The sequence below is a fragment of the Trachurus trachurus genome (assembly GCF_905171665.1).
Source record: "Trachurus trachurus genome assembly, chromosome: 24".
Classification (NCBI taxonomy): Eukaryota; Metazoa; Chordata; class Actinopteri; order Carangiformes; family Carangidae; genus Trachurus; species Trachurus trachurus.
In genome coordinates this window covers 18,755,961-18,900,139 of record NC_139910.1, presented here as the reverse complement: position 1 = coordinate 18,900,139, position 144,179 = coordinate 18,755,961, and the positions used below count along the sequence as shown (strand labels likewise).

The window sequence follows — 144,179 nt, the reverse complement described above, 5'->3', positions numbered from 1 at the left end:
ACAACTAATTTGGCAGGACACCAAAATAACTTTAAAGTCATTTTTCGCAGTTTTACACTCTGGTGAGTTAAGGTCTTTTGCCTTTGTAGGGCAGTAAAGCAAGACGGCCTCCATCCTAACAAGGAATCATGCCTTTTATCTACTAACATGGATTTGACTGTGCACTCCTGTAAGGAATCCTTGGCCCGACAACAAGTATTTCCATCTAGTTGGGCTAATACAGTGCCCGTTTTGTATCCCCCTTCAGCGCCCCCTACCTGTTTGGTAGTCCTCCCACTCTCATACCCATGAATATTTCCATAAGAATCACAAAAGATCAAACAGACCATCTTCAACTTGGAACAAAAGTATTAATAATTTACATCCAGTTACAGTTGCAGAGGAATTTGGAGCATGCTCCACTCACTGTTGATCGGAACTTGAACCTCAGAACAAACCCAACATGTATTTTTCAGCATGCAAAGTTTCTTGCTATGCTGGCTGTGGGAAATGTTCATATGAAAGTCTTTGTACAAGAAACTAACATTGACATCTTTATGTTGTCTGAGACATGGTTGTCAGATAAAGTTAAAAATACTGATATTTATCTGGATAATTACAGAGTTTTTTAGATGTGATCAGTTCACTAAGGGAGGCAGCGTAGTAAATTTTTTGCAGGATCTGGGAGATGAGACACAGAAAAAAATGAAAATGAACGCAAACTACGAATTGGTACAATTTTCATTACAACTGAAGCTTGGTGAAAACCTTAATTCAGGTTTATACTGTATGTTTGTTTGAATTGTACTCTCGAAGGGATTAGTTGGATACTCATATTGATTTTAAAAACGCAATATTGTGACTTTTATTCCCGTCATACTCGCAAAATGGTAGGAGGTGTGCTTTGCAGCTGATTGTCCAGCACTCTGCCTCTACTGTGGTTGTGGATGAATGACCTTAAGAACGAAAAGATGGAGCTCCTGAAGAAGTATTTCATCCACAGTGTGTACAGTCCGCTGGATATTGGGAAGCGGATAACCGCTCCCCTCTCCGTGCCTTTCTTTGCACAAGAACATCAACAACATTTGCTAATAACTTTGCTGCCAATAGGCCTGAATGCTAAAGCAAGACGGCCTCCATCCTAACAAGGAATCATGCCTTTTATCTACTAACATGGATTTGACTGTGCACTCCTGTAAGGAATCCTTGGCCCGACAACAAGTATTTCCATCTAGTTGGGCTAATACAGTGCCCGTTTTGTATCCCCCTTCAGCGCCCCCTACCTGTTTGGTAGTCCTCCCACTCTCATACCCATGAATATTTCCATAAGAATCACAAAAGATCAAACAGACCATCTTCAACTTGGAACAAAAGTATTAATAATTTACATCCAGTTACAGTTGCAGAGGAATTTGGAGCATGCTCCACTCACTGTTGATCGGAACTTGAACCTCAGAACAAACCCAACATGTATTTTTCAGCATGCAAAGTTTCTTGCTATGCTGGCTGTGGGAAATGTTCATATGAAAGTCTTTGTACAAGAAACTAACATTGACATCTTTATGTTGTCTGAGACATGGTTGTCAGATAAAGTTAAAAATACTGATATTTATCTGGATAATTACAGAGTTTTTTAGATGTGATCAGTTCACTAAGGGAGGCAGCGTAGTAAATTTTTTGGGGGGGAAATTTCTGCCCCTTTAAATTTTGGCTGTAATGGTTTCTCTGGGGCAAAGTAAAACTGGAAAAGTATTAGTTATTGGGTTCCACTGAAAGGAAATATATACTCAATGGACATTTTATTTCATCTGTTTTGCCTCTACAGTATAGCCTTTGGCATTGTATCAGGCAAATAAATTCAGCCCTCAGACCTTTCACCTTTCACATTTTACCTTTTCCAACAAAAGATGACACTGATACTGAACTTATATTTTCAATCTGACGGCAGAAACTGCTGACCTTTGAAAGACTGCCTATGTCCTCAGTTAATTGAGCTAAACAATATCATCCAATTTCTAACAAGTTGTCTGTTAAAAAATATATGTCTGAGCTGACTAAATCACTGAAATCAAAACCGACATACTCAGTCTATTGTTGTATTTTATATGAGAAAGTCAGGCAGCAATCAAGAAGATAATGGCCCTACATTCTATTTATTTAAGAAACAATTCTTGGCAAATTCCATGAGGTTATCAAAACTTGGTTGATTTGGTTGTTAAAAATAAATTTGTTTTGTTTTTGGACTGAAATTGGGAAACTTGCTTTGGTCTTGGTCTAATCGGCCTTCCCTGTTTAAAGAAAGCATAAATCCAAATAATGGAAAATAGAGAGCAAACTGGTGATATCCATGGAAAACAGAGATGGGAAAATGTCCATAAAATGATGATAAGTATGGATGATAAGTGGACTCATGAAAGTAAAAGCTCTTAAATCTGTTCTTATCTTAACTACAAATTCTGTTGATATGATGGACAGTACAGATAACAGATAGATGGGGGAGAGCAACACTACATAAACCAAAAATATTAAGTGCTTCGGATAAAAGTGTAATATACACAAAGCCCATCCTATTATGGACTATAAGTCCATAAATCAACTCTGTGTAAAAACAATTCCCCATTAAAACCAGCCATCAGGCTTTGGTGCTGAAAATTTAAGAAATACTGAGTAAAAAACATGCAGTTCCTCAAATGATCACTGGAGTCAGGCTTCAATAGTGAGTCAGTCCCTATGTTAAAATGTCTAAAAGTAGAAATAAACATGTGCACAGCCTAGTAGAAACATCAGTTCTGGTCTTAACTGCTAATTGTCTCCTTCATGACAGAACTCATCTGAATCATTTTTATCAAGGCATAAAGTTATGTATAATCTGGGACATGGCCTCTTCAAGTCACAGGTGGGTGAGCGTATACTATTTCTGGATTTGCAGGGAGACCAATGGAGTCCAAAGTGATCGTGAAGCAGCTCACTCTAAACTCCAGAAATCTGTCGGTCTGTGATTAGCATACTTTTAATGTAGTTGTAAGTTTGAGGTGTTTCTGCAATATATAATGACATGCATGGGGCATTCACAGTGTAAAATACCAATATAGCAATTAGTCCATGGGCCAGACCAGATTTTGGTACCACTCAGAGTGGCAAAGTCTAGTAACATTTTTTGAAAAGGTACATGTCCATAGATGATATTTTGGTATGATAACCCATCCTAAGTGGTAGCTTTTTGACAGTTATCAGCTCATAAAGTTATCAACCCCCTGCAAAAAATAGGCCTCTAAACGCAGGGGGCATATCTTGTTTTGTGCTCATTTTCAGACCTTTACTCATATGTTATGAGGGCATGTTTGGTAGCATTTTAAAGTGTACAATCCCAGCTTTCATTTAGACCTAGTTTTGGGCCTATCTACAAAATATAAAGGTCACATGGTCAAAGGTCAATCTGTCTCAACAACTATTTTTCCACTATTTTCGCCTAAACTGTAGTCTTTCTTTTAACACTGTGAAATGTAGGAACAGCACTGACACAAATAACAAAAACTGAAATACTCACAGGACTGTAACAATTCAGGAAATGCATAATCTTCCCATAATTTCCTACTATGAGAGATGATTATGGGTCTTAAAGTGGAACATGGGCCCAGGCGAGAATTGTCAATAACTGCTAATTCCTCTGTATTTCTCAAAGAGTTTTTATGTTTTCTATACATCTTTGTCCTAGTTATAATCATCATCATCATTATAGTCCAGAGTGAAGGCAACTTCTTCATCCTCCTCCACCCTCTGATTTGTTCATTTGTTCATTTCTGTACACTCGAGATTGTTGGTGAGGACAGGGGCATGTCCAGAGTATTTTCTGGTGGGGGGCACATGGGGTAGCAACAGTGAATCCGGGGGCGTGGGGGGGTGGGCACCCAAGTAACACCCAAGTAACACCCAAGTAACAAAAATGAAGGCTACCACTGATCGCTCTCTTCAATATTTATATTGTACAGTTACACACTATTTATAGTATGTCTTGCAGCATTAATGCCTATGCCTACGATGCCTATGACCTTTTCATTTTCCGTTGGCAGTGTCAACATTAAGATTATAATCAATCAATTACTAATCAACTCTATGTTATTAAAGGTGTACAGAAATGGGCGTTTGTCCTGTTTGTCGCGCCGAGTTGTCACAAGCTGCAACACGAGTTTACCCGAGTAAGGAAAACGAATTTGATTGGTCGTTATGGAGCGGACGGGATATTCAAAGCTTGGGGCGAGACCGAGCTCCGTGTGTGTGTGTGTATGTGTCAGACGTTTGACTGATGATGGATCCAATATCAATGTCTGATGAATCGTGTACACGCTGACGTATAATCCGCGCGCCTGAATTATCCAATGCGGAAAAAAAATATCACACTTTCATCCCGGATTTACTCAAATTTTGCACAAAGTTTGGCCTACATCGTCTGATAGATGAGTTCTTACACTAATTTTATGACCCAGAGTGGGCTCAAATTCAATTTTCTTTTCTGTACACCTTTAACAAAAAGCTGAATAAGCAACATAAATTCTCAGTGAACAATATCTTATACTCTTACCCAGTAGTTCTGGAGAATAAACATATCAGTGTTTTGTGTAACAGTCAACATACAGAATAACCAGAACAAGTATTTCTCAAATATTGAAATTGACAACAATAACAATCTTACACCATTTTCTTTATTTAGTAGACAGAACACTGGGAAGTTTGCTGTATAGCCTACAACGTTTATTAGCGGCCTTAGGGCCGAATCTACTAAGATCCCAGATAAGGGGCGCTAAATTGCATGCTCGTAGTACAATTTTGCGTGTTTGGTTAGCGCAAGCAAAATAGGCGATCTACTAAGAGTAACCCGCTAAATGACGACACGCACAAACCGCAGTATTTAAATGGGGGTTTCCATGGAAAGTGTGGACAGAGATCTGGATGGCCACAAACGCAGAATGAAAATTTGATCTGATGGATTAATAGAGGGACAAATAAACATATTGTCGAGCTGCAGCAGAAGAAACAAGGGAGATTATATGTGATTGGTAAAACAAGAAGAGAACAGATGAAGTACAGAGAAGATGAAGAGAAAGGCCTATAAGGCAAAGAACAAAAGAAAAATGTGGTTCATCATAAAACCTCTGCAAACGAGGAAGAACTGCTGTGATCAGTGTTGGGCAGCAGGTGTCAACTCGGGTCTAAACGCCCTGACCAGAGGGATGCGTGTGCTAGATAAATCTATTTGCATCTACTCCTCCCAATATTTTGCACATTCTGGCAGAAACGCCCATATTTGCATATTCATTGAGGCAAACACGCTAAATGGATTGCACGTGCAATTTTGACCATTTGAGAGATGCAATCCTCGGTGCGCCCGCTTAGTAGATCAGCTCCAGAATGTGTTTGCGTGTGCAATCAAGTTTGCGGTTTTATACACACAAACCTTTAGTAGATCTGGCCCTATGGTCAGAAATGAGTGGGTCTGTACACTGAACATAGGAGTGGTTAAGAGCGTTTCACAGTGATTGACCACGAGTCATTGACCATTTATGGGCACCTGACCCCCACAAGGGGGGCAGGTGCCCCTCCATGCCACCATGGCAGACCCGCCCCTGGGTGAGGCAGGAGAAGTCTGGAAGCCTACAGGTCTTTGTATGTGGTTGAAGGGTCTGACGGTGCTGAGTCCAGGCCAAATTTACCCCCAGGGGACAGTAAAGTATATATCTACAGTATCTAACTATCTATCTATCAACCGGGAGTTGTTGTGGGTGTGGTTGTGTTGGTCACTGTAGCATGTACAGCAACTCCAAAGCTGATCCCACAAGAGTTCAATTGGGTTGAGGTCTGGACTAGCCTGGTTGGCACGACTTTCCAATGTTGATACTCAGCATTGGGTCTGGCCAAGACGTTAAGAGAATCCATTTCTCAAAGCGCATCCTTCAAACCTGGTTTACCCGCCCCCCTCAAATGCCTCAGTCTGCTATTGGTCGAAGCCAGAATAGGCGGTGTCGAAGCATGCTGCTGTTTACAATGAGGTTCCGGTCGCTGCTCTACTGCGTCACTTACTTGAACACGCCTCTACCCAGAGCCGTTGGAGAGGCTCAACGTTGATTGGCTCTCGAAAAAGAGGGTGGAGTTCCCGAAAATTCGGGAGACAGAAATCCAGTTAATAGCACGGTTGGCCAGACTAGCAGTCAGCAGCGCTTTTGCGAGGCGTGACGTCACTAGTGTGGGCGCGACCAGGCTAGGTCTGGACGCCAATCAGGTACCAGTCATACACCTGTGACTGACACACACATGGCAGCACTTGGAGCTCAGTACAAGACTGAATAGGCTACCCACGGGAGGATATTGCAGGGGATTTTGGCGTTTTGGGGAGGCACTACCCACTCATCCTGGCATCCCAACTCTTCTTAAAGAATTAACTTCAACCTGCGTGCTTGATCCCATTCCATCTAGCTTCATCAATAACTGTCTCTCCATCATCACTCCTCTCATCACTTCAATTATCAACACCTCCCTCACCTCGGGTTTTGTCCCTTCTTTAATGAAGCTGTTGTCACCCTCATCCTGAAGAAACCTGGTCTCAGTCCCAACATCATGAACAATTTCTGGTCAATTTCAAACCTTCCATTTTTCTCTAAAATATGTGAAGGTGTCATTTATGCCCAACTGAAAGCCCATCTCAGCTAAGAACCTATTTGGACCATTTCAATTTGGATTCCATAGACAATACAGACAGCTCTTTAAAAGCACCAATGACATCCTCCTCGCCTCAGACTCCGACCACCTCACCATCCTCATCCTTCTCGACCTCACCGCAGCCTTCGACAGTCACTCCATCCTCCTCTCCTGTCTTTCCTCCACCCTAAACATCACTGGAACTGCACTCTCTTGAATTCAGTCATATCTGCTCCTCCACTGTCCCCCTGTCCCAAGGTGTCGCCCAAAGTTCGGGGCTTGGTCCCCTCCTCTTCATCCTGTACTAACATCATCCATCGTCAAGGTCTCCAGTTTCACTGTTGCGCCAATGACATCCAGCTTTACATTTCTACAAAATCCATCACTACTACCAGCCACACCACTCTCATCTCCTGCCTCAATAATATTAAATCATGAATGCAACACAACTTTCTGAAACTTAACTATGACAAATCAGATATTCTTCATTGATCCCAAATCTCTCACTACACCCTTTCCATTGACAACATCTCCCTAACTCCCTCCCCCCACATCCATAACGTTGGAATTTCCTTTGACAGCACCCTCTCCTATGATCGTTACATCGCTCAGATAGCCCGGACTGCCTTCTTTCACTTATTGCCTGATTTCGTCCCTCCCTTCGTCCTAACCCTCTCTGCTGCTGAAACCTTTATACGCCTTCGTCACCACCAGACTTGATTACTGCAACAGCATCTTTTATGGTCTCTCATCCAGAACCCTCAATAAACTCCAGTATATCCAGAATTCTGCTGCCTACCTGCTCACTTATACTTGTCCCCATGACCACATCACCCCCGTCCTCCAAAACCTTCACTGGCATCCTGTTTCTTATCGTATACAGTTTCGATGCCAACCTCCTGTACTACCCCCCATGACCAAGCATTGGACCTAGGGCGACAGAGCCTTCAGCATTGCTGCCCCCTCCCTCTGGAACTCTCTCCCCAAATCCATCTGCAACTGCACCGACCTGTCCACCTTTAAGACCCTTATCAAAGTCTTCAAAATAAAATGTATTATTATTATTAGCTATTTAGCTGTGATACTCAATCCCAGCCCAACCTTGTCATAAAGGTGACTAATCAGGCTTTCCAACAATAATTGCTTGAATTTATATATCGCTTTTTGGCACTCAAAGCACTTTTACACAGTAATGGTGGTGGTAAGCTACAATTGTAGCCACAGCTGTCCTGGGGCAGACTGACAGATGTGTGGCTGCCAATGTGCACCAACAGCCCCCCTGACCACCACCAAACATGCATACACATCACACGAGGCAAGGTGGATAAGATATCTACGTTACGACAGCGACTGGGATGGGGCGGGATTCGAATCTCTGGTTATTGGAAGATCCACTCCACCTCCTTAGCCACTGTCATCCCAATATAAAATACAACACTAACTGTATGTGAAATGATTGACTGAAATAACTTTTTCAAATTTTTTTGGGAGTTGTTTATATTTAGACATGCTTGTGTCAGAAACTTTGGTCTTGTTTTTGTACTGTGCGTACTGCGTAGCTATATGTTATTAATTGAAAACCCTGATAAAAAGACTATGAAGGGGAATGTGAGAGCCAAGAAAGAGTTATAGAGAGTTTATGTTCTATTCTGTTACATTGTAATAAGGCTTTTCTCAAGTTATAATGTCTCTAAATTATTTTGTGGTGCTGAAAAGATGAAGCAGCAGCTGTAGGGTGGACACAGAGCATTCCATGCCAGTAAACACTGGCGGCCATTTTTTTAAATGGCTGCCACAGTCATCAGAATTAAAATTTGCAGTGGCCCAATATCCAGATTCATTCAGCAATCAGTGTACCAAATTTGATGCTTTTATCACAAAATGAACAATTGTCTAGCTATGCCGTCCCACTATAAGGTTAATTGAGCCACCTAGAAAGTATGAACAAAGTTAGCTAAGCAAATAAATTACATCATACTGTATCTGATGGAGACAATCCCAATATGTATTAAAAACCGATATGTCTAGAAAAGGCTATTTATAACTAATCTATCAATTATTATTTAAAGAGCTAGGACGCTCAAACCTACAAAGCTACATACTTTGGACTGGTGATGATGATGATTAGGGTAAAGATGTAGAGAGTAAAAAGTGCACGAAAATGTGCAAACTGCAAACATGCACAAATCAGAGGGTGGAGGAGGATGAAGAAGTTGCCTTCACTCTGGACTATAATGATGATGATGATTATAACTAGGACAAAGATGTATAGAAAACATAAAAACTCTTTGAGAAATACAGAGGAATTAGCAGTTATTGACAATTCTCGCCTGGGCCCATGTTCCACTTTAAGACCCATAATCATCCCTCATAGTAGGAAATTATGGGAAGATTATGCATTTCCTGAATTGTTACAGTCCTGTGAGTATTTCAGTTTTTGTTATTTGTGTCTGTGCTGTTCCTACATTTCACAGTGTTAAAAGAAAGACTACAGTTTAGGCGAAAATAGTGGAAAAATAGTTGTTGAGACAGATTGACCTTTGACCATGTGACCTTTATATTTTGTAGATAGGCCCAAAACTAGGTCTAAATGAAAGCTGGGATTGTACACTTTAAAATGCTACCAAACATGCCCTCATAACATATGAGTAAAGGTCTGAAAATGAGCACAAAACAAGATATGCCCCCTGCGTTTAGAGGCCTATTTTTTGCAGGGGGTTGATAACTTTATGAGCTGATAACTGTCAAAAAGCTACCACTTAGGATGGGTTATCATACCAAAATATCATCTATGGACATGTACCTTTTCAAAAAATGTTACTAGACTTTGCCACTCTGAGTGGTACCAAAAAGTCAAATTTTGGCCTCTGGCCCATGGACTAAATGTTCTTTTGAGGCCCTCTATTGCTAGATATATTGATTTTACACGGATAGATATTTTCAATCTCCTCCCTGGGTATCATTGTCAGTGGATTACTAATGGAAACATGCTAGTCTTGTCACACTGTGAATGAATTCACCACACCACTCCAGACTGCAGGTTTTCATCCCGCTCATTCTGATGTTCTTGGTCCAGAGTAATGAGTGACCATTGTTGTGTAGACATGTCAGTCTGTGTCTGTATCAGTGTCTGGCCAGTAAAACACCAGTGCCCTGACCAGTAGACCATGGCAGAGAATGCAGCATGGGTCACAGACAGACCTTTTTGGCTGCTCTGGGCCACGCACTGCAGACTCACCCCTCCCCTCCAGTCAGGGGGCACTCAGCTGTGTCCATAACCTGGACCTATGTATTGATTAGGATACAGAGTATCTGCAGCAGTGCACACACAGAGGGCCAGATGAAATGAGCCAGATCACCCAGTGAGTGTCACATATTGTTGTTTTTTTAATGAGTTTTCCATTGTTTGCTGCCTGGCAGAAATCCAGCCAGCATGAAATCACACGAGTGTCTTTTATCCACAGTCATGAATGATGAGTTGGAGGTTTCGGTTACAACGTTAGGGAGTATTTGTTCAGCTGGTCTCTGTCGTCATGGATCCCTCCTGATGGAATTCAAGGAGAGTAGGTGCTGTTATCAGTCCCACCCCATTGTTGTCACACCAGATTTACTTTGGATTATAATTATACATGAAGCCATATGTGTAAATCCTAAGAAAAGCAGTTGCCTAGAAAGCTGACACAAGTGGCCTGCTCAGGTGTAAGTAGTACTGTAAGACTGCAAATAAATCTCATCTCACACAAATTATTGTTTTGTGAAACCAGAGCCCATTCGCCGGACAAATATATTTATTTGTCCTACAGCACAAAATAATGCAACATAGGGCCAAGATCCACAACGGATCATGTTTGGAGTTGATTAATCATCCTGCAATTCCTATTGGCTAATTTGAAAATTTACAGTATAACCTTCAATAAATACTTTGGAAATGCTGTATCGCAGGTTAATCCCCCCCTGTTCCACAAGGCCTGAGTTCAAGTCCGTGTACTGTACTGGGAGGCTGTGAGGCCATCCACTGGAGCAATGGTGTAAATAGCCCACTTGAGGTTTGATTATGACAACAGCAGTGTATAACTTGCATCCACATACAGTGTACTGTATCATCAACAATACGATATGTCAACACTGTCAATCGAGTTTCATTCATATTATGTAAACATGATACTATACACAGTATGTAGGTGATGTTGCCATACTGTATGCCACCTAAAAGGGGATATATTTTTATTTCATACTGTATATCCTCTGGATATCTGATGGATAAATACTCATACTCCATGTATGAGTATTTATCAAATATAATGTAAAAATGTTTGTATAAATATGATGAATTTCACTTGATATAATATGTTATAACAATGCATGTTTAATGGTAGGCTATTATGCATTTATGTATGCAAAATTACAAATATGAAAATATACTGTAATAGATATAAGTACTTACAAAATATGAAATTGTTCCAATTTTCATCTAAATTTTTTAGGTTTTGACATACATTTCAGGCATGGAAATTGACTATATATAATATTATACCTATTTTCACCTTTTGTTCCTTTCCTGAATAATAAGTGGTGCATGTGCATGAGTGACACATAAAACATCAGTCTTTGTTCCATGGACAGTTACACCTGGTTCTCTCCCTGGGATCCACAGACAGCATGACCTCAAAAGGTTGCAGGGTGGTATCTCATCAGGCTATAAATTTTATTATCATGTCAAAACATCTTTGTATTTTACTAAAATCTTCAGCTTCTTTGGTTGGTTGCTTGTCTGGTAAATGTTAATTCTGACACTTTTATAGTGCAGGGTTAAGAAGCAGAACATGAGACAAAATGAGAGGCAGAAGAACATAAATAAAAGAGCATTAAGATGTGTGGAAAGTGTGTGACTATTCATGGAAAAGTGGTAGTTTGAAGAATTTGGTAACACTTTATTTGACGCCAATCTCTCTAACGCGTTATAACCATAATGAGTTATAATGCAGTTATAGCACTGTATAACTATAGTTATAGTAACTCGCTGACAATGCCCACATCGATAACGCATAATTGTCTTATAAACTGTGTATAACTATAATTATAAACAGTCATAAATTATCATAAGGCTTTATAGCAATAAGCGTAACGCATTATAAAGCACTATAACTCTATTATAATACTTGACCTTATAAGCCATTATAAAATACTCTATGCTGTGTTATGCTTAGTGTTATAAGGTCTTATGATAATTTATGAATATTTATAATATAAAATATAACAAAAATCAATGAGCTTATGTATAGGTCATTCTTATATGCTCTGATTTAAACCACAGAACAGCCCTTACACAAAGTTATGTGGTCCACTGTTAATATGAAAGTATTTATCAGAACATGTATGTGACATGACAGCTGTGACATCTTCATGTAAGAAAATCTTCATTTGGGTGTTTTAGAGTAGTTTGGGGAATTTCACACTGTAACCAACTAGACCACAGCAGTTAAACTAGCAGCATGTCGACCCCCCCTCCCAACACACACACACACACACTTTCTGAGGCACTCCTCATTAAAGTTGCATTAGTGAGGATTCAGCTCTGTCATACCTCCTGAGTGAAAGGATTTCTCTTCAGACTTTCTCCAGCCCGTGTTCAGCAAATGCACAAACAATAGATGCTGAAAGACCACTATGCTTGGCTGAGATCAATTTGACATTTGAATGGCCAGAGAAGATAAAGCAGAATGGAAAGTAAGGACCCTGTGAGGGGCCACTTCCTCTTTGGCTTTTTTTATTTAAAAATCTGTAACTTGCTATATTTTTCTTCTATTATAGAGACAGAAACAAGGATTTTAACCCAAATCCATAAAATGTAGCACAACGTATAGTTTGATTCCAGCTTGGGAACTTGGCATACCATCTCCATATTTCCTCCTTTTCTCACTGTGAACTATCAAATAAAGGGAAAAATAACCACAAAATAAGACAGTTTTTACCTTTTTTGTTTAGGAATATAGGCCTACAATGAAAATTCATGTACTGTATGTCACAGTTGGGAGCACAATGTTTTTAAACGCTCTGAGCATCAATTGCAGCCTCAAGGACCTAATATTTAAGTAATTCCTTGAGGAAAGCCTCCACTTCAATGATTACGTTTTGGTGGACATGGTCAAAGTAAAGGTCAAAGGTCAACGGTCCTCATAAAACATTTGGCTGTAACTCAATAATGCATACATCAATTATGACACAATTTAACACTATTATCTATAATGATAAAATAATGAAGTGATTATTTTTTTATATTTAAAAGGTTAAAGACCACCTGCCCTAATGTGGCAGGGTTTTCATAACTGTAACTCAAGAGGGAGAGACTGTAATCATATTCCCAGAGGCAAAGAATTCTAGGTTTTTATTATCAAAATAACTAATTCAGGCTCATTTTAATGTTAGATGTTCACTGAAAGTTAAATAAAACATTGAAAGTTAAATAAAAGAGATGTTCTTAAACTTTTGACCTGCAGTGCATATACAAATGCAGCTTATAAAACGTGATTGTTTTCATGATTTATAATTAATATCATGAATCCTGTCAGGGAATATACAGTATTATCTCTGATGAGCCAATACCATCTAATAAAGAGAGGATTATTTGTGTTTGGTCTTGAGATTGCAACATCTCAGATTCCTGGAGGGGCTGATTTCTGTTATGAAATAACTATACGTAATTGTACTGTGTTTTCTTTACAGTTCTGCCTGTGCTGTAAATAGTGATAAGCAAACATTATCTCTGGGCTAAAAGTGTAAGCGGCCATTCTGAGAATTTCAAAGATTCTTGGGTGAAAGCAAAACAAACCAGACGACATAATCACAGTGTAGAAATGTTTGAAACAACAAAACAATATTCTGAGGTCATAACTCCAACCTGGTCAGTGCAGTGGGCCGGTCTGTTTACACTTGGAAGGGGAAGAAATGGGAAGTGTAACCACAGTCAAAGAATGTGTGTGTGTTGATTGCTATCTCACATGTCCCATATACATTCTGAGAGGAGGAATGTCTGTGGTTTTTCCAGTTAAATGGTAACAGCTGTTTCTGAGTGATGTGTTTGATGGAGGTCGAGAGAGTGGTCTGCTTTTATTTACTTTGGCCACAGCCTTGGAAGGGGAATACTTCAAACGGATGCAGTCTGCCATCAGACGCCAGGCCCAGCAGTCAAACATTCTTTGGTTTCCTGTAGCAAAACATGGCATGTTACCCTGGGCATTGAGTTTCAATGGGAAAGACCCAGTTTGTGTTGGGTACCGCAGGGCCCACAGCTGGGATTTTACAGGTCAGCACATTTCAGCTGGAGCCTTTCTGTTTGATTATGGGAGAGTAAAGGAAACTAAATAGATTTACCTCTGCCTGGGAATGTGTTTACAGGCTGCTGGTTATTCTCACCTCACAGAAAGCTTAGCTGTTTTTAGTTCTCACTCTATATACATGCATGTGTATTTAAATAACCAAGTTGCTGTTGTGTTTTTGCAGAGTTTTTTTCAGTGTCATGAACACGAAAAGCTCAGTTTGGGTTAGATCTATGATCTGATTAGGCATGAGAGAAACCACTTTTCCACGGGTAAGATATTTAATTGAGAAAGTCTAACTGCTGACTACTTTTACATTGTTAATTAATTTATTCATTGTTTTGTTTATAAATTATATAAAATAATGAAAAAAACAGTCAACACAATTTCCCTCATGAATGTATTCATATACTGTAGCTTTTGTTGGAGAGATGCAGAATTCAAAACGTGTATTTATGTTTTGTTTACCTGGTGAGTTTTGAATGGTATAATGTGTGATCGTGTTCTACTGATTCAACTTGCCAAAAACGAATACATGTTATTATGTTGGCTGGCTGTAAATTTCTGTTATTTTGTCAGACTACATATGATTTGTGCACTATCCACAACCACAGTCCATTTTAGCATGAGGTGGAAATGGCCCAGATTTCCAGTTGTGGTTATTGTTTTGACCATGTTCTCCACATGATATTCTCCATTAACTCTTTTGAGCATCTGATTTCCTTCAAACAACAACAGTAGGTACTGTGATACATTTCTATTAGGTATTACAAAATTACAACTCAAACCGTCTCTCATCCTTTGGGTTCAGGTCCAGTTTCTAGCCTCAGCCTCAGCTGTTTGTCCAGAGGTCCAAGTATTATCGAAAATAGATATTGGTGGCAAAACTGGAAAGTTCACTTTAATGGTGTTCTTAATTTTTCTGATTTAATTTGTGTCAAAACACCTTCCCTTTCATTCTTCACCATTTATATTTCTCCAAGATCCTTAACTTACTGTACTGACTTGGTAAAGGGGAACTACCGGTATGCAAGTCTGGTAACCTTTTCTCTGTTTTGGTTGCTTTTTTTCTCTACGGAGAGAGCATCGGGGAGGAGTCGCAACAAACTGTCAATCATGGCTACTGTAGCGCTATGTGTGATGCTAGCGGTCTTTTGCTCAGGCATGGAAAAGAAAAGGATGGAAAAACAACTGTGGAGCCATTCCTGGGTCTGCTGAAGAGGACAGTAGGCCTATGGACTGTCTGTCCTTCAGAGAGAACATGAGGCATGTTAGCGAATGTGTACACCTCAGAACCATAAACTTACATTGTGTACATGAAGTGAGCTAACGTACCTTCAACTGTGTGTAAACAAAGCGTTATGTCATCTGTCATCCTATTGGTCAAGGTTCATGTTGTAGGAGATGTCAGACTAGGTGAAAAATAAAAAAAAATATGCTAGACTTTCCGTCAGGGCGTTGTAGAGCGTCTTCGATGCTAAATCGCTGTTCGTCGGTACTGTAACACTACACGTCTGTTTGTCAGCCAAACAAAATCGGCCTAAATGTGTTGTAAACTGTGTGTGTTTGTATGTGTCTGGTGAAACGAAATGTAAATGGTCATGTGAAAAAGAATTTCCCTAGAGGGACAATACATGTCTAAAGTCTAAATTTGTGTATTCTGATCCATTCTGATTCATGTATAAGTACAAGTCTCAATAGAATGATACCATGTTAAGGTCTTCACAGTCCATATAACATCACAAATATTCTAATTTGTCTTTAGGTTTATGCAAACTCATGAGTCTGAACCATATATTAGCATATGAATCTGTCTATTTTATTTTTGTGTGTTCTTTTTCTGTCTGCTTAAACAATGTAAAAGCATCAAAATTAAATTGTGAAATTACAAGTTCATCCATGTCACCCAGTCCTCAGGAGTAGTAATTATGTTGCATGTGTTTCCCACATTTTAACCATTAATTTTTTCCCCGTATCCACCCCCCCCCCCCCCCCCCCCCCCCCCCCTTATCGAAAGACAAGTTTCCACTTTGTCTCAAAAAGAACAGTGGTTTGTAGAAGTGGTGCTCCCCAGTTTGCAGAGCTGCATATTAATTTTAGCAAAATTAATCAAATGTATAACAGATTGCTGTGACGTCTTTCTACATGGGAAGGTGAATTTGAACTCAGTCAACTCTGTCAGTACTGTCCTCACCCCCCCGCCAACCACCACCACCAACCCTTCCGTCCCTCTGAGACACCCAGAAGACGAGTGGGAGCTGAGGAATGCACTTTAGCACCAGCACAATGGAAGCCTTTTGTGGAAGATGAAAAGAATACTAGTCACTACTAATGAGATTTGATGTTGGACTGCCATTGTCAGTTCAGGCCAGATGGGTAGGGTACACGGCGGAGCAGCCAGTCTCCATACATCAAAGACGAGGGGATCCCTGTATTGTGTACTCTTCTGGCATTTAGTACAGTGACAGAAATGAAGAGATTAATTAAAAGCATGGTTTTTGTCAGCTGCGATGCTAATGAGGAGGCTGCTCTGATGTGCACCCTCAAGCAGACACATTCAATCTATGACTCGGTCTCTACTTTGAACTGAACAACAAAACATTCTCTTGGGCTGTATTCTTTTCATCTGCAACAACCCGTATTTCACCGCCCTCTGCTTTTCCTCTTACCTTGCTTCACTTTCCCTCCTCTGCTTTGTTTGCTCGCTCAGCTGCTGTATGACGACACAGTCCTGAAAGTTTTGTAAATCATCTGCATCATCCCACGTCGAAATCATCTAATGGTTTTCACTAAACTGAAAGAGAATTTAGGATTACCCCCACGAACATTCAACTGATTAGTGGAGACTTCCACTGAAAGGTTTGCCACTGTCTTTAACAAATATGATAATTAAAGAGGAACTATGCAAGCTGGTCACTCCGCTGTGTTGCTAACCCTCCACCTGGCCATGTGCATTTGTTTACAACAAAGCCGGTGAAAAATCAATACGTGGAGCAGTGGATCACTTATATAACACATACAATGTTACGACGTGTCAATCTGTGTATTCTTAACTGTCATAAACAAAAGATTACGGGTTACAAATCACGTTTGTGTCGCGGTGCGCAGAGACGAGAGCTGGGACACCAGGGTGGCGGCCAGGTACAACATTAATGTTGCAAGGTTGGTTTTCAGCCATGAGACGCCATAAGAGCCTCCATTCTCACTCATAACAAGTCACAAGTCATGTAGTTAACTATCAAAATTACTCTGGAGCTTTTTAACTAAAAATGTAGCATAGCCACAGGAAAAATCCTGCTTAGTTCCTCTTTAAAGCCCACTCCTTGGCTCCTTGGTCCAAATTGACAGGTGAGCGAGCAGAAGGTACGATGATTGGAGGAGGAAACATTAGAAGATGCAGCCTCATGTTGAGCCTTAGTTACACCCAGATCTGTGTCTGTCAACAGACCAGAACCAGAGACCAGTAGACAGATTAGATCAGTTGAGGCAGTTAGCATCTTTCATTTGTTTTTATAAACTACAGTCTTGACCTTGACATCATGCATATTATGATTTGCCTCTTTACAAACAAGATTGAACTTAATTGAAAAGTTGTTTGTTAGCTTGTGCCTGGCAGAAGCTGGTTTATTTACCCCCGACCCCCACTCCTAAAATCCCTGAGCCCTGAATTTTATGAGACTGTCAAGGTTAAAAACTCGATTTTAATCCTAACAATTGCTCTGCCAAATGCAGGAAGGACAACTGGCAAAAGTAGCTGGCTGTGTGAACGTGCAAGTTAATAGATGTATAATAACACTGCCCCATTAAGACACAAGCAGGTCTAATAGTAATTGCATTTTAGTATTCAAATAAATCAGGAGCCAATAGATGTATGCAAATTCATCAGATCCAGACTATTGTATTGTCCATTAAACTTGCATAAAATGGAAAACTGTCTTTGGCACTGGCATGGAGAACAAAAGATACACACGGCATACAAAACAATAGACAGTAACGGTACTTTACATAAAAATTCAGTGCACTTTGCAAAGGTCAGCATAATTTAAAAGTGATATAAAATGAGCACAAAGTGCAAATTGAGAGTAAGTGTTTCAGCTGCAACCCTGCTGATGTCAAACTATATAAAACCCGTATTCAGAACAGTCAGAGCTGTAGCTGTGGTGCTTCATTGATTTTTCCAGTGCAGGTTGTGTTCTGCGCTTCATGCTCTTGGTGATACAGGTGTGTGCTCAACCATCAGACGTATTGTTACATTCACTTTTAGTTTTCCTCCACATGACAGGGTTTATATAATCTGGATAAACAGCTGCCATGTTTGCAGTGACTGTGTGAACATTTATTGTCCTATTGGTTGTTGAGAACAGTGTTGTCAAAACCAATAGAAATGATGGCCAAAATTACACAAATAAATTATAAAGAATAAAAAAATATAAGAAATATTGAAACAAACGTTGAACACCAAAACATATACTCATAGTTCCACTCCATCTGTGATTTAAACTTCATACCAGGCTCTGTATAAATCCTGAATATGTGTTCAGTATCAAAAGAATGGAATTTCTGGGCTTTATTAATGTACTGATGGATCCATCAAGCAAAACATACTTCATATAAATTTCTCTCTGTAAAGATTTAATGACTGGAAACAGGCAGTGTTTATTAAATGCTGTCAGTGAGTGCATTACACTTGTTCTGTTCTTTGAGCTGAGAATAGATTTATTTCAGTCTGGGAGGTTTACCAGCAATTAATATACGCTTTGGAAATATTTATGTATATTTCCTGTAATACAGCACTTGATTTAGCTGGAGTAATTCCCTCCTCATTGGACATGATCCAGGGTATCTTTGCAGTTTGTTGTAGGAGCAATGCCAGAAAATGTTGTAGGGTGTTTAGCCAAAGAGATGCAGATGGCAGCAGTAACGGATACGTCTGGTCCATGTACTCATAAGGAGCCACTACTGTCCCCATCAATGTTATTTTGATGCTGTTGTTTTGTTTTCATTTTTTTAGATAGCCTATTCATATTAAGATTTTGATAAGCAGCATTTTGTCGGGGGATGGCATCAGTGCTTCCGCCAAGCACCTAAACCGCTCCGTTCTGCACCTGGGGAGAGTGAGTCTCTGGCTGAAGGTGCTCCCCCTCAGCCACAGCTCCTCATGGAGGGGGTGGGAGGGGTTTTTCAGGATGTTATTAATCTTGTCCTTTATCCTCCTCTCCGCCACTTCCTCCAAACTGTCCAGATTGCATCCCACCACACTGCTGGCCTTCCTCACCAGCCTGTTGACCCTGTTCCGCTCTCCCTCCTTGATGCCTCCACCCCAGCACACCACAGCGAAGAACAAGACACTGGCCACCATGGATTGGTAAAATGTGGCCAACAGTTTGCTGCACACATTAAAGGGCCTGAGCAATGGAGGAGTCATCAGAGAACTTCTGAAGATGACACTTGCTGGAGTTGTGTCTGAAGTCCGAGGTGGTGAAGAGGAACAATGACAGCACTGTTCCCTACGGTGCACCATGCTTCGTCAACTACAGTTTGACATATTGTGGCCTGCCAGATAAGTAATTTGTAATCCAGGGCACCATGTCATGGTTCACCTGCATGGCATGGAGCTTCTCTGCTAGCAGGGAAGGCTGGATGGTGTCGAATGCACTGGAGAAGTCCAAGAACATCACTCTCACTGAGCTCCCAGGCGTGTCCAGGTGTGAGACAGCCCTATGCAGCAGGAAAATGATGCTGTCGTCCACACCAACTTTGGCCTGGTATAAGCAAATTGCAGAGGATCCATGGAACTGCTCACCAAGGGCCTCAGCTGCTGCAGAACCAGTCTCTCAAAGACCTTCATGACAAGTGGCAGGTCAGTGCCACTGGCCTATACAGTAGTCATTGAGAGTCTTGGGATGTTTTACCTTTGGCATTGTAATAATGCACACAACTAAACTAAACAACTAAAAACAAAGTCTGCACATTACATGTGTGTTGTTTCCTCTCTCTGAATTAGAAGAGAGGCCAAGAGACTGGCCTAGACTAGCAGACAAATGAGTTACCTTGATGAATGATTTCTGACTTAAACTCAACAGCAGCTGAAGCACAAGCAGCTTGAGCTACATGTTGCTGTGCTTATTCCCCATGGTTTTTGTACAAACCCACCATACGTCTCTTAACAGACCAACATAAAAGATTTCTTTGTAACCACTGTATACAGATGACTGAGTATTTCACTCAGACTGGACTTCTTATATCAAATTTCACCTTCCCAGCATCTGCTCAGTCACATTCTCTTATTCAAGTCTCTGCAAGTTGATTTTAAAACCGGTATCTGCTTGGAGCATTGTGAGTCAAATTACAAACCACCATGAGCATAGAAAAATGTTTGCTAATAATGAAAAGTATGTTTTTAAAGCTCGTGCTGAAACTTTCTGCAGAAATACCAGCTGTTTTTTTTTTGCAGATGAACAGGTCTCTTCCCATTGAGCCTCTCATTTCTCAGTGGATCACTGCTCACAGACACATCAGAGAAGAGAGTGACCAACCCTACAGAGACATAACCACAGGTCCTGTTGTTGATGACAACATACGACCACTTCCTGTCTGGACAACTTGGCCCAATCCCACATTGCCCACACCACCAGACTCATCGACTTTCAGGCACATTCCTGCTATGTTCATGAGAGTTTAAGAGTGTCTCACTATCAACTCATCAAGTGTACAAGAGCTCTAGGCATGTTTATCTTAAGTGTACACACAGAGGAAATTGTTTCAGTTTTGTTCTCAAGTCTTTTTGATTGGATCAAGTAGTTGCAAAATCTTTGTCAGATACTGAGGAAGCGAAAAGTCAAGTGCATCGAAAGTCAAGCACCGCTGTTGAACTTCTGTGATTATTCATCCATCCAGAAGGTAACCATTCTCTGTTTACCTTCTCAGTGTGATGAACATACATGATAGTCTACTGCTGATGTTGGGTTCTGAAGCTAAATGAAAGCTCGCTCAGGAACCCCCACCCACCTCTCCTCTACCCCCTCTGTCAATGCCTAGGGCACTTTTGCCATGTGTTCATATCATGTGCTCCTACACTAAAATCTCAAATTGGTTTCTTTTTTTGTTTTGTTTTGTTTTTATTATTATTATTATTAGTTTATTCTATTTTACCAGACAGTCCCATCACAGAAAAAAAGAAATGTTTATTACAAGAGAGAGAAACTGCAGTAGATAAATGCGGGTTAGAGAGGGAAGTCCAAGTAATTTGACATATTTGAGAATTTTATAAAATAGTAATGAAATATTTACTTTTCCTGGTAATTAATTACTTTCATCACGTTGTAACTCAGATACGTTTTGGGGAAAGTAAAGTAGTAGGCTGAGGCAATTTGTAGCAACATATTGGAAAAAAAGAAAAAAAAACTAACTGTGAACTTTGTTCAAAATTTTGAATTATGAACTATGAACTGAACTAGTTCATTTTAAAAATTGTGATCTGAACTTTGAACTAGTTCATCTAGAAAGTGAACTTTCCCAACACTGTTCAGCACTATTATCAATAAAAAGAAGAATTATGGAGTCCACCTTGAACTTTTAATGTAGCCTTCCCCTCAGCGCAATCCTGTCTCGGAGCTCCGCAGGCAGTTTCCTCACAAATATCCAGCCCTAAAATTTGGCACAATGGTGGTCATGATTGAAAGAAACCAGCGCTGACTTGTGGTTGGAACTGGGAAACAACCAGTGGTCTTCTGAGGTCAGATGTTATGTGGACTCGCCCATCCTCCCCAACCTCCCCAACCTCCCCCTTACATCTGCTGAGATTGAAATCACAAATAATCTGTCTGAATGAAATTAAACTGATTCAGTTTAGATAAAGATTTCTATAGTCATTGTTCACATGTGTGGAGTTTATTAGCTTGTTCCAGTGCACATCGGTACGTACAGTGTTTTCTGAGTGAATACACAGTAGGAGAACCATACATGCCGCAATAAGCTAGATGACCGGTGGCTGTGTTTGGTGGCTGGAGTCCAGCTGAGGGGATCAGCGTCAGCTTCTGTTTCTCTCTCTCTCTGAGCTGTTGGGAATGTTTGACACAGCACTTCCTCTGTCCATCAAAATGTGTCCCTCTCCTCAGCTTCCAGGAACACAAGCTGCTCAATCAGTTTCCATACAGTGTAACCAAACAGCTGTGACTGGGTGTCATCGTGGCAACAGGAAGTGTTTATGCTCCAGTACAGCTGATGCCAATCAGATGAATTCTGTGGTCACTGGTCGAACAGCATATTTATAATTTAACTGTCCATGACTGGCAATGAGAGCATGTGTGGAATTCACACGGGTGATGAAAGTCCAACAAGCACTCTGACACTGTGTTGAACTTGAAGCAAAGCCTCATGGGACATTCCGATAATCATACTGTCAATTTAGAAATGTTTCCTCTTGATTTCCCTCCAACTATAATCAACTGCACTACTCAAGACACTTCCTGGAAGACTCGCATTCACTGAACCAAATCTTCAGTGACCTGACCTGAACCCACCTATTTATCGAATCAGTCACTCTTTTGGCACAAACAAAAACAATTTTCACCAGTTAGACACGAGTTCAGATCTCATTTCATTTTCTTGACAAGTTTCATTCATTAAAACATGTTGTCCTCTCTAATGAACTCCTTTTTAAAAATGAAAAAACTCAATCAGGACAGTGGCAACCTATACATTATCATTTGGTCAGAATGGTATATTTCACAGTGGCCATTCCTCAGTCATAATGCCTCACATGTGTGATCAAACGTGTCATCAGCTGGCTGTCTGGCGAGTGTTCTTTTATGAAGCAAGAAACATAAAAACAGATTTATTGCAGTGAAAGGTATGGGGACACTATACCCTGTCTGCTTGCTGGAGTCCCAATCTGGAATCCCAGATTCCTGGAGTTCCAGATCTTGATTCAATTTGCAATCAGGGCTCTTACTCAACTGGGAGAGGAAAAATAACTGTAACTCACTTTAGGAAATAACAAATAAAAGCCTTGAATCCAGTCAGGTCCAGCAGCACCTCCTGCTGAAGAATCCACAGCTGGGCCCAGGAGCTCTGGTGGACCAGACCAAACACCTGGGCAACTGACCTTCAAGTACAGTCCTGTTGTTTCGATCCAAACAACAGTTGCTCAACACTGCTCAGCCAAAACTCGTCCTTTCTGAAGATCTGGGGAGAGGAGCGGCAACTTCCGGACAGTCCAGAGAGGTTTACAGGCCTCTCTGATGGGCTCTGAGGGTTTTAACTTAGAAACTCACAGGTTGAGGTTGAGGCGAGTCATTCCAGAGGGAGTGATATGAACATCCTGGATTCTGGAGAATAAGGTTCTCTGGGGGTGAAAACTCACTTGTGGTCACCACAAGCTTTACACACTGTCCTCCAGGTTAACCTTCATGCACGCTTCCAATGAGGAGCCGTGCCTGTTCATTTTTAATGGAGATCACCGTGAAGGTCTAACCAAGGGTCTCAGTGAACCAGAACATTTAGAAATAAAATAATCAATATACTGATAATGTTTATTATTTATTTATTTATTTTACATAGCTTCTATTCTTCTTTTCTATTTTTAAACATGCTGATCACATTCAATTTGCAAACTTTGGTAAGTAGTGTAAAAGTGCACCGATGTTGGAAGTTGAAATTGATCTTTTCTTGTTAGTGTAGTGTGTTAGCAGCATATTTACAGACTGCCTTTACAGTACTGTGTGACCTGGGAATGTGTAATATTTTCACTGACTGAAAATTCTTATGTCAGCAGCTGTTTTTACGAGGTTTAATTCTTGTTGGGGAATCTGTGGCATACTTGTGTAACCATAACTAGACTCAAGACTCCTTTGAAAGCATAAAGGCTGTGGTTTGCTCAGGCAGCTTGACAGAGATGACTGTCATTAGATGATCATACGATACCATTTAAGGAAGAGGAGCAGCAGCCCACGCGCATAAAACCAGATATAGGTATTTTAAACATGTTTGTAATGTTGATGGTTCTGTTTCTCCCTAACTCATCCATGTCAGGAAGTCGTAACACAGCATCCGTCACACAACCTGCATATTTACTCAACAGCTAATGAGAAATTTAACTGACCTGTTGTTGCTTCACATGCACTAGCATATACCTGCACAGCCACTTTATGACTGTACTACACCCTGAATCACCATGTTAGTATGTCATTATTATCAGCTACCACTGGGTTTGTATCAGCTTTTCTGGAGTCCTCAGTTCCCACCACCACCACAAGTAACTCCACATAGTCTGTCCTTATCCAGCTTCTTTGGAGATTTGTTGATCTTTATTAATGGACTCCTGTGACACTGACTGATGCTGAGTCTCAGCCATCCATCCCAGTTGAGCTCACATCCACTTTCTGGAACGAAACTCCTGGAGAGGGGCCGTTAAGGCTGTTGCCCGGGATTAGAGGTGCAGGGCAGATGTGGGGCTGTCTCTACAGATCCTGCATTTTTTGGTTTTGCTATTTTATTTTCTCTTATATAGATGAGATTTTTATTCAGAATATGAATTTCTACATATTTTTTAAATTGAGTTGAAACCTTCAAAGAAAAAAGGTTGTTTATCGTCTAAATCACAGTATACCAAATGTACTTAAATTATCTGGCCATATTTCTGGTGTAACAACGAAAGACAGTGGTCAGTGGCCAACTGACCTTATCTGACTCTAACAGTGCAAAGAAGAGATAATCCTTCTCAGCCCTGTCAATGGCCTTTTCTCTATCTAAGGAGCATGGGGAGGTATCATCAAATAATATGTCTGGACAGCCATGGCCAAATCTGGAGTATTTATCTACAGTATGATGTCATCTGAAAAAAAATCACCTGACACATGAACACATACATTAAAAACAAAGGCTTAGCTGTGATTTCAGCTGTATTGATTGTAAAATGATCACTCAGAGGGAAAGTTGGAATATATTCTTTCTTCTTTAGTCTCTCACAGCTCACAGCCTCCATCTGGGATGCACAATTGTCAACAGTTTTGATGTACTTCAACTCTCACTGCAACTTTAGTTCAAAGCTTTGTGTTAAAGTTACTGCATTTTTTTCACAGGGCTTTTATTTCTAAACTATATTGTCTCATTTCAGGCTGCTGGCGTTTCTATTGTTCACATGCTAATTAGCGGAGAAAAAAGTGATTACAGTGGCTATTGTGAGTCATGTCAAGGCTTTAGATTATGTAAATAACCTTTGACCAGATTTAACCCAGATTTAATCTAGACATCATCCCACTTGCAACTCAACAAAGTTAGTGCTCACCAGGCAGATCTGGTCAGGAAATCAGATTTTTTTTTTCTGCTTTCATTGCATTCTATTTCTAATTTTGTCACTATAATATGACACAGCTATAAGAAGAAAAAAAGAAAAACCAGCATTTTCAGCACACACTAATGTAGTGCACTTAATTTTCAAATGCATCTTGTAACTCATCCTGTGCAACTTCAGTGCTGATCTAAGTGGCAGGTTTCCAGAGAAGACAAAGCCTTAGGCATCAGAGGCTACATAGAAAGGAGTGTTTTTGTTTGGACCCCTGAAAAGGGGCCCAGAGGCCGTCTGTCCCTCCCCATCTCCCTTCTGTCTGAGACGGGGGGGAGCAGTATGGTGACTTTTGACACCGGGCATCTGTTACTTAACCAAAAGCCTCTCTCTGGAGCCCACGTGCAAACTAATACTGTACCAACAGCCCCCTCCCCCAGTGGCTTCTGACCCGTGACACACGGCCCACACTTCTCAGGTTAATGTCAGACAAAACATGAGTGGATCCAGTTCACATTTACAGGCCAGAGTTGAAACTGAGTTTAAGAAAAGTAAGAAAGATTGAAAGGGTTTGGAGGGTGTTTATGTGTCTACATTTAATGTTAATTTATCAACAGTGGCAGCAGATACTTTTGTCTCATCCACAATCCATAAACAATGTTGTGTTTCCTCAAAAATAAAGCGATAAAGCTACAATCCAGCTGTATTGGGGTAAGGGGATTCCCTCAGTGCTGCCAGTTATTGTCAATGTGCTTTTCCTCTTAATTAAATAAGGTGTCTCTGTTTTGTTTTTTTTGTTTTTTTCCTTCTTCATTTTCTTGCTCCACTGAGTAATTCCCATTCATTAGCGGCTCTGCTGTGATTTATGGCTCTGTTTCAAACAGGCAGCGTGCTGCATCTGTTGTCCTCTCGGTCAGGGGGACGCACAGTCCTTTTGAACTTGTCGGAGCAGAGATCTGGCCATGTGGACGGCAGCGAGGACAGTGGAATAATAGCCAAGAAGAAAAAAAAAGAGCGAGGAATTTATTCAGGGGTCAAAGTGAACGTCTGCTCTGGTTCAGTGCCAATAATACATTAATACAAGCTAAGCCTGTTTTAGTTTGTTTTTTTATTTTTTTACTGACATTTTTATTTTCACAATGCAGTCGCCACCCTGACCAAAGTGTTACCTTCAGAGTGGAGGTGAACATGTTTTCATGAATTTTATTCTAGAAAAAAACTAATGTCCATTATAAAAAGATGGCTCCTTTTCTGTTTCAACAACAGCAGAATCAGCAACCGAATGATAAACCATACACACAAATGGCTATCAGTTTATTGCCTCTGTAAAAGATCTGTAAACCTCTCATAAAGAAAGCCGCAGCATCCACTTATCAAGCCAAAACATCTTTTACAGTTTTACTGTAGATGCTCATGTGATCACATGACCTGCTGTGTATTTGGATTCATGAAAATTGTCACTTCAATTCAATTTTCTTCATTTCTTTAAGTTTTATTACCCATTACTAACTTTAATCAAACCACATTCTTTTCCTGAATCTAACCAAGTTGTTTAACACATTGTCTAACACATCCATAACTTTCCATAACTTTACCCTCATCATGTGTTTATTATTATAACCATGATAACAATGGTGTGGTATACTTGCTGCTGGTATGCTACTCTGGGTCATGTCTGACAGTCGTGATAAACAACTGATATGATGGTTGTGGTTGGAGGACTTGTTGTACATTTTTGTAAACAGCAATAGTAAATCATAATTTCCCAGTAAGTTAAACTGGATGTTTGGACTAAGAAGCACGCATGTCCTATTGGATTATGTGACAGTTCACAATTAATATAGTTAGTCTTAAGGATGCTCAATAATCTGCTGATGTTAAGTAACATTTAGACGATAGTCTTTAAGATACACAACAGGGATGTAACTCTGTAGTCAGACCTCTGTTCAGACAAATCAATTCACCTGACTTTAAACTGTGCAGTTTCTCACCTAAGACATTGTCCGCTACAGGATTCAGTCACAGATGTGATAAACCACAGTGGTGGAGTCTAAAACCAGAGCTATAGCAGCAGAGGGGAATATTGAACTCCAGTGTATTTGTGAGGTGACCACACACAACTCTAAATTAGCATTAGTTAACTGCAGATAGTGACAGGGATGATTTGCTCTGGCAATTTAGACTTTAATAACTGTAAAAACGAATAATATGTGGTTATAATTTAATCTACTGCCAAATAAACCAAACAAAATACTGACAGTCCACACCAATAACCCTACCCCTTCACAGACGCACCCCTAAACTACTAAAGCAACATATAAACTACACCACTATAGGGGGGGGGGGGAACGCAACTTCCACATTTTTTACAACTTTTTCACTAAACTTGACACTCGAGCCTCTCTTTATAACTTTCAGTGATCAACAGGTTCATTCAGCCTGACAAGGTAACACAGTGAAGCACTGTGAAGTCAACTGAAGGAGTTTCTCCAGGAGCCAGCCTGCTCACTGAGCCAGAGAGAAACTGTCAAGTGCACCATTAAACCCGGCACAACAACCAATAAATCTGCTGGCAGAGATGTGTTACAGATGTCTAATTCCACACCCCAGAAAGATAGGCAGGATGAGAGCAGACCGAATATAAATCTCTGGCCACGCCCACTTCTCCCAGTGTTTATGTCGCATTTCCTTCACGCAACCACGACATGATTGGATCTGTCGCTGGAATCAAGCCAGAGTCCAGTGTGTAACCAAGCACTACTTAGCCGGTAATTTACAGAGATAAATCACTGAATGTTTAATGTTCATTTTCTTCTTGTCCCAGAGCACAGACCCCAGCATTAAGTGCTTATGAACAGGAAATTAAACGCCTACTACCACAGCCCTGGCACTGTTCCTTCATATAATACATGCCAGCAAATCTGTACAGAGTGACTCTGAGCTAGATCGGCACATTTCCATCCTGCCCCACCCTCTAACTTTCATGGTACAACACCTGCATTTCCTGTGTCTGGATAATTGGATAAAGTTCTATTAAATATATTAAATTACTGGTTCTGAAAATTAAATAATCAAATTTACTCCACATTTAAATCACCACAAAATGCAACTCTGCTGCTTGTCCCTGCATAAAACTAGGGGAGTGGACTATTTAATCTTTGGAAAGAGGTGTGGTGGCTCTAACAAAGGTCAGTTCCTCCTTTGGGGATGAAAATAAAGAGGAATCAGTCAAAAGGAAATGGAATTTGAGAAGCCTGAGCTTTCCTTGTGACCGGACAGCTTGTAATTAAAACCTGAATGAGGGTGAACTTTATCAGTAAGAGACGAAGAAACTAAAGGTTATGGGTGTGATATCCCAGGATACATGCTCTGACAACACGAAACAGAGATTTAAATGGTCAGTTAATTCGTTTTTTTTGTCCGTCTCATGGGTGGACCGACACCTATTATCCTGAAGTCATCACGAAGCTGTGTTTGTCTCCATTTTTTTTTTTTATCAGATAATCAGGTTATGATCCTCTCGCCCCATCCAGACTATGATGTCATACCCGCCAGACCTAAGGCAGGAAGAAGAGCTCACTCAATCTCCTGCTCATTATATTACAGATAAATGGCATAGCAGCCAATGAAAACACGGAGGCCCAGCAAATCCAATCAAGCTCCGTCACTGAATGTGGTTTCATGCAGCCATGGAGTTAATGTGTTTGCAGTCAGACCTGGCTGCCCATCCCTGCTCCTGAGCTATCCACCATCTGCTGCTCTTTTGGACGTTGGAGGGCCACATTTGTCTGACTGCGTGCTTGGACTTGAGCATTTTGGAAGACAAACACTAACCCACCACAGCAGTGAGTAAGGGCAGATAATGTTTGAAAGAAGACACTGTTTCTCACAGTGTGTTAAGTAGAATAAACCAATAGCAATTTAAAGCATTAGGAGAAGCATAAGCAGTTTTGTTGTTAAGCTTCCAGTACTTAGATGGCACCACACCAAAGAGCCATGGCCTCTCATAGCAGATCCTACTTTTATTTGATTTATATCCATGTAATTATACTTTGCACTATAATACCACAAAATAATTCATAATGTCACATTTTATCCATGATGATAGCTTGCACATTAATATCCAGTTCTGGTGTGATTGCCAAGGTTTGATTTTATTGGCTGGAGCTCAACCCCGAACAATGGGAAGCCGAGCAGGAAAAAGGGACATTTTAAAAATGCAGTGCTTGATACAGTGAGAGTTCAGTGCTGTACTTACACAGGCAGAACACGGAGGACAGTAAAACAGTATGAAACAGCTATGTTGTAAATAATCTGAATAATCCTGCACAGTTTGTACTACATAGGATGGAAAAATCTTCATCAGATTGACAACACATGAGCTGCAAACACACACAACACAACCAAATACTGTACACACAACGCTACAGCAGTGTTTCCAGGGGACACAAAAAAAAGTGATGAACCCAGCTGGGACACATTTGTGATTCAGCTGTCACAAAGCACTGGATAAGTGCTTCCCACCCATGTTCATCACTTTTTTATGTCTCCTGAAAGCACTTGTTGTTGTTGTTGTTGTGTTGTGTTGCTTGCTCTCATTTTGATCTCATTTGAATGTCTTGTATAAAATTTTGTTGACCTCTCGGGGCCACCATAGGTTAATGGATTTCCATTAAAAAACACCTAATTATGTGTTCAATATATTATTACTCCAACTTCATTCTCTGAATGATGTTCAGAAATTACAAATTTACAATAGGAAGTAATATTTCTACTTGAACACTGACAATTTCATTAGATTACCATGAGGGTACGGTGGCCCAGACAAGTCAACATAATATGAAAGGCATAACACAAATTAAGTACCTCTGCATTTGTTCAGTGGCTTTTACATTGTGTTGACCCATCTGGGCCATGCACATACCCCTACAGAATCAAGATCACAAGATTCCCATTCAAAGATGAAGGGGAATAAAGACATTAAACTAAGGTTCAGTGTCTTCGAGAAGGTGATTGATCCTTTAATCTTACATTACAGGGTCATATCACAAGCCACTCTGTCATGCTTTTTTTCCACACAATGACTCCCTTTCTCAGGGGTTTAAAAAAACATTAATCTTTCTTAAGTTCATGTGCCGCATATCCTGAGAGGATGTAAAGGTCTCCAACAAAAGGTATCCAGAGAACCTCAACTGTGAGGAGATAAGCACAATAATCCAGCAGATAATGTGAGTGTAATAGCTACCTTTTACATGGCTGTCTGTGTGTGAACCAGCAGCAATCCTCTGGAGCTTAAAATACACCTCGGGCTTTTTGGTCTTTTTTTTTTTTTTTTTTTGCCTTGTCAAGTCATGTCTTATGCACACTGTGTCGCACTACAAAGATGTCAATGTGAAGTTATGATACATAACTGTCAATTTCACAGACAAAGGAAGAGTACATAAATCAAGAATTTAAAGACCATCAATTACTACCATTACAGGACAGTAATAACTCCTTGAAGGCCCTTCACAGCTCAGTGTTTGATTTTGTGTGTTTGACTAACAACAAAATACGTTTTGGTGAGACACAAAGTGTCTGACGCCAGTTCAGAGCCAGTTCTCCTCTGTTTGGCTGACTGAGTGATCCAATAAAGATATTGCAGATTTCAGGTAAAAACTGTTAGGGTTGCATGGAGGGTTTATGGTGGATCGGGTTTAGGCTAAGTGTTAAGAGACTGCTTTGTTGTGACATCACAAAGTTACAGAAGTCCAAAATTGTCTGTTTTAAGGCTCTGTTTCTGAATACAGGCTGCAGGCATTTCTCTGTGGACTGAGGCTTTGACACTTTCACAGCATTAAGGTAGAACCTAGAACTGCTTTATAATCACACTACACATGGACATTTACCTTTCTATTGTATGAGATCTTCACTCTAAAAATGAAAACTTAAAGGTGTACAGAAATGGCCGTTTGTCCTGTTTGTCGCGCCGAGTTGTCACGAGCTGCAACACGAGTTTACCCGAGTGAGGAAAACGAATTTGATTGGTCGTTATCGAGCGGGCGGGATATTCAAAGCTTGGGGCGAGACCGAGCTCTGTGTGTGTGTGCGTGTGTCAGACGTTGAATGACGGATTACGGATCCAATATCAGTGGCTGGTGAATCGTGTACAGGCTGACGTATAATCCGTGCGCCTGCATTATCCAATGCGAAAAAAAAAAAACACACTTTCATCCCAGATTTACTCAAAAATAGAATTTTGCACAAAGTTTGGCCTACAACGTCTGAAAGATGAGTTATCACATTAATTTTATCACCCAAAGTGGGCTCAAATTCAATTTTCTTTTCTGTACACCTTTAAAGTTGTTGGCCTTACCATATTTTTTCAGCTAACTAAACAAAAAACATTGAGTTGTGTTGTAAACTAATGAACATTATTTATTTCAACTATCTTTTTCAAGTTTTTTGGCTAAAGTTGGTCTAACTTAATAACTTGAGTTAGCAAACCTCAAAACTGTGCATTTGAGGTCAGGACAAGTTCTAGAAGTTGAGACAACAAGAACTGGGGTTTCCAATGCATATCCGCAGGGGTTCCATCACAACGACACTGCTGCCATGTGCTGCCGACATCTCTTACACTTCTTACTCTCAAGGTGAGTATTTTGCTCAATATGGTACTAAAAGTCAGGGTTCACGTGTGCAGATTATACATTATTATATATTTATTGTCCCCCTCACGGCTAAAGAGAGTTGTAGATATTAATTGTTTACCAGTTAGCTTAGTTAGCTCTGTTAGCTCTGTTAGCTCCGTTAGTGTGGCTACAGTCGAACTGGAGCTCATTTATTAAACACAATGAGCAGTGCTACAAATAACTGGTATACTGCTTATGTGTGCCTCTGATGTTAAAGTTTAATGCTACTTTAGAGACTCATTTTTACAATTGGGAGTTAAACATGAATATATGAAATTAATTGTTGTTAATTGTCTTGGTGGACTGACAGGAGGAGATTGAGGTGCAGCCCATGGTCACAGAAATCCAGGGCAGATGGCCTGCCCTGTGTCTTAATGAACAGGTAAGAAAATGTGTGTGAAAAAGTTGCTAACTATTTGATATCACAGAACTATTGCTTGCCTTATACAATGAGTAATTCAGCACCTTGAAAATAAAGGCATTCAGAAACTGACTACTTAAGAGAAAATCTATGTGAATTGGTTCGGTTGGATTAATGTGCGCTGTTTTTTGTTTCTTTCAGATTTGCAGCAAGTTCTAATAGCCAAGGAACTGTTGGGGACATTTAGCCGTGCCAGGAAAAGGGACAAGACAGGGAGAGACTCTTGGCTGTTCTTGATGAACAGGTGAATTCATGTAATAAATATCATGTATTTCTGATTATGGTTCAGGGTTACCTGAGCAAGCCCTTAAAGGGATAGTTCACCCAAAATTGAAATTTCTCTCCTCGTGTCGACTAAGGGCTGGGAGAAGTTTCAGAGTCCTCATAATTCTCTATGCCATATTGCTTTAGAGTATAGAAAAGATGAAATATCCACACCTTGAATTGTAGCTCCCAAAAAACTGTATTAATCACCAATGTCCCATATATTTTTGCCTTCCACCTACAGTAGCGTAACCCAGCTTAATGGCTGAGAGCCTCCCTTCTCCCTGGAACAAGTTATAAGTAATTTATTTAACCAGCACTATTACTCCAAAGCCATTTAATTTAAGGTTGAATATGGAGTTTTACCAGAATACCACAATCTATTGATCATGGTAGGCAACAATAACAGAAGAATAATTCCTGCAGTCCGTTGCCAGACCGTTGCTAAGTGTAACACACTGTTGCTTGGGACGCCGCTCTGACCAGAGTAGCACAGAGAAGAACTATTTAGGATATTTACCTGATGTTTCATTTTTACCGCCACTGAACAGCTTCAGACTATTGTGATGTTACACAATTGACTTGTAGCTTGTTACAGGGATGAATAGCAATTAGAATCACAGGCAAAAAATACTGTATAGTACAGTAACTGTACACTACAGGTTTACTCAGGCTGAGACACAAATTTAAAATTATTACACGCTGACATATGTGTGTAGTTATCTTAACAGTGTTTATATTGAATTTGGCTGAATTTCTGCTTTCAACAGGACACCGATCCAGAAGACAGACAAACAAAAGGGTCCAAATGGGAGTGCTCACCGTGTTCGTCGATGATGGTGCACCGGCCTCGCTTCAAACTGTTAACAGCATTGCTGTGGTGTTGCTGTAGTGCTTTTTGACTGTGTTGTGGTTTGGACTCTTTTAACAAGTTTGGCCACTGCATCTTTTTGTTTGTGTGCAGTGTACAGTACTTGCACTATTGGTAGATAGAGATTTAATCATATTTGCTGGAATATTGCATTAAATGTTTAAATAAAGATGTTTTACTTCTAGTATTATTTGTATTTGTATTATTTGTTGTTTTAGTTGCCACAACTTCAGAGTATTTATAAGTACAACTAGAATTTTTGAGTTTTGATGCATTTGAAAGGTAACTTATCTGAAACAAAAATAATAAGTTGAGACTACTAAATTTTAAGCGTTTAAAAAACTCAAAATTTGAAGTTATCTTTAAGTTAATTTACAAGTTATCTCAACAAAAGATAATTTGTTGGCTGAACTTTATGTGGTTTTATTCAAAACTTGAGAGTTTTAGTTGGACTCAAAACGCAAAAATCTATTGCAGCCAGTTACCTAGAATTTTTGAGTTTTCATAGCCCTTCTATAAAACCCAGGTAGTTGTGGTTTAGAAATCCAGTTGTACAAGTCCACTCTCATATTATGTTACATAACATAACAAAATGTGTCAGATTGACAAAAGCACGAGGATGACCTCATTCAAACACTTCCCTGGACGCACATGAGAGATGCTCTGAACAAACACTGGAGCAGAGGGAATAAGGAAGCAGCGTAGGTTTCCCATCACTGTGAGTGTGTGGGAAAGAAGAGTGAGAGAGGAAGGTCGCCTGCTTACTAGAGGGCAAAATGAAGTGAAATATTCAGTCGTTACTAAAAATAAACCCAGATCCCAGAAACTCTTTAAAATTACATTCTTATGTCTTGTATCTTATGTGATAAATAATTCATCATCAGCTCCCCTGCATTTGCTCTCTGCTGCTCAGCTACTTTGAACTGTCTCTTACTTGTGTGTTTCCTGGACGTTGGGTGCTTTTGCTGTGGAAGTGGTACTGACGGTTTGGGTGGGGACAGAAGAGGTTAGAGTTGTATTGTGGATTATTATTTTTTATCAGAAGCCCCTACTGATCAGTGACAGATATAAGAAAACCAATCCTGACTATATTTGTTGTTTTATTTACATTTCAGAGGTGATGAGACATATTTGATCTGATACCTGATATAAATGGTGGTATACATTTCACAAAATTAATATAAACATGGAAGCATGACAAAATGTTGTGCCGAGTTGTGTGTGATATTAATATTTTCATTATAAACGGGATGCTCCAAACTCTGCAGTACACATATTTCTCAGTCTAAGTAAATGGAAACATTTTACCAACTCTGGAATTTATAATGTAATGTCTCAGTATTCATGAAATGAAAGCACAGCAAATACTTGCTTCATCTTAACACTCATTCAGTACAATACAATAAAACATAATACAAAGAAGTTCCCACATATGTGTGTCACTTGCTGGTTGTTTTTGTCACATTCATCTTAAAGCAGGTTCATGGGGTTCTGGTGTGGGGACGATGCTGGTCTTCATCATATGAAGCCTCCGCCTAGTTCTGTTACTTGTCTGTTTCTCACCATGCACACACCACTGTACAGGACCTCATTGTGTCTTCCACAGCTGCAGGAAGGCACCCATGAAAAAAAACTGATATTTATTATGTTTTCTGTTTTTCAAGACTTTAAGTATTTCTTAGTTTTTTTGTTTGTCATCTAGATTTACAGCGGATTAGCAGTTAAGTTATATCTAATGCTTGGCCACTTTGTTGACAGTTGTTACTGTTGTTCATCCTGCACTGACTTCCTGTTTACATATTTAGTTTTATTTTAGCAGATTAGTAGACGTAATTTAACACAATGATAGTCACTGATTTGCACTTCTGGTGGGCGTCTTTGGCTGCTGCTGCTATCACTTCATCACAGCCAATCTCCAAAACCAAAGTGACAAAAAAAAACATGACCTCTAAGAAACAAAGATAGGGAGTCTGGGAGCACTGCAGTACATGCAAATTCACAACTTTATCAGATGAGTTTTAATTATTAAACCTGAACCACGTTGATAGAATTAATAACTAGGTACCATTAGAAACAAATGGCTCATAACAAAAAATCCTATAAAAACTCAACTCTGAGTGGAGGAGTCAGTCCTTCATCACTGTAACATGATCACTGTGGGAAGTTTAATGCACTCCAGGAGTAATTACAAGCCATTTCATGCTGATTCATAATAACTGTGTCAGTGACTTCCTGTATCTCCCTGACCGAGTTAGAGAACAGGCACTGGCTCATTGCACTCAGCTGTGAGTTACAGACACAGTGGAGAGAGCAAAAGACAAAGTGATAGGCAGTAAATGAAAGAACCAGCCTCAGTGACCCACTATGACGTATTCTGACTCAAAATACAGGCTGAGAGGCTATGAGGCTGTGGAGAGCATGACTTTCTCAGAAAAAGTGAGAGTCATGCCCCTGTACTCTAACATCACTTGTCTCTTTTCAATTAAGTCTACTGTCAGAACAGAAATTGGTATCTCTTTTGGTACAATTGATTCCCCCATGATTGTTGAACCTCTGTGCAAATTGAAAAAAGTGCAAAAATAGGACTTCCGTCAGTTACTTGTTACAGGCATGGAAGCTTTCACTTTAACATATAGTTTGGAGTCATCTGACATCTGATATTATGCATTCATCCCATGCATGCAATGAACAAAAGTCCCTGTGCAGGTTGTACATTCCGCAAACCTTTAAACTGATGCAAATTCAGATGCAAATCATTTTGTCTGTTGTTGATTCTGCCTGCCTGTCCAGCCCAACTATGTGCATATTGTCATGAAACTGTGTACAGACATTCATAACCCACAGAGGATGAACCCGACTATCCACAAAAAATTCACAACACTGACACCAGGATCCACAATTATTCACATTCTCAAAACTTCAAACATGGCCAAGTGTAGGCCTAATATCCAAATCCCAGTAGTTATCCTTGCTGTATTGATATAATAGATGAGTGAAGGCAGGTCAGAACCTCAGCTCTGACACTCACTGGTCCTTTTCACTAGTTCTGGTCAAAATGTAAAAGGAAGGAAACACTTGGTGTGCTGTATCAGCTCATGAAATATAGATGTAGGAATGTATTCTGTATGCAACAACACCCTCTAGATCTCTACAGTCTTATGGGCATGAGCTTTGAAGCTCTGTGAGTTGGTGTCCGCTGCCAGCCATCTGTATAGGGAAAGCAGTGAGATATATTTAGATCTTGCATTCTTGTGTATAGACACTCACCAGGGGAATCACAGCTACTATCAGTACACTTTCTATCTCTGTCACTTACAGGCTCAGTTACAGGCTGCTTTGTCTGATCCGGTGCAGTGGAGACTTATTTCTCCATCATATCTAAATCTTGTCTGCCAATTCATGTCTCATTTCCCACTGTGTATTAGGCTACTGTGTACCACGGACAGTCAAAGCAGATGTTTATTATTCATAGGGATCATTATATTGAATGTATTGTATCAATTTAAGGATAATTGTCTGAGAATGATCCAAATAATGAGTTAACATTAACCTCAATGGTTCCCTCGGAAAAAAATCCATTTCCAGCCTTCACAACATTGTGGTCTTCAAAATGAGCCACAGATTCTATGAAATGTGCAAGAGGGAGCTATCATGTTAGCCATGTGTCACCTTTGTGTTTTTGGAGTATAATTGGTTCAAGAAAAGTGGTTTTGCAGGTACTTAAGTAAATTGTCATGGTAACCCCTGACAGAGATGGGTGGGAATATAAACTTCAAGCTGTCAAGACTGCTCAGGTCATTATATCACGAATAAAACATTGTTAACGTTAATTATCACTGTAGTCAAATGTTGTGTAGCAGCCTATTGTTGTAACATTTGGTTTTGGTTTTATCACTTCCTCAATCACCTCTGAGCCCATTGTTGCCTTGGCTAAATGGCCGGACTCTTATGTGTCCCTTCCTCATTCCACTCAGTATCCCTCCCCACACACGCAGACACACACAGTGTCAGGATGTGTAAGGGACTGGACCCAAATGCAGACCAGGCATAGACAGGGATGGCAGGCTGGACAAAAGCATTTATTACTTACAGAAGACACACGAAAGCTGCAACACTCAGGAAGACAGGGCAACAGTGCAGGGCAGGACAACAGATCATACGCAGACAAACCGACAAAGGACAATGGAAAAACACTGAGGTTAAATACACAAGGGTTAGGTTAGGGTTATACCAGGATCAGACTACACGAATTTTCACACAATTTTGTCATGGCTGAGAAATTTCCAGCGTCAGGCCCGATTATGAACATTGGGAATGACAAACAGACGTGTAGTGTAGTTTAGTTTATGATTTTGAGGAGTACACATTTGTTAATGTACCTCATGTTCTCTGTGAGGGACAGACAGTCCATATTGTCCTCTTCACCAGAACAGGTCCATGATCACTTTTTCTTCCTTTTCTTTTCCTTGTCTGAGCAAAAGTCCACTAGCATCACACACAGCGCTACAGTAGCCATGAGTGAAAGTTTGTTGTGACGCCGACCCGATGACCTACAGTATGAACTCACGCAGGGTCATGGACGATGATTGGTTGGGGTCATACTGATACAGATACAGCAAGAACTTTGCACTGTGAATGTTTAATTAAAAAAAAAAATTGCTTAGTCTTCTCCCGGCACAAAGGTTAGAACACAGGGAGACAAGACATGGAACTTCAAAATAAGAAAGGAAGACCAGAGATGAACCATGACACACAGACACACACACACACCCAACACTGATGTGAACTTCGGCTGTCAGTGTCTTCCTCTGCAGTCTGATGAGCGCTTGCAAGGACTTGTGGGTACCGCCGCTGTAAATCACAGATCCCAGCTGCACTCTTGGATCAACCACAGGACAAGCAGGCTTTTGTGAAGTGCCTCTAACTGATTCTCCAGGGCCACACTGCACACACTGCTTCACATCGCCTGTGTTGCATGGTGGACATTTTCTTCACTCTACAATCTAAGGCCAGATACTAGTGCAGTGTGTTTGAATAAAAAGAAACAGTGCGCTGCACCTTGTATCACAAATGAGAAAGTAATAACCAACCAAACATGAATTGTCTTACAGTATCATATACAGCTTTCATACTGCTGCTCAGCCACACTGATTTTCCATTCTAGTTGAATACGATCCAGCAGCTCTCTTCTAAAGCCAAACCAGGAAACCACATGTCAAAAATGATGATCGCACTGTGCAGCTTTCCTGATGCCACATTTATTTTTATATTTTTTAAGTGGATCAATAATTACTGTTTGATTTTGTTATGAATGATTGGTTTTGTGCAAACTCTACTTGTCAGAATGTTAGTGTGTTCCTCAATATGTTTCAAAACACACTCACCCCACGCCCCCTCTGTCTCTCCGTCAACATGCAGCAGAAGGATATTCAGCAGAAGATACAAAGCTGTACCAAGATGTCTTCTATGTAAAAAAAAAAAAAAAAAATTAGGGCTGCCAAAATGAACATGATCACCAAATATTGCTGCCCTAACATTTTTGCTTTTGCCCCTATCATCAGCATTACCAAAACAACAAAATTTAACTTCTGAGTATGCACCCCAAGCCCAAGCTTGGACTGCAACTTGATGCATTACACAACAAACCGCTGTTGTGGTCAATCAAATACATGCAAGCACACATCCCTGCTGTATTTCTGCTGTTAATCTTGTTACAGTTGTGATGAAAGACAAAACTGCTGCCACTGTGATAACTTTCCAGAGCTGTAAAATCCTGTGTCACAGTATAATCAACGGCTCTGCAGCATTTTTGGCATCAGATAAACCTTTAGATTCATGGATATGTTATTTCAATGGATTTAATTTCCCAGATCATATTTCATGTCAATACCAAACGCCAGCTCAGCTCCAGAATCCACCACATGTTTAGTTACTCAGTGTGTGCCAGAAGTGTCAGAACTTGATCATCCACGATTACTTAATCATCAGCCCTTGCCATTGGAATCAATGAAATGTTAATTAAACAAACTTTAAAGATAAGTGATATTTAATCCAAGAGGAGAAGAAACCTTGGTTTCATTTTCTGACGTAATGGTGGAAGAAAATGGTCAGAAAATAGTTCTCCTATTGATTTGAAGGCCTGAGGTTAATTCTCTGCCTCTTCAGTGGGAGTTGTGTTGGGAGTCGTTCCAAAAAGAGAATAAATTAATCAGAACTTCTATTAGATTCCTGAGAAACAGCCGGTCTCATAATCAAAGCAGCACTCCGGGGTGCACCGGGTTTCTACAGGATCATCAGGAGGAAATCAGCGTCTTCAATTACCGTTACAGTCACGGAGGAGAAAAATAGACTTATAACTCCTAACTAAGTGATAACGCAGGAGTTCTGCTGACACATTGGGATGTCATCAGTTCAGTGTGTTAACCCTGAACACTTATTAACACACATTAACAGGTAGATAGTCACAGTGACTTTCCTGAAAAATTCATTGTCCATACATCCATTTTGCAGCAGCAGCTCAGCACGATTACATTTTTATGGTTACATTTGGGCGACCCAAAGCCCAGGTTAAAGTTAGATAGAGATTGTGGTCTTATTGTGGCTAAATACTGAGAAAGTCAACAGTGACTTGTGATGCACATGGCACATTAACATTTCCAGTGTTCAACCAAAACCACAGTGGCTCCCTGACCTGAGTGGAAGAGTTATTTCTTTCACTCAGTGAGGAAAGAGGATTGATATTAAACTCATGTGTGCATTTTCAAGCCTGAATATAGTTAGCCTCAGTTTACAGTAAAACTTGGAGCAGTGGAATTAACGTTAGAGCCCTGCACAGGCCTGAAACCTGCCCAGCTTCAGACCCAACCCCAGTGAACCTGCGCAGCTGAATACATAGAACCAAACCCAACCCAAGACCGATCGTTTACTTTTAGAATTCATTCATCAAAGACAAAGCTGTATGCTTGCTTCAAGCATTTCTAGTGGCGATACACATATTACAGTCACTTATGAGCTTGTTACATTATCTCAAAATCAGTCTTTAATATATTGGATCGGACCAGAGTTTCATCAGCTTTAAACCACAATTGAATAATCAGATAACATAATGTATATTTTGATATTAAGATGTGGTGTTAAATATAATATGATATCTATTTATCACATTGACAGGTTCAGCACTGACCTTGGTTGGAGTCTGCTGTCTGTGATTAATATGATTTGTGCTTTTATTCCAGCTCCCATGCCCCCATTAGCAGAGAGAGAGAGAGAGATAATGAAACAGGAATCACTCAGAGTGAAAGACTCTTTTCAGTCCAGGAGCAAGAGAGCTAATTTATGGCACAGACATGTGTCTGCTGTGATGAAGAACGTCCTTGTAATGTTAACTCTTAATTACACCACAACATAAAGTAGATGTATGACTGCATGTGAACAACAAGCAGAGCAGCACACTCCAATATGTGTGGCACAGAAACAAAGTCAGGCTCTTCACAGGACAGCGCTGGCATGGTGGTTTAAACCTACTTCAGTTTACAGACACACTGATGGTTTACCAGTATGACATGTGTTGCCAGTTATTCATCTAGGAAATACGGTTTAGTATGTTAATATTCTGGGCTAGAAAATAGACCATGTACAATCCAAAAGAATGCCCTGGTTTCTAAAAAACAAAACAAACAAAAACAATCAGCATAGGTTTGAAAACAGAATAAAAGTCACAGGGTTTGAAATCAGAAGCACCGTGGCACCTTTTTCCTCATCCCTCAGGGTTTGCAACACAAGTGCCGTTCTTGCTGCACCTGAAACCACTGACTACTCCCTTAGAAGTCCATTTTACAGAGAGTCTGCCATGTAGTGTTGTACCTATTCATAGTGAGAAATGTTACACCTTAGTGGACTGGACTCACTGCCTCTCAATGCGTAATGTGAAGTAGTAGTAGCCTACAACCAATGGCAACAAGACGAGCAAATATGTACCCATTCTGCATTGCAGTCACACTGAAAGACAGAAAAATTATGAAAAGGGTTTCTCCATTTTACAGATGTCTATTTGTTCTTATTTAGTAGCATCTTCATCATTCACTCATTTTGGTTCTTTTCCAAAGTTTTCATGTAAACTGTCCTGTACAGTAGCCTACCTACCTTTAACCTTTTAACTGAAAAACCAGACGAAGTGGGTTTTACATGTGATATGTTCATTAAACAACATTATATACAATTCTATAATATTAGAATCATTCAGATTAATCGCCAAAAACATTAAAACAATAAAAAAGGAGCAAATATACAGAATATCCATAATGAGCATGTACATTTGGATGGTAAAAATTAGAACAGAATGTATTTCAGTACTGAGCTGGCCACTTACGGATAGTTTTCCTATAATTGCAGCTCCCTGTGGAGCTGAGCAGAGTGTCACGCACCATCCAGCCCTCAGGTCTCATTTGTATGAGAGGAGCCATTAGTTCAGTTAGTGACACAACACAGCTGAGACTCTCCTGAGAGCCACTCAGTACCATATGGTGGATGACACTGGACCCGTATTGTTTATCTGGACTTGTGTAGGGGCATGGACAGTGCTGGCCTTGTTGTTAAAACTGAGGCCTTGATAAGAACACTTTAATATCCTCCTCCCATAATGGAGATCACACAGTGCTGAAGGGAAGACAGAGAGAGAGAGAGAGAGAGAGGGGCTGGGGAGTAGCTGTGGTTGGGAAGTGGGAAGGCGAGGGTTGCCAAGGAAACTGGTTACTCAGCGACAAGCTCACCATAGAAATACACTCATGTTACATCAGACTTATTACTCCAGCACTCCCCTCCCCCATCATATCAGATGGAGAGCTGTTTCAATGAGGGAAAAATCAAATGGGTCATTAAATAAACTCTTTAGTGAACCTCAGGTCTTTCAAACAACCTTCACATCTTCACATTGAAGTCCAACGTGCCTCATCAAACCCTTCCCATTCAAAACACGTCATGACTTATTCGCCAGCTGTGAATTGACAGGAATTATTCGGTTTCTCAGATCGACACATTCCAAGCCGCGGCCTCACTTAACATTTGTTTTAAAGGAGCTGCGCTTGTGGCATTCTTTGCTTTTTTTTTTTTGCTTTTTTTTTTAAAGCACAGCCACCTGCAAGGACTGCTTTTGCTCACAGGGGCTTGAATAGTATTTGGGTTGCCATGGAAACGTCGGGAGCAAAACTGAAATAAAGGGAGCGAGCGCAGCGGCCCTTTTCTGGGTGACAAGGGAGTGCTACTCTCTTTGTAGAGGAGAGGAATGTGAAAGGCAGCCTCATCTGTATTCTGGCACATGAATCAACCCAGAGATATCCTACGCATAATTGCTATCGCCCCCAAGGCTGCTTTTAGAGGTGGAGGGATTCTCCGCTTTCCCTCTGCTCCGTTTAAAACTTCAACACTCCATCTCAAGTTATTCTTCCAGAGGAGCTCTTCCCGCACAATTAGCAGATAGAGTAACAGCCCCCTGCACTCAGACCTGAAGTTTGTCACGGAGTGAAAAACTGCTTCTCCAGACGTCCAGGCCGCAGGCCAGCCAGTGGGATAATGTAGCGTCTCAGTCTGAGTCCTCCCCACTATAGCTGACAATCACATCAGTGCCTGTGCGGTTAAGTGGAACATTATCGTGGACTCAGACCAGACCAGTGCCGTCGTTGGCTGCATTTGAGTCACCTACCTTCTTCTCAGCCTTCAAGCTGTGATCTGATTGGACGGGGACCTGCATCACTTGGATCCCACTGTTGGCACGCTTGTAGAGCAGTGAAATGTCAAAACATCTTGCCTCGCCAAGAGGCTCTGCTCATTGATGTTCATTTAAACTAGTGTGACAATAATAAAACATTGCTAACTGTGTAGATGGCAAATGGCAAACAGTGTCCTTAAGTTGTACTTGAATTTTAATCTCTGATCTATTGTTTTTATTTCCAGCATCTGTAATTTATTTTCTTTTTTGGTAGTGTTTCAGATAGTTGAGGAGTTTCTTTCACTTTTTAGACCAAGTCTGCGTGACACATGGCAGATATGGTATGAATCTGCTTGACCAAAAAATGTCAAAACTCTGTTGTGACTGGACTGTTTAACATTCACAGGAACAATAATGAAGAAGTAGTTGCTGAGGAACCAGTTCAGGCAACTCCAAAAAGAGATGTTGATTTTCACCTCTATTCACCTCCATTTCAGAAGCTGAAAGCAGAAATCACAGCACATCTCCACAGGGCTAAACTGTGATAAGTCTGTAATTTGGGTGAATGGAGCCTTTAAGCATAAGTAGTTTAAGCAATTCAACAAATCTGCTTTCAATGTAAAAACCCCCTGTCAGCTTTTGCCTCTAACCGCTGCTCACAAGTGGAAAAACAGCACATCTGTATTAATCCTGCACCGTGCACTAACACGGGAGGGGCAGTGTAGTATTACCTCATCTGTTATCGCACTATTCAAATCACACACACCCCTCCCCTTCTACTTCTGTCACCTCGAGCGTCATAGACCATGATGGGTTTTATTTACCGTAGTCTTTTTACTTGTGCTGCTGTGGAATGAATATTCATCATCGTGTTCCTCTTATAGGCTGGAGTTGGAGGTCAAACCTGAGCCACAGAACATGGTAACATGAAATTTCACCGTGCACAAAGATTTCAGTGCACATACAACATACTTATTTTATTCCTCGGCCTACACAACAGAAATATGTTGCAGGAAAACAACTGCAGTTACCAGAAGCTGTTTCCTTTGGCTGAGTCCAGCTGTGATAAACACAGAGCCAGAGCCCAACCAGGGACATCCATCTCCTGTGAAAACAATATTCCATATATTTTCAGTGTGTCATGTTGAATGGCTCCATTGACATCAGAGGCCGCAAACTCATCTCCCCCTGTACTGACAACTTGAAGCGCACTGTGCTGATTTTGCACCTCAAGACCTCCTCCTCCTCCTCCTCCTCCTCCTCGTTCTCCTCCCCCCTCGCCGCTGCTCTCCTTCCTCTACTATTTCACTTTCCACTCTGTCCCAGCTCATGGTTTGACCCACAGGGGGGTAAATGGGTGACCCCTCTACTTTCTCTGGACACAATAGCCTTTGATACCCGATGGTGGGAAAGAGAGCAAAAGGGGGCTCGGTGCACATTCAGCTGCACTGGGGCAGTCATGGCCGGAGCGCCAGCAGCCCTTAAATGGATGCTGCCATTGATGGTTAAATCAATTTGGGATGGTGACAGCGTAGCAAGGCTCCAGACTGTAGCAATTGCAGATTACAACAGTACTACGCCCCTCCCCCCAACATGGCCCACACTCCTACTCCTACTCCTCCTCCTGTAGGACCCCCACCACCACCACCACCACCACCACCATCCACCCCCAATCCCTCCTCCTCCTCCTCCTCCTCCTCCTCCTCCTCCTCCTCCTCCTCCTCCTCCTTGCACTGCCTTTTTAGAAGTGTGGGACATCAGAAGGGTTTAGAGGGGTGGGGTTGGAAGGCGATGGGGGGACTTTAGACAGGCGGGGAGGGCTTTAGGGTGACAAAAGAGAGAGATCTCCAATGAAAAAGAGAAGAGAATAGACACATTTGGTGCTGCTGAACACACAATGCTGTTTCACTCTTTTCTGAAATAACAGTGCACAACATTACTCAATGATAAGAGAGAGCTGCGCCACTCAGCTGCTCTCTGTCGTCGTCCTCCTCCTCCTCCTCCTCCTCCTTCTTCTTCATCTTTACTTCCCTTCCCTTTATGCGCACATGGATTCATGCACACATGCCAGCACATACACACGCACACAGAATACTTTTTTTCCCCTGCTGTAGATGTGATGCTTGGGGGGCAGGGGGGTCAGTAAGGTTTAAATCCCAGCCAGGGACTTTTAGTGCTGGATGGGTGGTCCTGCATTCATAGTGTGGGTTGTGACACAGCAGGTTTGCGTGAATTTTTTTTTTCCTGTAAGTGTCAACAGGGCCACACAAGGAAAGGCTCAAGGCTGCCCTCTTTAGATAAAAATGGAGAAAAACAAATGGGAGTTGTGCATTGCCATCTCAGCGTTCTTCTTGCCTCCACTCTTGCTGCGTGTGGTGTTGGCAAGGAGACGAAACAGCGGAGTAAAAATCCATGAATTTAACATTTTTTACTCAGTGTGCTATGAATTATATTTGACATTTCAATTTGAAGTTAAAACACACCTTCATGCCACAGAGAGGCAAGATGGCAGCGTGGTTGTGTGGGGCGGGACATGGCGAGGGGGTTGCTGACTGACAGATGCACTAGAAGCCAGAGGTGGTCCAAGGTTACCATGGTGACCATGTGGGCTGGAGGAGCTGTGAGCACATTGACTATGCAGAAACTAGCCCCCCTGAGATCTATGAGTGGGCTTAAGATGGCTGTCAGAGAGAGAGATCTGACCAGGCGATCATTTGCGGCGATGACAGCACGAGGAGAGAGACTACAGAGGGATTTTAACCTCATTTTATCTGGATTTTGGAACACGCTGCAGACCGTGGCAGGAGATGAAGCCCGGTTTCCTCTTCAGTAAACGCTCTGTTGATGAATCAACTTAGGATGCGGCTTCCTTTCATCTGCACTTGGCTTTTATTTCACCGCCTCGCAGCAGAAACGTAACTGAACTCCTGTTGAACGCTGCCTTCGCTCAGACCCCTGTTGCCATGGTGGCAGTTACTATGTGACAAGGCAAAGGAAGTGGTGAATGTGTCTTCCAGATGTCATCTTTTTTTTTCTTGCAGGCAAAAATTGAAAGGCAAATATTTCAAACATGCAGGTTTTCAGAATAAAGGGGAATAAAGAAGAAAGACTTTGCTGTGATTCTGTAATATGTACATTACAGTAATAGCATTTTTTTTATGAACAGTTACTTTTTGGTTTTAACATGAACAGGAGTTTTCAGTAATATTAGGAAATGTACATATGTACATACAGCATATTGAATTGTTACATTTGGCATGTATATAACAGCACATATAAAATAATGTAAATACAGTAAATAGGCCAATATCCATGTCTGTACATCTCACACAGTGGTTTCCAAAAGTCTGGGACAACTTTCCCATGAGACAGACATGTTTAAAATGAATGAGAAAAACATACATGCTGATTTTTTATGTGTATATTGTTTTAAGAAACTTGCATATATTTGAGAAAGAACATCTTGTCATCATTTTTTACACTTTCCATGTGTTTATTTTGAAGTTTAGATATTGTTAAGAAGACATAATAGTGGTTGTGGTAAAACCATCTCAGCTTTGTTTAACGTCTCCTCAAAAAAAAGCTCTGAGTAACAACAAGTTGTGGTGGGAGTTAAAGAGGAGCTAAGCAGGATTTTAACCGTGGTTATATGCTACATTTTTACCATACTGTAAAAACTTCTGGAGTAAATGTGATAGTTAACTACATGACTTGCGACTTGTTACCAGTGGAAACGGAGGCTCTCTGCCTTCCTCCTGGCATCTCATGGCTGAAAACCAACCTTGTAACCTTATAATCAGTGTAGTACCTGGCCACCGCCCTGCTGCCCCAGCTCTCATCTCTGCAGCACCGCGACACATGCGTTATGTTGTATAACGTTATCCACAGCTCCATGGATTGATGTTTCACCGGCTTCATTAAAAACAAACGTGGAGGGTTAGCAAAACAGAGGAAAGTGACCAGACTTGTATCCTGGAAATCAATGCAGGTCTGATTTTCCCAAAATACAGTAATATGTGTGTGTACTGTACATAGATTGCATGTGTGTGTATATAGAACCACCTCTTCAGACATAATATTTGACTGGGAAATAAACATCATCATAATCATCATAACTCCATGCATAAGTCGCACAATGATAGAATGATTATTTTGGTCATGTTTACCTAAGACAGATGATGAACAGCCAGTGAGAGTCAAATGAACTAAAATGTAATTAGAAATGTATTCATTGTGTGTGTGTTTGTGTGCGTGTCTGTGTGTGTTCTTCAAGAGTGGCGCTGTGAACAGATGTGGATGAGACTGAAATCTGAGCCAAGTATGTACAGTAGTTTGAGCTTTTATTCTTTGCTGGAGTTAGAAAATGCAGGAAGAGTAATTTTTTTTTGGCCCTTTGAAAATGTGGTTGGGATGTTCTATGGTTGAAATCAGGCCCCGCTAGGCTTCCCAATGTCATAAATGAGGTCCCTTGTGGCAACAGCAAGATAAGTCTGGGACCACTCCACTTTGAACTTGAGAGAGGCAGAGTCTGGCAGAGCTGCAGTGTGACAACAGAATGCTGCCTTCTCTGGCATGCTATAATTTTTTATTTTGCTTCAAACGCTTGAAACCACATGTAAGAAAACAGTCATCATCGAGAAGTGCATTTGCAATGATGCAAGGCCTTCTCAGAGCTGAGGCCAAACTTCTCATGCTTTTAACTTATTGCGCATATAGACGTCTGTCTTGGCATTTGGGAAGTTTCCACTCTTCAGATAAATTAACACAACAACATAACAACTCCCCGCCGCCCTCCCACAACACCAACCAGGGCCACCTGGATCTACCTCCCCTGAGTTCCGCTATGCTGCAAGTGGCCATTTTTTTTACTGCACACAGGGATCTTGAAAGGAGCCTTTCATGTCATGAAGATGAAAAAGCTGTATTCACACTTCTGCACATTGCAAAAACAGCTGTTAAGTTATGCTTTTGTGAGGAAACTCTTTTTATCTCAAAGCTTTTGTACACAAAAACACACTTTCCTTTTATGGAGGAAAACTATTGAGCTGAGTATCCCAGAATTCTTTTCTTCCCCTTGTTTGTCTGCCCATCTACCTGTTAAGTACAAGCTTTTAAAATGCAGATTAAAAGCTTTCTGCAAACCCTTTACTTCTTATTATCACTCCAGTAGAGAATAAGGAGAATGAATGAATTCCTTAGATCTCACATTCATCTCTTTTCAGTCTGTTTTGTTCCTCCAGGATCCTCCCCCTGTCCCTCTCCTCCTCCTGAACCACTGTATCTGTAGTTCCTCCTTGGATTCCTTACAGCGGGTACGACCTGCAGGGCATATGGCTAACATCGCCTAAGCTCTCTGAGGTGTCTGCATTTACTAAGCTATTGTTCATGGATCATGTATCATTGAAAGTGCCATGGGGCTAAAGTGCTTGGCTTCTCTGCTGGGGTGTTGTGTTACACACCTCCTCTGTAGTCAGAAAAAGTCTGGCTGTTTTAAATAGGCGAAAAATGGCTTTTCACTGAGACCTCTTTAACCCTGCATGGAGCCAGGCAAGACTGGCAAAGTGTTGGTTTCAGAAAGTATGTGGCATGCAGTACATGAAGTGTACATCTGATTCAATGTAAAAAGCAAAAAAGAAGAAAACTCAGGGCAGAGAAAATGTCTACAGTTATTGCATTTAGCTCATCATAAAAACTGGAGGTAACTCTGATGAGCATATCTGTTGCCACTGTACAGCCAGCATGTGAAAACCTCTGATGGTTGTGTGTCTGGAGGTGAATGTGCACAGCAGTTTGAACATTCTCTTCTTTTTGTTTTCTCATCACATTTATGTTTGTCATTTTCATCCTTTTAATAAAAAAAAACAAACAAAAAAACAGATCCAGCCAGTTGTACACATCACAAACCTATGAAGTAATTCTGTCAACTGTCAACTTGGGTGAGGCTAAATAAACCTGAAAATTTGCTAGCAGGTGCTACGTTGGAAAAGGAAGTCAGTAGATGAGCTCCCACCCACAGTTTTCCTAATTTTCCCCCACTTTTTTATATGTGGGTAAAAATATATTAAACACAATATTAATGGCAAACACAGCTGGAAAGATTTCTGGCTAAGATGGGGAACTTTTTCCCTAGAGTAAACACGACGCATCCTACTGAGGTGTGCTTTAAAAAAAAAAAAAGAAGAAGAATATATTAATAACAAAATACTTATGACTCAGGTTCATTGATTGCCTCATCTTACTTCCCACTAACTGTTACTAGAGGGCTTACGTCTGAAGTATTAAGGCCACAAAATAGGCCATGATTTAATTAAGCAGAGGAACAACTCCCCTCTGCATTTGGCAGCACTTGATAGCCCATGGATACAGCTCATTAGCAAGAGAAATCTCCATGACATTGGGGAAAAATGTGCTTTCATAGGCCCAAGGGCAATGTTCCTTTTGACTGCTCTCACACAGTCACTTCCTCTGTCCACCCTTTCAGTTCCTTTCTGGTCTCAGCAGACGGACCCAAGTGGTCATAACAAATGTCACATCTGCATACCCACAGTTCCTGCTTTGGCTTCTTTCAGCGTCAACATTATAGACATGCGCTGAACCATAACATTTGTAGATTGCACTGAAAGCCTGGTTAACTCTTGTGATGAGCTTTATGGAAAGCCATGAAACCAACATAAAAAGTCAGTAAAGACAGATAAAATGTGAAGCAAGTGAAATTATGACCTTTGACTTTAAAGTGGATAATATCCACTTTAAAGTCAAAAGTGAAAGTGTGTTCACAAACAATTCACGCCTATTTACACACAGAGCTACATTAACATTCACTGGAGTCATATTTCTACCCAACTGATCAGAGTAAGGTGAATATTCACTCTCCATTTAGCTCAGTTTTGGTTTGGTTCTCTGATGGAAATACAAACATAATACAAAAACATTATAGACTTTGATTTCTTTTGTTGCATTTAGAATCCATTTGATGGTTGAATGTAATAGCTAAGGCCTGGGCACTAGGCTAGATGGATATGAGTGAATCATCAGCATAGAAGTAAACTAAACATTGTAAATATGGAACACTGTTGTAAAAGCAGGGTCATCTATATTTAAAATATATTTTATTAATTTACTGAAGAGAGATGATCATTGTAATAACAAAAAACAGTGCCACAAGCCTTGTTAATGGCATAACTGGTCATATTTATTAAGAGGAAGCTGCACAAGTACAGTAATACTCTGTTTGACCCTAAACCCAGACTGATTATGTTTAGTTTGGCTTCAGACAGGGCTTCTCAGATAGAAAAGAAATGAGTGTTTAGACGGTGTTCGAGTACTTTTCCAAACATGTGGGGGGAGATAGACCATAGATAGTGTGAGAGAGAGAGAGAGAGAGAGAGAGAGAGAGAGAGAGAGAGAGAGAGAGAGAGAGAGAGAGAGAGAGAGAGAGAGAGAGAGAGAGAGAGAGAGAGAGAGAGAGAGAGAGAGAGAGAGAGAGAGAGAGAGAGAGAGAGAGAGAGAGAGATTTTGATTTTTAAAACCAAACTTTAATTATCAGTCCATACTATGTCACACAACTCTATCAAATTCAATCACACAGTTGCGACAGAGAAAACCAGGACATGATCAACAGAGCAAAATGCCGACAACAGAAAAAACTCAGAAACTCAGGACTAGTGAGTCCTCCTGGACCGAACACAAAACACCATTCACAGCCCAGGTCTTCACAAAACCCTCTATCTGGTCCGTCAGCCTGTAGAAGCTGAACTCCACCCTCAGCCGAGCTGCCAGCATCCCCGTAACCATAGCCACCACCTCCTGTGACCCCTGACCCCTCACCCTGTTCTTCCTTGTCTTCCAGGTGACTAGCTTTGATAACCCTGAGATGTAGTTGATGAGTGTGTGTGTTGCCTTCTTCCTTGCAGAGTAGCGTGGCCCATAGATGTATAAACAGGAAGTGAAGTGCTCCCCTAACCCCTGCACCCAGCCCTGCAGCAGCCTGAACAGAGGCTCCAGTCTGGGACACTGGACAAACAGATGTTGTAACGTCTCAGTGTCGGAGCAGAAGGAGCAGCTGACCCCCGTGCTAGGATCAAGGTGTGCCAGATACCTGTTTGTAGCTATGGCCCCATGTACAATCCTCCACTGGAGGTCGCCCGTCCGTTTTTCAACGGGGGGTTTGTACAGGGACCGCCAACAACCTCCTGGAGAAGAGCCCCTGCCAAAAAACTCAGTCCACCTCGACACCTTCAACTCGGCCAGAGAGCGCAGGCCTGCCACCTTCACAACGATGTTATACGCCTCCTTTCTCCCCAGAGACTCCAGGTCTCCCAGCTGTGGGGTCCTCAGAGACAGCAGGAGGTCCTCCTCCTCACGCCACTGGCCAACCGCAGGAGAAACCATCAGGGCAGGAAACACATATTCATGCTGCTCATCCCACTGGTCCAGAACAGTCCGGTCCTTCACAAACCCCCTAAGGACCTCCGGCAGGGACCCACAGACCTCTGCCACCAGCCTGTGCAGCACTCTGCTGGACCTGATGCTGAGTCGCTCTGCCAGGTGGGGGATGGAGGTCCTTAGGAGGTGACCCAGCTTCACGCAGCCGGCCTCCCTCAGTCTAATCCTGAGGCTGTCGGAGGACAGGACCCCCGAGGTGATGAAACTGTTCCACAGCAGAGGTTCTTCAAAGAGCCACATCCCCGGTGTTAAAACAGCCTTCCGCTGGAAAAGGAAGACCTGTGCCGCCTCGAGCACCGACTGGTAAAACGGTGTCAAACCAGATAAGTCCACTGAGCTGAGCTCAAGCAGAAACAGATGTTTATCGTATCCAAGACGACCGGCCTTCCTCAGCAGCAAGCAGGCTGTGTCCATCCACGGCAGACCAAAACTGTACAGAAGCCTCTGGGCCGTCTGCAGCCTGAAAGCCGCGACCCGTGCCGCGATGTTGACCAGGCCTTGTCCACCCTCATGTACCGGCAGGTGAAGCACCGCTGCTCTCAGCCAGTGGTGTCCCGACCAGAAGAAATCCACCGTCTTCCTCTGGATGGCTTCGACCAGGCCCCTCGGTGGCTGCAAGACTCTCAGCTTGTGCCAAAGGGTCGAGGCAACCAAGTTATTGACAATCAGGACTCTGCCCCTGTAGGAGAGCTGAGGGAGCAACCATTTCCACTTAGACAGTCTGGCACACACTTTCTCCATCACACCCTCCCAGTTCTTCTTCTGAAACTCCTCACTCCCCAGAAACACCCCCAGCACCTTCATGCCCTGCCTTCCCCAGCTCAGGTTCCCTGGTAACACCGGTGCCCCTGTTTCCCTCCACAACCCCAACTGCAAAGCCTCACTTTTCCCCAAATTTACCCTTGCTGAAGCAGCTTTGCTAAAAAGACCCAAGGCATGTGTGAGAAAAGACACATCTCCCTGATTCCTAACAAACACATTAACGTCATCAGCATAGGCCGAAACCACCAGTGGGGGGCGGTGAAGCAACCCCGGCAAACTGATCCCAGACAGCCCAGATCTCAACCTAGCCAGAAGTGGCTCAATGGCCAACGAGTACAACTGACCAGAGAGTGGACACCCCTGCCTAATGCCCCTCTGCACCTGCACTGGACAGCTCAGCCCCCCCCCCCCCACCTTGACCAAACAACAAGCTTCATTATACAACAAACTCAACAGTGAAACAAAACCATCTCCAAAACCAAAAGCTCTTAAAGTGGAAAAAAGAAACCCGTGATCAATTCGATCAAAAGCTTTCTCCTGATCTAAAGAGATGATACCAGCATCCATGTTCTGCAATCTACAAAAGTCCAGTAAGTCTCTCACGAGAAAAAGATTGTCAGTAATGGTTCTGTCCGGTACACAGTATGACTGGTCCCTGTGGATTATTATTCCCATCACACCCTTGAGTCTGTTTGCCAGCACTTTGGATAAAAGTTTATAGTCAGTACATAACAAAGCAACCGGTCTCCAGTTCTCCAGCAAAGCCAGATCGCCTTTCTTAGGCAGCAGTGAGAGGACTGCAAGCCTGCATGATGTTGGTAAGATGCCGGTCTGAGAGGACTCTCCCAGCACCTCACACAGGTCAGTTCCCAGACACCTCCAAAAATGTTTGTAAAAATCCGCCGGTAGTCCGTCCAGTCCAGGAGCGCGACCAGAAGCCATCTGAGCCACAGCAGCGGTGAGCTCCTCCAGAGAGACCTCAGCATCCAGCACGGCTCTGTCCCCAGACGTCAGCTGAGGGAGGTCCTGCAGCAGCTCCTCCACACACTCTCTGGAACAGTCCTCCCTCCTGTAGAGGGCGCTGTAAAAATCCACAGCATGCTGCCTCATCTTCACTGGGTCCGTGGATAAAGAGCCATCAGGGAGGCGGAGACAGACCATCTGCTTGGTCTGCGACACAGACCTCTCCAAATTAAAGAAAAAAGAAGTGGGAGCGTCCATGTCTCTAATATTTATAAAGCGAGACCTGACCAGGGCCCCTTTAACCCTCTCCTGCATGAAAGAACCTAGTTCCTGCTTTTTAAGATGGAGTCTGCCGCTGTCTGTGCTGCTGCCAGTAAGAACACTGCTCTCCAAATCCCCAATTTCCTTCTCTAGGTCCTTAATGGCTCTCCTGACTGTTGCTGTGGAGTGACTTGTGTACTGCTGACAGAAAACCCTAATGTGAGCCTTTCCCACCTCCCACCATTGACTCAGAGACACAAATTCCCTCTTCCTGTCCCTCCATGTTCCCCAAAAAGTCTGAAAAGTCTGACAGAAAACTTGGTCCTGTAACAGCCTCACATTAAAGTGCCAGTAGGAGCTGCCTCTGGTGGTTGGTGAGCTGTGAAAATCTACAGTGACTAGATGATGGTCAGTGAAACCTACTGGGAGAATATGGCTGCTCAGTAGCCTGTTGCTGTAGCCATGGCTGATGTACAGCCTGTCCAGCCTGGCTGCCCTCACCCTCCCATCAACCACCCTTACCCAGGTATACTGCCTCGCCTGAGGATGTTTAAGCCTCCACACATCCACTAGTCCTGACTCTGAAAACACCCGTGACAATAAAGCTGACGACTGCAGGTGAGGCTCCTCCCCTGTCCTGTCTACTGTGAAATCTGTAGTACAATTCCAGTCGCCCCCCATCACCACACATTCACTCTGATCACACTGCTGCAAGAAATCTTTTACTTTCTGGAAAAAGTCCAGCCTGTGTGAGCCCTGGTTCGGAGCATAAATATTTACAAAGCAGAAGGAGATGTCCTGTATTTCTGCTCTGACTGCTACAGCCCTGCCTGCCTCTATCTCTGTGGTGGACAGGATGTGGACGTTCAGCCCTGGAGAAAAGAGGACGGCCACACCGGCAGATAAGTTTGTCCCATGAGACAGGACATACTGCCCCTGCCACCACAAACCCCAGTCTGTCTCATTCCCTACATCACTGTGTGTTTCCTGAAGAAAAATAATATTCAATTTTTTCTGTGTGATCATTTCTGAAATAACCGCCCTCCTCTGTTGACTCCTCCCCCCGTTAATGTTTAAAGAGCCTAACCTCACCTGGTGCATCTTAAACTGAGAGAGAGAGATGGAGACAGAAAAAAGAGACAGTAAGAGAAGAACCACCAGGTGCAACACAAACATCATCATTTTACTTACGAATTTTTCGCCTTTTTGACCCTTTCCCTCTGTTTGCCCTAATCACTTTCCTGAGCCCTGTCAAGTGTTTCTTTAACCGAAAACGTTTCTTCTCATCCAACAAGTCCAAGCCAACAACCCTCTGTAGAGTCGACACACTCCTAATGAACTTCTGAACATCAGGAAAATGATCAGCCACTTTCACAGACTTACCAAAGGTCTCATCGAGGAACAGGTTAATGTCCTCCAGCGTGTACAGATCTCCACCCCCTGACTGGGAATCTGCCACAGAGACACAGTCAGAGTCGGTCTCAAAGTCCATATCCTCATCCCCCTCCACTGCACCTGAGTCTCCGTCCGCAGCAGCCTGACTGTGTTCAGATGAAGCTGTCTGTCTCCTGCTGCCTCCTGAACCCTCTCCATTCACCTCCTCTGCTCCTCCCTGTCCCTCCACTGCTGTAGCTGCTGTAGCTGCTGCAGCTGCTGCAGCTGCTGCCCTGTCTTCATTCCCTGCTTCCCCGCCTGTCTCGGCCTCCTGTTCCCCAGCCTGACTTTCTTCCTGCCCGCTCTGCTCTTCCGTGACATCGGCTGCGTCCGGCGGGGGGGCATCGCCCTCCCCCGGAGCCGCGGTGTCTGCCGCGTCCTCCGCAGCGGCGTCCGCTGCTGCCGCGGGCCCGGGGCGCGCCTCGGCCGCCCTGCGAGGACACGCAGTCCGCTTGTGGCCCACATCTCCACACTCAAAACATTTCATTCTACCAGTGCTGGCGTACACCATGTAATGTCCCTCCTCATGTCTGACCCTGAATGAAACCTCCAGCGTCTGAGACGGACACGTGAGGAACATAAACACCTGCCTCCTAAAGGACTGCACATGCTTCAGTTTCTCATTCTTACAGCCCAAACCCACCGTCTTAAACCCGCTCGCCAGCTTCCCAAAGCGCAACAGCTGCTCCTCCAGCAGCTCGTCCGGGATAAACGGGGGAACACCTGACACAATGACCCGGGTGGAGGGCGCAGCGAGCGGCGAGACCTGCAGGTAAATCCCGTTCAGCGTGACGCCGCTCGCTATCAGCTCCGCCACAAACCTCTCCTCCTTCAGAAACACCACCACACTCCGGTTTAGCCTGGAGGCGTAGCTCAGGTTCTCATGCCCCACGCGGTCTCCTGCCGCCAGCAGAACCTCCTCCACCGGCACCGACGGCTCACTGTTGTAAAAGCAGGGTCATCTATATTTAAAATATATTTTATTAATTTACTGAAGAGAGATGATCATTGTAATAACAAAAAACAGTGCCACAAGCCTTGTTAATGGCATAACTGGTCATATTTATTAAGAGGAAGCTGCACAAGTACAGTAATACTCTGTTTGACCCTAAACCCAGACTGATTATGTTTAGTTTGGCTTCAGACAGGGCTTCTCAGATAGAAAAGAAATGAGTGTTTAGACGGTGTTCGAGTACTTTTCCAAACATGTGGGGGGAGATAGACCATAGATAGTGTGAGAGAGAGAGAGAGAGAGAGAGAGAGAGAGAGAGAGAGAGAGAGAGAGAGAGAGCGCACAGGTCTTTGCCTTCCTCTACAGCTGTACAGTAGTTGTGGTCCTATAGGTTGGTCGGTTCCAGGCCTCCCTGCTTCCCGACAAGGCCTCTCCAGGCTGCCTGGCCAGAAAGAAATCCCCCACCCACTGCAACATGTCAGCAAGGTATTACCATTGCCAGGACACAATGGCCTGCACACAATGCAGGGGAGTTCTGCATAGCAGCACAAGATAACACATTAGGGGAGAAGACAGGCAATGTCTTCCCTTTGGTCTTTATCTCCATCTGTCTTAAGCCTTGCTCTTTTCACAGGGGGAAAGAAACTGGCTCACAGACTCCGGTAAGCCCCCGCCATGGCCTCTACTTATTTCACTTTTGACTCTAAGCCAACCTAAATTTCATCATCTTCCCTCACCTTGAAGATTACTGCAGACCAGATTCTTCCTATCTCCGGAGACAGATTATACAGTAAAACACAATAAAATACTGTAGCTGTTTTCTTGGCGCTGTGACAGTTTGGCCTCGGGTCAGACAAAGATCATATTATAACAAGCTCTGCAACTTTGAAAGGACATATTCACTACAGTTATTCTCACATAGCACATACTGATGTGCAAATCAGAGTTAAAAGAAAGAAACCCTCCTACTTACTGGAAATGCATAGAGAGAAAATTTATATCACAAAGTACATCCAGTTCAATAGGCCAAAGCCGAAGTAGCCGAGTAGCTTTACATGAAATATAAATCGTTTACAATCACGGGGGTAATAACACAACTTACTGTCTGCTCATCTACGCACACAGGAACAGGGCCGTCAGATAACGGAGGAGACTGTCTGCACAGCAATAAAGTCACACTCGTAACTCAAGCAATAGAGAAAAAAAGAGCATAAACTTAAAGGAGAATTCCGGTCATTTTCTAAATAACGCTCTACAGCTCTAGGTCCCTGAGTGCTACCATAGGAAAAGACCCGAGAAAAATATATGCAGCCCAGACCTAGCTCTCCTCCTGCTAGCTGCGCAACATTGCAGTTAAACAGCAAAGTAATGGGGGCAGAACTTTAAAACTGTGACATTGGCTTCTATTTTGCTCAAGATATCATGCATAAACTCTATTAATATGAGAGCGCAGTGCTACATGTGTGTTTTTGTCACGTAGCTCTGTTCATGCTGGCTTCCTTGGTAGACCTTTCTAGTCGACTGTCGTGGGGCCGCCTGCCGGGGAACCTCTGATTGAAGATCCTAAGAAAGACAGCCAGTATCCTGATGGAGGTGGTGAAGGGGTGGAGGTGGTCTGAGGGTTTAGTTGAATGACAGCAGGAAGACAGCAGAGAGGGAGAACACTTTTAAATTTGACAGCTGATGACGAATTGGTAGAAGAGAGAGGAGATGGCAGACTGTGATTGGATGAATAAGATGATGAGGGCGGAGCGAGAGGATAGCGGGAGAACTGTGAAGAGGCTTGGATGTGAGCTTAAAGAGATATATCGTCTTCCTATCTGAACTTTCACTTACTGTAGCTCCATTACAATTGGCTTTTTTTGTCATGATATGATGGACAATTAAGTATTGTGTTTAACTGTGCTCAGCTACTGTATGCATGGAAATAATATTGGACTATGAAATTCTGATGAACAAATTAATGAATTTGAAAGATTGTTTGAAAATATAGGTTTGATGGTACTGCTGGATTGAGTTCATTTTTAGTTATTAGTCATCTGGGGCTTGTGATTACCATATATGTCATCAGGGCAAACATCAAGTAGGATGTCTGAGGGGTTGACCAAATCTTTAGGAATCATCCTCTTGGGACAATGAATGTTCTTATCAAACTTTATGTCATTCTGGCATAGGCTGTGGCAAAATTGACAAATGTATGCAAACTAATTCTCTGCCTGCCAAGTTTTATTAGTTTCGATTTATTTGCCTCTGGTCTGTGATCAGAGTTGACAGCAGCTGAAAGATACATTTGTTGTGGTCATTGTTAAGTGCTGAGACTTGCTATTCTTCCAGTGTTTAGCCACACTGCTTGGCCGCACTCTGTTCTGCAGTCTGAGCTGTGAGGTCACGGGGTCAGAGCCCTCAGTAGTCAGTCTGGCCACAGTGGCCGGCCTGAGTGGGGGCAGAGCCAGACACTCCAGCCAAAGTGTGTGCTCAGCTCCGTGCTGCAGGAGGATCTTTTCTCACCTGCTTTGAATCAAACCCAAAATGGTCAAAGTTCTCCTGTTCTCTGCAGAGAGTTCAGTTCAAAGTGGCTGTAGTGACACAGATGAATGGTGTTCTCCTTCGTCCACCTGTGTAAGCAACGACAGCGTAACCAGAGACTGGAAAGAGTGCTTTAGCAAAACAGAGAATCTACTCGTCATCACGTTATCTAAATGAGCAAGTTATTCAGTGAAGCACAGCTTGGATCTGTCTGGTAATGCCTGACACTTACATGTTTGGTTTGATTAAATCAAATAAACTGTTTTCAAACAATCTTTCAAATAAGCCATACATTTTATGGCTTATTGAAGATACAGTAAAATTCAGTGTAGTAGAAAGAGTATTGATGGGCTACTTTCAAAGGTGATAATGGTCAAGGTGTAAGATAGTCACAGAAGGTGGAAGAAGAATGATAGTCACATTTTAATCTAAAAATGTGGTGCAATATAGGTGTCTAACATATGATTGAAAGTTCAAGAGACAAAGTCTTCCTCTTCCTCCTCCTCCTCCTCCTCATGTATGAATTGAGTTTGAGTCTTCAGGATTTCCGGGTATTTACAGTGTGAAAGGTTGTGCATGAGGCAGTAGTTTGAGAAAAAGCACACCTCAGAGGTTCTGCAGAAATTGCATCCATTAGACACCTGTATATATACATTTCTTTTTCTTTTTTTTCCAGTTGGCCATATATGCCTGTCATCTTTGGAGGTACTATTCCCTGTAGCCTGTTAAGCTTCAACCTCTGCTTTCAGAGGCAGGCGTCTCCTCAGGTGGTCTGTGACTGACAGCTACCTGCTGGCCCGGGCCAGACTCAACAACCATACAGGCCACACCAGCAATAATAACAGGAGGGATATTGATCCTCTCCCAGGCTGTGTTTTCCTTCCACTGAGAGGATCTTCAAACAGACTTCACAGCTGTCACAACACAGAGGATTCAGCACAGGGTTCACACTGAGGTAAATGGACAGTAGATCATGTCAATGTGCCTTTGAGCTTCTGCTTGTCGCTCTGTAACAAATACAACTTTAAATTACAAAGTATAATGTTGATTTTTTGTTTGTTTTTTTCTCAAGATACAAGATACAAATAATTTACTAAATTTTTTTAAAGGTTAAAAGTAAAGTAATGTTATCAATGATTTACCTTACATGTCACAAATACAGGCAGCAACAAACTCACATTTAACAAGAAAATGGTGCACTGAAGTCTGTTGATGGTGAAAGTAAAGCTTACAGGCATGCAGGGTAATGAGCAGGCAGCGTGGTTGATGGGCAGAGGCAGGATTCAACTGAACACAGACAGGAATCACATGGACAGCCATGATGATGCTCTAACTGGGAACAGGTGTGTTAGTGAGCAGGGAGGCTCAGGGGACTAAAGATAAGACAGAGATTAGTGGGGTGGTAAAAATTCCAGAAATATCTGGTGGGCACCTGGTAGAGTCGGTGTCACTGTGGCTCTGTCACTGACCGCGGTTCACATCCAACAGCAACCACGTTAAAACTGTACTGAAACAATGACAGGGAGTTGTAGCAGCGGCAGTAGGTGGAGGCTGAGGCGCAGACTGTGACACAACAGGGTAGTTTAGCAACAGAAACCTAACCAGACCTCAACCAGAGAGATACTAGATCAGAAAACACACAAATTTGCAAAATCATTACCTTCCCTCTTAAAGCGTCATGCTTTACTTTGAGTTTAGTATCTGCATGTTTCCTCCTCATTTTGTTATTTTGTCCTTGTGAAGCTCTTTGTAATCTGATTTTTGTTGAAGAACTCTTCTTTTAAACTTTTATTCATTATTATTCGTTTTTATGCTTGTGTGCCAGCGACAGCCAGCCCATTCCCATACCTCAGCCTTGATGGGACTTCTTCAGATTTGGTGTAATTATTCAGCTGGACTCAAGATGATTAGTTTTTCGTGTCTTTTGAGCCATAACTGAAGACTTCACACAGCAGTTATGATGGAAAAAGTGAAAATTAGCTGAGCAAGGATCATGGTGGAGCTCCTGAGTGCCCAGTGTAAATGTCAAAAACTCAAACATGGTGAATGAACAATTTTTTGCTGAAAGAACTGGGGTTTTAAGATTCAGGGTTCAGTTTGATGAGTGTACTGTAATAGAGTCGATGGTACAGGACTCATCAAGCTTTCTGTTAATGCACTGTTGATCTACACAGCTGGGGGTAGAGGTCAGGAGAGTAACTGCCCTCTGATTGGTCCAGCATCAGGACCCAGACACCGTGTGTCTCTCTCAGGAGACAGTGGCACATGGATTAAGTCCAGCAGGAAGTCTCTCTCTCACTCGGCCGTCTGTCGATGGAGACCACTTCTCACTTTCTGACATCTGACATGGCCAGAAAAGAGTGATGTGAAACTACTGTCTCTGGTCACAATGCAGCCAGTTTCCAAACTGTTGGAACCATGGTCATAGACGTGTGCTTTGAACTTTGTGAAAGGTGCACTGATACTCCTCCTGCTATTATTTCAGTTTTACTACTTAACTCAGCATCTTTAGAAATCATCATCATCGTTAGGGGTGGGAGAAAAAATCGATTCACATAAATATCGCAATATCTTTTTTGACGATTTTTATATCGATTTTTTTTTTTCAAAAATCGATTTTTCTTTTTTTCTTTTTATATTGTGCAATGTGCATTTGTTAGCCTTTTTTACATACAGAGAGTACATGTTTTGAAAAGGGTTATAAGGGTATAAAGTTCACTTTATAATGGAGTATGTTAATTTATAGGCTCCTACAGTATTTGTGTGCAGATAAATGTTAAAAATGCAGACTAAAAATCGAGAGAATCGGCAATATCGTAGAATCGCAATTTAAATCGAATCGCCATCCAAAAAATCGTAGAAGAATCGAATCGGGAGAAAAGCATATCGTCCCAGCCCTAATCATCGTCATCAACATCAACATCATCGTCGTTGTGGTCACCACTCACTTGAGATGACATGATAGCAGGGTTGTACTGATGAAGACCAGGTGCTGTTTTCTTGTATTAGGTGGGTGTGGCCACATTCCTTTGAGAAAGAATGATGAATGGATACATTTACTGTCATAACACATGAATATGGACCTAGGGAGTTATGGGAAATTTTGAAGAGGATACAGTGACTGAACATCCCCGGACCAGTTGAGGACAGCACAGACCCACACCTCATAATGTAAAATATAATCCATATGGAGTTTTCCCCCAACTCCAGTGTGATGTATCGTAAAACATATATTTTCCCTCCGCTCCCTGTCCAGCTGTTAAAATATTTTCTCTGTCAAACATCTGTTGGAGGAATGTGGGGACAGAGCGGGCCCACTTCCTGTCAGTAAAGCTGCCCTCATGTTGGCCAACACCGCTTCCCACAGTTCTGCCCCATACAAAACCCACCATCCTTACACTCACATATACACACACAACATGTATGTGTGAGCTGAACAGCTGAGGACCACAGTGGGCCTGACTAAAACCTGGAATATGTCAGATTTTATCATCAACCAGAGAAAGCAGAAAACTTTACCCTACATTGTCAATGGGAAACAGTCTCTTGAAGAAATTGAGCCCATTGGAAGCTCGTTTAGCAGGTAATGACCCAAAGATATGTTTTTATTTTTCACAAAAATCTAGGGTCTGTAGTTATTATATCAGAGCAGAGGGAGAAGTATAGTGAAGAAAAACAATGTCCACATAAGGGTTTGGTTGGAGAGGATGGATGGATCAGAAAACACACATTAAACACAGGAAATTGAGTTCCATTCCTTTATATAAAACTAGCGAATAAATTGCTGTTATATGCAGGGGCCTTTAAAAAAAAATCACACCTTTATTATACTAAATATGACCGCAAACTTTAGCAAAGGAAGTACGGTATTTAAGGTAAGCTTTTTCAGAAGACACTTATAAATGTGCTGTATGAAAAGGCTGAAAGATTATATTAAATAGGTTTAGTTGTTAAAAAAAAACACACACACACACATATTTGGTTGTTCAGGTTGGAGGACTTGCTTGGGTTCTGTACAAAGAAAAACATAAACATGTTAAAGGGTCCAGCAAACAAAATAACTGTTTGTCATCATCCAGTAAATATAATTTATATAGAAGCTCCATGGTTGCCTCTTCTCCTGTAAGTGTTAATCCGTATTGTGGTTTCAAAAATCAAATCTCAGTGTTTTACATCTCCTCTCTCAGGCTTTTCTCTGGAGCTCTGGTAACAACGGGTCAGCGAGCCAATCAGAAGAGAGGAGACTCTGAACCACTCTCTGTAGACAGTAGCTGAGTGAATCAGAAAGTGGTGTGATACGGTGTGCTCCGTAGGTGCCCTGCGTAGGAATGCAGTAGTTCAGCAGTTGAGAAAGTGTATAATGCCAAAGGAAAAGAGCTGTTTTCACAGGGTGGGCATTTTTAATTTCCTTGTGGTCTTGTGCACAGCAGCACATAGCTCTGCTGGTCTGATGCTCACTGTTGTTGGTCCATCTTTCTCAGGGCACACTGGTTAGAATCTATATGCATGAATATCACACACACACACATAACTCACCCCGTTGCTCATATGTCTCATGCACTATCCCATTAAGACAACTGTCCATGATCTTGTCCACAATACATTGCTGAAGCCCAACAACAAACAGCTGGTGGATGGCGTCAAACGTTTAACAGCTAACAAAGATGCATCTCCAAACCATCTGCAGGAGGTGTAAATAAGCCTCTCTTTGCTAACAAACTCACCATAACAAGTTGGAAATCAGGTAATGAGTGTTGCAATTTAAGTTTGCTCTGAAAGAAAAATGAATATGGTTGATGGTTAGGTTCCTACCTTGGTAAGCAAACCAGACATGCTGCTGCTGTGTTTAACATCTAAAAATAATAATCAATCAAAAGGGGAATGAGTAGCTATAAATCCCTCTTATATACATGGCTATAATCTCTAGTCACAATATTGTTCTGGTGGGTTCTGAACCGTAGGAGGGCATGTAGGCCTTTACTGTAAAATGTCTGTGTTTTCATATGTAACATGACACTAACGTGTAGAAAGGGTAATCACTCATGTCACTGAGAGTTTGAGTGCAACACAAATAAAACAGTATTTTTCACCTTGAAGGTAATCTTTCCACCCACTTACACACACACACACACACACACACACACACACACACACACACACACACACACACACACACACACACACACACACACACACACACACACACACACACACACACACACACACACACACACACACACACACACACAACTTTAACTGAGAATGATTCCTCTGGAGAAAATTGGTCACTGTGCCAATCCACAACACATCACTTGAAGACACTACTGTATATTTACTATATAATACTGTATACTTTCTCTAGCACTTGGTGCACGAACAGCCTATAATATTATTGAAGTGAAAATGTACAAACTGTGTTACTAAATCTTCAAATCCACGTTCTGCTCATTGTTATTGGACAGCCTACGTCTCAGCCCACCTCTGTATGCATCTTTAATAATTTGATCTGTATTTCATTCCCAGATAATGTTAAGTCAATAAGTCAAGGTTTTGATATTGCCCCATTAGCAGCTGTTTATGTTCAGTATCAGTAAGTAACTTTTCTCTCAGTCCTTTCCTGCACTGTTTGACTTATCACTTCCTGTTAGCAGCTCAATACCCTCCAGTCTGAAGAAGTACTGCAGCTCTGAGAGCATATTACACCTCCTGTCTTGTGAACACAGAGATGGCTGAAGTTCTCATCGTGTCACAATCACCACCACCGGCTGCCAGGAGGAAATCATGTTTGTTTACCAGCAGAGAAAACTTACAGTAGCCCTTTTAAATGCAGCTGTAACGCTAAACTTAACGTACACTCTACATATGTCATTGCTTGAGTTAGACCTTACTACAGTGTTATACCCAAGTTCCTTTCTAACCAAACAAGGAATAGAAACATTAATGTAAAAAATGAAGAAAATATGTAACCCAGAGGTGTCAGAAACTAACATTTATGAATTTGGCTGCTCCTTGTGGTGAAAAATGACACATAGATTTCCATTTGGAATCATTATTATTATTGATGAAATGATAATCTGGCTGGAAACATGGCTCTGCAGTATACAGTAGACCTCAGCTGATAAAATCATTTCTGTCAGACACTACATCACATTCACCTCGCTGAGATAACACTGAGCAAAACACAGAATCACAGCCAGATAGTATATGAGAATGGTTTCCTCTCAGAGATAGGTAATGTCAGACTAGATGTGCAGCTTTCCATCATATGACCCCGGCCAAAGCTTGATGGACAGTGTTTTGTCCATCAAGTTAAAACTTGACGGCTTTTAGATGTGCAGTCTGTGCTGTAATAACCTTAGAGTCACAGAGTGAAGAGATGTCTGTCAGATGGTGCCATTCACACACACAGGCAGTTAAACACAACAGCTCCTGGCACTTTATCAGAGTAGGTCAATAGCTGCTGTTTGGCTGCCTACGCACATACTGTTGGCTTCTGTCTCTCCTTTGTATCTATGAATATCACTGTAGGTAAATATTGGGATATATGCTGTAACAGGTGCATCTCAATCACTACCATGTTGCACTTGATGACTGAGTTCCACTCATGATTACAGATTGTGGCAATCTATTCCTGCAGTACATTGCTAATGTAATTTAGTTGAAACCAAACCAAAAGTGAAACCCAAATTGTAAAAGAACTGGACTGGAAGCAAAGCTGAAGCATTGGTTTGGTTAATGAAATTTTGGTATATATGTTTTATTTTGTATGAACCTTATCATTTGGAAACTGTGTGTATTTTACACAATTAAGGGTGAGAGCCGTGTTAAACAATTTAACCTGAAAACTGAAAGCATAAAGAACCATGCAGGTTTTGCATTTGATTTACTTTCCTCTGAGCGCAGGTCAAACGAGGCTGAGCAGAGCTCCATCATTCAGTCAGAGGTCAGCCAACCCAAGTCTCTAGCCTCAGCCTTGGCCTTAAATCCATTGTACGAGTGACCTCCAAGGTCAGGCAGGCCAGGAAGCAGATGGGCAGGGGTCTGAGATATCGCCACACGCTGTGGTCAGTTGTGATTGGCTGCATTCCTGTGTGGCTGGACGACGGCAGAGTGTGTTATCAGAGCAGAGTGTGAGGGGCCCCGCTGTTTGGCTTTTTGCTGCACTGGGGCCGGACAGGAGCAGCTGGGCCACTGCACAGGGTTCCCATTATTCATGTGGGGTGTTGGCATTAGCACCCTGCACTCTGCTGTGCTGAGGCCGACGCACCAACTGCCACTTACTGTACAACCAAGTGCGTGGAAGGACACTGCGAAGGAGAGGGTGTGGATGGGACGGTTTCCTGCCAAGAATCCTTAAAAGGCCATGATACAGTACAGTGAGAGTCAGAACACAGGTTTTCTGAATATTCAGAGGGTTTCATTCAGATTTTACAGTCTGCTGCCAGAGATGTTCGTTGGATGGTTATTTTATGCACCTGACACATAACACAGCATTAGACTAAGTAATGTGGCCATATTGTCATAACGTTTGGTATGGATGATCCCCATCCCCAGAGGCTTCCTTTATCCTAACATCATTTTTAGAATATCATAATGACCAGTGTTTTGGTCTTTCTCAGGGTTGGAAATCACAGGGGTCATTCTCATATATTTGTAATCCTAATAAAATACAAAATTAAGTAATAACTGAGGAAATCTCAGTGAGTGATACAAACAAAAATGTGTGCAGACTGAAATTATAACAAACTTGGGACAATGGGATTGAATATAAAAAGCGGAGAGGAAAATGCAGTTGGTGGCAGGTAAGTGTGAATTTAGGATGAGGCCACGTTACATTACAGTGTGTGAGCTGTATAATCCCACTTCATAATTTGCAGTGGAAAAAGCTAAGTATATTGCTACAAGCTAAAGCTAACTTTTCCAAGGCCATTGCACACACTAACCATTGTCTTGACTGAGTCAAATTAAATATGAACCATACAAACATGAACCAAAGTTTAATTTCTACACATGGCTCAGTTTTGGATTAGCTGGAATTTAGGGGGGGAGTCAAGGCAACAGTGGGGAAACTCACTCTTAACTTCAAAACTGCTCTTCATAGTCTGATATCATCAAGGCTACATCCATCTTTATTTCTATATATGAAGCAATTAGTTACAAGATCTTACAATCTCACAATCGCTATCATGTTTGGTTGCCTACACACACATTCAGCACAGTGTCTGTATTTGGAGTTTAGTCCAGTATTCAGTCTCTTTGACCTCTAATTTGGTCTCCAACACCTCTTGAGCCACTAAATGCTACACCGAAACGGTAAAGTTTTGGGCATGAAACAAAACCAATGACCTGAAAGACATTGGTATAGTCATGTGATTATGAGCAACTCTCACATGAGATAACATTTGACCCATTGATAATAAAAATATGGAGTAGCGCAGCTTTAAGAATGATTGACTCACCAGTGTGTTGCTGGGTGATTTGAAAAGGCTTCCGCAGGAAGCAGCCGGCAGAGCTTCGTACTGTACTTTCAGTGTTTTGGTGTGTGACTAGAGGATGACTGTAATGACTGTGATTCCAAGTGTTTTTAAAATAGAGCACATCTCTGTATTGTCCCTGTTCCACAACAGTACATCTTAAAAATCCCAGGCGCAGCTGCACCATCATCTATTCCACAGAGGCCCTGACTGATTACAGTTGTTGCCTCCTACTCTTCCTGTCTGTGGAGCAACAGCGCTCGATGGGCCCATTTCTTTGAGCAGCTTGTCCTCCCCTTGCTGTCCCCCTGGTGGGGTGATTAGTGCTCAGATGTGGACAGTGGGAGTACGGCATTAAATCAGGTCTAATTACTACTGTCCCTCTTCTCTGTTCTCTGTACCACACTTCACCTTAACACCTTCGGACTTTCATCCAGTTATACGAGGATCCAGTTAAGTGAGCTTGCTTGTGAAAAGATCTCGTTATTGTGACACTGAGCTTATGATTTGACACAAGGCGACACAAGTGCAGTACAGTGGTGATTATGTGGGACTGAAAGATTTAGGAACATCTCCTGAGTGAGACTTATACATAAGTAAAGACAAGGCACATCAGGAAAAGGTGAAATATTCCTAAAGTTTATATTTCTGATTATGCAGATTATGAGTGAATTAATCACAGTATGTGTTTCCACTTTGGAAGAAAAAGAGACATCATCACAAGTTTTAGGCAATCTAGACATTTCTACACTTACTTATTTATAACTAGGAAGCTATAGCCTGCATCCTGTTATCTTATTTTATCTTATTTTAGCACTATGACTCAACATGAGAGCAGCCTGGCCCTGACCAAAGGTAAGAGACCCCCTAACATTCTAACTAATTAAGGAGGAAAAGTTTGATTCATCTTCCAGACACCTTGTACACTACATTTTAACATTTTCTATTTCTCCTGTTGGCATTAGAGAGAAAAACTAAATGTTGTGAAGAAAATTTACCAATAATTTTCCAGTATGACAGAAGGATTATAATTGGGAAAATTGACAATGTTTTTGGAGAAACTTAATCCTTATTACTAATCAGTGTGGCAATGTGTGGGGGAGTCCTAAATATCTTCTGTTCAAGGTTACATCATCAAAGAACTTCAGCTCACTGGCTCAGTATTGGCCAGTTCTACTATTGCAGCCGTTTTCCACTCCCATGATTCAAAGTGTGTGATGGGTGCATGACGTATTGAACACATTTAATCATTCAAATGCTGACCCAGACTGAGATTTATTAGACAAAGACTTTTCTTACATGAATAGGAGGTAAAGGTGTATGGATTTTCCATTTGGATTAGGAGAGCATGGAAAACTGAGTCCCTCCTTTGGTGAATCACAGTATATTATTTGTGCAGCTCAGTACAAAACTAGTGACAACCAAGAAACAAGAGACAAGGCATCCCATTGCAAAATGTTTAAGAGAACTGGTCTTGTTTCTAAATATACTTAATTGAATAATAGGCTCATAAATTGCTGTTTGCTGTCATACTGTTATAATGTCAACACTGCAGTAACCATAACTTTTACAGCCTGTCTCCTCTAGAGTTCAACACATTGGGGTAAACAAACGACCTGACTGGTACAAAGCTAAGCGTTGACTTTTCATTGTCTATTAAACCAAAAAATAAGCAGGTATTAATATACCAGAGACTTTATAGTCTGTTTGGAAAATCAAAGAAGCACTACAAAGCTCAATGCTGATATACAAAATGACATGAGTCTGTTGTAGAGAGTGTATTGACACCTGTAGATTCCAGCTATGGTTGTATTAACTCCACATAATGAGAAATGTATGGCTTTTAAATAGGTAACAAACACTGATGGGTTAACCCAGATAAAGAGAAAACATTATCTTTCCTGAATAGTATCTAAGTAAAAATGAGTCTAAAACTCTATTGATGTTCAACTTTTTGTATTTTAGTTCACTGATATTTTCTGTAGCCTTGACTCAAGGGACAAGACCCAGTTCTCTGTGGTAGATCTATATAGGTACAAAATAACTCTTCTACATTTTCTTTGTAGCCTCTTAACAACACAGGGCTAAAAAATCAGTTAATTGTTTGCTACTGTCCCAGCTGATGCCAGACTGTACTATCGACAGATGTAGATTTTGATGTCAAACCCCAATGTAGATGACTGCGTTTGAGCTAATGTTGAATTTTCATGATGACTATATTAGTATTTTGGATTATGTCATAATGGGTTGGCATGACACATTACTGTAAGAGGATGTCATATTTAGATTACTGAACAATACAACTTAAAACCGATAAGCTACCACTGTCAGCTGTCATCAGTAATCTCAGTCACACAAACATTGGCATCAGACATTTACCAACATGAAATCATCACAACCCACATTCCGCCTAACATCAAATCACATATCAATCAAATCTCGACATCCCATCATAATGGTAGCCGGCAGCCTGTTAGTAGCAGGGGTTGCTCCTGCTACTGGGCAGACAGCACATGGGAACTGCATTGGACGAGTACACACTTAATGATGAATATAAACAACATAAACAGCTCGCATCACATGGGAGTTGAACACTGTTTGCCAGTGTCATAGTCGCATCCATCCACCACAACCTCCTCCTGAACGGGTACTACATTGCTCTTGTCATAGAGGGGATTAAATATATTCTCACATGCACAAGAGTTGGCACTAATGTCTAACACTGAAACAAATACACCATAGCAGAAAGTCATAACTGACACACAATTATTGCCTGAGTCCCTCAGTCTCTGAAAAATAAGCTGTGCAGCTATAATGAAAATAACTGAAAATCTTCCAGAAAGGTTCGGACAACATCTCAGAGCGATGCTCAGACCTGGCCAAACAAAGGTTGCTTATTTGAGAACCTGTGACTGTTATTGCTTTGCCTTTTGAGGCTAACAAAGTGCTACTTGGGCAATTGTTACAGCAAATATCACATTATGGTCCTGCCCCAGGAGTGACTTATGCTCCCCAGTCCACAGTGTTTCTTTGTATTTGGTTTTTCTCCAACTTTGTGAGAGCAGCAATTTGCATTTCTTACAAATTTGAAAAATGGATGTTAGAAATTGAAAGCCAGATGGTTAATACCATTTATTCTGTGTGTGCGTGTGTGTTTGGGGGCCGATTGTTGTGTGTGATTACCATGGCTGATTTGCACCCATGACCCCAGCAGTCACAGGGGAGAGGTCGCACCCGGGTAAAAGCTTAAATCTCCTCTCACATGTCCGAAGCAGGAAACATGAACGTACACAGCAGTCAGTTTGTTATGGGTGTGAGCAGCGAGCCATTATACACAGTCCTCTCTGCTGAAGTTTGTTGGGGTTTTTTTTTTTTTAAACCCATAGTCTTTCACGCATTTGGCAAGACTGATGCCTAAATTTGGAATCTTTTATCATAACAGTCAATATTTCATAGCACACTCATCACTCAAATCAACCTTGACCTCTTCCATTCTCCTTGCAAAGCATCAGAATACTGATCAGACAGGAGTGACAGTGAGTGATGTGTTTGTCATTACATGTCAGACTTACTGTGGAAAATATCCACCTCCGTTACCCCTGTGTTTTCACAATATTTCCACCAGGACTTAACACTGACTCAAATTTCTTAGATATCTGGTACAGACGTTTTCTTCAGTATGGTGAGTGTGACCTGGTGGAGATTGAATTACAGCTCGGGGAATGTGGAGCGTCACCCAGGCATGATAGGTCACGTACAAGACCCACTGTAAATTATAGCTGCAGCACATGAGGAAAGCCAGAAGAACTTTTGAACAATGGATAAACCCATGTCATCAAATTATTTCTTATTTTAGATAGTTTTTGAATTAATTAAGAAGACAAAAAACTCAACTATTATAGTGACGAAGTTGAAGCAGCAAACACAGCCCTCATTCTTCTCAGGGATGATGTGACAAGCTTTCCACACTTGGGTGAAGGCCTTCACAGCCGTTGCTCTTTGGAGATCTTCTCAAGTTCTTTCAGGTTGGATGGAGAATGTCATCCTGTCTCTCCAGAGTCTGGGCTATGCTGGGATCCTCAAGGACACTCAGAGTTAGAAGGCCACAGAAGACCAGTCTGTGGTCCTGAGCACTCTGAACCAAGTTTTTATTTAGGATATGTCTATACTCTGCTTGGTTCAGTCTTACCATAACCCTGACCAGAGTGTCCCTGCCCCTGCTGAACAACAACCCCTCCAGCATTAAGTTGCAACTGCTGTGCTTTACCACTGGGATGATAATGTGCAGGTGATGAGTGGTGTCTAGTTTCCTCCAGTCATAACACTTAGATTTGTGGTTGAACGGTGAACGGTTGAACCATGAATCTTTTTCACCTCTCCTGCCAAGGCTCCTCTCTATACTACCAATTGCTTATGGTGGTCAGCTTAAGGAAGAATGATGGTCACCTCCTCCGTTTAAAGATGATGGTGGCTTCTGCTTCTGCTCAAGAACCTTCAACGCAGCAGAAATGTTGCCTTCACTAGATGAGCTCTGCACAGAGTTCCTGCAACCTCATGGTTTGGTTGTGCTCTGAATGCATCTTCAACTGTGTAGACACGTGTGTAAATCTAAACTGTCTTTCAGAATCTGGATTCATCATCTGGATTGTATACCTAGTTCTTGTGGATTCAGAGCCCAGGCCCTGTGGATAAACAATTAACCATTGTAAGGCCCAAAAGTGATCTAGTATTTAAATGTTGGCAAGAGTCAAGGACCCAGTAACTTAATGATCAACCTCATGCCACATGTAGGATCTTCAGTTTACTAACAGACCTCCAATTTAAACAGGAAAGGTGTACAGATCTCAAACCTAACAAGTTTTGGATTGTTTTTTTCTCCATAAACTGAAAAAAAAACTCCAAGGTTCTTCCCTGTTTTATGTCAAATTAAATCAAAAGTACACATTCACAAATAGTTAAGGATCCAGATCAGTTTTGGCAAGCTCCACTTCCAACATCCAACATCCAAACTACACATCTCATCCTGTGTTTTATTTAAAAGTATTTATCTGTGATAAGATATATTTATGATTTTAAGGACAAAAAAAAAACTATCTCTGTGTAGTTTTACATTTCCTCCCTCAGGCTTCTCTCTGAAGCTTTAATCACAACAAGTTAGTGAGCCAATCAAAAGAGAGGCTCAGATCCTCTTTTGTTCTGAGGATCTGAAGCAGACTGTTGTCTGTGATCCAATGAACAATAACGAAGATTTCAGGTAAAGACTCACAGAAACCAACCGTCCAAAGTTGGACTGCAGATCCAGGTGTGCAGGGCTCAGTAACTTATATGTTGTGACATCACAAAGTTACAAAAGTTCTTGTTTTGCAGATTGGTGTCTGAATACAGGCTGCACACATTTCTCTGTGAACTGATCGGTTTAAATATTTTCACAGTGAATATAGAGCCTAGACCTGCTTCATAACCAAAGAGCACACTGACATCTACCATTGTACTACAGTATATGGGCCTTTATTGAAAATGCTCAGAATCCAGATAAAAAGGATAAATAAATAAATCATCAAGGCTCCTGTATACAGATTCTTTACAATTCTCAATGATCCAGACTTTATCTTTTTTCAATTAGCTGCAGAATGTGAGATAAACGTCTCCAGACCTCAGGGGTTCAAGCGAGACTCTACAATTAGCTTAGGTCCATATGGGAGCATGGAGGAATACATTTGTTGTGTATGGTTACCATTTTGCAGTCTGCCACAGACAAGGTTATCATCTGTATGCCTAAACACAATCAGGCCCTTCAGGGAAAAAAGATCCAATCAGATTAAATTTCAGAAAACACTGACAATTAGTATACAACGGCCAAATGCCGCAGGTTTTCTCATTTATCTCTGACTTAACAGGTACTGTGGCTTCACCTCATGCAGCATCCTGAGAGGATCAGATGATTCTATACTGACTGTCTCAAGCTATAATTGCTTTATAGCTGCAGCCACTCAATGAGTGAACCATGCCAGATTTGCAGATTTATGGTCTGTCTGTTTTGCCAGACAGTGGATTGTTTTTTTCTCATTATTTCATAAGGAGGCTGGAAGGGGTTCCATCCTGCAGCAACTGAGAAACAAAAGAGGAAGAGAGTCTCCTTCCTCCACGCTAGGAGGCCCGAGGGAGACACTGCAGCTGGTTCCTCTGCTCCAATCTGAGGGTAACACTGCCCTCTAGAGTGTCTGCTGCTGCAGGTGCAGTCTCGGAGAAAAAGAGAGCGAGAGAGACTGCGGAGGGCGGCAAATACCTAGACTGCTCTCTGTGCTGCCATAGAGAGGTGGTGACAGTGGTGGGGACTGCTGATGGTGACAGATTAGATTGTTTATTCCCACTAGGTCTGATTAAGTGCTTTTGTTTTCCTGCGCAGATGTCGACTGAGCAGCACTAACAGTGTATCTGTGTGTGTATGTGTAGGGAGACTGACTAAAATTCACATCAGATGCTCATCCAAGATTTCTGAGTTTAATTGGTGTTAATTGTTGCTGATGACACTCCATGAAATCATTTCAGATCGTCTGCACGGTTTCAGCTCCTGAGCTGTGTTTTTCTGGTTGGGTGACAGTTGTGCACTCATTCAATTCATTGGTTAATTCTCCTGTTGCTATGTCTGTTGTCTACAGCAGGAAACATGTTTTCTTGCTTACAATATTTTTTCTTGTTTTTATCTGCAACATGTTTTCTGTTATCAGTCTGGCTACTGTCTAAAGCAAGAGTCCACCATAATACAAGTTTTATCTCATTGCTGTGATAAAGGCTCAGTAAAACACCTGGTTGTAGCTACTGATAAATATAGGCAGGGTTGATGTTGTAGCCAAACTATTTGCTAGTCTATTTGGAAAATCAAGGAGAACAACATGTTCTCCTTGTGTTTGTGGCCCTCAGTGTGCTTGTTTGTAAGCTGCACGGCTCTCAACCGATGACACCAGCATCTACTTGAACTGCTAATGCTATGATATGATAAAAGCAGAGCTGTAACCAGTAAATAGTATTCTGATGCCAGTGTTGCAGTTACTTCTGATAAATGTTCTGTTCTTGGAGTTGCATTACATTCACAAACATCCATTGCTTGCAACATAAACTAATAACTTGGTTTGAAATACATTATATATTTTTGTCATCTTGAGTCAGGCTGCTGTGTTTCATCAGGTTGATAAAGTCTTGTAAATGACACAGCAACTTCACTTTACGACTGTACTGTAATTTGGCCAACTAGTACTGTGTTGAAATATTTACCCCACCCTCACCCTATATCTGCTGGGTGTGGCCCCCGTGACCCTGCACAGATAAACAGTACATACAATGTATGGATGGTTCTAATCAATGAGATGCTTAGCTTCGTTTTCATGCCACACAAAGCTGCAGTTAGCTAAAAGCTCCCTTCCTGCACAGCATGAGAGTGCCTTTCTTCCAAATCTTCCATTGGAAAGACAATATATTAGTTCACCTCCCAGTACTTAACTACTCACTGAATGGTGACAGCATTTACTGTAAATGGCCATTCACTGCCCATTTGACACCCGAGTGTCCACAGCCTGTTGAAAAAGATGTCTGAACTTGTGAGAGCTGGAAGCTTCTAAAATGAAGCCACACTATGTCAGGCAGTGATGAAAGTGGCAGAGGGACTGGGACAGCTTATGGACTGCAGGTGTCTTCATTTGGCAGATAGATCAGTCCTCACTGTCCCTCCAGACTCAGCGAGATGGAAAGCAATTTACCACTTGTATTAGACTGGCCACTGACAGCATCTGGAGCAAGGGTCCAACCAACTAGATAGAGCGTTCAGGCCAGTCACGTGATATAATAGGAAAAATGAATCAAGCTTCTGCTACAGGGCTAAGTGAATAAGTGCTATTTTCCCCCCTCAGTGATGTGGATGTGGGTGGAAGAGTCCAGGCTGTGTTACAGAGAGATTAGTCTGTCAGACATGGTATGATACAGTCTGAGATTACTCTAAGATTGTGGTGTGATAGAGGATGGACATGAAGTGAGCAGACTGACAGTCCTCTGAAGACTGCAGCTCTCTGATAGGTTTCAATTTCAATGTTGTTGTTTTTTTGGCAGACAGTGTAGGCTACAGCATTCAGCACTCCCTTCAAAGGGGTGCGGCTGTACCCAATTGCAGCTGTGGCTGATTTACATTGGCAGTCCCCCTGCCGGGTGTTATTAGGCACAGTCCCTTAAAAGAACATCAAAAACAGTAATAGGTGATGAATCAACCTCTGCTATGAACTAATCCTATTGATTCTTGACAGAGAGACACTAGCTACTGTACTATAGTTCTTCTCTGATTCTGTGTTTCTTTCATTTTGCAAACACGGGGGCTTTTATGTTTGTTGATTAAAGTGATCCTGGTTATAAACTATTTTAATAATAACCACTAGTTTCTAAGTAGGCCTTTTAATAAAGTTCCCATATTTGACACTGTTCCTGTGTTTCATCCTAAATATAGATCCACAAGGTTATTATTATTATTAATCTTCACTCTGGAGCTGCAGGTCGACTGACTGTTTTCTGAGTGATAGAAATAGCCTAATACCCAGGGCAGACAGCTAACAGGTGAGCTGAAGGAACACCACCATACACAGACATAGCCTGAAAATAGAGGATACAGAAAACCAAGACTGGAGTTTCAGGAGAGTTGCAGGACATGAGGGAACAAGAGCTGTTGTGGTTTGCTATTAAGTGTCAGATATGCTGCTGCAAAACCAGCAACTACCTCATTGGCAACTCCCCACTCCCACAGCCTTTATCCATCCGCACCATAACAAACAGCGCAGTCTATTTCTCCACGCGATCAAAAAGCCACTCATAGCCACAAATAATGCTCAGAACAGCAACAAACGTCATCAACAGTACCGGGTCCCAGCACATAATACGAGGCATCAAACATCAATTAGCTTTCTATTGAAAAGAGAGGATAACAACTCACCCACTCTCCTCCAGTTATGCAGCAACTTTCCGCGTCCAGCACATCGTCCAGTCACTGACAAAACACGTCCGAGTCCGACTGACAGCCCAAAACATTTAGTTTCAGCGGCCACTGGCAGGCACTGACCACACTGACCACTTGATTCCCCCACGTCCAGCACATAGACTCCACCGGGCAGATCTCCCTCTTTCACTTTTCTCCTCCATCTCCTTTAGCTCATCTTCGGTAAACTTGGTCTCAAACGGATAGGGGCGCCCATCGAAATGAAACCAGTCGTCGTTGTTGTCAAACTCCATAAATTTAGCCGTGTTGTCCTTTCTGTGATGTCTGCTTCACTATTTTACAGTCTCTTCCGGCAACAAACGTCGCCCTAGATCTCGCATGTGACTCACGTCTAATCTCGCGCTTGTTTACGTGATTTTCTTCTCCCGCAAAAAAAACAAAAAACTCAAGTTTCCACACTCCAGTCCGGTAGGTGGCGGCAATGCACAAGTTGGATGCCAGCCGCCAATCAAAATCAAAAGAAGAAGAATATCTAAAAAAAAAAAATCTTATTTTTTTGCAGATATCTAAAGTTAGAAATGCCCAATTCCGTTCACTTCCATGTGAACAAACTCGATACGTTTATAAACTGATAGGCCAGATACATCTAACTTTGACAGCATTGCATGGATAATCACACAGACATTTTCATCCTTGAGCTGCGGACTCTACTTCACCAGGTAATCTCCTCCACGCCAGCTGACTACCTGTAACCATGGCAATAACAAGCAGACATCACAGAAGGGACAACACGGCTGAGTTGATGCAGTTTGAGAACAACGACGACTGGTTTCATTTCCATGGGCGCCCCTATCAGTTTGAGACCGAGTTTACCGAAGACCAGCTGAAGGAAATGGAGGAGAAAAGTGAAAGAGGGACAGCTGTGTGGTCAGTGCCTGCCAGTGGCCGCTGAGACTGAATGATTGTGCTGCCACTCGGACTCAGGCGTGTTTTATCAGTGCCTGGACCCTGTGCTGGACGCGGAAAGTTGCAAAACGTATAACTGGAGGAGAGTGGGTGAGTTGTTATTGTCTCTTTTCAATAGAAACCAGGCAAAGCTAACCGATGTTTGATGCCTCGTATTATGTGTTGGGGCCCTGTTTGTACTGTTGATGACGTTTGGTGATGTTCTGAGCATTATTTGTGGCTACAAATGGCTTTTTGGTCGCGGTTTGTGCGCTGTTTGTTATGGTGCGGTCATTGCTAAAGTTGCTACAAGAGAAGCTAGGGGTTAGCAGACTTCATCTCTTGAGGGGGTTCTAACTCGATGTCACGGTGCGTTAGACCATGGGTTAAATTTACCCCGGAATATCCCTTTAAGACTCCTGTAGACTTTTAAGGTATTTTCTTTAACTTTCCCAAGAATCAATTTCCTCCTTAGCATTATAATGTATAGAATTATAAGATGTCAGTTAAAGTCAGGGTTATCTCTTCAGTTTTCTATTCTGTCTTTTTTAGATGCAGAACTAGAACTGGCAAGATAAGATTTTGTTTGGCATCAAGAAAGTAGTCTTCCACTCCCTGGATGATCTAAAAACAACACATAGTTCAGTCAGTTGTAGTTTATTAAAATATACTTCTACTGCTTTTTGTTTACTGAGTCAGGAAAATAAATCAACAGTTGTTTATTTGCCTGTTAAGTTGAGTGAAGAGATGATAGGAGAAGGTGAAGCATGGAGGAAGTGCAAAAGCAATAGACGCCGGTAAGAGGATCGCTCCCAGGGAGGTGTTGAGCCTTCATTACTCAGAACTACCTTAATGAAGCTCTGCACCTAGCAGCAGCCACTCTGACTGATTTCATGGGGACAGACGGACGTAGACTGATGACAGATACAGCAGCTCCTGATTGATCCTTCTCTTTCTGCTGTGGGCAGATATTTCCTTGGTCAGATACGAAATGCACACGTCCACCTACTGTACTGTGAAATACTGAGAGCAAAAAGAAGAATGCAATCAGATGCTTTTTCTCACAGAAAGTTGAGGTTCTCGCTGAGTGTGTAGTATGTCTGCACGTGCTTCCAGGCTGTGTAAACATCACACAGTTGTGTGCTCCCAGATTAAAGGTGGAGTTTTCCTGTTCCCCTCAGCATGACACACGTCTGGTCTGTATCCACTCTGCTGTCTGTCATGTAACTTCACACTGAGGCTGCAGAAGATTGGTCAGCCAAGTTCAACACCTCCCCTCCTATTTCTGTATGTTGACTTGTGACCTGATGGATCATATCCTGTATTTCTAATCTTGTTGCCATAGCACCGGTGAAGCGGCAGCCTGTTACACACAGCTTTGTTTGTTTTTCATCAAGTCAAAAAGGGAAAATGCAGTTATGAAATATTTTTTGTAGCTACTGTCAAACCAAAAAACATCCAAATACCTCCATAGTGCTCGTCTGTAATGTCCCTCTTGTATTGAAGCCCCAGCATGAGAAATTGTTCCGAAAAAAATTAAATTAAGTCTGTATTTTAAGCTTGTTTGTAGCGGAAGCTCCCAGTGTTGCTCTGCCAGAATCTCACGTGATTTGCGGAGCTGTGAACTGGGTGTCAATGCAAATCACGCGAGATTTGCACTGACACAGGCAAAGCAGTGAACTGAGACACTGGGAGCTTCCGCTACAAACAAGCTTAAAATATAGACTTAATTTAATTTTTTTCGGAACAATTTCTCATGCTGGGGCTTCAATACAAGAGGGACATTACAGACTAGCACTATGGAGGTATTTGGATGTTTTTTGGTGTGTCTTTTTGGATGAAGAAAAGTGAGCCCCGTTTGCTACCGTCATATAGACATGCAGTGCTGCGCCGAGCCCCGCTGTAACTCAGAGAAGGCACGGAGGACTCTGAAACTTCTCCCAGCCCTTAGTCGACATGAGGGTGAGTAGATAATGAGTGAAATTTCAATTTTGAGTGAACTATCCCTTTAAGGAGGCCAACAAAATCAGGAAGCGGGCCAGACAGACCATCAACCGGGACGAGGGGGTGTATTTCTGAAGGCACTAATACTACTGACTCATTCCTTTTCCTGGTGTTTTTCTTTTTGGTAGTTTTGACTGAGACAGGCAGATGATGGACTAAAACCACCAGAACAATTCACCAACATTCACACATGTGATTTGCAGCTCTGTGATCTGCCTGGCTTCAGGCTTCAGGTTTCAGTTTTCGGCGAAGACAGCTGATGTGAGTGTGGATTGAATTATTCCATTTTCCCACCAACTTGGAGCTCTGTTCTACATTTTTCAAATCGCTCTCTCACACACACACACACATACACACCCACCCTCCATCTGTTTCTAATCAACACTCACTGCCAAGCCTGAGATACAACTTCCTCCTGAAGAGGCCACTCACAAGCTGGACAGTCGGAGCAGGATCCCACAGGAGAGCAGCACTTAAAAACCACAGAGGGCAGTTTACATTTCCCTCAAATAATTTGGGGAACATTAGAGAGAAAGCTAAACAAGATATGTATCTACATGTTCATTCCTCTGGATGCTTATATGAACGAGACATTGCTACAAATTGTGTTGCAATATTCTGCACAAGTGGAAAAATATCTAACTACTCTAGTCCCTAAGGCCTAGAGACACTCTACCATTTAATGTGCCATCTTTTCATGTACAGTACTACTACTATTAATGAGGCCTATTGCATTGATCAAATGCAGATTTTGTGCCATCTTTTTACCTTCACAGGCAGACACATCAATGGCCACTCAACACAACAGCTGGCTAGATGTGTAGAGCTGTGTAAGTATAAACCTCTGTCTCTTTGTTATTATGATCCATACCATTCTTGTGAGTGTGATATCTCAGTAACACCCCATGAGGTAATTCTTTAGTTTTGGCTCAAACTTTAATTGAGACTTGAAGATAAAAAGGATTAGGTTATGATGGTCAAAGGTCAAGGTCATTGTGACCTCACAAAACATGTTTAACTTACACGTCTGGCCATTATTCAACACCGAGTCAGGAAGGGAAGATTGCTGTGCCAACATTATTGAAGCTATAAGACGTCACTTTTCTACATGTCTAAAAACAGCCAGGCCTACACTTGTTGTTGAGTTGTGTTATTTCATTTCCCCAAATGTTTCCATCAAATTTTAAACTAGATAAATCTGTGCTCCTGTGTTGACAGAGGAACTGAAGCTACATATAGTAAGTCTCATCTGTCCTGCAAGAAAGTAAGCTACATATCTTCAATACAAATTAAATTATTCTATTTCCAATCATACTTTGAATCTAATGTCAAAAGTTCACATTTATTTGTCTTTGTGAAAATGTGCTTGTTCTCCTCCCAGGGAGCCTTTAAGCACAAGTATGTTATTCAGTGCTTAGTATTAAAGTGAGGAGGTGTTTGTTGTGATAGTGGTCATAGTTTTCTTTGGTATGTGTGGAGAGTGTAAGGAGACACCGTGGGCCGAGGGGAGAGGGTTCAACTCCTGACCTCCAGAGCCCACTGTGAGGCGGGGCACCATGCCTTGCTCCATTGCTCAGCCTTGAGCTGGCGATCAGTTGCGTGAGATCAGAATAACCTCAATAGCAATAAATGTGATCAACTCTTGTTGAAAGAAGTCTTAGGGTTTAGGTCTGTAATCTGTGATGGATGTTTACAGTGTGATTGGGAATTACGTTACAGTTCATCGTAGATTTTTTCTCCACAGAGGTTAAGCTAACCACAGAGTTGTTTAAAATTTGAATCAAGTGACCAGTTAACAATACTGCAGATGCAGGTAAACACACAGGAAAACCCTGTCCTGTAAGGGTGGATGGTGATTGTGGTGACTGCTTTGTTGTGGCATAACATGACAGCTGGATTCAAGGTTCAGTTTCAGGCTGTGTGCATATATCTTTGTACTGAGGTTTTCATACTTTCACAGTATTAATACAGAACCTAGAGCTGCTTTATAATAAAAAAAAAACACATCTATATCTACCATCATACTGTATGGGACGCGATTAAATGCACTTTCCACATCTCCTGCCCAATCTGAATTCTTGTGTTCCCAAATTGTATTGTTACGATTATCAATTTCTATGAACAAAAGCAAATTATTCTACAGAAAACAACAGTAAAAGTGTCAGTAAGACACTGTGGTTGTGATGAAGTCTTGTTGTACAGTATTACGTTGGATCTTGTGATGCTGACTCTGCAGCTGGATGGATTTCTCCCTGTTGTTTTTGGCTCAGAGGGCAGTGTTGCACTGTGCCATGCCTGCTGTATCACTGCAGTGGCCTTTGATCACATGAATGGTCAGAGCTGAATGGACTGGGCAAAGAAGACCACCCGGGACAAACCCCCCTTCCCTTTGTGGAGAAGTTAAGAATACAGTTCTGCTGTGAAACCTCCCCAGTCTCTGCATACAACCCTGGCCTCTCAGTGATCTCTGGTGTTTATGCTGAGCCTGTGCTCAGAATGCCAATGGGCCAAACATGGACAGAGAGAAAGTCTTCTCCGTCTCAGTGAGCCGGTGAAGTAAACAGATTGTGGTTGAGTAAAGCCTAACATCTGCTTACCGGTGGTCATTGCCATCCCTCTGCCATTTCCATCGCATGAAAGTGTTTTATAAAGTTTGAAATTCATAAGTGCAGAGCAAGAGTCTAGGGTTACTCCCAAAGATGGCAATTAACTATGTTATGGTAACACAGCCATTTCATAAGCAGGTAATAGAAGGGGAACTTGTAAGGGCCAAATTAGAGTGCAGAGCTTCATGGGCTGGAAACAGGGGTAAATATTGATCTGTATGTTTTCAGCAACCATTCATCAGATGGGCAGTTTTATTCAATGTGAGTTTGCAGCAGATTTTGACAATATTAGTCATAAAAGTTGAGATGGATGGAAGTAAAGATAAATTTTAGCTAAGAAAGAAGACAGACGTAATCCAGGGGCAAAATGATTTGTTACCACCTGACTGGAAGTTATGTGGGATGAACACAAGTGAGTGTAGGAGCTGCCAATTATTACAATAACATTTCCATCCACCTGTTTACCAGCTTCAACTGTGTGGTTGATAGAGTTAGTAGTTAATAATGGTAGTCCCTTGCTTATGAGCATATGTTTACTCCCCATAACTCCACAATCCAGGAGCCCACTGTATTTTTGTCTTCTGGCAGCTTCTGGAGACAAATGCTTTACCTCATAAGTTTAAATACCTTCATATTAAGACTCAGTATTAAAGCGATAGTTCAACATTTTGGTTTTAGGAGTAGGTTCATTACCTTTAATTGTCGGTGCAAGCTGTTTTTAGATCGGCGGGGCAGAGACGCAAGTGATTTCAAAGACGCAAGTAATTCCAAGTATTTGCTTATACGTTATTATTTCATAGCGTGGCGATTGTGCAGGTCATAACTTCTTCACGAGAGCATTTTGGCATTGTTGGATTGTGTATTTGATGAGTTTTGAGGGAAAGGCCAAAGTACCATTTTGTGAGCAGCTCGCGTCTCTGCCCCGCCGATCTAAAAATAGCTTGATGAACCTACCCTATGGCAATAGGCGAATTTGCCAAAATGTTGAACTATCCCTTTAAGGTCAGAGGTACAGGTTAAGGTTAGGGTGAGGAGTGCCTTGTGTTACCTGTGACTGGTCACCAGAACTATAATTAGACAAGGAGGTGTGTTTGAGATTATATTTCTTATCCTTATTCAGAAATCAAGAAGGCATTTTTCATTTCACCTTTGACCCTGGTTCTGTTCAGAATAGCAAATATGGAGCTGCCTGAGGCCTTGTTTTGCTCTCGTGTGGATGACATCTCTTCCATACATAACTGGAATGTGACAACCTGTTTATTAGTCACTTGAGACATATAACTTCCACATGGTCCTATGGTGAGGCACAACATAACTTGGACGTATTTAGAGCTGCTTACATTGTGGTCTTTGTAGAGTAAAAAACGTTTTGACTTGCACTCCCACTGTCTGCTCTGTCATGAGTTTTCAACAACTCTTTACAGTTTCCAGCAATTCTCTGAGGGAACTACTGTTTTTAGACTCTGAGAATCCTGTCTTTGTGTTAGAAGTGTGAGACTCTGGCTTTTTCCTTTTAAGAGCCTCACATAATGGTCATAAATTTAGCAGCTTTTGATGATCTAACCTTGGAAGACAAACAGTAAGCTCATGTCTGGAGATCAGAGCAGCTGTTTCTTTTCTGCCTGCGGAGCACAGAGTGAGTGTTGAAGCTTTAAACCCTCTCTGCCCACCCTGGCCGAACAGAGGGGAAAGGGAAAGGGGGGGCCAGAGGGAGGGGTGCTACTGCCTGTTGAGCCCAAGGTGAAAGGGTGCCACAGACCTGCAAATGGAGACGAGGAGCTAACACTCAATCTGACTCTGCCCGTCGGCTGGCGGGTGGGAGGGGGTTTGGATGTGTGCACTGTCTGCCTGTAGCCTGCCTTCTGCTCAAGAGACAGAAGCCCTCTGTTGCTCATTGCACTCTCTCTCTCTCTCTCATTCTTTCTCTCTTTTCTCTCCCCCTCTCACTCTCCCTCAGTTTCCAGCCTTCCCTCCCATCTGTTAGTGATTTAGGCACGGGCTCAGGGGAGAGGCAAGTCCGCTAGGGGAGAGGAATCAGTCCAAGGGAGGGAGGGAGAGAAAGGGAGGAAGTCCACACAAGTTTGTTTTACAGGACTCAGCTCAGGCTGGGACCAGGCGCCGCATCTGGAGGTCGGAGGAGCAGAAAAAACCCAAAGCCAATCGGGTTCAGCTGAGCTGAGAGGAGCTGCCCGGAGACTTCCCTACAGCCAGGAGACACTGACAGAGACAGAGACAAAAAAGGGGGATCAGTGCTCCACTGGGCAAACACAAATATGGCTGCTAAATCTCTGTCCAGCCTCTGCCTTCTCTGCATCCTCTCAGGGATTGCCTACCATGCTTCTGCCGCCAGGCTTGGAGAACAGCAACAGTCGTTGCTGACAGTAAGTCACATTTGATTTAATCTCCTTTTGGCTCGTACACTGTGCATGCTAGCACAGCAATGGTTTATTTTGTACCTACTGTACAGTACATGTAGGCCTACATGTATGTAATGAGGCTGATGGCCATGTAAAGAGAAGTCAAGGTGAAAAATGTGTGAAGGATGAAACGGATTTATTAAGCTTGTGTCTGTCTGGTGTCTTGGAGACTTGAATCGGCCTGGACTTCACAGTGGTCCTGCTTGTTTGTGTTCATTCATGTTTGTGTTTGTGTCATCAGAGGTACCCCAAGGCAAAGGCTCAGATGGGCTCTGAGTTACTGTCATGCCCCTCCCCAATAGCTCCCTAATGGAAACCAGTTGCCAAATGTTGAGCAACACCCCAGAGAGAGGGAGAGAAAGAGAGAGAATCACAATAGACAGTGAGGGTACTATTGGCACAGAAGCCAGTGTTCCCTATAGTATAGTTTCGTAATTCTGTCTTCAAATTGCATTCCCATGTCCTAAATAATCAGAGGAAATGATGCATACTGTACATGTGCTGGACATTTTCCAAAAGACAAAAGCCTGTGCATGCACACACAGTTCACACAGATATTATGTGAACTGTATGTGGGATGACACTGTCTGACTGTCTTCCTCACACACTCTTCTTTATTTAACCAGATTTATCCTGTCAGCCCACTGTTTGTTTGGCTGCACCGCTAACTGTTATGAGAGTTGCACTGTTTTTGTTGCATTTCTAAAAGAAAAGCAGCATATTTGTTCTCCCCACTGAACCACAATGGATGATTTCAGACCCCCGGACTTACACCCAGTGTCATCATTACTAAATCTAAACTAAAATCTGTATTATTCTAGCCAGGCGGAAAGTAAAAATATGGAGATTACTATCACAGACCGGTACTTTATATGATTGATATTCAGGTTTAGATTAGGTGTCACCATAAAAGTACTCACTGTAAGATTTTGTTAGTGCATAGCCAGGGTTGGTATTTATTGATGTCAATCTACCACTCCGCAGCTTGCAACGCAACTTCAACATCAAACCTCTTCACCAACAGCTGTCTCCACAGGTGGAAAGCAACACCATGGTTATCTCTTGTCACTATTCTTTTCCTCTGCTGAAGTTAGCACGCTAACCAGCTAGCTGTGGTCCATCTCAGCTCTTTCTGATAGTGATTTGCTGTAGCCACCCATCTGCACTGAAGAAGCAGCGCTGTTGATGGCCAAAGTTCGTGTGGCATCAACATCACCACCACAGAACTTACAAATTGCCCCTTAAACTGCATCATTGACTGTAATCTGTGGTTTTACAAAGTTGACCAATATCTAGTAAAGGCAACAGGGTTGTCATCAACCTCATTCTTCTTGTCAAAGCAGCAACGTTCTTGCCATTGCATTAGAGTATGTCCAGATTTATTGATCAATAAATATAGGCTGCACATTCATGTATAATGCACATCTCTCCGCCTCTAGCTGCAAATAAACAAAATGAGATGAGTCAGGCTCATAGATTAACTAATCCTTTTACGGAAATATTCTTTTGCACTCCATGTAAAGCTTATTTTTAAGGTTGATTTGTGTCAGTGATTTGCAAGGACACAGAAGAGCCATAAACAAAGATGTAACAGGCCTTAAAGCAAGATTTCTCAAACTGGATTGCCATAAAGAAACATCCATGGGAAATTAGGCTGGAGGTCAAAATCTGTGGAAGTATCCAACCCCCAACCTTGGCATTGCTAAAGCAGTATAACTATTTACTGATGCACATGTTTATTTTTTAATGTCTGAGTCCATGTTCCCCTGAGAGCAGGCCTTAGCCTACTCCCTGCCTCTGGACACTGCATAGCTATTGAGTCAGGATGAGATTCTCATGACCCTGGATCTGTCCTCACTGAGGAGGAGTTAGCATGTCTAAATCCACTGTCTGAATCCGTCGTCAGTGTCGGTATTAGATGAAGCAGCCAGCTCCAGTTGAGAAGCAGAGCGGAAATGAGATTCAACCTACAAGACTTAACAGTTAATCCACCTAATTCACTCAATTCCCATTCTTGGACGATGCAAGTACAGGACCAATCGTAGTTAGAAGTTAGACGTTTCCCACCCCCCCACACACACTCCAGAGAGAGGGCACAGCCAAACAGATTTGACGCTGCATGACCAGAGAGTGTTGACTTTGGACATCACCGCACGCCTGTGTTATCGAATCCTGTTTTTGTGTTTGATTGGAGCTCCATTTGTTTGTCTCTGTATCACAGATATGGAGCCCGTAGATCCGTCATATTAGCCCTCAGTCGATACACAGGAAACACACTAATGAACTCTGTCGGCAGAGCAGAGGGTGTATAATTGGAAAAAGCAGCTTCACATGACAACACGTTGAATGTCATCTTTGTTCTGCGCTGCCGTGGGCTCAGCGTGAAGGCCACAGACATAGCTCACATTATTGAGTGTGTTCATAGTTGGCAACAGGCTGCTGAGCAGAACTATTTTCATTTCATCACCATGTTTAAACATCTTATTCAAACTATGAGGATTGAGAAATCTACAGTCTTAAATGTAATAGATGAAGATTTGCCTTGTTTCCATGAGTGAGGTTAGCATTGATCTTATATTTGCGTATATGCTGAACTGCTGAATCCTGGACTCAAGAGGAAACAGCTCAATTGTGGCTAAAAAAAACCCTCTAATGTTCACCAAGGGACTCATGTTTTGTTTCAACCAGTGGTTTGAAACCACTGGTTTTCAAAATTGGAAGAACGTAAAGGAACTTTAAAGGTTTTAATAGACAAAAAAAATAACACAAGACACAAAAGATGTTTTTTCAGTTGCATTTTAAGGAGTCTTTGAAACGGGACAGCCTGTGCTATTCTGTTATGTTTAGAGCTACCATGTTGAATCCTCAGAAATGGGTCAATATTCATTATAGTCTGATTTTGGACTCCACCAACTGCTAAACAGTGTGTGACTCTGAACTGCTCTTTAAATGCTCTATACTGATCCAGTATCCAGATCTATCCAAAAACGTGTCACTATCTTTGACTGGTAGTGTACAGTGGGTCAGAGCTTTGTCACTCGGTGCAGCTGCAGAGGAGACTTCACCATGGTTTCAGTCTTAATGCTAATCTAGGGAAAAGCATTGTGATGCCAACTTTATGCATTTTCCAAGATGTTGAATGAGTCCCTTTGGGCCTGGATCTTAAAATGCAAATGGATACAACACCAACAAGTCGATGAAACATGCACAGATGTTCCTCCACAAGCTGCTGGATTTTATTCTTCACATTTCAGAGGAATCTAAAGGATGCTTGTCCTATACCTCTACACCATCTGCTCCATCTCCCTCCAACCCTAAAATTCCCTGTTCTCCACTCCCCTGTGTGTCCACGCTACAGCTGTTTGACCCATCACCAACTGTCACATGGCTGAATTTTAAAACCCTTTTAAAGTGGCATTACAAATGGTAAATAGCACTGGAACTCAGTGGTTTTCCCATAATCTTGAGTTTAATTACCCCCAAGACTACCCCCAGACTACCATTTGGAGCCAAACGATATTGTGTTTTCTGCAAGCACTGAACGTTTTCAGAATGTGTTTACACGGAGGGTTGACACATTGAGTGTGTTAAGTGGTACTGATGGATAGGTGTGTGTGAACTGTGGGTCAGGGGGAAAACCACAGGAACAGGGTCTGTTGGAAGAATCAGTGCTGCTGTTCACAGGATGTTTCACAGAAGCACATCTTTGTCTCATTGGCTATCTGTGAATAAATCAAGGGAAAATATGAATCACGTGCACATACTGTACTGGATCGTGTCTGGGGGAATGTTCCATCTTCTGGCTTTTCCTGCCCTTCAGCATCAATGGGCATTTGACTGACTGGAACAAGAAGGTCAAAGTATGGGGGTCTTACAGTCTGCTGCAAACAAAGTGCTATTGTACAACATGTACGGCTCACTGAATGGTGCTGCTTCAAATGTTGAAAATGTGTGTGTGTGTATGTGGGTGGATGGGTAGAGGGTTGCTGGGGGGGAGGGAAGGGGGGGGGCATGACTGTGAACTCTGACATCACACCATCCTGAGAAACTGTGGTGAACAAACATCAGACAGGATGCAGGTTTTAAAATGAGATTCTGTTGATGGGAGGAACTCGCAAGAGTTTCCTCAGAGCTCACTCAGTGCAATGTGGACGTCTGAGTCCAAGTCTGACCCAAAAATCATCTGATTATCATTATTATCAGGGATATTACAGTATGATGTGCTGTTGATACATTCATTACCTTTGTGTTTTTGTAACATTAACTGCTGTTATGTACAGTATCGTACAGACTCATATCTTTTCTGCCATCAAGCACATGAAATCACTTTTGTTTGCTTATTAGTACCTTATAAATTTGCAGAGGTCTGAGTTTATTAACTTTTAAACAAGGAATGTTAATAACAGTTTCTGGCTTTGGCTCCCTGACCTTTTGGGCCTCTGGGCCTCTGTGTGGTGGGCTTGTTCAGTAATCTTGCAAAGTCATTTTTGTTATTCATACCTCAGGGTGAGATTTGTATAACTACGGAGACTCACTTGACTGAGTTTGTATTGGAAACATTGCTTTGCGGATACTCATATTAATTGTGAAGACTGTGTTTTATCTTGTGTCTCTATCTGCTCAGATGGAACTCCTGTGAGGCCTTTTTTCCCCAGGGCTCAGAGCAGTTCACGAAAAGTTAATGTTATAAACCCATGAACTCACTGAGACACTGTCTATGTGACTGGACAATATGAATAACTGGGGGCTTTCAAAGAAAGCCTGTTCAGAAATTCCTACTATTTGTCAGTTTCTTTTCTGAATGGTGTATTGTATTCTTGGGACCTAAAAATGGTGACGTTGATTAGTTGGTGGGTCAGCCTGCCCTTTGAAGTGTAAAATTAAAATGGGTATGAGACATGGTTTACACTGAGCTTAGTAGACATGTCATGAGTTTTCACTTCTGTTAACAATTTAACAAACTCTGTTAGTGTTTTATCTTCTATATTCAGTAAACATGTACATTTCTGTCCCTATTGCAGCTGTGTGGAAAGGGAAATTTCCTAAGTGAGCAAAATCTATGCCTACCATGTAACTGTAAAGGCCGTGCTGACTACTGTGAGGACATCACTGGCGTTTGTATAGTAAGTTTTCCATTTTAAGATATAACAGTTGACAAACGAATCCATCAAGATCGGTTGTTTTTAATAAGTTTAATGCTTCCCCTACAGAACTGCAAAGAGCACAGTACAGGTGATTTCTGTGAAAGGTGTGAAGATGGTTACATGCTGACTCCCGGCCTGGGCGGACACCACACCTGCCGACCCTGCGCCTGCCCCCTCTCAGTCGCTTCTAACAAGTAAGTCTGTCCCTTCTTTGTTTCTGCAACCAAAAGGCCGTGTGTTGGCAAGCAGTGTGTAGTAGTGCAACAACCTCTGAAACACTTTCCCCTCTGTGTGCGGCCAGCTTCGCCGTGCACTGTGACAAAGGAGGTGCCGTTCTGCGGTGCAAGTGCCAAGACGGCTACGCTGGACATTTCTGTGAGAGGTCAGTGCTGACGAAGTTCTGTAAAATTCAGTGTAAGCAGTAATGTGGTTAAAGTCCAATAAAACACTGGAGGTTATGCAACACATATTTTCCACATCCAAGATGTTTGTGGTTAAATTCCTGCAACAGCTTCTAAACAACATACTTACCAGTTTAAAACATGTGCATAGTTTTAAAATTGTCAGAGATTGTAGGCTACTATTGATATATTTTATCCGATCCAGGTGTGCCCCAGGTTACTACGGCAACCCCATGGCAATTGGTAATTCCTGTAAGAGGTGTGAATGTAACGGCAACTCTGACCCCAACTTGATCTTCAACGAGTGCCACAACGTGACGGGCCACTGCCAGCACTGCTGGGGCAACACCGCCGGCGCCAACTGTGAGAGGTGTGCCCCAGGTTTCTATGGCGACGCCATCAGTGCCAAGGACTGCAAAGGTGAGAGCAGCGAAGGGACTCCTACATCTGTTATGTCTGATCCACAGAAATATAATGTGTGGTGAATGAATGAATGAATGAATGAATGAATGAATGAATGAATGAATGAATGAATGAATGAAATAGCCACAAAGGAGGAAGTAAAAAGTAATTTAGCATTTAACACAGCTATTACAGTAGCTATGTCTCATGTATTACACTCAACATATGAGGGGTTATCTGTTTTTGTATTTAACTATTGCCAGTTGTACAATAACAAAGTCAATATATGCATGAAAAGTCAGAGTTACTTTAAATAGTGTGTACAGTGCAGTATGTATGTAAACTTAATGCTGTTGAGTGGAAAAACAAGACAAAGGTCACAATTCTGGAGCAAGGACTACCATATGCCTTTTGAGGCCCTGGAAGTCCCAAAATAACCATGCTCATGACATCATTTGACCCCCGACGGTCTCATCATGGCATATGTCCTGTGTCTGTCTCAGAGTGCCTGTGCAATAAATGTGGCACCTCCTCATGCGACGACAGGACGGGAGTGTGTCACTGCAAACCAGGAGTCACCGGACGATTCTGCGACCAGTGTGAGGTAAGAGAATCCTCGTGACTCAGTGTTGTGCGATGTGCCTGCTGTGACAGCATGTCATTTGCAGTGTAAGAAGCTGAAGCTGAAGTAGTTGTATACACTTTAGAGATTTATCCCCAAATAAAGCGGTTGAGCTCATTTGGCTAAATTGATGGTTTGCTGACAACCAAACCAAAGTTAGAGCGCTTGAGTTTCTCTCCACTCAGGCTTTCTTGTTGTAAAGTCACGTTTTTATCAGATCTTTTAGATGGCCACAACTGAGGCCAAAATAAGACCCTTCTAGCCATAACAAACCAAAATCACCCTTTCAATTATGTATTTCAAATTCAACTTAAACAGACAGATGCTGGGATCCAACAGTGTTTTTCATTCATGTAATATAGGAGGGCTACTCGGGTTTCTCCAGCTGTCAGGGCTGTCGGAGGTGTGAGTGCGGGCCAGCTTCCCTCCGCTCCACCTGCCATCCTCTCACCCACAGCTGTCCGTGCCGCCCGGGGGCTGGAGGCCGTTACTGCGAGCGTTGCCTTCCAGGTCACTGGGACTACAGCCCCTCCGGCTGCCAGAGTAAGTTATTTATCCCTCGCACGACTTGCCAAATGTTCTCTTAACTCGTTTAAATAAAACGCCCCCAGACCATTTGTCGATCTGTTCAATGCAGATAACGTTTTCCCAGAGAAAGAAAAAAAAAAGAGCTGCACTGAGGGTTCACATTCCCACACCCACTACCACAGCACATGATGTCAGAGAAGCATCTGCTGAGGGCTGTGATCCTGTGGCCTGAGACTCTCTGTGGAGAGCTGGATGACATCACCATGTTACCCGAATCTATACACACAGACAGCTGCTAAAACCATCAGTCCCACACAAGAGAGGCCACAAGACAGATGTGCCGGCCCGAAGCCAAGAAACCATCTGTTTGTCCTGATATATATTCGTTGACTACACTGACCTGTTTCAAGCTTATCAAGAAACGAATGTACAGAACTTTCTGTTTCACACTGTGAATGATGGAAGGCATCTGCATCTGTTTTTTTCATAGAGTGCGATTGTGAGAGCGGCCACTGTGATATGCACACAGGGGAGTGCCTGGCTGAGGCTGCAACAGTCAACCTGTGCAATATTAGTAAGTGACCACACACAACCACAGCACAGACTCCATTATAGGAGCACAAAAGGTTGTCGGCTTGATCTTAGGCATCTTTAACTCACATTTCCTGCTCGGTTTTAGGTTGTGATGAGTGCATTTGGCATCTGATCGGGGACTTGCGGCTTTCCAACAAGACACTGGACCAGCTGAAAGTTGGAGTGTTGAACATCTCCACTGGGGCTGCAGCCAATGACAGGCTCAAATACTACAACTACACCGCTCATCGCCTGGAGGTACATGCACATAAATACCGTGTTAATGCAAGAAAATAAGTACATTATTATTATGTATACAAATAAAATTAAAGCTGCAGTAATACAAACAACAGACATGGGCCTACCAATAAAAAATGCTTCTATTGCTCTGTGTCTGTTTTATGTTTTAACAGTTTTTTTTTTTTTTACAATTTTGCTAATATGTTAGCAACATTAACTTTAGTAGTTTAAAGGAACGTGTGTATGTTTTGCTGTTGCTAGTTAGCCAACGCTAACAGCTACTTATCAGTCTAAATGAGACTTTGTGAGTTCAGCATCAAACTTCATCCTTTGTTCTCTAACAGCTGTCTCCAGAGGTGGAAACAAACACCAGTATTACTCTTGTCTCCATCACTTCTTCTCTTCCACCTAAGTTATCATGCTAACCTGCTAGCACAGACCCACTAGCCTCCAATCTTCCCTGAAGGTGTAGCACTGTATGCCTGCCGTATTATAAAGACAACAATAGCATAATGGACCATGTTGAAATTATGATTTAAAAAAAAAAGAAGGAAAAAAAGCAAACAGCACCAGTTTATGTTTTCTTTAAATCTTTTAAATGCTACTTTAGCTTTTCATTACTGTTAAATGATCATGATGCCCTGCTGTTAATGTATGAATTTAATTTCTTTGCATCCAGGCTCAGTTCCAAAACTGGAGAAATCAGTCATCTGCAATGGGAGCTCAGACCGAGGAGCTGGAGGAGGCCACAAGCGCAGTGGTGACAGACATCAAACAGCTGGGAGAAGCGGTCAGCGAAGTCATGCTTCATTAAATGATCATTTAACTTTAAGAAGTTTAGACCACAGCTTTTTCCATGGAAACACATTACACAGCAGCGCTACAGCGAGCAGCTCTTAGTAACATCTTTGCACAAAACTGTAACTGTAAGGAGTGAAAAGTTTTTCCAGTTATTCTGACTTTTTTAAAATCTCTGCATGAGGACTTGGAGTCACAGAGTGTGGTCTTCAGAAGCAAGCAAGCCCTTTGATGAGTTTTATGTGGTGGTTTTCAGGAGAGTGTGGTGGTGAGTTTGGGGAACAGGCTGGATAACGACACACAGGAGACCTTCACCCTGGCTGAGCAGCTCAGCACAAATCTCACTGACCTCAACATTCGTATTGAAGGTATCAAATATACAACTTTGCATCTGTGTCTTGTGCATTTCTCACACTTATGAAGTTGGTCTTACAGTACAGAATCATGCGGCTTCTGAGCCTGTGCTAATACATATACGCAGGGTGCTTGCTCCGTACTCTAATGTGTGTGTGCATGTGTTATTTGTGTGCAGAGATGATCCACGATTGGGAGCTGTACAGTGTTCAGCAGGAGGTGGATCCAGAGGTGGTCAGACGCAACACCGAGGTGGCCCAGGGAATGGTGACCAGGATGAGGAAACTGGACCTGTCCCCACGAGAGCCCATTGCCACTGATGAGTCAACTGAGGCCCATGACTGTGAGGAAAACACACATACAAGCAGAACAATTCACTATTATCTTTTGCTATCCTCTTTGTTGTCAGGTTATTATTGTAACTCATTAAGTTGTACATCAATGTAATTCTTTTTTTGCCCATATAACACAGACACTGAAGTGAATAACTGACTGCGATATAACAGTTTATGAGTCACGAGAAAAGACCAACTGAGTTTTTTTGTACTTTGTTGTCGTTTTTATTTCAGTTTCATTCAAAATCAGATACACAGAATCATATTATCTGCTGTTTTCTCAAATTTTCAATACAAAGTAGTGCTTAACAAACATGATAACAATAAGGACACAACAAAGAGAGATAAGGTATATATACAATCAAATAAAATAAAACAAAAAAGATCAGATTTATGATATAGATTCAGATTCATTTCAATAGACTTCTATGAACTACCACAAACAGTGCTGGATGGCAAACATTGTCAGTTGAGCTAAGTGCTAACCATTTTAGCCTAGCATGTTAACATTTGCAAAGAAACACTAAAGAATAAATAAACAAACGCTGATGGGGATGTAAATCAGACACATTTTAATCCAATGGTGTCATTGATGACAGACAGTATCTCCACTTACTAGTCTGAGAGTCTACAGTAGTAAGACCTGAGTCAGTCAAATGTGACACTAAGGATGACAGACTAATAGCTCATGTCTTACTGTGTTTCCAGTGCTGAGACGTATCCGTCAGTTGGAGAAGAAGTTGATGGTCACAGATAACCGCCTCCCACCTGTCAGGGAGGTTCTGTCCCGGTTCTCCGCCAAGCTGTCGGACGCGCAGGGCTTCCTCCATAAAGCAGCCAGCACCGTCCAGGAGGCCTCGGACAAGAACAGTGCCAGTGTCCTCAAATTCCAGAGAAATGAGGTGATTTCCCCACGACCCCCGTGCTCTCACCGAGTGCCACTCCCCTCTCTCGTCTATCTCCCCCAGCACTCCTTTTTCTTACAGTGTTTATCACTATGAATTCATGAGCATACAGTACTCGTAAAGAGCTCGCAGCCAGTCCTCCCTGCTGTGAGGGAGTGTGCTGGCATGGAGATCCTCCTCTGAGTGCTGTCTGCTTTATCTCCACTCATAGTGCTCCAAACAGTATTGAGCTGTATGTAATCACACAGAGGTACCTGTCCTTAAAGGACACAAGAGGAGCTTGTCTCTTCCACGGTTGCCTAATAGTGTGTGGGGGAGATCTGGTTGTAGTTTACCAGGCATGTCAGAGGATTGTTTATCTTGGTATTTAAGTGCCGAGAACACAAACTCAGAACCATCTGTGGAAGCTTTGGGCTGTTACATTAGGAGGGGGCCTGCGCACAGGGACAAGTAATGGCTGCGATGAAAAATGTTTCCCATTACATTATCCAGAGCCTACACACAGAAACTTTTTTTTCCCATGATGCAACCCACAGCCAAACACAAAATTATTACTGTACATATGACATTCATTTTCTCTTCTCCTATTGCTGGGAGAGAAACCCAGAACACTATCAGGCATTTAGATTATTCAGCAAACATTACACAATATACACTATACAGAATACAGCACATATATATGATGACCAGTTATACTTCAATGACCATGTTGCATCCATCTCTCGGTTGACCTCTACTAGCCCATGGCCATTTGAATCAAACTCACCCAATCAGTCTCACTGGGGCTGCCTTTAGAGTTTCTTATGGGTCTGAACCCATCTAGCTGAACTTCTGCTCTTGTTCCCTTATCGTGGAATAAACCACTGAAGTCAGAACAGGGGCATCTCTCTGTCTTCAGGAGTCCCTTTCATCATCATTTCCTCTGAGAGCACTTCCTCTCCTAACACCTCCGATATCTTAACATACCTAAGCAGCACTCACTGTGCACTTAAGGTGGACCTCTTTACTCGATCCCCATGCCTTCATTGAATTATTGATTATTGAAGTACTTAGTGCTTACACCAAGGTCTCCTACAGTATACTGCACTGAAGCATTAGTGATACCTCTCACTCGTAAGTCATTTTGGATAAAAGCCTCTGACAATGAGTAATTATTATGTAATGTACACTTCATATAACAGACCGACAGAGAGTAATGGAAATGCCTCATTAAAATCACAACAATTTCAAAAATAGCAGAAGGTTGTGAGTTCAACTCAGTGAACTCCCACTTCCACCATTCATTAGCATGTTGTCAAAAACAGAGATGTTTGGGGTTATTACAGTAGGAGACCTTATTTAACCTCTTTACTACACTATACTATTAGCCCATCGCCAACAGCAGACAGCTACGGTACAGTCAGCAAGTAGCTGGTGAACACAGGAGTTAGTTTGAACCTCATTAAAGCTAAAAGAGAGGGAATATTGGCCTGGCATGGACATAGCTGCATATGAATGTCAATGTTGCTTTAATAAATGTACAGTGTAGTCTAAGTTATAAGCAGTGTAATAGGGTGGTCCACAGGTGGGCTTATTTGTAGGAATATGGTAGTTTGGGAGTAGAAAAGAATTAAACACTGTGACCTCTGACAAGTTTTAAACCCTGTACGTTCATGTTCATTCTGCAGAGATGTAGAAATCATTGGCTGTCTCTCTAGTAGCAAACACATTGAAACATGATTTTATTTGTAATCTCATGTTCAACTGTGTTTAATCATATGTGGCTGGAATTTGGACACAGGAAGTTGTGATTCAGCGCTTGCTGCCATGTCCTGGTTGACATTATGGGTCTGTTGCCCAGCAGAAGAGTTGCTGCTGGACTCTGTGTGTGTATCTCTGTGTGTATGTATATGTTTGTGTGTGCATGTGTTATCAGGAGTGTAGATCTCCATGATCAGGGTCTCTGCTGTAAATCAATGCCATGAATGGTGCACTAACCAAACACAGAGCCTCTCCTAATCTGGGGCTCTTCCTAGCCTCAGCACAGACCAGTCGACACCAGCTGCAGCCACAGTGTGCACACTGCTGAGTGACCACAGCCAATCAAACCATCTCGGCATTGTGCCATACTTAGTCATGCAGTGGTCAAACAAAAGATGGGGTTGTGAGCTCCAACATCCACATGAACATCCTCATATAGGTGAACAAATGACAAACCTCTTTACAGGGCATGCAAACGCAAATCCAGATAGATAGATAGATAGATAGATAGATAGATAGATAGATAGATAGATAGATAGATAGATAGATAGATAGATAGATAGATAGATAGATAGATAGATAGATAGATAGATAGATAGATAGATAGATAGATAGATAGATAGATAGATAGATAGATAGATAGATAGATAGATAGATAGATAAATGTTCTGAAACTTAAAGTGTTATTCTCTGTGTCCCCAGGCGAAGCTGCAGGGGTTGACAGAAGAGCATGGCACTGTCAACAACACACTGGAAGTAGCCAGAGGCCTCATCGTGGACACTGAGGAGACTGTGGCTGAGGTGGATGCTTTGGTGCAGGTGAGGACTTGTGCTTCTCTGGACAAAAAGTGGTTTTAGGACTGCAGTGATGATGGTTGGTTCAAGGGAAAAATCTCTGGTTCCCTAGGTATACTGTATACATGTATATACCGAGGTTGTCTAATTGGCTCTCTAAAAGAGGGAGCACGCACTCATCACCCACTATATTAGACCTTGTGGTGAATACACTCATGAAATTAATTCATTTCAAACTGCCTATGCTGTACTCACAATGTTACTGAGATTAACACTTGCATAGCCTATACAATAAATGGAGCAATGCACATGTGTGTCTTGCATTACTTCACATGTGTATCTGTGTGCACAGAATGTGACCGAGTACCACGCAGCGATCGATGGCGCCAGCCAAAAGCTGACGGAGAAGACGGAGCGTCTCTCGATGGCTGACCGAGATCTGGTTCAGAGGGCCGACAGCCACGCTCAGGAGCTGGAGAGACAGGCCGACGAACTGGAGGAGTAAGAAATGATTTAAACTCACAGAGGGACCAAAAGCAACAATAAATTGGTTAATCTTCCAGTACTTGTATCCACCCTGTCTGTGGAACTGAACCCTAAACCCACTGGTTCCTACTGGACACATGAACCTCTAGGAATTAAATATACCTTCTATATCTTCACTAGATGAGACAATCGAACAAGAGGATGTCTGTCTCTTTTACTTACCCTTTGAAAGTAAAAGTGTTATCTCTCTCATGTCTCTTCTTTCTCTGAAGTTAACAAACTGAGCAGTTAGTCCTGGCCTGTCACTATCCAATAAGAGTCTCGTTGTAGCTCTCAATCTGTTGCTCTGCTTAAAAGGTGTACTAATACCTAAACCAACAATGGCAAAAGCTCTCATCAAGCAACAATCACCCCCAGCAGCTCCAAGCAAGTAACCATGTTTGGCACCAGAGAAAACTAATAATAGCTCCTCCTAGGATTAGGATTTGTTTACTTTAGGATTTATTTTTCACTTTCTTCAACAACTAGCTGTTAAACCTGGTATTATTTCCATGGGCACTGGGTATTTTTGATTATATTAGTAGAATTATTGACACACTCATATTAGACTAACATCTACCATCCTGTCTTCTCTAGGGATCTGAAAGCGAGCGATGCCAACGGCTTTGTCCAGAAAGCCATCAGTGCTGCGAACGTCTACAACAACATAATGAAATACATCAACGACGCAAACATCACATCGGTCACCACTTTCAACTTGTCCCAGAGAGCTGAAGATGTGCGTTACACCATAGTACTACACAGCACAAATGAGCTGGCATTCAATTCTGATAGTGAACTAGGTTTCACCATGTGTGTTGTGTTGTGTGTTTCAGGCCATCACTGGGATCAACGCACAGCTGCAACACCTGGTAACACAGAGCGACAATGTTTTCAAGGAGTCTGTGTCATTACATTCGGAACAAAATGGTAATTGGCTGACAGAACCTCATTTTACTGTCTGATTAGTGTCCCTCTGTTATTTACTGCATTTTTCTGTTGACAGAGGTTGAAACTGAGGTGCTTGACAATCTGAAATACATCGAGGAGACTAAAGAAACCATGGTTAAAAACGCCAAAAAACTGGCAGAGGTTGTGCAGGATATCAGTCAACTTCAGACAGGTGAGGTGATATTTGGTCCCTAAAGTTCCTCTGATATGTATACCTATATATATTTATTTATTTATTTATTTATCAGCCCCACTGATTTGCTAGTTGCTAGTTTTGAAAACCATTCTTTCATTAATATTATTATTTTTCATTTTGATGAATCTACCCTTTAGCATTATTATCTGATGATCAGCAAGCCATCTTTCTTATACCCACCCCCTTTGAGGTAAACTTTTCATACTCTATGATGATTTATTCTCTAATCTTCATCCTTTTCCAGACAGGACACCAAAGCGTCTTGAGTTCACGCTGGAGGTGGCTGAGGGGACTCTGAACCGCTCAGCAGAGGTCCTTCAAACTGTGACCCCTATAAGCACCAAGGTTGAGGAATGGGCCAACAACATGAGAAACAATGAGTACTCAGCAGATGCTTATGAGCAGGCTGTTTCCTCCGCTGGAGAGGCTGGTAATGCATATGCTTCTTGCATGTTTCAAAGATTCTCAATTTGCACATAGCGAATGTGTTTCTTATCAGGTTTAAATGAACATTTTTCATTTTTCTTCTTGTTTTGCAGTGGAGAACCTGAACGTGCTTGTTCCTGAGCTGCTGGACAAACTGAAGGTGGTTGAGGAGAAGAAGCCTGTCAACAATGTGACAACCAACATCATGAGGATCAGAGAGCTGATAGCTCAGGCTAGAAGCGTGGCCAAGAAAGTGAGTTAATGACTGACTGATTACTTTTAAAGCATGCCCTGGCCTGGCCTGTCTGATCCATTTTAAAATGATTAGCACACATGAGTCAGTTTGCAGCCTTGGATCCTTAGGCCAGGCCTTTAGCTGTGTTTGCAACAAGGCTGTGCCATGTCAAAAGCAACAGGTAGATCTTCTGCACTTCAACACATCCAAAGATCGATAGTGCCCCAATTAACTTTCAGAAAGACAATGAGACTCCACAAAAAAATAACAGCTAAAGGTTACCCTCTAATTTTCACAATCAATCAATTTCAATTTGATGAATGAATGAATGGATGAATGAATGAATGAATGAATGAATGAATGAATGAATGAATGAATGAATGAATTCAGTGAGAAATGGCCACTACTAACAATTACAGTACTAACAAGACATTTAATTAGAATAAAGCATGCAATGACAATATGAAATAAACAGTGAAATAAACAAAGTCGATTTTATTAGAAGTAGCATTGACCTTATACCAGTATTGATTGTTATGGTCATGGATGCTATTTATAAAATATACCAAGCATAAAAATGTGATTTATGATATATCGGAAGCTACATCCAATTCAAACACACACACATACTGATCACCAAAGTATTATTCAAAGGACCTGATAAAAAGCTCTTATTATTCAAGCCTTAATCCTCATAGCAAGATTTTTATATATATAACAGAAAGATCTTCTTTTGGCCACCTGAACATTTCCCATGCCTCACTATCAAAAGAGATATTGGCCTCCATTATGCTCACTCTGGGTTGTTTTCTATCCCAGGTCCAAGTGTCCATGAAGTTCAATGGCCAGTCCTCTGTGGAAGTTCACCCTCACAGTAACCTGGAAGATCTGAAGACGGTGACGTCCATTAGCCTGTTCATGAGAGTGGACCCGGACAAGGACCCCATAGAGGACCGCTTCATCCTGTACCTGGGAGACAAACATGTGAGGAGCCCAGTTTGGTGTCATTAGCATAGAATAAATGTTTACTAGGAAGAATGCTGAGTGGATGCAGACGGGAACCATTAGAGATCGAGTACACACAGTTGCGGGAAACAACTGCATGCACTTGATGTAATGGCTGGTACGTGGGTTGGAATGAGGCCCAGATCTGTAACTAAAACTTCACAGACTTACACCCAGGGGCCTGGGGGCAAAGATGAAAAAGCAGGGAGCAGCTTGTGGACATGAATTGTTTGTTGTGATCATGGGAGCAGGAATAACAGCCTTTGAACGTGCCCAGTTGCCCTATTGAAAAGGTTTCCAAGAGACGCCTGTGACAATAGTATCCACCGGAGTTCATTTACATAAATACCGTTAGCTCCCGCCCGCTGGAGCTGAGAGTGATCTCAGCTGCCCAGTGTGAGGCCCCTCTGTCCTCTTGAGCCATGTTTCACCTTGGTGATTTCTCTGCTACTGTAATGTATGCAGTGGTGGTGATTGTCTACAGCTTTTACAGCGCGGAGCAGCAGCATCAGCATAAACACAACTGTTGGTCACAAATCTAGGATGTGCACGCTCCTGTGAAATAGCATTTCCTTGGAGGAGTGTGAATGGTCATAATGGGGAGTGGGTGAACTGGCTTTGATGTTTTCTGATGTTTTACTGCCCTCAGGGTAAGAAAGACTACATGGGTCTGGCCATCAAGAACGACAACCTGGTCTATGTGTACAACCTCGGGGGGGAGGATGTTGAGATTCCTCTGGGTTCAAAGCCTGTCAGCCAATGGCCTGCAGTCTTCAACTACATCAAAGTGGAGAGGTAATATCTGTTCATGGGCTTCATATAAGAAGCACTCATATAAACAGATTGGTGTAGGTTCATTAGTTTCCTTGGATCATTTTTAATAAAATAAAATGTAAAAGTTTAGTGAATCTTAAGATGATGAGATCTATGATGAGTTAACCACACACGTCTCTCAGAGTTAAAAGACTTGTGTGTGTTTTGTGTGCTTGTAGGCTGGGCCGACATGGAAAAGTCTTCCTGACCATCCCCAGTCAGAGCTCCACAGACGAGCAGAAGTTCATCCAGAAAGGTGAAGCTCCAGGCTCTGACTCACTGTTTGACATTGACCCCAAGGACATCGTCTTCTTTGTCGGTGGAGTCCCACCAGATGTCAAGGTAATGCATTTCACAAAGGTTCTCATTATACATGAATACTTAATTAGTCATTCTAAGTTATTCCTGAATGATAACACGTGACTGTGGCGAACTGCTTTCAACTTCAGCTCCCACCTCCTCTGAGTCTTGCGCCGTTTGTGGGCTGCATCGAGTTGGCTTCACTGAACAATGACGTGATCAGTCTGTACAACTTCAAGCAGACGCACAAAATGGATGTGGTGACCTCAACACCGTGTCCCAGGTATACGTATACAAGGCTTGGCTGATTTACACATGCAGGGTTATTGTTGAAACTGTTTATTTGACTGAACAACCACTGTGGAGGGTGAAAACCTAAAAATGAAGGAGCATGTATTGTAGACTCTTGTATTACACAACAGTCATTTCAGTTTGATCTTAAATAGAATATTAAAAGTCTTAAAAATGGACATTGTCACAGAAATTAGTTATACAATTCTGGATCCATCTGATTTGATAATATACTTTTGTGGTTTAAATGTATCATTCATTGTAACAACAGTATAGATTTAGGCTTTTAGGGTCTGTGGTAATCCATAAATCTGAAATGGGATGTGTCTGAATATTTGTTCAAAATATCCAAACACATTTTCTCCTTTTCCTCTCAGGTACAAGTTGGCATTCTCTCAGAGTCGCATTGCCAGCTACCTGTTTGATGGGACAGGATACGCATTAATCAATAATATTGAGAGAAGGGGCAAATTTGGTGTTGTCACCAGATTTGACATTGCAGTTAGGACAGTTGCGAACAATGGAGTCCTTTTCCTCATGGTCAATGCGGTAAGTCTAAAAACTATGTAATCTTTACGCAAGTTTATTTATACTGTACATTAGAAATTAACTATGTTGTACCTTATATATTGTAGTACATTTCCTTCATATTGTTGATAATGTAATGAAAAATGATTGTAGTTTGGCAAGCTTTTTCACAGAGTTATTCCTTTTTTTGTATACAGGAAAAATTCTTCCTTTTGGAATTAAAGAATGGCTTCCTGCGTCTCATGTACGACTTTGGCTTCAGCAACGGTCCAACAACTTTTGAGAGCGACTCACCAAAGCTGAAAATAAATGACGCGCGCTACCACGAGGTACATCACACATATAAGTTGGGTAAATTCAGCTCTAACATGTTGATAGAGTCTTGTGTTGCTGAAACTGTTGGTGTTGGTCTCATTGTACAGGTGTCAGTCATCTACCACCAGTCAAAGAAGGTGATCTTACTGGTGGACAAGAGCCATGTTAAATCAATGGAGAATCCAAAAACCACACTGCCTTTCGCAGATATCTACATAGGTGGGGCTCCCTCAGGCATCCTCAGATTCAGGTGAGTTGGTGGCAGGAGTCTAACATTCACTCTCCTTGTAGCTCCGTTTTGGCGTCCATCATCTTCTGTTGACTTGCTGATTGCTACAATAAGTGTCTGTCGGTGGTAGGGTGGGTCAGTTTTGGGTGCAAGCAGATGTTTTCCAGAAAAAGGCTCAGATAAACATCAACCAAATGTCAGACAGACATACTTAAGTTGAAGATAATTCATTTATTTGAATAGGACCATGCAATTTCTATAGCTTCAAAACAACATGAAACTTGTGTGTTGCACAAAATGTTTGTAGCTTTTGTTAATTTTTAACCCCCTGTCCCTGGTTGGGCTTTGAATTAAAACAGTCACTAGGAAAAACACCGCAAAACATACAACATAATTGATCCTCTACATATCCAATAATTAGCTAAAGATGAGCAGATGATTCCAAAAAGAGACAACAAAGCACAACAAACACACAAATAGTCATAGGACAACAATGAATAGCTACAATTAGCTAGAAATGGGTGTTTAGCAGCACTTAACCTTTGTCGTAAATGAATTTGTATCTAAAAATTGATTTGATTCCACTTGATTGTGTTCCAGAGTTTACAGCCCTTTTGGAGAAAGCTGATTATCCAAATTTAGACCCACAATGTTGACTTAGGGACTATATGTTCACCTTTCTGGCTGCTGGAAGTGTATAAAGGCAACTCCTTACTTGCATGAGCTTTGTAAGGTATACGCCTGTAATGTTTCCCAAAGGACTTTTTTGTTTTGTTTTTTCACCTCATTATGAATTAAGCAGCCAAAAAAGTCTGTCAATTCACCATGCCATGTTTGCAAAATTATTTTAACTACACATCACAGTCTAAATTTGGTGTGTGGAGATGAGTATACATACGTGTATGTGTTTGTCACCATAGGAAAGAGCTGTCTGAGGTTGTTGGCCTGAAAGGCTGTGTGAAAGGTTTCCAGTTCCAGAAGAAAGACTTCAACCTGCTAGAAGAGCCGGGCACCATTGGCATCAGTAGCGGCTGCCCTGAGGAGTCATTTGTAAGGCCCAAATCAATAATCAATCAAAGTCAAACAGGCAAACTTTTACTCTCAACTGTGTGAAAATAAGTCTTTAAAGTTCAACAGTTTTCATACTGTATGAGTCAGCCGAGATGTTAATTTATGTGAAATTAATTCATGTATGAGCTGAATGCTGAGTAGAAGTTGGTGATGATGAATGTGAGATGTGTGTTTATTGTCACAGATGTCCCGTAAAGCATATTTCACTGGAGAGGGCTACCTGGGATCCACAGCAAAGATTTCACCCTTTGACAGCTTTGAGGGAGGACTCAACTTTAGGACATTACAGCCCAGTGGACTTCTGTTCTACCACAACGAAGAGGTACACACACACACACAACCACACATAAAAGTCTGTTTAAAATCTATTACCTGGGTAAGACAATTAGTGATGTTTCTGTTCGTTTGAATTGTATAATCGAGAACAGGTCTTTTTTTGGAACCCATTTCATAGTTTTATTCGTCACATGCAATGGTGCAATATAAAAGTGTGCTGCTATATATTGGCATGAACGCTCAGACTTAAAACATAAAACAAACTGTATCAAGATATAACTTTTTGGGTATGATATAATAACTTCCAACCATATTCGAATAACAAAAATTTAATTTAATTTTCTCTTCCTTCAGTCTGATGAGTTCAGTATCTCCCTGGAGAACGGAGTAGTTGTGCTGAATTGCAGGGGCACAAGAGTCAAATCACACAAGAAACAATACAACGACGGAAGGTCACACTTCTTGATGGCCTCGGTCAACAATCAGAAGTAAGTATTTCATCTCTCAGCTACAGTATCCTGTTTACAGCCTGTTGTCATGCACCTGGGTTTGGTGTCTCCACATCCTGTTTCCTCTCAGTTACACAAAATTAGAAACATGAAACACACAATACTCCATCTTGGCACCATGGCAATGTTCCTATACTTTGAGAGTATGTATGTAGTAGCATATCCTCTACTGAAATAATTAACCACTTAATGATTTAGCAGAACTTTTTTTCTCTCTATATGGACATATATGTCTTGCCCATGCAAATGTATGTGATTATACTGTGTCACCAACACTCTTGATATATTAACTCATATATTACATTCCTGTATGGGAGGTAAAGGAACGTTTGGGTGATGTATACAGCAAGTAGGTAATAATGAAAGCAGCTACACTGGTGGAAAAAGTGTCAGAATGTACTGAGTGAGTTTTTAAACTGTTCACCTCAGGTATTCCTTGTTGGTGGATGACAAAGACAAGCAGGAGAAGAAACGTCCTTCATCGGCCACAAGATCCTCAACAGATCCTGCTGTGAAACCCTTCTACTACGGAGGCTCTCCCAGCAGCGGCTTCAAGAACTTCACAGGCTGCATCAGCTACGCCTACATCAACAGGTACATCACTGCTGCTGAGTGGATGCAGCAGCTTAGAGCGTGACTGGACAGAACTTGCTTGTTCAGATCCCTCAGCGCCACAGGAGTTTCTATTAATGTCTTAAAGGGATAGTTCAACTTTTTTGCCCATTGCCATAATCCCTATATTCTTAGGAGTAGGTTTGTTACCTTTAATTGTCAGTGTAAGATGTTTTTAGAATGGCGGAGCCGAGCTGCTCAGAGCTACGCTACGGAGGCGAATGGGATTTCTTGGTTTCCCTCATCAAACTCATCAAATAATCCAAGAACTCCAAAACGCTCTCGTGGACAAGTTGTGACTTGCACATTCACCACGCTATGAGATAATAATAGAACGTTATGAGACAGAGTTGTAACAACTAAAGTATCGCTTTAAGATCTTGCTCTCACTCCCTTTGTCTGTGTTTCTGTAGACAAGACCGTGACATTGAGCCAGAGGACTTCCAGCGGTACACAGAGAAGGTTCAGATGTCCCTGCAGGACTGCCCTGTCCAGCGTCCCCCTGCTGCTCTGCTCTCAAGGCACAGGGCCAAAAATGGCCACTCACAGAAGGTAAGAACAAAAGCATGGATCTACAGTATAGCTTTTCCTTTGGTTTAGTCATTTGGGTCATACTGACATATATATAACACTCTCAAAGGTCACCAGGGATAAGTCCAGCCTTCCTCTAGGCCTGATGGAACTGAAGAGCGACGAGGAGCCATCAGAGCTGGAGGTAGAGTCCTGCTACCTCTCCGCCACTCCCAGAGCATCTCAACAAGCCTTCCACTATGGCGGCATCGCTAACAGCAGGCAACAGTACTCAGATCTCCCAGACTCCTTCTCTGAGAGGTACATCTAACACCAGACCATAAGTAACCTCAAGGTCACATCTGTTGAAAAGCTCATTGTGCACATAGTCTGTCATCAGCACACATGACTAAATGCACCTTCCATCTGTCAGGTCCCACTTCTCTTTGTCCCTGAAGACCCATTCACCCTTTGGTGCCATCTTTTATGTGTCTGATGTCCAAGAGGACAATTTCATGGCTCTCTTCCTGGCCCACGGAAAACTGGTGTACACCTTCAACGTAGCAGACCAGAGAGTCAAAATCAGGAGTGAGAAGAAATACAATGACGGAGCATGGCACAATGTAAGTTCATGAACTGTTTCGATCTGTCCACACAGAATGTAGCATAGGTGCATGTTTAAATATGTGTCGACATGTACGGTGACGACCCTGTGTCATCTCCTCCTGAAGGTTATTTTTATACGTGATGGGAGTGTGGGGCGTTTAATAATTGACGGGCTCAGAGTGATGGAGGACAGAGTTCAGGGAGGCAACATCTCCTGGAACGTCACCAGTCCCCTGTATGTTGGAGGAGTTCCTCCTGGGAGAGCTCAGAAGAATATTCAGGTATGGGTTTAAGTTTATTTGGGTTTGAACCCACACTGAAAGAACCTATAGGTTTTAATATAGGTTTGAATATATGTGACATACATAAAATTGGCCGTTTTCATATATAGACATATATGGTGCTGCATATATACTGCATATATGCACAGATAAACTGCATAGGTTTCATATATGCGCATATATCCTATGTGCATATATCCTCATGAGGAAACCTATATGCAGTTTATCTGTGCATATCTATCTATCTATCTATCTATCTATCTATCTATCTATCTATCTATCTATCTATCTATCTATGAATGATACTTTCCAACACTGTAGTGTGTCACTACAGTTGGTCCCTTATATACAAACTTATATTCCCTTGTGTTCCTCTTAGATAAACTCTGCTTACAGCTTTACCGGCTGTTTAAAGAACCTTCAGCTGGATGGACAGTGGCTGTCCTCTGTGACAGAGACATATGGGGTCACTCCTTGCTACGAGGGAGTCTCTGAACCGGGAACATACTTCGCAGAGGAAGGAGGATACATCGTGCTTGGTAAATTCCTTTTACATTTTTTTAAGGAACACTAAAGGCAGAGTTTTTCCACCAGTTACATCCGAAACCAAGTTCGTAATAGTGTTGATTTTGTACCTCCCAGTGAGTAACACCACATTTGTTCTGGCAGTATCCAAAACTATTTGGAAACTCAGCATCTGTTTTATTACACAGCTCATAAAATTTTCTTTTGGAAAAGTCACAAGTCCCTCTGGTCTTTCACCATCTCGTGTGCCGGAGTGAGTGAGGCTGAACAAGAGAACATGAAACCCTCAGAGGATAGGGTGTTAAAATGAAGGCCCTGAGGAACTTAAGAAGTACAGCTGCAGCTGTTGAACAAATCAATTCATTTCATTTTATGCACTAAACACAGAGTTTGAGTCCAGAATAGATAAAGTACCCAACAATTCATCTCATCTTCTTTTGTCTGCTCCCCTCCCTCAGATGAATCTTTCGACCTGGGGCTGAAGTTTGAGCTGGTGATGGAGGTGCGCCCTCGTGTGGCGTCTGGGGTGCTAATGCATGTGCGCTCAGCACAGGGCTTCATCACCATGTACACTCATCAAGGAGCAGTGAGTCATTTGCACAGCTTTCCATAAGACTACACACATTTTGGTCAACTAATGTTCAACAAACTGAAATGTACCTGCAGTTCAGAAGCATGGCCACAGTTTCTCATGTGTATTTTCAGGTGGTGGTACTTGTAAGCGACGGAGCCCATGAGTTCTCCACCAAAGTGTCTCCAAGACACGGTCTGTGTGCCGGCAACTGGCACCGAATCTCTGGTGAGAATTTTCTTTGTGACTCTCAAAAGTCATGAAAAAAAAAAACCACAAGACTATAGCTTCTTAAAACTTTGCTCACTTCTGCTACCGTCCTCAGTGTAAAGTCATGTTAGTGACAAGGGAAAAACCAAGCCAGCATTTACTTTTACACTGACACTTTATTATGAATTGATTCATTTTATTCATTATAATTGTTATAATACATAACATAAAATTAAACATATTTTAACATCAGAGTACAAAGATGTGCAGTATCTACAGTATGGAATACTATCATTGATGAATACTTTTACTTGTGTAGTATGTAATAATACTTCCAATAGTGCTTTTACCAATTACTTGAAATACTTTGAATGTTTTCACAATGTGGCATTGCTGCTTTTCTTGAGTAAAGTTTATCTGAAAACATCTTCCACCTCTAGAGTAATGATATAATTACAAGATTGTCAAAGCAGAGTCACAATGCTTTGGTGTCAGTATAGAAACAGTCTTTAGCACATAATCAGAGATTGACGTGGGCTTTTGGGCTAAACCGTTTCATTCTGTCCTGCATGATCTCAGTGATCCGAGACGCCAATGTTGTCCAGCTGAATGTGGGCTCTGAGGTCAACCACGTGGTGGGGCCGCTGAACACCAGCTCCATAGATGGTAGAAAGCCGGTGTTCATCGGCGGAGCTCCAGGTATGTCCAAGCACAACTTCCTCAGGTTTTCTCCTCTGATGCAAACTTAGCACTGTACTAATCGCGTATCATAATGCTCTTTCTCCTTTTCAGATCTTTTCCTGCCACAGAACATTCCCACCAGAAAGGCCTACGTGGGCTGTATGAGGAACATGACCATCAATAACAGCCAAGTGAGCTTCAGCAAAGCTCTTCTTGTCAGTGGAGCTGTCAGCGTTGGAACCTGCCCAGCAGCATAACACCTCTGTCAACATCACTTTCCCCAATACAGCACTGACCAAACACATTAAAAAAAAAAAGTATCTTTCTGTTAAACATAGCCATGAAGAGAAGTGTTGTCATTTGTTTCACTGTTTTGTCTTTCTTTCTGTCTTTTTAATTTGTTGTTGTTGTTTTTTATTGTGTAAGATGAACTTGCCCCAGAACATGACCAAATCGTCCAAATTTACATATGAAAAAAAAAAAAAAACCTGAGACGAAACCACTGAATCTGTCATTTGTAAAACAATGTGAAGATATGTTAGGTGTAGGACTTACAGCTATTTCTACATTGTGAAAGACACACTTCATGTAAATGCATTTATGGTCCATCTCCCCATTTTATCTCAATGGCACATTTTTTGTACAAGCTCATGCTCAAACTCTTTTTTACAGTTTTATTTCTGATAAAACAAATAAATACTGTACATTCATATCAGTTTGACTTGTTTCAGGTTTATTTTCAAATTATAAGACGTGTGACCCTTCTGCAATATTTTATAAAATAAATACCAAGGGACCACATAGGCTACTGTGTTTTGTAAATAAACTAAATCAAAAATGTGTACTGTATAGGGGTGTAACGGTATATGTATTCGTCCCGTGCCGTCACGGTACGGGGGTCACGGTTCGGTGCACACAGTCACACGACGAATACGTCTGAATGAATATTTAAAAAAAAAAAAAAAAAAAAAGTCGAGTCCTCACTCGAATCCAGGTGGCGGTAATGAGCCTCGAAGCTGCCTGCAGCCGTCATAGCAGACGAAGAAGAGAAGTGATGAGAGAGTGAAGTTAGAGGAGGAGAGCTGTCTGCTTCATTTATGTCTCTGTGGCTTCTCAATGAAACAAGCGGCGGCGGCGGCTCGCGACCATAATACATCCCTTTTCCCCATTCTTTTTACAGTCTATGATACATCCATGCTCGCGACTGGTCCACCGGACAAAGTCCGTCGGCGATGTTTCACGGATGCGCGGTGCGTCGCTAGAAACGCATCAAACACGTAGCGCATGTTCAACCCGATATGTCAATCACTGGTGCAAGTAAAAAGACTAGTTGTGTGCAACAACTTATCCCGCAGCTTTTAAGCCTCTTGACATGAACACAGACAGGTGAGGAGAAAAGGAGACCGCACACTATAGCCTATATAATCAGACACATTTTGTCTGATGAAGGGCTGACGCCCGAAACGTGTGAGTGACATTAAACTGTCACGGGAGCTTTTAAAGCAGATATCAGCTTCACGGCCGTTTCGGCTAATGCTGCGTTCAAGGCAGGCTTTTGAAACCGTAAGTTACAGCTTCAAGTCACAACTACGACTTGGTAGCGTTCCAGGTAACCCGTAGCTCGTGTTTTTACCATCCTGTTGTCTGTGAAAGTTCCCTATAACGGCCACTCGTAACTTCCGACCCGTGAACTCGTACCAGATCGAACTGGTTTGACTTCACAGGAAGGAAAAACACAAAGTACGAGTTTCTTTGAACGCACCATGAGTTAGCAGCCCCCGCCCTTGTCAGGCATCAATTGGTCCTCGTGCTACGTCACCACATTCACGCGCATCCCTTGGCTGCACACACAGCCCTTCATGCCGTTCTCTCTCCTCATTGGATAACACTTGTATCCCACAAGGAAAATTTTCTCCTCGGGTTACAGCAGAGCAGAGTGACGGAGAGACTCGTGTTTAGGCTGAAATACTTCATGTAAGTGATTGCTGACGGAAAATAGGACTATTTAGGACTTATATTAACAAAAACATTCCACTGATATCTGCTTTAACTAGTGTGCGGTCTCCTTTTTTCCTTACCTGTGTCTTTCTTGGTGGTCCAGCACCTAGTCTTCAGTTTTTTGGGGGATGTGCGTGTAGCTGCCTAATATGTTTTATGAACACAGGCAGGACCAGAAACATCACCAAAGTAACTGCTAGTCTAATTTAACTGTGTAAACCAACATTGATGTCAGTTTATTGTTTTGTTTTTTTAACTCATTGGCTGCCATTGACGTCTATAGACGTCAATCTAATTACAACCGTTCACTGCCATTGACGTCGATAGACGTCAATTGCGTTTTTCAACGGGAAGGGCTGGAGGAAGGTCTGGCGGAGCTTGTCCATCAATTGATAGCTTTCACTGACGTCACGTCCCAGGGCCCTGGCGGTCAAAAAGCAACATTCCAAAGTGGCCCCGCAATGGACTTTCTATGGACAAACAACCGAGTAATGACTTAAATCATCTGCCAGCAGCCGAGAAAGAAAGATATAAAAACAACTTTGAAGTTTTGGGCACTTGTGGCCCATATTCAACACCAGCTGCTGTATACGAGCTGTTTAAAATGACCAGTTCCCTGCCGAAGCTCGAGTTGGGCGATGTTTACATTTACCTGGTGGAGAATCATCATCCTCCACCGCTTGCAACCAATACCTCCGGTGTTATGGCTCAACTGGTGTCTGATTAAAAGCCCCATTTTGTAGTTTTTTTATCTTAAAATAATGTTTCTGAACTCGTTGAAGTGGTAGAAATGTACCTGTAACTTTCCTGTGTGGGAACACCGTCCTGGTACCGCAGCTCCGCTGAGCTCCACAGTCTGAGCTCCAGCCCACTGAGCCCAGGCTCCCTGCTCCTCTCACCCACAAACCAGAGCCCTTAGCTGGGCTGCACGGTGACCAGCTGCCCCCCCTCCCCCCGGAGCTTTGCTACGCACCGCTACCGACGGCAACGATGACGGCGGTCCGACAGCAGCGGGACCGGCGGCGGCGGCGGCGATGGTAACCCGGCGGGACCGCCGCCACCGGACACCGGCAACAGCACCGACCGCGGCGGCAGCGACACGGTAACGGGGGTCGGGACCGACCGCGACGAGGACGATGTTGTTATTGTATTTTCAGAGTGTTTTCCATTAGTTGGTAACTTTAACATGACAGGCTTTGTCATAGTGTGCAGTGTTGTGCAGAGTGAGAGTAGTGTGGCGCTGACTGTCCGTAGATTGCCTGAACAGGTTCACTCACAGAAGCATATTGGCTGCAGTAACATGTGAACTGCGGCTTTATTTGTGAATTTGTGACAAATCTGCGGACGGAAGTGCAGCACAGCTGTTGTTCGGTTCGGTAACCAGTTAAATCAGACACCAGTTGGGCCATAACACCGGTATTTTTGAAGCAGCAGGGAGCAGTGTGTGTTTTTCTGCCTTGTCCTAATCCGCAGACAGCGGGGAAGTGGATTGTTTTGACCGCCAGGGGGGCGTTCCATACGGGCCGTGACGTCACATGAAAGCTATCAATATCAGGCTTGTAAACTAGTGTAAAGATGTGTAGCGGCCTGTAGGGGGCAGCAGTGCCCTCTTTGGATGAGAGATCAGCATGTATTACGGTATGAGAAGAAGAAGCGAGATGACAAGAGATATGCTAAAGAAACTTATGCACGGAGCCTATGTGTTCCGCACGTCGGCACATTATGTACCGTGTGTGTCGCGGTAGTTCGGAGAGGAAGAGGGTCGCGATCGTGAGAAAATGACGGAGATCATTGAAAAAGACACCGACGACCGACACCGACGCTGGACACCGGCGATCAAGCCGGGCCGAGCGGCCGGTGAGAGCAGCAGCTGACGGTGCGTCACCAAAGACGGTTTATAAACCAAGGCTGTGTCCGAAATCACCCCCTAACCACTATATAGTGCACTATATAGTGGTTAGGGGGTGATTTCGGACACAGCCTTCATGAGAGTCAGCTTCCTGTATGCATGTCACGTGGGCTTCTGCACGGCCACGCCCCTTTAGAGAGACCAGAGGCAGCTTGGAGTGTATTGATTCCTATGGGACAATTTAATGTGAACACCGATTATGGTCGGGCCTTTCTCCCCACGGTCACTGAAGCAAAATTTGGACTCATTTTTCATAAGCCACATCTCTTCTGAACAGTTTGACACCAAAATGGTAATTTTCAGACGGAGAGATCCGGAGAAAATCCACTTTGTTCAAGACCTGTCTCTGTCTCTACGACACACTCTCGCGAGATTTGGCACAGATCTCCTAGGCAACGTCAAACAAACGGCCGCGAACTCCCGTGAAAATGATTTAAATTATTTTTGTCATGCTAAATATGACTGTTAGTAGTGTAAATATTTAATGTTATCATAAGAAAATATAAATATCTCACTTTCATCTACCTACAAATTGTATAAATCCACACACACGATCACAGACGAGGTGGGGTGACGGTTGGCCACGCCCACTTAGAGAGACAGGAAGTGTATACCATTTCATATCATTGGAGCAGCCGCTCATGGAGTATCTTTCCATTTATTGAATATCTTTGGCGTCACCACAGACCAGAGCCCAGCTCAACTGACGGCTCGGTGGACGTGACCCGAGCGATTCCGTCCGGATCAACCAGGAGCAGCAGAGACCCGTCCCCACGCTCCAGATAGACATGAAGGTAATAATATAATACATCAATGGTAAAAATAATAAAATAAACTAACTTGCTAGCGAGCTAACTTTTACTGCTTAGAGAAGGGCGGATCGCTTTGATCGGAAAGGTTAAAAAAAAAAAAAAAAAACTCCACATCACACTTGACTACATCTAAGAGATGTATTTTTATGGTAATTCTATATATTTCTATAATTTACAGGTGGTGGATCGAGCAGTGGTCGACCATGGGGCAGAGGTCATGTGACAGCTACAAACGTACAAAAAAGTTAATGCATTTTTACTGATATTTGTAAATAAATTATTATTTTGCCATCAAAAGTCCTTTCTCAGTGTTGTTTTTGTTGTTTTATAGAAGGAAAACACTGTTCAGATGTGTGAGGTGTCACTAAAGCAAAAAATATCAACGTCAAAGTCACTGTTCTGCTTGACATGTTTCTTTCCACAAAAAGCTCGTTTTCTCAGTGTTTTGGTCAAAAACTGCTGTTTTTGGCGAAACCAGCCTATGTTCTACTGCTGTTTACAAAAGAACGGAAAAAGGTAGAAACAAACTTTTTTTTCTCCTATTGAACAAAGAGAGTCTACTTTTCTCTTGGTAGTTTCGGTGTTTATATAGGTCATAGAACACAATATTCTGTGGGTCTTATAAGATCGTTCAAAATGCTCTAAAATGGCTGGCAGTATGGGGCTCTCTGCTCTGAAAATGGCTGGCAGCCAATGAGTTAATAATATTTTTTTAATAATAATAATTTAATAATTCGAATAATAGTTGCCAGTTGTCAAGTGTATGTTTTTTTTCCTCTAGAATTAATGAATGGCATTATAACACTCCTAATACACTTGTTTTATTTTGTATTCTTTTTTCTTTTAACTTTTATAACACAAGACAGATTTTAGTTTTACATTCAATTAGTGTCTGTTATACCGAAACCGTACCGAACCGTGACCCCTGAACCGAGGTACGTACCGAACCGTGACTTTTGTGTACCGTTACACCCCTAGTACTGTACTGATGGGTAACAGCTTACTTGGAAAAAGTTAAGTGGTTCATTGTATTCCTGTTGTAAATTTACTGCCACTCAAGACAAATATGGAAACACTGCCCTCTACGGCGTATGAAGTGGATTTTCTGAGCCAAAGACTGGAGGATGAGTGAGAATATCAACTTGCTTTTTCCAGTTTTGTCATGACAAAGTCAGGATTCCATGTCTTGGGTAGATAGTAGATAATCAGTGAGTGTCAATTAGGCCTATCGTTAATTCAAAAATTGACATGCTCAATAGTTGCTGTTATCTTATAGGTTAAACTTTAACCATACTTATAAAACTGTATCAAAGTCTATAAAAATCTGTGACTCCTTTGTCAGTGAATGGCTCCCTTTCTACAAGATCTCCTCCCACTCTGTGACTATTTGTCTGAAAAGTAAAAAGACATAAATAAATCAAATAAAAATCGTAGTAAACTTGAATACATGAATCTAAATAATAGAAAATAAACGATATGATAGAGAAATTATACATTAAAAGTTTTGTCAATCTCTGATTGGATTTGGATGAAACCGACTACATGACGTAACTTGACGCCGTTTCCAAGGGAAACGTCATCAGCACTCGACCAAACACAGCTGAAGCGCGGGTCTGCAGAAGCTTTTCAAAAATGCTTATCGAAAATTCACTGTAATGGACAGTTGAGGACAAATTTGAACATCAAGTATGATTTAGGTCGGTACGACGGAAGCGTCTTTGTGTCACTGCCGCCATGACACAGTCAGTTGTTGTCCAGGGTGAGTACAGTTGCTCAGTTAGCTTCGTTAGTTGACAGTTTGTCGTGTAGCTGCTTCAGCCAGAAAGTGAACAGTAACCTGTGGCTCATGTGTTTGTTGAGATTGTTTAGCCTACATGGATCGTTAAACTCGCAGAATATTTGCTTTCTGGGCGTTAACTAAACTTTCCTCTCGTGTCCTCCAGTCGGACAGTGTGGCAACCAGGTCGGCTGCAGGTTCTGGGATCTGGCTTTGCGAGAACATGCACATGTTAATAAAGTAAGTGTTCATCCAGTCACCATGCAGTGACAGCACTTTACTTAACAAGGTGGACGGGTACACCTTTTAAACACATTACACCTGCCCGTGTTGTTGTATTTGATCAGACTGGTGATAGCTTGTCAATAACAGACCATTGCACAGAAGTGACATAAATATTAATGTTTTCACTTACTGATGGGCTTTTCTGGTTCGTGCTATCAACTAGTAGCAGGACATATTATTGACAGTTATTGCTTACCAGTACACACTAGCCCCTGTCTTCAGCTGTCCTCACTCATATTTTCCCCTCACATACAGTACATACATTATTAAATTATGGTACTCATTTATAAACTGCAATAGTTCATTCGAAAAATGAAAAAGCAAAAGTTTGAAGCACTTTTAGGTGTCCTTTAACCATGCAATCGGCATACAGTATATGATCAGTACAAAAAATAATTCATAGGCGTCACTCAAACCTTAAACATATGGCCGGAGTCATAAAAATGATATTCAGAGATGAACAAGTAATGGCCTGTAACAGATGGTCTGCCCCACAGAGCCCAGATCTGAACTCAGGGAGACACATGAGGAGAAAAAACATAAAGAGACAGAAAACTGTGAGACAGGCTAATCCATGGATAAACTGTGCCAGTGCACTGAATAGAACTGGTTCTGTTTATAAAAATATATATAATTATAATTTATATCATATTTAAGGGCAGAGATTGGTTGTCATAGTAAATATTCATTCAAGTATTTTCTGTTCATGGCACTTTGTGTGAAGTTGAGCTGCGGTAAGTTTTGTAGTGTAGTCTTTTAAAAACAAGTCTTTCAGTTTTAAATCACAATTTTTTACCTCTTTCACACATACCAAAGGGTCCAAAAATCTGAGACCACTTCTTGCAGTCACTTGAAAGGGAACATGGTTCCAGACTCTCTCTCAGACCACAATGTGATATCTGAAATATTTATTATATCACAATCAACTGGAATCTCACCCACTGCTGATTTTTCACCTTGTGAAAATAAAAGGATGAAAGAATGTCACTGAATGACTCATCAACCTTTTAAAAATTATTATATGGGGATTTGGGGGGGATTAGGTATTTACTTTTGTTTGCTCCAGCTTCTCAATTAGCTGTGAGTTAAAAGATATTATTGTGAGTTAAATATATTTGTGTTTTCCAATGAAAACACAATTTGAAGATCTAACTGTGGGTCTCAAGTAATTATGCAATAAAATACAAACAATTGTTCATTGACAATTTCTTGTTTAAAAATCTGTTTAAACCTTGAAAAAGTCTAGTTTACTACAGCATGTGTCCTACTTTTCTGCTTTTTGCCTGTGTTCCTGTTGCTAGTCATTTTTATTAAATTCATAATAATACATTTGTACAAAATGATGGTTGAGTGGGAACATAAACACATTCCGACCGCAAAATATGATGGGTTGGAAGGATGACCACAACTATGTAGCCTATATAAAACCCATGTTGTAACAAACCTGTATTACCCTTTGCCCCATCTCATCTTATAAAAACAGTCACCCAGCACAAGACAGGCTTTCCTAACATCCTATTTTTCTTCCACAGAAAGGATTGTATGATGAGGCTCTCGGTAGCTTTTTCCGGAATGTGGACTCAAGGTAATCACAACAGTTTCTGATCCAATAAATGCTGCATGGGTTGAGATATGTTGTGCAAAAGTGGACCTTTTAATATCTGTTGTGCTTTTCCAGGAAAGGTGACGGGCGAGCCTGCGGTGTGGGAGGGAGGATCCAACATCTGAAGGCCAGAGTAAGTTCTGCTGATAACCAGAAAACACAAACTATGCATTTTTACATGGTTGCAACTTGCCAGCTTATTTTAGAGTCAGGGTCAAGTTCAGGATCTGGGTTTGTGTAATTAATGCTCTGGCATCCATTGGTTAAGGTTACAAAGAGGAGTAGTGGAATGTCGAGGGCGGTCACAGGCATGTGCTGAGCGTTTGGTGATGAAGTACATGTGCCGGCCTTCAACTCATTTGAATCCACAGGCGGTGCTGGTGGACATGGAGGAGGGCGTGGTCAACGAGATCCTGCAGGGCCCGTTACGCGAAGTGTTCGACAGCGCTCAGCTCCTCACGGACGTGTCGGGTTCAGGCAACAACTGGTGAGAGACGGTCTAGCTGCAGGACGTCGCTCCACAACCTCACGTGGCCCAGCGCAACTGCTCCATACCATCATTTTAAACATGTGTGTTTTTTAAAATCATTTACACGTGCAGTTGCATCACAGAGGATTGCTATGATGTGGTGGTCAGGGAAAGGGACATGTTTGCTCCTTCTGACGGCCACCACATGTTAAGATTTTCAAAATTACAAGAATAAAACAGAAAAACAAAGGCGCAGTGGTCGTGGTATAGCAGCCTCAGCAATTGGGTGTCTTTATCCAATTTTCCTTTTCTCAGGCTCATATATTGTTATTTAAGGAAAAGGTCAGTGTTTCTTGAAAGAGCTGGAACAGATATTCCCTCCATCCTTTTGTTCTAAAGTTTATTAAACATTTTTGAAATTCATACATTACTCTGTCTGTGCTGCCACCAGCTTTGTTTGCAAGTGCAAGTCCTTCAATCAGCTAAAGCTGAGCATGTGCACACCCAAGCAAACCACACATCAACTCCAAAAAATAAAAATAAAAAAGATTTTTAGTCTCCATTTTTCATTAACAATTTTTGCAACTTTAAAATCTTAACAACTTTTAAACCTGAGCCTCTTAAGTCTTCATGTTGAAACTCTTTCTCACATGTTGAGTCTTTATTTATGAGGATTCTCTACATTCAGATTGCATTTGACCCACCACTTGAATTAATAACTACATTTATATGTAATATTTCTCTTCACATATGAACAGTAACATACCCTAAGCCCTGTTCTAGCTCGAAGACCACTGTGTTGTTTAATACATGAGCATTGCAGCAACGTGCTTTGACACTCTGTTTCTTCAACAGGGCGGTGGGACACATGACGTACGGCTCAGTCTACCGGGAGCAGATAGTGGAGAAACTTAGGAGGGCAGCAGAGCACTGTGACTGCCTGCAGTGCTTTTTTCTCATTCACTCTATGGGAGGAGGTAAGGCACAACACTGTTGGACCAAAATGTTTGCATGAAAGTTCCCTCACTGGAGTCTAACCTCTATCCATTCATTTTAGGGAAGGATGCTAATGCTTCAGTGGAATTTAGACACTGAACCTCTAGATCTAGTTTTTGAATATAGTATTAGTGATGTAAGACACAGGTTCTTACTCTACATTCAATTATTCCATAGCTGAAATAGGGAAATCAGTATGTCCACATTTATTGTGGCCCATTAGTTTCTTGCTTTGGTCTGATTTAAAGTTAAAACATGTTAAAAAAAGATCCAATGCAGTGTGTCACTTCTTAAAGTTGAACTTTTCCTCCCTTCACTGTTGTCACAGCTATAATTTCCCATCTTTCCCATGTACATGCACACATAAAAAGCTCTCGGGTTACCTGTACACATAGCTCAAGAATCAGGTTTCTCTAATCCGTGACCGTGGTTGTGGGAACGGGTTTCGATGTGAAATAAATCAGGTCACTGCTGAAAGCATCTTACTTTAGTGGTAAATGTTCTGAATGAATTTGAGGTACTGGTTCGGGGCTGGGAACCAGAGTGCTGAGCCTGCTGGAGGAGGAGTTCCCCGATGTGTGTCGAATCGTCACCTCCATATATCCATCGGCCGAGGACGATGTCATCACCTCTCCTTACAACAGCGTCCTGGCCATGAGAGAGCTGACGGAGCACGCTGACTGCGTCTTACCTGTGGAAAACCAGGTCTGTGTAGTTATTTGTGATTCATGCTCCCACCCCGATGTGCACACATGTAAACCATCAACGTGTAACAACTCTTTGCACCCCCTCATGTCTCCTCCTGTAGTCACTGCTCGACATTGTGAGCAAGATTCAACATATGTCTCATGGAGGAAAGCTGGGGCAGGTGATCAGGAGAGACAGCACTGTCATCTCTGGACAGGGCGGCGTCTGTGGAGCTGAGAAGCCCTTTGATGCCATGAATAACATTGTGGCTAACCTGTTGCTCAACATTACCAGGTATAGTATCACTGTGTGTGTGTGTGTGTTTTCATATCATAATGTTTACATACTGCTTATATGTTATGTTCAGGCTGTCTTTATGACAAAATAAACAATGTTAATTCTATTTCTATTCTTTTTTTTTCTTGCAAAATCACAATAAAACCAAAAGAACGAACCCTGCATACAAGATCAGTAAATGGTGTAAATAGAGGCAGTGGTGAAGTTAAAATCTCCCCGTCTCTAGTTAAATCAGGTACGTGACAAATGAAGAAAAAAGTCAACATCAAGCGTCTTAGAAAGCTGACATCCACCGGCCTATAGAGCAACTTTTTTTTTCTGCTTGTCAAGGTCTGTGATGTCTGTTAAAGCAGAAGTAAGCGATCCGGTCGTTTTGGCTACTGCTGCGTTCCAGGCAGGCTTTTGAAACCGTAAATTACAGCTTCAAGTCACGACTTACAACTTTGTAGCGTTCCAGACAACCCACTCGTGTTTTTCCGAACTGTTTTACCTGTGAAAGTCACTATAACGGCCACTCGTAACTTCCGACCCGTGAACTCGTACCAGATCGAACTGGTACGACTTCACAGGTCGGAAAAACACGAGTTACGGGTTGCCTTGAACGCACCATAACGTCTTGTCAGCCGATGGAGTTAGCAGCCCCCGCCCTCGTCATGGATCTATTGGTCCTCGTCCCTACGTCACCACATTCACGCGCATCCCTTGGCTGCACACACAGCCCTTCATGCCGTTCTCTCTCCTCATTGGATAAAACTTGTAGGATATGAGAAAAGTTTTCTCCTCGGCTCAGAGCAGAGCAGAGTGACTGACAGACCCGTGTTTCGGTCCAAACACTCTATGTAAGTGATTGCTGTCGGAAGATATAACTATTTAAGACTTATATTAACACAAAAATATCGCTTACTTCTGCTTTAATGAAAGAAATATTTATGACAGGTGTAGCGTTTTACAGTTTGATGAAGGTGGAGATAATCTCACAGCTGAATTCCAAATCTCCCATTAGATTCAGTTTGGTAGAGATCTGGTGGCAGCAACACAACGTTCAATGAGAACTCTAAAGCATTTATTTATCTATTAGTATCTATTGGTGATGTTTCAGGTTTTTAATATTATGATATTTTTTAATTTTTATTTTAACCTCAAACTAGTCTGAGTGATGAAGGCAGGAAACCAGGAGGAGGAATGGGAATCCTGTCAATTGTTGGAAAGACACTTTGTAGAGTTTGTGGCCACAATGTCACTGTGTGTGGACAAATACAAGTTCTATCGCTCTACACGTTTTTTATGATGAGGGGAATGTGTTTTACAAGGATACATATCATGTGTTTTGGTGAGAAACAGTTAATGTAAACAGAAAGCTTGTATATTTACTTTACTTTTGCCTTATCAATTAGATTATCTGTGTGTGTCAGAGTTGCTGAGGTGTCACCTTTAGTTTTCTGCGTTCCTTCTCCTCTGTCACAGCTCGGCGCGTTTTGAGGGCTCTCTCAACATGGATCTGAATGAGATTGCCATGAACCTGGTGCCGTTCCCCCGTCTGCACTACCTGGTGCCCAGCCTCACTCCTCTCTACACACTGACAGATGTCAGCCTCCACACCAGAAGGTCTGCTGTATGGCCGTCACAGCTACTGCTATTTTTTACCTCACAGTTTGTTTCGACCCCCGCAGAGCTCCGGGTATTAGCCTCAAGCTCACATGAACACCACCATCCGTTCACACTTGAGTGTAGTGATGACGGAAGCCCTGCAGTGATGAGTTTACTGAAAAGTTCACTGTTATTTGAACTGTCGTTTTGAAACGTAAGGAAACAGAACTCAGGGTTTCTACGCAAGTATGGAAAGTATGGAAATGTATAGAATTTGATTTTATACATTTCCAGGTCTGGAAAAGTGTGGAAAATGGAAACTATTGTATGGAAATATATTTCTTATCTGGGTTTGGTTTTATCTGACGTTATTTGGGTTAATTATATTGTATGCCCAATTGTACCTACAATCTCCTGGAAATTATTTGGTGACATAATGGCATACAAATTCAGAATAATGAAAACAAATGATTAATTCCATGGTTTATTCAAATGATACACATCTATTTACTCGAATGTCACAAATTATTTGAATTTTTTACTGAGAAGTCTGGAAATTAGGGTCTGGAAAAAGTATGGAATTTTAAAATTTCAAATGTGTAGGAACCCTGAGAACTGGTCACATGGAACAAAGACTAAATATAATATACAAGGCTGCTTCATATGGTTAATATCATAGTATAATAAGTAGGTGCTGTAGTGTTTTTTTTAAATAATAATATATAATCAAATATATTAAATGACATGAGATAATAAAACTGACCTCTTCATACTTGAATACTAAATTAAATAGATCACAACCTCATAATATCACCCCACTGAAGGTGCCAAATTATCACTGTGCTCTTAACACTGTCTTTCCTGGATGCTCCATTTTGTTCCACTTTTCTTTTGTTAACTACAAGGATGTTATTTTATATTTTCATCAAATGTTTTTAATCAGGAGGCATAAGACTCGCAACACACCACAAACCCAGCTTTCACTTTCTCAACCGAAGCAGTGGTGGTTTCAAGTTTAGTGCTGCAGGCCTGTGACAGGAAAAACACCATCTGACCCAGCCCCCCAACCACCAGCCAGCCTCCTCCTCCTCCTCCTCCTCCTCCTCAACAACAACTGCCATGAAAGTGGCCTTGTGTGGGCCATGGAGACCTAAATCTGCTCCAGTCCGGCACCTCATTGGTCAAAAAGAGCGGTGGCTGTGCTCGGCAACCCCCAAGAGCTGAATGTATGTGACTGTATGAATGCAGAGCAGGGTGTTGCTTAAAAATATCTTGCCTTCTCAGCAGAACCACCCTGAATAAATACAGTATAAGGTTAAAAAATGTTGCTTTCTCAAACATTGCACCACTTGGCTGCCAGTCGAACCAAAGTGTACCTCAAATCTCTGCAAACCATTTCACTTATTGCAGCCAGTAAATAGAGACAGTGTGCCCAGGAGGTGATCATCCGTCAGTTTAAATGTAATAGCTGAAAAGAGTTCTTTAACACTGTATATAATATTTTTAACTCCTCTTCTCACTGTACCTTCTAGACTGGATCAGATGTTCAGTGACGCCTTCAGTAAAGACCACCAGCTGATCCGAGCCGACCCGAAGCGCAGCCTCTACCTGGCCTGTGCCCTCATGGTCAGGGGCAACGTTCAAGTGTCTGACCTGCGCAGGAACATCGAAAGGTCAGAGCACCGTCCTCCCACTCGGCCTCCTCCTTACTGAAAGAGACAACGAAAACCAGTAGGGCACCCACAGTCTCTCAGATAGTACCCCCATTCAGCTGTGGCAGCAGTGATTCATGACTAGTTCATTCAGCAGCCATCTCTCCTCAGCTCCTCCTGCAGACCTTGTTTTCCTGTGGCATGTTGTCAAGAGAAACTGAAACAGAAGCTGGTATGAGAGAGCACATATTTATGCGTGACCATGGTTTAGAAGAGGAGGGAGGGAGGAAGGGAGGGAAATCACAATCACAACAACACTTTCAATCACTGGACATGTGTTTTGAACATCTTATACCCTTGGTCGTGTTGCTCCTTTTTCACAAAACAGAAAATAACCCAACCGTGTATGGTGTTAATTCTGTGTGCCAGAGAGCTTGTTGACACACGATACTGCCAAACATCATCAGTGGTACCAAGTTTGATTTTCTGCTTTTCTGTCTTTTATGATTTCTCTGTCATGTCACTAGAAACTCAAGTTTGCAGAGTCAGTTGGACACAAGAGAAGAACTCACTTTGAGCTCAATTTGTTAATCTGTGATTGCCCCTTTTCACTATTTATTTATATTCAATTTACCTAGTTATTCTTTATTTGATTTAAGAAATAATCAACAGATGAACCAATGATGAAACAACCAATAGTTGCAGTTAAGCTGATTTAACCATAACTCGATCACATTTGCCCATCACTGAAATGTAGCGTGTCTGAGCTTCTTCACCCTCTGTACTTCCCTTGTCTCCTGTTCCAGACTGAGGCCGTCGCTGCCCTTCGTCTCGTGGAACCAGGAGGGCTGGAAGACGGGCCTGTGTTCAGTGCCTCCAGTTGGTCACTCCCACTCCTTGCTGGCCCTGGCCAACAACACCTGTGTGAAGCCCACATTCATGGAGCTGAGAGAGCGTTTCACCAAGCTTTACAGGAAGAAGGTGCAACTCCATGTTTTTAGGCCATATGTAGCACAGCTGGTCAGACCCTAACCCACAACCGCCTTAAGAATAATGAACATGTACTCACACATGAGTGAACATGTGTAACTTCACTCAGAATATATGTGACCGTTTTCTGTCTCAGTCTTGAGCCCTGTCTCTGTTTTGACATGTGATCGGACTGAAGACGTACTGCAGCTGTCTTATAACTTGATGATGATGAATATTTGCCATATGGTTGCAAATAGCAATTATTATTTTTAACCATCAGATCTGACATCTTTATATTTAAGTTGCTGGAACCAGATAATAGATTTGTGATTGAAGCAGTTTTTTTTCTTTAGTTTTGCTAAACTAAGAGGATGATACTCTTGATACTCCTGTCCTCCCGTCACATGTGCTGTATCATTTCCAGTTACATCTTTTCTTAGCCTTCAGTACTTTCATTTCAAAAGTCCTAATGTCAGAAAGAGGGAGTTTTCAAAATTATAGTGTAAAAACACATATTGAAATTCGCACTGTAGCTACTGCCACTACAATAGACATAATCACATCTTAAAAGCTTTAAGATACCGCCATCTGATTTCCAACTGTGTGATTATAAATTCTTCTTTGTTTTTTCGTGAAGGCTCACCTACACCACTTCCTGCATGTGGAGGGGATGGAGCAGAGCTGCTTCTCGGAGGCCGTCGCCTCCCTCAGCTCACTGATTGATGAATATCATCAACTGGACGTCACCAAGGCGAGACTCACACGTGACGCACCCAGGCTCAGCATCTGCAGATGAAGGTCCACTCTGTTGTAAATCTGTATAACTTATTGTTTTGTTTTTTTGTCTTGTCTGCCTCTTTTCAAAAACAACTTCACACAACCAGACTTGTTGTATATATATTTATATGTTCTAAACCTGATTAAAAATGTTCCCTGTAAGTAAACAACAACAGCATGTTGAAAGATTCAAAGAGTCTAACTCGATCTCTTTTGCCATTTTCGGCTCCCTGACCATAATATTATGAGGTACAGTCAAATCTGCTGTTACAGATACTACACTGGCCACAGTCCATGTTATTGCACATACTTGTCTTGAAGACAGGGTTCGTAACAGGTTCTATTGCAGCTAACAGTCTTTTCCTTCATTCATGATCCCAGCCATCCTTCCTTATGAAATTAGGTTTTTGTAGTTTCAGTTTGCGGTTGCGTCTTCAGCTTCCTTGGGGCACATCACCGCTGCTGAGGAGAACTTGAGCAAAGTTTGCAAAATCTTCAGTCCTCAGTCCACCACAGCAGGGTCCCACCCTGTGTCTGTGTCTCTCGGCTCCTCAGGCTTCGGCTCCGTTAAAGTAACCGCAGCTCAGAGAACATGTCGCCTGGTTTGGTGCATTTCCTCTGGCACACGCACGACGTTATCCACTGCATCTTCCACTGCGTGTTGGAGCCTCCTTTGCAAGTGAAGTTGACCTTGATCATGCTGGACTTGTTGGGGACGCAGCAGCGCTTGTCTGTGCAGACACCGCAGTACGTGGGCTTGAACTTTTTGGTGCTGGTGCAGCCGGACAGCGTCAGCTTCTCTGCTTTCTTTGCCTGGAACTTAGGCCGGCACGTCTTTCCCTTAAGCACCTGGAGGTAAAAAAAATGAATGAAAATGAAATGTTTTTTTTTTTTTTTTTTTCAATTTATCCATATCATACATACACATACACAAAAACATAGCCTCTCATGCGTGCATATACTGATTAATACAAGAATAATAAATTATGTTACTAATCATCAAATTAATAATAACAGTAATAATGACATAACGCAAGTATCAAGAGAGTAATGGAATGAAGAAATAAATTAAGTAAATAATATATTATTATAATAAAAACACCAACAAATACAACACAAAAAAATAAAATATACTATATATCGATTAGAAAATTAAAAGGGGAAAAAAGAGAAAACAAACAGAAAACAACAGAAAAAGAAAAACACACACTCATACGCACACACACAAAAAGAGTACACAATACCGAGTTCCTTTGAACGTATATTTATGTTGTAGGTCTCTGCAGCTCTCATTTACAGGGAGTCATAGATTTAACTTCAAATTAAACTTCAAATTAAATTTGACTTTAACTAATCACCTTAATACTCCTGAGCACGCTCTTATCACATGGTCGCAGCAGACACAGGCGACGGTCCTTCCTCATCTCACATTTGCTGTTGTCGTTGTTGACGCGCACTGAGATCCCCAGGCCGCAGGTCTTGGAGCAGGGACTCCAGGGTGTGGTCTGGATCAGACAGTTCTTCTTCCAGGCTAAAGGAGGATCCCTGTAAGCTTTCATTATTACAGTTAAAGGGCATTGTGTCAACAACACCCTACACAAAGAACGAGCCAGTTGTCCACCACTCCTCCAAAACATAGATCAGAATCAACCAAACACCAAATGATTCACTGAGGGGATTCATTTCCTGCTACTGCTGAATATAAGATAATAAACTTTAAATGATTTAGCTCTAAATGTTTCCAGTGACACTACATGCAGTACATCACCACACCCAGATCATTGCTAAATCAGAGAAATAGCTTTTTTAAGATCATCTAAGGTGGGGCGCCATATAGCTCAGTGGGTTGAGCAGGCGCCTGATATGCAGAGGCTACAGTACTCCTCGCTGCAGCCGGCCCCAGTTTGACTCCCGAATCTGGTGGCCCTTTGCTGCATGTCATTCCCCCTCTCTCTGCCTCCCCATTTCCTGTCCTGCCTCTCTCAATTATCATAGGCAAAAAGCCTGAAAAATATACTTGAAAAAAGAAAAAAGTTAATCTAAGGTTTCAGATTCCTGTGCTCTCAAATCTTAAATCAAATGTTGATCTGTGTTTTTCTACAAGTGACACATTAAATGAGTGTTTCCAAAGAGTTCCACGCACAGCAAACTACACCGAACACCAAAATGAAGCATTTCATGCTTTTAACAAAAAGCAAGTTGTCCCCTCTCCTGTGTATAACAGGAACCATCAATCTTTCTGTAAGGAAGTCTAACCACAGTCCCAGCTCACCCCTCCATCTCTCGTCACACTGCCAGGGGAATGTGACGCCCCCCCCCACCTTCCCCTCCCCTCCCCATCCAACCTCCACAGGTTTACTGTATAAACACACACCTGACATGTAGGTAGTGTCCTGCTGGTGTTTCTTTGGGCTCTGAGCGCTGCGGAGGCCAGCTGGCATGTTGCCCATCTGTGGGGAAGTGCTTGAGAGACCCGCAGGCTTCTGGATGAAAGCAGGGGTGCAGCCAATGGCTCCGGCAATACACGTACACTTATAGAGGGGGCTGGGCTGGAACGCCTCTCCGTTCTCATAGTGGGCCCCATTCAGATCGCAGCCCACTGCCATCATGTCTGAAAGAATAAAGGAGACATCTCAGGGATCTGCCGCTCTGGTGATGCCATGTGAATCTCACGATGAATGTTCATGTTGCCTCAAACTTTAAAACATGTTACAAAATGGATCCAATCTTGATTATTTAAATAAACTGGTGTTTTATCACTAGCGCTGCAACAGTCGATCCTCATTTGACCTCAACATGTTCCAAATTAGTTTAGATTTAGGTTTATTTATCAAGTAAATTACATTATAATGTGACATTTTTGAGATTCACATCCACAGAGAAAGCCTTTCAGTACAGTGCTGCTTTCAGACTGAACACCAGTGTCACCAGTGACTGTTAATGAAGATGTTAGGTGTTTACAGGCAATAAATCACAACAGCTTTGGAGGGATGCACAAAAGTGATGAATATGTCTTGCATGGAAAAACAAATATCCATACACGTACATAAATATAGAGGGAATATGCAGCCAGAAAGTAAATCAGACAACATCATTTTCAAGGTCCAGTTATTCCAGGTTAGGGTTTAAACTGTGCCTCTGTTGTACTGTGACTTTAATCGGTATATTAGGCTCAGTGTAAACCTTCTGACCAAACTGAATTTAGAGATTAAGTTTGAAACAGAAACTGTGTAGCACCCCTGTTACTTTGACACACTGAGTAATAGTGGAAAAGATGTGAGTCACCCACATGCACACACTCCGACCTCATATCTGGGCTGGTCTGCTGAGAAGTCACAGTACATGCCCTTGTGCGGGTCGCAGACGTCCCTCTCGTTGCACGGCTGTCCGATCTGCCTGGCGCAGCTCTTGCAGCAGCCACACCCGTCCAGGACGGCGCTCACGCCCGGGGCGCAGTGAGCTCTCTGCGGACACTTGCAGGGCCACTGGCAGAACTGTCGCCTCTCGGCCACAGACTGTCCCCCCCGAGGTGCCCGCTGCTGCCCATTGTTCTGAGCCCTGCTCAGGCACTGGGAGAGGAGAGGAACAGACACACTGATTGGTTCAAAGTCAACATTCGCTATTAATTTTCGCTTGTGTTGCTGCTACTTACAAATAAAGTTCTGTTTCAAATGTTTGGCAAGGTGAAAATGAGCAGAATTTCAAATGGTGGTGTGTTGTAAGTGTGCTAACATTGAGGAAACCACACTTATTGGCTGGACAACAACATCACATTCCCAGCCCGATAATCACAGACATCCCTCACTGACTGACTGACTGACTGATGGTACTTTTTCTACCATTTCTCAGTGTGTGAGTCCTGGTCTACCAAGTCACTCTGGTTTCTGAGCTGCGGAGGAACTGCAGGGAGGACAAAGAGAGGAGTACCCCCCCCCCAAAAAAAATAGAGGTGAGACTCTATGTTAACTACTGTCATTACATGTAGCAACATCATTTAAGGAAACTAAGGAACAACTAAACATAAGACACACTGAGAGGCAAAAAAGGAACTGTGATCCCTGATAGTTCACCTGGTGTAGTTCGCTTAGGGTTTAGTTTTTGTCCTGGCTGCCCTAAATCCAGTCTTGTCTCACAAATGAAGGCAAAAGCCTGAAAAAAATATTTTAAAAAGAAATCATATCTGTCTCCTCTAATTTTCTCTGAGTGTTTCAAGCTAAAGAGCTGAGGTCGTAGCTCAATCTTTGTCTTTAATTCATCTGTTTGGTGATTATGACAGTGTTTGGTGACAGTGGCACAGATAAAATCAGGAGGTCCAGACACTAGGTTTTTGACCCAGTCTTATTTTGTTTGTACATCTCACTGTGAGACAGTTGCTCACCATCAGTTACCTATACATAATGAGAAAATGTAAAAAAAAAAAAAAAATCACAACAATAATTATCATTAGTTGAATTAATTTGTTGTGTATTTTGCCTCTATTTTTACCATAACTGTAGAAAAGAGCAAGGTGACTATAGGTGAACTGGTATTTGGCATGTATCATTGGTTTGTTATTCATTCAAGTGCCATTATTATCAAATTTTTATCCTTTAATTATCATGGTTGTCTTTAATAGTGGTTTATCACCACTCTTCTAGTTTGGACTTTGGTCAGTGCGAAGGCTGTAGGTATGCACACTTTGTGAAATGTTGACGGTGAGGATGATTACTTTACATTATGCTATAGCAGACCCTGGTCAGGTCAACATTTGGGTGCAGTACAGAGTACCTGGAAAACCCAGGGCCTCTGATACCGTCTTCAACAACGGGCAGATTGGTGTGATGCACCCACAGAGACGAACAATTAAGATTTTCGAAGAATTCAGCTTCCCCAAATGTGAGCCTCCTAGAATAGTAGTACAGCATGTGTTGTTAGAAACCCACTCTCACCAGTCCAGCATGGTGCTGTTAAACCAGAAACACTGGAACTACATCTTATATGGTGTATCTAAGGTAATAGACATGCTAACTAGCTGCCAGCAGCTGTGGATGCTGCCCTCAGGGCTGCACTGCCTTTAGCAAAGCGTGTCAGACGGAGGCTCCAACCCGTCTGAGAGGAGACAGACCCAGTTCAGACGTCTGCACACTGACTAGCAGCTCACAGAGTTTAAGTGGGTAAATCTGAATTTTCACCGTGTTTAACCAACTTCCTTTTGCTTTGTTTTTTATACACTTAATATTTCAGTTACGCATTTTTCTTCAAAAGAGCATTGTATTGCAACAATAAAATGAATATTTCCAGTATATTAGCATTTAAGTATCCATGTTATGTCAATGATAGTGAACCTGGATAATCAGTTTTTATTATGTTGTAGGAGGAAAAAAGGGATGTTACGCTACAGCTGTAGAGATGCAAACCAACATCCTATCCTAATGTTCAATAATCATCTCTACAGTGAAGGCAGTTGTTCCATCTCAGGAATCTCTCTCTTCATGTCTAGCCAGTTGTCGACACCAAATTGATCAGCCTGTAAACATTTAGGAGTCAGCATTTACTGCTGCTGCTGTGAATTTCTTTTCTCTCACTTAATATTTCAAGGAACATAACTTTAAACGTCCAGAGAGTGAAGACAAACAGTTGCATTCATGTGACGAGATGTCATAACATCAAATTTGCACATGTACTGTAATTTCAAAAGGCATTTTTCACATTTTGTGTTATTTCCTCCAGTAGATCACACAATTATAGTGATGTGTATGTCTATGGAATCTGTAGCTGCAGTATTTGCTGTGTACGTTAAGTTTCCAGACATTCTCCAAAAATCTTTAAAAAAATTTAACAGGCCCAAAAAATGCGTAATGATCACACACCCACAGCTAGAATATTAGCATTACTTATTTCAGCGCTTTTATGAGGTGTGTAAGGAATGATGTGAACCACATCACAGCTCCAGGTGTGATGTGTAAATCTAGTTGTGGACATTTATGTCTTTATTTCTCATATTTTTCATCCTCTGCTGAAAAGTCAAAATGGAAAAACAATGTAAAGCCCAGTCAGTCACTGTAGTGTTCTATAGCTGAGTCGAGTGACATCCATGTATAAATCAAAAGGCTGAATCTTTCAGCCTGACTGCAGATACAGTGTTTAGTTTGTTATGAAGTGAAAATGAATTCTAATAGTTTAAAGTGCTGCAGTGTCTCTAATAGTTTTAGTTGTTGCTGTTTTGCTGAGATGCAGATCACTCGTGTTTCAGTTCTCCGGCTGCTGAGTGCTTCCAAGGGTCACTGAAGGTTAAGCCAAAAATCTGAAGCCTGTCTGCCAGGTTTACTGAATAAGCTCATTTCATGGTGTGAAAACGGGTCCACTAGAGCTTTAGATATAATGACCTCAGACTTTACTCCTCTTTCGCCAGCAGTAAAAATAAAAAGGCACCATTAAAACCCACTCAGTACACTTCAAAACATTCCACAAGCTTTAAGAGTTTAGTATTGGCAAATTCCTTCAAGATTTAAATAGCTGGTGCTCTACTTCTGAAAACATCCGAGCTACAGCATGTATGGCAGGTGTTCAGTGCCACCGAGTGTTGTCTTATCACAAAGCCCAGTCCGTCTATAGCGTGAGAATAGATGCAAATAATTCTCTTCTTACCTGTTGGGCGAGGATGAGCAGGAGGGAGCGACAGAGAAGCGATAGCATCTTTCAAGTGAGAGGGTCTGTGTGAGCTCCAGGAGAGAGCAGGGGAGCGAGGGAGCAGGAAGGTGGGATAGAGGGAAAGGGAGAGAGGAATGGTGGTGGTGGGGGGGTGAGATTGGGGAGAGCTGACCTGTCAGGGAAAGGGGACAAAGCGCCCCTCTGTCTCCTCTCCAAACACACCTTTCCCCGCCTTACTGATCCAGAAGGGAAATATTTGTCTTCATAACTGCTGGGTCGCTCCAAGGCCCTTCAAACCCTGCCCACTTGTTTATTCTTAGTCTGCAGGACTCTGCTCACATTTAATCTGGGTGAAACTGACGGATCAGTACACCGTGTATGACAGCCAGCTACGCGCCACTTAGTAAAGTACATTACAAGGAAGCGTGTCCGGTTCCATTATTTTACCGGACAGACGGTGAATTCATGAGTAGTGAAACTCTCACCGGTCGCTCGGTGTTGTTTGTTTAATGTGTTGCAGAAGCTGTGTGTGCCCTCTTAATGTGGAGTGATGTATTTGAGTTCACATTCCACTATTATTTACACTGAGTAAAGAGGGTCCTCTGAGGGCCGGCCCTCCCCCTCCATTCATGTGAGGCCAACGCCCCTTTGAGATCAGATGGAGAGACCAAAACACAAGCTGCCTGTTTGTACAGTAATGCTTCCTTAACCGATGATAATGAACTAAATGTAGAGCATACAGTAGAACTGAGCTGTGTTACAATCAAGCATTTTCCATCTGCAGAGACTAATTAGAGTGTGAGGATTTAAGTAAAGGTGTTGCTCCAAGTTTAATTCCTCCCGGCCAGTAAGTGTCGCACTCACACTCGCCCGCTGTCGCTCCAACCTTCAATTGTACTGGTTGCCAGGTACGCCTGTAGGGAGTGGCTAGTAGCTAAAGCTATAAGCTAACGCTAACCGTAGTCTATATTTAATGAGCAGCAGGTCCGGTGTTGACAGTGGACTGGTAACACATCGGAATCATTTCCCGACTTTCCGTAACGTAACCAGATGTAAATATTTATATATTTTGGACCCGTCAAAATTTATAAAACAATTATTTATGTAAAAATATTCTGTAAAAAATTATACTTTTATTCTGCACCCCTCTAGATGTTATGTGGATGTATAAAGGTATTATAAAAATTAATCGTTTTGATGAAAAAGTTGTAGCTATAACCTTTAAGTAAAGGGAAATTTATTGTGTAGAGAAGGAATAGACTTTGCAGCAGGAGGTGGATCACCATGGAAGCAATCCTTAGGTTTAAGCTCCTTTGACTAACAGGAGTCATGAAAGGGAAACTCCTGATTGGATGTTTTTGTTTTGTTTTGGGTTTTTTTTTAGATATTTTGGGGGGGGATTTTCCCTTTTGAATTGACAGGATAGTGGAGACAGACATGAAAGTGGAAAGTGGCGAGAGAGACTCGGGGAATGACATGCAGTACAGATTAACACAGTCGGGAATCAATCCGGCGATCACTGCATTGGGCATTGCCAACATGGGACGTGCTCTTTGGGTTTGATGGTCTCACATCGGAGTATGTTCACAGTGCCGAATGACAGTGGCAAAGGTTGAGAATGATTGACAGCTGACAAGTGACTGACTTAAGGCCACCACGTCAGGTTGTGACTGGGTGAGGATGAGAACTGAGAGCTACTGTTCAGACTGTAAGGAAATGCTGAAACATGGAAGAAACTGAATAAACCTCATCAAACTTTAATCTATTCATACTATACTCACTTTTTCTTTTCCCTTTTCCACCTCTTTTTCTGAAATGATTTACAATTTTTCTGAAATATTAGAACCAAGATAGGGAGAAAACCAACATTTGTCTCTCTGTCATGATGTTTTCATCATGAAAATTAGGTCTTACCTGACTCAGGTCTTCCGAGCTATTATTATCTCTCACCTTAAAGTGCAACACTTCTGACGGGCCTCCCTTCACACACAGTAAAAGCCTTACACATGGTCCAAAGTGCAGAAGCCCATCTGGTCTTTGATGAGACCAAAAGGCCAGACAGTTGTGGTCTGTTGTTCTCTGACGGTGGAAAAGGTCACTGAATGGACGTCTCTCTCAGTGTTGAAGACTTGTCTCTTCTGACCTCTAACTTCCTAATAACTTCACTCTTCATTTTCACCTCTTCACCTGATCTCCTTCACTTAAATGCATGTATTACTAAGTACTCGCACCAGGGTCGAGTCTTTAACTGCACTTGAAGCTTCAGTGGTGTCCCTCGTTGTCACCTTGCTGTGGATAAACATGTCTGCCATATGAGTAACTCTAAAGGGAATCTCAGACTCTACCTTGATATTCTCCCAGACACAGTAAAGGCAGTGGTTCATTAAAAGTCTCTAGATCAAATCGTCTTTATGGAAATGAAATTAATTTAAAATCAAACTTCTCTAGTTACTGTTGACTGATTTTATGCCGTAGAAACAATTGACTTAAATCTTCATTTGGTCAGCTGCAGGTGTAGGGTTTTAACTTACAGTTTTTCTTAGTCACTTTGATGCAACTCTTAAATCAGAAACATCATTCTCACAACTCTTAATGCAGTTCCTAGAACACCACAGCTGACTGTGCATATTCCCTATTAATGATAATAATAAATTCTGTTAAATTCTGTCTCGACATTTTGCATGACAACATCTCCATGATGCATTCTCTTTAAAGGTAGATGTAAATAAATAAATGTGTTAACTGAAGTCATTTAATAAGTCAGCATGGTGTCTGGTGGCTGAGATACTGATCAGTAGAAAACAGCCCGTCTGCACCCAGTTGTCTGGTGTCAGCAAGTAATTCCCCATCTCTGGAAAACCTGGAATTGGTGGCCAAACCGCCCTCCCCACCCCAGCCCCCCAGACACAACGTCAGGAAACAAGCAGCATGACTTCCCTCTGGGAATTTGAAGAATGTCCTGTGGAGCGTCCTAACGATGCCAATACACATCTGCAGCCTGTTGTCAGTCTGTGTAATGACTTTCATTAAGTCCAACACAGGTTGCAGGGACTCAAGTGGTCAATGATGAATGTGCAGTGGAGTGGACTCATTTATCTGAGGAGAGAAAGCCAGTAGGCAAACACCTCCAACACTGAACCTTTAATCTTGTGTTACGCACCTCCCTCTGTGATGATTGTGAGTGAAGTTGGAGGCAATAAGAGACGGACTAATTGTCTCTTCTGGTGCTTTAGGGCGATCGTCCCACCTCCTTCCTATCTGATCTTAGTGGCTGTAATTATTCTCCTCATTTGACCTTAAGCACTGCGTCCTGTGAGCGATGTTAGTCCAGCATTCCAACTGCTGGGGCGTAAACGTCCCCCTCTGGCGGGAGAACTGTCGACATAATAACAGATCAACACTTTATCATTAGTCAATATTATTGTCCACTGCAAATTTATTAAAGGTTCCTATTTCTTTTGATCCCTGTGATGTTTCAGCACCTTGACTGGATTCCTCTTGTAGTCACTTAAGAATTGAAAATGACGTGGAGAGGCACATATCTGTCTATATCAGGCCTCACAGCTGACAGGACGGGTCAGAAGCAGCAGCATTTTTTTTATCACAAGTGTTTTATCTTGCATCATGTGGAAATGTAGTGATTGTGATTGTGGTGCAACACAAACTTGTGTAAAAACACACATCAAAAGATTTATCTTATCTTTTCCGACCTTATCTTATCTTATTAGTGTCAACAACAGAACACTGGGATTGATGGGGAAATACTAGGTTAGGTGAGGACACTTCATTTATATATGTAGGAAGGTACAAGTTTTAACATACACAGTCTGTGGTTAGGTTTAGGCAGTGAAGGCAGTTTTGGTTTAGGTGAAGGAAAGGTGGTGGTTTTGATTAATGTCTGAACTTAGTGTGAAAGTTTTCTTAATGAAACAACAGTTGGAGATTATAATGCAAGATCTGATATTAAATAACACTGTCGCTGATATAGTATCTCTATATCTAATCTTGTTCATTCTTTTGTATTCTTTTTTCAGTGCTTCTAGGTTTATGTACATTTTTGTTGATTTATTTCATATAACATCCATATGACGCAAATAGTGGCTGGTTACTGAATGATGTAGTTATCCTACTGGTTGCTTTGTTTGATTGTCTCTTAAAGGGGTCAGTCAGTGCTCCTTCTCCCTCAAGCAACAAGAAAAATATAGACCGCCTTAGAATAGCATCCTTTAATCATGGCGCCAGAGAATCTGAATGTATTTCATTTGGCACACATGATCTATTTACTGGAGGGAGGGCGGGTCAAAATGTTTTGCAACATGCAGCACTCACTGTATTTCCTGCTTTGCACTGAAGGGGCAGTCTTGCTTTACCACGTGTGTCTGTACATTCTGAGTTTGTTTCCGCAGCACAATTTAACTATTTATGAAACCTGGTCTTTGACGCCACTCCCCCCCCCCCCCCCCCTGCTGTGTGTTTCGAGCTGGGAATTTCATGCGCCGAGCCTTCACAGTGTGAAACGTGGAACACTGGAGCCCACGCCTCATCACAGGATGCCAAACCGTCAGTCTTCTCCAGTTTCCACCCTCCCCACGAGCTCTGTTCCACTTTTTGTGAATGGTTTTGATAGTGAGTGGTGTTGGCTTGAAGCATAGTGTGAGGCTCGCTCCTACGAAAAAAACATCCCGGGTTCAAACTATGCAGCAGCGGCTCATGACCTGATAAGGCAGAGAAGTGGAAGCTTGCCATGATGGAAGAGCAGTGTCAGAGCCTCTCTTAATCCCTCCCTGCTGTATTTATCTACTTCTTTTGTGTTTTCAGCTTTAGATACTCACACACACCCCCATTTACATCCCATTGTAGATCACTGAATACCAGCTGGAATGTGCCAGCCGGTATTAGTGTCTGAGAGGAATTTAACAAGTTTGACAACTGAAACCAAGTCCTCTTGATACCTGTGCCATGTAAACAAAATTACTGTGAATGCTCTTTGCACAATTTTGTAAAACACCACTGACTTACAGTGCACCAGTTTGGCCTCTTCGATAGATCTCTGCACTGCACATGCACGCTATAATGTGAAAATGGGCTCCTAGGGGTGAATCTTATGAAAGTTTTTGGAGTGAGAGAAGGTGGAGATGAGGGGGGGTGGAGGCAGCTCAGCCATCATCCACTTGCAGCTCCTCCCACATGAGTGCAATCACCTCCCTCCCGCCTTTGTTCACTCCCATCACTCAGAGGTTAGGTCATCCTCAGGGAGAGCTGCTCCACAGTTCAGTGCGGAGCAGCAGCACAGGTGTGACTGCATCAGAGAGAGAGAGAGAGAGAGGACATTTTTTCTCCACCTGTTAATCATCCGCCTGGCTTACGCTCTCATTTCAAGTCTTTTATCTGCAGCCGCCGTCACCTGCTTGTGTTGTGACTCTTTTGCACTTTTGGACCTTCTGAATCATCAGACCTGATCTGTGGTACACCTTTGTAAGTGTGCCCCCTTCCCCCAAAACAAAGTGCCAGAGAAATGCATTTTGATGAAATTCTCTGTCATATCGGAGGTTTCGGGAAGTTCCAGAAGATCTTGTACATATGGATCTGTCTACCTCAGATCTTTCTCGCGTTTCACATGCTGGTCACTATTTTCAGCGGGGCTGTTCCTCCTCATTTCTGCCGCTCCACGGGCACTCCGGCCGTGAACTTCAGCTTCCTGACCGCCACCAGTGACCTGTCCTGCTCCGTCCCCTCAAACCGCAGTAGTAGTGGTGTCAGTCTTGATGATGGAGGCCCTGCTGGAAGCTGCCAGGGGGGCTGGGAGTACAGCAACCAGACCTTTCAAAGCACCATAGCAACTGAGGTGAGTCACTCGATTCTGTTTTCCTGAACATCTACTTTTTCACTTGATGGTTTTTAACATGCGGACTCACGCAGTTCAGGAATGTGAAGGGAGCTTACATTGAGCTCTGATGATATCTGAGACTGGGTTAAACTGGGTGAGGGTTGAGCCCTGGAGTGCAGTGCTGGCATCTTCAAGGTCCCTCCACACACACACACTGTCTTTATGTCAGGTTTTGTAACATATGGACATGAGAGGCCGGGCAGCAGCAGTTACATGACCGAAATGTTGTGATTGGACGAAGCAATGTCACATGGGACAACACAACAAGTTTGGGAGGAGGTCTGCAGTTGATTTGGAAAACTGGAAGCCTGTCAATTCACCACTGTGTGTGGAGCTGGATGGGAAGATGCCCAGGGCTCTGCAATTCTCCCGCTGTGGATAATATTAAGGGCCTTAGTGGTATGTACATCATCTGGCTCCCCAACAGAGCAATCTGTCTTTGAACAACCTCAAGGGCAGTGGAAGGAGCCATGGTGTGACTCCTGCCTTTTATTAAAGCAAAGTATATCTCCAAAGGCTAAGGAGAGGTCCCAACGGACGGCACTGTTTCTTAAACTACACAGAACAAAGCAAATAGATTGGATTTCATTTCTTTATACTTAGTCTGAATACAGTGGCTCAACGAAAAGGCAACGGAAGTCATCAAACTGAAACAGCTTTATGGATTTTGAATATGGGGTGTAGCACCTACTGCTAATAACATAGGGATCAAGCTTATACGTTTTGTGTTACTGTACTTCTGAAAGTGTTTGTCTCAGGAAACAGGGATGGTCAAAAGTTCATTAGTCACTACTTATAAAACTACTTATCATAAAATGGAAGATGTTTCCACCTCATTTGTTGTCTTTGTTCTTTGCAGTGGGACCTCGTGTGTGAAAATGCCAGCCTCAACAACATTGGCGCCTCCATCTACATGTTTGGCCTTCTTGTCGGAGCTATTCTGTTTGGGGGCTTAGCTGATAAGTGAGAGCTGTTTTGTCTCGTTTCCTTTTGAATCAGTGCAAAGTTTTTATTTCCAGAAATGACCGAGTTGTTTTTTTTTGTCTCATTCCAGGTATGGCCGCAGGAACATCATCCTCATCAGTCTGGCTATCCAGTCTGTGTTCGGGGTCAGCGCTGCTTTTGCCCCCAATTTTTACGTCTACGCCGCCCTCCGTTTTCTGGTTGGAACATCCATCTCTGGTGTCATAATGAATGCCTTTGTTTTAGGTCAGTGTGCTGGAGAAGCTGTTTTCTGCCTCAATCCATTAGTTATTTTCAGTTAAAGAAAAAGTTCACTCAACTTAGAAAACAAACGGTGTGACTTTTCAGAAATACACGTACAGTATTTACCAGTAACTGACTGACAGGATGAGGAATATTAGATTTATTCGATTTTGGCCTTTACTTGACAGTTTAGAGAGAGGAATGAAACAAGAGAGAAGAGATAGGGGTATGGCAAATAAATATATATTTTTTTATGTGAAATGTTGGATCTAGCCTTTTGTGCAGCAAAGGGGGAGAAAAAATTAACATATTAATACACACCACTTACTCTGGACTAGATTGTCTTTTAATACTGATAGACGTAATCACTTTAGCCATAATTGTGAAGAAACATAATACCGAGACACTATATAATGTTAACAGAGAGAGGATATTAGAAGTTGAAGTAATACCTCAATATATACAAAGTTTTGATTTTGTTAGTACCGTATTGCTGTGTGACCTCTGCCCACTGTTTATGTCCCATACAGGCACAGAATGGACAGGATCTAAGCAGCGCATGCTGGCTGGTATAATCACTGACTACTTCTTTGGGTTTGGCTACATTATGCTGGCCGGAGTGGCATACCTCATACGAGACTGGCGTAAGCTGCAGCTGGCTATTTCAGCACCTGGCTTCCTCTTCATCTTCTACATATGGTGAGTGGGTGGCAGTTTGACCTAGATTTCATGCAGTGTGTATGGTATGTGTAGAAAAAAAAAGTTTTGATCAATGACTTTAACAGTAGGCTGTAAAAATGCTGTGCATGTGAAAGTCCGTGGTAAAAGAAATTCCCTGTCGTCCTCTACGATTGAAGACAAAATGCATGGCCAATGCTGATTGTCATGCATGGCTGGTACTAAATTCCTCTCATGCTTTTGATGGAACACTACAGAAAAATGCATTCATCTTATATCTCTGTTTATCATTGCTGTAGCTCTTACATACTGTATGAGGTCAATGATCTTAAAAAAGCTCAACAATGGCCGCCTTCCATTTAGCTATTCCTGTTTCCACCAATCTCATTAGGCCTTTTTCTTGCGATGGCAAATCAGGTTGTCGACAATGTGAGATTTGTATCAAAAAGCGGACCCCCCCCCCCCCCCCCCCCCCCCCCCCCCGCACCACAGTGGGTCAGGTGCAGGTGACTGTAAGTAGGTCATCTGAGCAATTTGTCTTTTCAATTTCAGGGTGTTGCCAAAGTCGGCTCGCTGGTTAATGGCCAACGACAGGAGAGAGGAGGCGTGGGAGCTGATCCGGAAAGCAGCGCAGATGAATGGGAAGCCCCTCACCAAAGATCTGGAGATATCTGAGGTACAGATTCAACTACTGTAGTTTTTACTGTTGAAAAGAACCATTTGTACCATTTATTTCTTCTTATAATACCAGCAGTAACAAAGAAAAACCTGCAATGACCAGTGATGCTACACAAGTTTACAGTAATAACTCTAGTAGATCATGAACCATCAAAATTCTTAGTCCCTTATTGATCCCTGGCTGGGAAATTATTGTGTTATAGCAGCAAGCATTAACACACATTTACAAAATGCTACATGCTATATACAACAAAATGCTACATGTACAAAATGAACGAAAGCTGCTTACTTTTTTAAAAAAGTTTAGTTTAGTTTATTATTACAAGACAGTGTACAATACCATTAGTCAGTTGTAAAACAATGAAAAGATGGTTGTACCAGATTTAGCCTCTAGGGCTCATTTCCATCTGTAGTCCCAACATACTTAAAAAAAATTTGCATATGAGTGATGTCATCCTCTAACCTTTGTAACAGTGTGTGTGTAGTGAGAGTTAGACTGTGTGACATGGCTCAAACAGTGAGACATAAGTCTGCTTGAATTATTTTGCATAAATGTTTCGATGACTGGTTATCATTTAAACATGCAAACTTCTTAAACAGTGTGTGTGTCACTGACTGACAGTAAAACCTTGTCGTCCACTCTCTGTTTCTTCAGATGTATGAAGTCCAAGAGAAAACAGAGACAAAGAAAAAACACTCTTTCATTGACCTGGTTCGAACCCCAAAAATGAGGAAGCAGTCTCTGATTGTTTTCTATCTCTGGTGAGTAAGAGCAGATCAGACCTTTTTTGCCACTGACTCAAAAAGACAGATATCTGTCAAAAGACATTTTAAATATTGATTTGATTGATGTATGAGCACCGCAGCATTGGAGCTACTCTCTGCCTTCAAGAGTGTTTATGGACAGCTATCAAATTAGAACTTATGTTTATTCAACTGTCTGATAAAAGAAAAATGTATACATGAGAAAGAATCCAATTCTCTCTTCTCTTCACTGGACCGTGACCGATGATTCGAGAAAAACACCACAGAGAAAATATGTTGCTCATGAAATTGAAGTCATCCTGTAAATTCATTTCATTTTTCCATGGACAAGGACAAATCCTTGACTCACTGCTTCCTGGCCTGATTCAGAAATATTTGACAGACAAATATTTTGAAATTATGCTTTTTTAAATGCTTGTGTAATGTTTATAAACACAACAAAGTTTTTATGGTGAACTTTGCCTGATATGAGGCGTGGAGGTGAAGTGGTGGAGGAGTGTTGCAGCAAATGCTCTGAAATGACAGCTGGGAGCAGGAGAGAGAGGAGAACAGATGTAGAAGAACAGCATGCTGCTGACATTAGCTTTAAACGTGAAGCACAGCTGAGGCTCATGGGGTTGTTCGTTGGGCAGCTATTTGGTTGTAAGGATTTGGTCAAGATTTTACCAGGGTGTCTTTCAGAGATATTTCCTGCCTGTGTCTTTTTGCATTTTCTGAATCTGCCCCGAAAACTACAAATGCATCTTCAAGTTCAGTGTGGAATTTACTTTTTATTTTTTAAATGAGTTGTAAAGCCTTCATAATAAAATAGTTTTACTGTGCTGTCAGGGTAAAAATAAAAACCACAGCTTTTAAAATGGGATTTAATCAGAACAACTGAGTGATTCATCACACAGGTCAAGTCAGTTGTTTTTATCTGATGAGGAGGCTGTATATTCAGTCACCCCCGTACAGGATATGAAAAACTCTTTGCTTTGGCACCATCTGGCGGTGGGGTGAGGAATCACACTGTTGAACAGCAGCGCTATTTTTTCATTTGGTGAAAAAAAATTTTTGTCAACTTGTATTGTTTAATTTTTTTTGCAAAGATGAAAACGTGTCATCATATCTCATCTGTCTGCCTGATACATTGAGAGTGTGCTGGTCATATGATGAAGGTCAGAGGTCACACAGCTGGCATCAAACATCGCTTCTTTTCTTTTCTGCGCCAGGTTTGTCAACGTGCTGGTGTACTATGGCCTCTCCCTCAACATCTCTGACTTTGGGATGAACATCTACCTGACCCAGATGATCTTCGGCCTGGTGGAGATGCCTGCACGCACCATCACCTTGTTCACCCTCAACCGCTCCCGCAAAATCTCCCAGCTGGCTTTCCTGGCTGTGGGCGGCACAGCCTGCCTCATGACCATCTTCGTTCCCAATGGTACGGACACATGATGTGGCCTTATCTCTTTTTAAAATGTAGTTTGTTCATTTTTATATTCCATGTTTCTTCTTCCCTCTTCTCTCTAGACCTGTCTGTCATTAAAACAGTCTTGGCTATGATTGGGAAGTTTGGAATCACAGCTTCTCTCTCCATTATTTACGTGTACTCAGCTGAGGTGTTCCCCACTGTCATCAGGTGAGTCCTCCTTCCCGTTCTGGAGCTACAGGTAATGGGACTTGGGGAGTTCCTATCAGCTGGGTTAAACCTGCTCTGTTGCAGATGTCACTGAGTGACCTCAGTTTGTCATTTATTTTCATGTGTGTTAAACTGAAGAGTGTGGGAGAACTCAATTCAGAATTCCTGAACAAGTAACTCTTGCACGCTGGCTTCAATAATTGTGAAATTGAAGATGTTTTTTTAAGTATAAGGTGTATATTGTTGAGACAGCATTTAAAGACTCTGGTCTGATGAGACTAAAGGGAGGTCTTTAATGGACACCTGAAGTCACTGTGGGTGTACCCAATAAGCGTTTGTATCTATAATGTGAAATCCTGTCTAGATAAAGTAGATAAAATGGAGTATTAGGGACACAGAAATTGGAAAATGCAAGGATTCAATTGTAATATTATATGAATAAAATCGTAATGTTACAAGAATTTAAAGTTTAAAATTTTCTACTTGAAATATTTCAATGTTTTCCTCGAGATATTGATTTTATCTTCAAAATGTCAGATTTCTGTCCTCAGTGCGGCTCTGATACTCCACTGTCACCATCACACACAGGCAGGACGCAAGATCAGTACAGATGAAAGATTTCCTATAGGATCCTATAATCACACAGATTCTGAGACTCACAGAAGCGACTCAGCAGACTCTGTAATGATCTGCCCTCAGGTTCCCCTGACTCAGCTTCTCTTTTTCCTCTTTACAGACAAAATGGGATCGGTATCGGCTCCATGTTTGCTCGGACTGGAGGAGTCCTGGCTCCCATGATGTACCTGCTGAGGAGCGTCAGTCCTCAGGCCCCCATGGTCCTTTGTGGACTCTGCCCCCTGTTGGGCTCTGCCCTCACCCTGCTGCTGCCAGAGACGGCCAATAAGCCCCTACCTGACACCATCGAGGACATAGAGGGAACCAGCCTCAGGTCTGACTCCACCATTTTTATCCCATTGTTTTTAAACGTCACTTATTGCAGATTACGAATAAATGGAAATGTGTGCATGAGCCAAGGTAGGAACTGGATGGATGGATGGATGGATGGATGGATGGATGGATGGATGGATGGATGGATGGATGGATGGATGGATGGAGGGATGGATGGATGGATGGATGGATGGATGGATGGATGGATGGATGGATGGATGGATGGATGGATGGATGGATGGATGGATGGAAGAAGGGATGGATGGATTGGTTGGATGGATGGATGGATGGAGGAAGGGATGGAGGGAGAGAGGGGAGGGATGGATGAATGGATAGATGGATGGGTGGAGGGAGGGATGGATGGATAGATGGAGAATGGATGGAGGGAGAGAGGGGAGGGATGGATGGATAGATGGATGGGTGGAGGGAGGGATGGATGGATAGATGGATGATGGGTGGATGGATGGATGGGTGGAGGGAGGGAGGAATGGATGGATGGATGGATGGATGGATGGATGGATGGATGGATGGATGGATGGATGGATGGATGGATGGATGGATGGATGGATGGATGGATGGGCTCAGCGCTTCCTGTGAATTCAAGTGTTTTCTTCTCTTTCTCTGACAGTGAGGAGGATGGTGGCGTGAAGCTGGTCATCTTTGACACGTCTCTGAGGAACACACTCGTAGGCAGCAGCAGAATGGACTGACAAACACCAGCGAGCTGCAACGTGTCACCAGGGAAGGAATGTTTTTCAGGACTACACCAAACACACAAGTCTGTGCTTCCAGTGTTTGGGGTTTTTTTTTTGTTTCTTTTGGTCTTTCATGAAGAACAGATTCTGGAGCTGCACACATACAAAAGTTTGTGCTCAAGTATTTTTTTTGGTCTTTTTTCACTTTTTGTTCTGTTTGTGTTTTTATGGATGGTCTGTACTCACTTTGAACGTTGTGTGATATTATGAATCAATTGGACTCCAAACATTAAGATGTAGAAAAATCCAAATGACAAGTTGCGGCTTATGCATCGCTAACTGCCAGTGAAGCTCAAACCTGATGATGCTGGTCTCGTCTTGAATTTCAGGTGACACTGTTTTATAATATTTTAGACATTTCTGTTGACATGACATGAGTGTGTCTTTGCAAACTAAAGATCAGAGTTTCAGACGTTGAAACTGCAGGAATTGTTTTGGTCACTTAGTGGCAGCAGAACAAACATCATGTCAAGCTGCTTTCTGTTTACACGTCATTACTACCTCATGAACGTGAGCTCATCTACTTTCTCCTGAGGAAAAGATCGGACATTGGACAGCTTCATGTATACACCAGACAGACACTAACTTTCTCTGTGGAGCAGGTGATGAACATTATGTGCTCTGCTCTGTTTCTAGTTGGAGAGTTTGATTCAACACATCGGCAGACAGACACACACAGCAGATTCTAAGTCAGTGCCTTCTGTCTTTATGACGCATTACCAGTGTTA

General features: G+C 42.1%; 4 protein-coding genes across 4 annotated transcripts; 3 read left to right on the top strand and 1 right to left on the bottom strand.

Moving 5' to 3' along the window:
- Positions 1 to 83,424: 83,424 nt before the first annotated feature.
- Positions 83,425 to 109,254, top strand: lama4 (laminin, alpha 4). Its single transcript, XM_084000320.1, has 40 exons — positions 83,425 to 83,923; positions 88,981 to 89,082; positions 89,170 to 89,297; positions 89,405 to 89,485; positions 89,710 to 89,924; positions 90,410 to 90,510; positions 90,891 to 91,071; positions 91,547 to 91,630; positions 91,736 to 91,887; positions 92,549 to 92,659; positions 92,924 to 93,035; positions 93,200 to 93,364; positions 94,065 to 94,258; positions 96,704 to 96,820; positions 97,149 to 97,297; positions 97,919 to 98,060; positions 98,158 to 98,251; positions 98,328 to 98,444; positions 98,713 to 98,898; positions 99,008 to 99,147; positions 99,949 to 100,113; positions 100,784 to 100,929; positions 101,127 to 101,289; positions 101,397 to 101,530; positions 101,916 to 102,087; positions 102,264 to 102,395; positions 102,489 to 102,631; positions 103,531 to 103,660; positions 103,866 to 104,003; positions 104,312 to 104,445; positions 104,896 to 105,060; positions 105,492 to 105,630; positions 105,719 to 105,909; positions 106,022 to 106,211; positions 106,320 to 106,475; positions 106,855 to 107,014; positions 107,459 to 107,586; positions 107,706 to 107,799; positions 108,361 to 108,480; positions 108,574 to 109,254. Exons 1-40 carry the CDS (start codon positions 83,816 to 83,818, stop codon positions 108,717 to 108,719), a joined length of 5,625 nt encoding a protein of 1,874 aa, XP_083856446.1. The 5' UTR covers positions 83,425 to 83,815; the 3' UTR covers positions 108,720 to 109,254.
- Positions 109,255 to 114,793: 5,539 nt separating this feature from the next.
- Positions 114,794 to 124,447, top strand: tube1 (tubulin, epsilon 1). The gene is made up of 12 exons (XM_084000509.1): positions 114,794 to 114,940; positions 115,125 to 115,198; positions 116,776 to 116,828; positions 116,922 to 116,979; positions 117,218 to 117,333; positions 118,171 to 118,292; positions 118,829 to 119,016; positions 119,120 to 119,292; positions 120,760 to 120,900; positions 122,415 to 122,555; positions 123,341 to 123,515; positions 124,144 to 124,447. The coding sequence occupies exons 1-12, from the start codon at positions 114,916 to 114,918 to the stop codon at positions 124,300 to 124,302; spliced, it is 1,425 nt and encodes a 474-aa protein (XP_083856635.1). The 5' UTR covers positions 114,794 to 114,915; the 3' UTR covers positions 124,303 to 124,447.
- A 403-nt stretch (positions 124,448 to 124,850) lies between these two features.
- Positions 124,851 to 130,958, bottom strand: ccn6 (cellular communication network factor 6; the record flags this gene model as incomplete). Its single annotated transcript, XM_084001281.1, has 5 exons — positions 124,851 to 125,132; positions 125,642 to 125,835; positions 126,658 to 126,894; positions 127,573 to 127,852; positions 130,911 to 130,958. 5 exons carry the CDS (start codon positions 130,956 to 130,958, stop codon positions 124,851 to 124,853), a joined length of 1,041 nt encoding a protein of 346 aa, XP_083857407.1.
- A 5,470-nt stretch (positions 130,959 to 136,428) lies between these two features.
- Positions 136,429 to 143,406, top strand: LOC311007545 (organic cation transporter protein; the record flags this gene model as incomplete). The annotated part of the gene is given in 10 exon segments (XM_084000782.1): positions 136,429 to 136,758; positions 137,660 to 137,763; positions 137,855 to 138,014; positions 138,545 to 138,705; positions 139,237 to 139,360; positions 140,018 to 140,124; positions 141,339 to 141,550; positions 141,640 to 141,748; positions 142,485 to 142,697; positions 143,325 to 143,406. Coding segments are annotated over 10 exon segments (1,602 nt in total).
- Between the last annotated feature and the right edge of the window lie 773 nt (positions 143,407 to 144,179).

Coding starts and splice junctions, on each gene's coding strand:
- lama4 (XM_084000320.1), top strand. CDS start 83,816: ATGGCTGCTAAATCTCTGTCCAGCCTCTGCCTTCTCTGCATCCTCTCA. Junction 102,632..103,530: donor TCAGGCATCCTCAGATTCAG/GTGAGTTGGTGG, acceptor TTGTCACCATAG/GAAAGAGCTGTCTGAGGTTG. Junction 104,446..104,895: donor GCCTCGGTCAACAATCAGAA/GTAAGTATTTCA, acceptor TGTTCACCTCAG/GTATTCCTTGTTGGTGGATG.
- tube1 (XM_084000509.1), top strand. CDS start 114,916: ATGACACAGTCAGTTGTTGTCCAGG. Junction 116,829..116,921: donor TTCCGGAATGTGGACTCAAG/GTAATCACAACA, acceptor GTGCTTTTCCAG/GAAAGGTGACGGGCGAGCCT. Junction 119,017..119,119: donor TCTTACCTGTGGAAAACCAG/GTCTGTGTAGTT, acceptor CTCCTCCTGTAG/TCACTGCTCGACATTGTGAG.